Raw genomic sequence first — 144179 nt, forward strand, 5'->3', positions numbered from 1 at the left:
GGATAGAACAAATGCTTAGTAACCGATTGCTTTTTTCGTCCTTACGGCAAGCAAGTATTTGGAAGCAAAGTGTTTGTGGATGTCCACAAGGTGGCGTTCTCTCGCCTCTTTTATGGAACCTTGTGGCGGATAGCCTACTGAGGAAACTCAATGGTCTAGGCTATCCGTCATATGGTTTTGCGGATGACTATCTCATCCTAGTAGTTGGAAAGTGCATAAGCACATTATTTGTCTAATGCAGCAGGCACTACGCGTCGTGGAAACGTGGCGCCGAGAAACTGCACTTTCGGTAAATCCGAGAAAAACATCTATCGTCTTATTTTCAAGACGTAGAAATACCAGTGGAGCTCGCGCTCTGCGCTTTTACGATTCGGATGTTGATGTTGTGAACGAAGTGAAGTACGTGGGGTTGATTCTCAACTTCAAGCTTGACTGGTCCACAAATATTGATTTCCGAATTAAAAAAGCGTGCAATGTAGACGAGCAATTGGCAACTCTTGGGGGCTTAAACCCAAATACATACACTGGTTATACACGGTCGTTGTCAGACCAATACTGGCGTATGGTTGTCTTGTATGGTGGCAGAGAGGGGAAGTTGTGACTGTCCAGACAAAGCTAAACCATCTTCAAAGGATGTGTTTAATGGCAATGTCTGGTGCATTTACTACAACTCCTACTGCCGCCCTAGAAGCTATTTTCAATATTAAACCTCTACACTTCCACCTGAAGCAAGAGGCACTAATATGTGCTTATCGACTACACGCGATTGGCCTTTGGCAGTCTGTGGACGGTTCCACTGGTCATACTCGATTGTGGTCGCAAATTGTTGCTGAGGACAAGTTTGCCCTTGCTCCTAGCGATGTAACGCTCATGCGTACTTTCCCGTATAGGACTTTCTCAAGTGACTTTCCTCCTAGAGAGGATTGGATGTCAGGCTACATGGAAAGGAAAATTTCCGACTATGTGGTCTGTTATACCGATGGTTCCTTGTACGAAGGTCGCGCGGGTGCTGGTGTTTACTGCCGTGAGCTGGAATTGGAGGAATCCTATTCGTTGGGTAGTTACTGCACCGTTTTTCAAGCTGAAATCTTTGCAATTATGTGCGGAGCTCAGTTTGCACTTCAGAAAGAACTGATAGGTAAGATTATCTACTTCTGTTCTGACAGTCAAGCCGCTATAAAAGCCCTTTGTGCGGCTAATTCTAAATCTAAAACAGTCATCGCCTGCCACACCCAATTAGAAGAACTAAGCATTCTACATGCCGTTCATCTAGTTTGGGTTCCTGGCCATTCTGGTATAACCGGAAATGAATGGGCTGATGAACTAGCAAGATCTGGAGCAGAAAAGTCGGTTTTAGGACCGGAACCTGCTTTACCAATTGCGGCATGTTGGATAAAACAAAAGATTCGATCTTGGTTTTCATCTGAACATGTACGTTATTGGGAAAATCTTGAAACTTGCCGTCAAACGAAAAGTTTCATTGTTAAGCCTTGTGAGAAGGTTGCGAAATTTCTTTTGCAACACTCAAAGGTAAATTGCAGTATACTTGTTAGATCACTGACTGGTCACTGCAGACTAAATTATCACATGGCTACGATTCAGCGAGCTGAATCGTTTCATTGTAATTTATGTGAATCCGACACCGACTACGGTATACCATATCACGTAATTTGCAACTGTCCTGCAGTAGCACAATTGCGTCATAGGATCTTTGGATCCTACGTCTTAAATGAATCGGATTTTAGGAAACTAAAATTACGAGACATTTTGATGTTTCTTACCGAAAGCGGTAAGCTATAAGCTCTAATTTATCATGAGTATACCCCCCAGGGGGTGTACTATTGATAAGTTAACTACCAAGGATTGCAGTATCCCCTCGGAGGTGCAAAAATCTCTCGGTATGTATATGTTTGTGTTTGTCCAAATTCTTCATCCACCCCTTCCTATTCCTCCTGTTTTCCTTCCCGTCCTCATCAGGCAAATGATGACACGGGCAAGATGGGCAAGGCACAAATCTTCCACATGATTGTGAGGAACGTGCTGCTCGAGCTAAAGATGCTGATACCTGATACCAGGGTAGCACTTTAGGACCGTTGATGACGAGCTGGTGCAGCACTTCGGCGAAACCAGTATCCAGAAGGTAGCCAAAGCTGGAAGCAAACAAATTTCTCACTGAGTTTTTGTTTTGCAAGTCATACAAGACTTCAGTTTTGCTTAAATACCAAAAGCATATTAATACAATTCGTCGACAGCACGAACTTTTACAAGAGAGGGCTCAATAAGAATATCTTCTGTCTCTGTAATTATACCAAAAAGTAATTAATGAAGTCTTCTTCGATAGTTTCGAAATGTGAAATGACTTGACTTCTAGTTGAAACTGGTTGCTAATATACAGAGTTAAAAACGTAAACTTACATATTCGACTTCGCTCAATAAACTTAAATATACTTCTATAACAGCATTTGGCAAGTCAACCAACTGGAAGCAAAACTACAAACGAATCCCAATTACAGGTTCCGTTTATTTTGACGGCATAGCGAGCCACAGAAATTTAAACGAGCATGCAGTTTAACCTCAACTCGTTCCGACCGGCAGCCCTCTCCCACATGCATAAGGCGATCCCAAGTCCGGATGAAGGTCAGCGCTCAGCCGACGGAACGAATAGAAGCCGGTCGAAATAAGCACAAGAGCAGCACATAAGTAGTATGCCTTAGCTGATTTTGACGCTGATGATAATTACCTCTCGAGCACTTCGAATGGAGGGCAAAATAATCTCGCTCGATTCCGATTAAGGAACGTTTCCAATCATATTCCAATCTGCTCCTTCCTTTCTGGATGCCATTGTGTGCCGTTATCAGCATTCGTATTTTCACCGCCTACTTCGCTTCCGCTTCCTCCTCCCATCACATTCATCGTCTTTACACTGCTTTTGTACGGCTGAATGGTTTTATCGTCGCAGTCGCAGTCGCAGATCGCAGCCTACTCAATCGAATAATATGCCGGCGGAAAAGCGCAGCCAGCCGGCTTCCTTGGTCCGTACGTACGTACGGACGGGAATCAGGAAGGAAGCGAATGAACCAGTCAGCCAGGAGCCAGCCAGCAGCGCGACAAAATGGCTTTTGACGGGGCGCGAACTGAACTGGCTGCAGACGAGGAATCTAATTTACTTTTAATTTTCACTTCTAATTGCTCTGGTAATTGAATCAGACATCCAGCAATCATTTTCCCGGGAAACGATCGGTGCCAAACGAAACGAAACGAAACGGGCCGATCTCGCAACGAGAAGATTATGTTCTGCTTTTTCGAGTCCTTTATTGGTTGAATAAATAAACCAGTTGCTGGTTAGTTGGTTGGTTGGCCATTGAGACGAGAGAAAAATAAAAAATGTGGCTGGGAATTGGTCCAATGGATAAGCTAAATTATGTCTCGATATTGGGCTGTGATAAATTTGTTCATTATGTTTTGCAGTCTATCCGCTTTCGGACTAGGTTGGTCTTACTAGTTGGTGGGTGGCAATATTGAGAGAATGCATGAAAAGATGATGGCAGCATTTTAAAGAAAATTTTGAAGGTTTTAAATGTGTACATGAGTAAAAAGATTCCGAACTGAAATTTACGACTGTGTGAGGCAATCGCAGCAACCTGAAAATCGAATAATGCAGCACGATTTGATAATGCCAATGATGCTTTTGAAAAGATTTATTTATATTTTATCGCAAAAATATTGCTCTTCTAGTCTTCTAACCGGTAAGACCGACTGTAGATGGCCATCGCTTTTAGAGCCTCGTCAGAGCCACGTGCAAATTTCGTCCAGAATGAAAAATGTGTACAGAACAAATTGGTTGACATTTTGGCGTCAATATTACAATATTCAGACCATGCGTTCAAGAGGCAGGTATCTTTTTCAAAAACAAGAATTCAGGTTAGAATATTATTTCATGATTTTTAACCATTTTTACTTTTGAAGAAAAAGAGAATCTAGAATAAAATTCTGTGATTAATTTATATGCTTTATTTGAATTTTGTTATTTGAAAAAGTAAGTGAACGGTCGTCAGGCTTCATTTTCGGTTTTTGGTTCAGTAGATGCTCATTTGACTAGAGCGTCACAGCAACAGAATTTGAAAAAGTAGTGTAAAGGGCGATTGCAAAATTAATTATTATATTGTAGTCAAATGAGCATTTTCTACGGCAGTGAATCATCGACTTTGAATCATATGAATTTTCAAAAGCATTTATATCATAAACTTTCAGACCTTTATTTGTACTTACAACCGAAGAGAACAATCATAAAATTTACTCAGCTTAATCTTCCTGAAATTAAAGAAAAGTAAAAACTTTTTCCGATTAAATTCCACTATTAATATTTATTTGCGATAGATACGTATTTCGCCTACGACTTGCAGGCTTCATCAGTGTCTGTTTTCCAACTTCTAAGGTTCGAAAACAGACACTGACGAAGCCTGCAAGTCGTAGGCGAAATACGTGTGGAATTTAATCGGAAAAAGTTTCTTTAATTTCAGGTTTCGTATTCCACTAAGACGCTCCAAAAACTTCAGCCAGCTTAAACTAGTCCCCGCCTAAATACCCTCGTGGTAGAATCATAAAAAAAGATAATCTAATTATTCTCAAAACCAGAGAGGTCGAACGCGGGCAGCTCAAGCGGTGCCAACGCCGGCAGCTGCTCGCAGTGACGGTAGTTAATCGCTTCCAGTGCATCCCGTCCCGTTTCCAGCGATGGGTCGCGTCCTTTGTCGACCAGTCCCTTCCTGCCGGTTGCCACCGACGGCGGCTTGCTTTCGTTTTCCTTCTCATACAAGCTCAAACGTTCCTTGAGCCTTTCGTTTTCCGTCGTGACTTCGTCCAAATTTTCAACCATCCGATGAATCAGTAAATGTAACGAGTGGTTCAAGGAAATCAGCTCCTCCACAGCGGCAGGGCTCGTCCGTTCGCTAGCGGAATCAGTCCCACCGGGATTCGTTCCCGGTTTACCGAGTGTCACCAAATGTGAATCTGTTTCATCCAAATTACGATAGATAGCGACCTGTAGTTTGTTTACCTTATCCAATTTCTCCATTTGTTGAGCCAGATATTCCGGGTTACGCTTCCGCTGGTACTCGAGCGCTTTCATGTGACGCTCGTGCTGTAGCTTTTTGTGACGCAGAAATTCCGCCTGCTTCAAATGATACCGTCGCTGCAACTGCAGCGATTCCAGCACAATCGCTGCGGGCGGTGATACTTTCAACGCTTCATCCAGATTCAACACTGCCCGACGGTGGCTTTCGATGGCCTCGTCGAAACGACGATGCTTGGCGTAGTGTTCCGCCTTCCGTCCATAAACATGTGCCTAGAATTATATTCGCAACCATCACTGATGCCGTCCACTTATTATATATTTTTACAGTAAATATGACTTACCACATTTAGATAAGAATTTTCCATCGCTTCAATGAAATTTGTAGCTTTTTGAAGTAAAATATCTCTGTAGGCGTTCTTTTTTTTTTTTTTGTTTTGGGGTTTTATTGGCTAAGACCATGGTTGGTCCATCTCGCCCTGTAGGCGTTCTGTTTTGTTTACCGAAAAGCGAAAACTGAAAACAGCTGTTCTGTTCTTCTGTTCGACGTGTTGCCACTTTCAACTTTCAGTTCAAAATGCGAATGTCAAAGTCAAACCGAGTTGCCAACTGACGCTGCTCGAAAACACTCAGAAAAATAACTGTACCGAATAACCGATTAAGCTGGATTAAACCCAAATCGGTACTACCGTGCGGGAGGTTAATTTTAGGTAAAAGCAGATTACCGATACCTTTGAGTACCAACGCTTAACCGTTATGTGTACGGCTGGGTACCCGGGTGCCTTTTCAGACTATATTGGCTACACGCAGAAAAATGATGATAGCTTGAAACAACAATTACCTGTTGTTGAGTTCAACTGGTATCATATTTTTTATTAAAAAAAATTGTTTAAACTGAATTCATACTCCTTTTGCTTCTACTAGATCGTTTATAATTCCAAAAACACTTTTTTTTATTCATGTACATGTACAACGCTGTACACGTACAACGCTGGTACAGTGGACCCCCGTTCGTTTGAAGGATTCCTCATGCAAACTAACGGGGTTAGTTTTTAATTTGACCAACTAGCAACCCTAAATATGCTGAAACTTGTATGAACTGGCCGCCCTGCTCTTTGTTTTTGTTTTGGTGGTTTGATTTGGTTGGCAGTTGCCAGCAGCGAATATTTCATTCTCCGATCGGATTTCTATATCGTAATCGTTGGGAAACGAAATGTGAAACTGATTAAACACGCTTGATCAGTACAAACAAATCGTGTTTACGTCTGTGGAAGCAAATGATGCCATGTTGAGAATGACATTCAAATCATTTTTAATTTGCACGTCGTGCAAACCAGCGGGGTAAAAATTTAAAAGTGTTCAGATTAAAAACGGCCAAACGAACGGGGGACCACGGTACAATTATATGTCTGTCTAGGGTATTATATCGAATTGTCTTATATCGAGGTTATTTTATAACGAGGCTGTCTTATATCGAGGTATCACTGTAATGATTTATTTGAAAAGTACACATAAAAATCAATTCTGCTCAATAACTCCGCATCCAATTAATTTATTGCTTCCAACTGTTCTCCAAAGTTATTTAGTATGATAAACTGCACATTTTTTTGAAGACTGGGTTTACCTTTGAGTTAGTTTTAACCCTCTAACGGGTAAGACCGTCTGTAGACGGCCTTCGCTTTTGGAGCTCCAGAGCTGATACGAAATTTGTTTTGAATTGACAATATGCAGAATGTGTTCAGAACAAATTTCTTGATATTTTGATATCAATATCACAACATTCTGACCATGCATTCAAAAGTTATCCTCTTTCAAAAACAAAAATTCCAAAAAATTTCGAAAATAATTATTGCGTGAATATCCTCCCCTTTTTACTTTTGAACAAAAAGGACATCTAGAACAAAATGATTGACCTTAAAATTTTCAATTTATTTCAATTTTGTAATATATCTGAATTGAAAAAATATCTGGGTAGAGCGTTAAGCGGGGTACCCTGCTGAAAAGTAATGGGTTAAAAGATACAAGAAATGCTCAAGAGATCGATTTCTTAAGCAGTACGCACCTCATAAAAATTATTATTTCACGTCCAGATGGCGCAGTTTTACACGCAAGTGAATTGAATATCCCACATGGCTTTGCCCCATTACCGATCGGTACGGCCAACATTAATCGCCTTTCTGTTACCGGAATATCACCTGAAGTTCGCACTAAAATGTATGCTAAAGTTTCAATTAGTTGCCCTATAAATGCTTTCTAAGCCTCCTTAGGTGAATCAATCCAGCCCCGGACCGGTACACCCATCACGTGTAAGCATTTTATTAACAGAATATTTCTAAAAGTTGTAAATAAATTGTGTTAAATATTTGCCCTAGAAGGCATTCAAGTCACCATTGGGTGGATTGGTTCCAGTACCGACCGGCACGGCGCTAGCAAACAACCCAGTCGACGCCATTTTGATTCGTGAGAATCGTTCATTCGCTCGCTCGCTCAGCAACCGAAAACAAAAAAAAATCGTCGGTATATACGTATCGTATACGAGCGGTATGCCAAATTTGAATCTCCCAGCTGGTACCCGTTCAGCGGCAAACCGGCCCGTTCAGCTGGTCGGAAAAGTGACTGGAGCGCATGACCAGCTAGGAGGTAGCACAAACAATTTTGTCCTGTCCACCAGTCTGGCAACCCGGCTTTCCATTTCGCGAGAATGAGAATGACAAACGCGCAGAACTGAGCGAGAGAGCCCGGGTGAGCATGAATGAAATAGTACGGGAAGGGGCGTTGACGCATCGCAAGCCGACTGGAATACGCTTCGGCTAGACGCGATACTGCACGAACGCTCGTATACTGTTCGTTCGCTACTCGCCCCGGTTAGCTTTCGTGCTTTCGCCTGAGTAAAGCTTGAACCATATATGCCAACTGCGCCGCCCTGGTAGTGAAGCGGGAAAACTGCCAGAAAGCGCAGGGGCAACGTTACCGTTAGCCCGATGTAGCACGCAAGTTGCAGTAACACATGGTTGATAACGTTGAACCTAACACAGCCAGCGTTAGTTACCATTCTGCTAACAGATTATCGCCGGAAATTCCGTTCAAAATGTGTAGAAAATATTCCTAATTCTATTCTAATTATGGTGGTCTAAATATGCGTTTGATTTGGTTATTGCATGTTATTTTTGGTTATTATATTTATTGGTAGATTGCTAACAGAATATCACCTGCGATTCTCGCTCAAACGTATGCAAAAGTTTCAATTTTGTTGCCCTATGAAAGCTCTCTCATGCTGCTTAGGTGGCTTTGTCCCAGCACCGATCGGTACGGCCAACATTAATTGCCTTTCTGTTACCGGAATATCACCTGAAATTCGCACTAAAATGTATTGCCCCTTTTATGACTATTTAGACTACTGTGATAATCATCTAATGCAACATACCACATTTTGCACTGTTAATCTGACACTAGAATGGCTTTTAGTTTAATCAACTTATGAGTTTGACTTCTTTTTCCTTCTTGCCCTTCTTTTTCACTTCATTTTCCTTGAGCGAAATCGTGTGCGAGATTCGACTGTGATAATCATGTAAAACGAGGTAGTCTAAATAGGGGCAAATGTCGCAATATGCTAAAGTTTCAATTATGTTGCCCTATAAATCCTTTCTAAGTCCCCTTAGGTGAATCAACCCATCCCCGGACCGGTACATCCATCACGTGTAAGCATTTTATTAATAGAATATTTCTAAAAGTTGTAAATAAATGGGACAAGTGAATATCCGGCGCAATTATTACCACAAGAAAAAATGACAGGTGGTTGCTTGCATTGGAGTTGTCAAAATTTCTTCGGTAAATAGCAAGATTTTTTCTTGAGCTGTTTTCTTTTCAGCAGCGTACCCCGCTTTAGACAAGAAAAACGATAAAGAGAAATTGAACTTTTTCTAACCTGGCGCTGATCCAAATAATTATTCTTGTATGAAAATCAGAACTTAAGGTTATTTTGAGTGTACTGTCATGATAAAATAGTCATTAGCTTGATCGCATCGTTTTTACGATGTTGCCCGTCAGAGGGTTAATCGCTTTAATTAGGTTATCTATGTATATGGGGATGAATTGGGCCACTTCCCGAAGCCTGCGCAGGATGAAACCATCACCAATCGCTTTCCTGCATTTTTTATCATAAGAATAGGTAACTTGTAAGATTCCAAACCAGCAGCTTCTATTTCTTGGGATAACGAGTTCGTTTTTGCCCATTGTGCAATGTTGCGAATCGAGCGAGAGGCCAAAGATGCCTACTCACACGCGAAATAGTATGAGAAACTTTACATTCAACGCTTACACCGCACACGCAGGCGTAAAAGAAACAGCCGCCGTTGCTGAGTGCAAACATTCTGCTACCCACACACTCGCGCACGCACATCCTCACATCGTCTTCCTGCATAGCTTATTCGTTAGTTTAAAAACTCGGGTGGAATCAGCTGCCCACAAGTAATCTGTATCAGCAGCTCGGACTGCAACGACGGAAGAGAGCGACGACAGTTGCGGTGCTAGATGAGGAAACATCGAGCGCACGTAATGATTGATTTGACGGGAATGCCAACAAGCGCATTATCTAAGCATTATCACGAAGGGGAATTTGGCCAAGTATCGACGAGCGCGGAATGAGTGGACCACGATTCTGAGGAGGAAAAATGGCCAGAAGAACGACTACTACAAATATTCCGGGCTAATGACACGCGCAAGTTTTACAAGACGTTGAACCAAACTTGTAAGGGCTACACAAAGGGAGGGAATCTAGTCACAAACGAGCGCGAGGTGGTCGACAGGTGGAAGCAGTTCTTCGATGAGCATCTCAACAGAAGGAGACGCAACGGAAATTAACCTAGGAGTGCCTACAAACGATAACAGCGTTCCGGCTCCCGATCTCGAAGAGATCCGACGAGTAATCGGTCAGTTGAAAAACAATCGGATGACCGGAAAACACCGACTCCCGGTAGAACTTTACTGAAATCCCCAAAAACCGCTTGCCACGGCACTTCACTGCACAGTTTCAAGGATTTGGGAGGAGGAGAAACTACCGCAAGAGTGGTTTGTCTACAAAAAGGGCGTTCAGCTAGATTGGTGTAATAGGTAATAGGTTGGTTTTCATTAACCTTGATGATTGCCGGGATTTTAGGCTGGTCAAGGCCCCCTACAAGGTGCTCTCACAGATTTTGTTGCGCCGTATATCCCTAAGAGCAAGACAATTCGTAGGGCAGTATCAGGCGAAGTTTATGGTGGCCCGCGCTGCTACGGTTCAAGTTTTTATTCTCCGACCAATTATGTCGTACTCCAGACGTGCCCACGTATCATATTTTTGTGAATTTTAGAGCGATACAGTCGAACATTGGGAATATCTGACGATTGTGCAATTTGTTCCATTGAATTTGAATTTGTTCCATTGACACCACCGACACCAGAAATGTTGACAGACTTTTGAGGTCCGGTTGAAAATTTTAGTCATGGTTTTAGTTAAATATCTGTTCTTAATTCGTTTACAAGTCGTTGAAATCGTTTCAAAATGAGCAGAATTTTTCGAAATTTGATTTTTTCGCTAAACTCTGTTTCCTGCGGGAGATTAGGGATGGGCGAACGGCTCACGAGCCGTTCAAATGAACCGGTTCACAAAACAGAGCGTTCAAACGAACGGCTCTTGAAAAAGAACCACGGTTCCTCAAACGCACCCGAAGACGACACGAAGTTTGGTTCGGGAATCGTAATTTTCCGAACTGTCAACCTGCCGAACAACGAACTGTGAGCCATGAGCCGCTCATTTGAATCGGTTCGCAGCAGCAAATGAACGGTTCGGAACCGCTCACACAAAAGAGCCGTTTTGCCCACCTCTAGCGGGAGATCCGAACTGGAGATTTATTCGGATTTCGAGCAGTTTTGTCGGACTCGCGCAGTTACGTTTGGCCATCAAAAATATCTGGCGGCCCTGCTATCTATAAAGTAATGTTTATATATTTTTCGTTCCTTGCCGCGTCTCAGTCAGGTTCTTTTTGTGATAATGAAATAATTATAATTCTTTTTATTTTGTTCTTATGCAACGAAATCTAATACAGTCAAAATTAGTCTATTCACAAAATATTAGTTGCTATAAGTTGGTTTCCATTGACCTATAATGTGACTATGTGACAGAAATCTGTTAATCTTTTACGCCCCGTAACTTTGAATGTGAAGTGTTTTAACCTTGAGATTGATTTTTTTTGTTGATAATTATAATTGTTACGAATTAGTCTGTCGCAGTAATTGCTTTAGTTAACAGATTAGCTAACAGAAATGTTGGGTGACGAGGTGTTGGCTCAGCTGACGGAAATGTTCGGCGATTACATGGATCAGCGTCGGATTCAGAGAGCTGTAGACAAATACACCACTCGTAAGGCGGTTTTGGAGGTTCTAATTGGATTAGTTGTCTTTCATTGTTTGTCTTAATTTTTTCCGGATAGTTGAAGTATGCATCGAAGCTTTACTCACAGAGCAGGAAGAGCCTGAACTTTACAAACCGGACTACCTGTGGATCCGTGACTGGAAACCAGTGCCCACGGTGCCCACTCAAGAGCCGAAAGCTACGGGAGCCATCAAAAAGGTTATTCCCGCTGATAATGAAACGACAAGCTTTGCGTCCTTTGTTCAAAAGGGAAACCAAAAGTTCGGCAGCGGAACACCCCAGCCGCAGCGGCCAGTAAAAGGTTCTAACCGCCAGACTAATCAGTTTCCGCAAAAGTTTGCCTCGGTTGTGGATACTGTAAACAAGGGATTTCGAGTTATGGTCCTAATGCGTGGTGCTCCCGGCTCGGGCAAATCTTATCTCGCGCGGGCACTTATTGATAAAACGCTTGGAAATAAAGATTACAGAAACCACATATTTAGCACGGATAATTTTTTCATCGTTAATGGGGTGTATAAATATCAAGTGGATAGACTGGAGGAAGCGCACCGTTTTAATCACAACAATGTCCGCGCAAAAGCGCGCGACGGTTGGAGTCCAATTGTGGTGGACAACACTAACATTAAGCTGTGGGAGATGCACGCGTACGTGCAAATAGCGGCCGAACATGGGTACATACTGGAGGTACTGGAACCGGTTACGCACTGGCGCTACAACGCAAGGGGCCTGGCGGCAAGAAACACGCACGGCGTTCCCGAGCACAAGATTCGGCTCATTCTCGGGAACTACGAAAAGTTGAAGGATACTGCCGAACTGTACAGGCAGTGCCAGCTGGAGCACGCCCGGCATTTGCCTCCGAAGATGAGGCACTTTCCGATCGTTCAGACGGATTTGCTGACGCAGACGGATGCGAATAGAAATCGCGGCCAGCAGCAGGTGAGCGCAATTAAGGATCATTTTTGGTGACGGAGCTGAAGCATCATCATTTCGTCTTGTTTGCAAACGTTTATTCATATTCATTTGTTGGTTTTCGAGCATTGCTACTTACTTAAGTTGAACGGCAAGCATTTTGCTTTGTACTTTTTTCTTTATTTTAGTTTGTAACCAAACCTCACCGCGAGGGACATTCGAAAAATGTCAATTCTAAGGATACTAGAAGCGATAATCGCAACAAAAAACCGTCCAATCGTTGATGTTTTACTAACAATTTGAGTTTTTAATAAAGTCGAACTTTTATTACATTTTATTAGTTTGTTTTTAGAAAACGCAGCCCAACTCACGCAACAGCATTTTCCTGATTTGTGTAATAATTGCCACTTATTTTAGGAACAACCCACCAGCGGCAAGCAGCAAGATACAAACATGGACGATTGGGTCAGTACAAACTGGGAAGACGGGTCTGCTTCCATGCAGGAACCAAGCGGTGATTCTAACCAACACACGGAGATCGCTATACCTAAACCTCCCCGTCAGACACCGAAACACATGTACGCGGCGACGGCTGCTTCGGCGGGACATGACAACGATTCGGGCGATCTGCTGGCCATTCAATCCATACACGGTGAAGACACGCAATGGATTTGGCCAACAGAAGCCGAAAATAGCTGGAAACTTGACGACGAAGAGAATATCGATCCCGATGGTAAGGAGCATGCAGCAGCAGCAAACGAGCCAACTCCAGTTGGGACGCCGAAAATGAAACGGGTTCCACCCGCTCCGGATCAGGCCTCGTTTCTCCTGTCAAACGTATCGATTCCATTCGAGTGGCGAACGCCTGAGAGTTCCACCGGAGTAACACCGCAAAAACAGAGCGAACGTAAAAAATATGTCAAGAAAAGGAGAGCCTTAGTGCGGCATCGACGGGGCTGTCGGAACGAAAACACAAGTTTCTCGGAAATCTGCAACCTCTATCCGCAAATTCCGGCCCAATTGCTGTGGGATCTGTTCGAAAAATGCAACGGCGATGGCAATTGGACGGCAAGTCTGCTCCTGGAAGAGCAAAAGTCGTACGAGTTTGACGATGATCAAGGCAAAACGGGTGACGATGCAATAGCCGATGATGATCAGTTCGAGTGTGACTGTAATGAACCTCTGGTCGCTCAAGTGCCCGCCAGCACTATGAATGCCACCGTTGGTGGGGGAGGATACGAAACGGATCGATCATCCACGGTTAGCTCCAACTCCCCACGCAATACAATTAGGAGAAAAGACAAGATTCTAACGGAAGATTTACAGCAAACGAAAAAACAGTTGGAATCGTTTATAGTACTTGGAAGGGAACACTACTCAGAGAAAATCCAACAGATTCGAGCGGCAAAAGGGATTATACCTAAAGAAGAAGCCACTCCGCTTTTAACGGAGCCCGAACCACCGATCGTAGAAGACACAAAGTCAGACCCCGAGGTGCTGGAAGTTACCTTAGGAGTAGATTTAATAAAACAGTTGCATGCGGTCTTCCAGACGAAGTATGCCTGTAAATCTCTCGATGTCGATGAGCTTACCTCAGAACAAACCAAGGTTTTTATGGCAACGGAAGTTGCCGAACAACTGTACAACTCTTTCCTGGATTCCGTTTACAGTAGAAAAGAGGAGAAAAAACTTTCCGAGTTTAGGAGGGATGCCCAGATTGCGAGAGAATTGGAAGCAAAGCATAAATATCCTGCCTTATTCAACGAAAGACTGGACAGTTCGGATGCTCCCAATCTGAACGACATAATCGAAATGGAGCACGCCCTTTCGGCCTACCGAAACGAAATAAACGGCTGGGTAAAAGAAGTTCCCCAGGATCTGGCCGCCCAGATGACGCGTCAAAAGTTGAAAGAGATGTTCCCCAGCGTCGAGCAGGGCGTACTGGAAGAAATCCTGCACGCACACGATAACAAATTCCACGACACGGTGAATGTACTGAACAATTCCATCCCCGAACAGCTGCGCAATCAAATTGCGCACGAGCGAGTAGCTCTGCTACAGCAAAGTACCGCAACGGAAACGCCTAAACCATCGCCAGCATGTCCCGTGATCGTCGAGCAGGACCAAACGGGACGCATCACCGGCGAAGACGCCATCAATCTGCACATGCGTACAGCCGAAGAGTGCCGCAATCTGGCGCAGCACCACCAAGAACTAAAAAACGAATGTCACGAGAAGGCGCGCAGCGCCATCCAGCGAGGCATGGCCGGTGTCGCTGAGTACTATGCCCAAATCGCGGGCCTACACCGCACCAAGATCGACATGTTCAACAGCAAAGCTTCGAACGCCATCATGGAGGTGCACCGGTTGACGCTGAACAATGCGGACGTGCTGGATCTGCACTATCTGCACTCGGAGGAAGCGCTGCGCTGTCTGGAGATCTTCCTGGCCGAGCAGGCCAGCCGGCTGAGGAGCCGCCAGCAGCAGTACAAGGAACTGTTCATCATCACCGGCCGGGGGCTGCACTCGGCGGACGGCATTCCGATCATCAAGCACCGGGTGAAGGCGATGCTGCGCGACTTGTCACTGAGGTGAGTTTTGTTTTTCGTTTAAATTCTTTAAAATGCTTTTAAAATGATTGACTTCTGCCATTGGCGTTAATGAGGAAGGTTGACGGTTGTGACAAAATTTTCAAGATTTCACGCTGACTAACGGACCATTTCGAAGACCGTTTACTTTATTGCGAACCTTTAGCTAATGGTCTGGAAAGAATTGTCCAACCAATCACATAAATAAGTTCTACGCATGATTTGATAATTTCTCTTCACTTCCTCACGAGCTCAACCGACTAACTACAGACACTAGTCTAGACTTGCAATTCTAGAGGCTCTTCTAGTCACTAAGTAGTTGAAGGAACTTTTAAACTGTTTGTGCTGTGATACGTCATTTAGCTGACCACCATCGTCAAGTGTCTTTATCGCCTCCTTTACTGAACGGACCATTCTTTCCCAAATGCCACACATATGCGGAGTACCACAAAGATTGCTATTTCACTTCCTTGTGCTGATAACAACCGATCAACCCATGAATCCTGTACACTAGCAGTTGGTTGCAAAGTCTGTCATAGTATATAATAAAAGGCCTAATTTCGACAAAATGTAGCACTAAGACTTTGCATTGCTTTGCAGCGGATCGTAAATTTGCACGGAGCATTAACATGGTTGATGAGACAAACGACACAAAGCTTCCATTTCTCGACCAGCCTTAATTTATTTGTTAAGGCTGTTGCCTTAAAGATTCTCGTGAACTTTTTCCTTGATTTTGCTCGTGAATCACACGCTTTGGTCTTTTCCGAAGTTTGAAACGAACCCAATACATTCACTTGTGTCGTAAGCCGGAAGCTTATCGACTATAGATCTTCGTTTAAAATACAGCATGAGCATATGCTGCTATAGATTCACTGTGCCCGATTGTTCGCAATGCTCCTCCTTTTCAGTTCCAATAAAATAACATACGTCGATAGTTTCTTCCGGATAGTCTTCGATAGTCTTGTTCCTTCCGGATTTCATACGAAACCCATTTTTGCAGGTTAGTTGTCCGGCATTCTAGCAACATGTCCTGCCCAACGTCCATTCCATTCTCTTACATGCCAGATGCCACCAAAAATAGTTCTCAGCACTGCCGAATGCTGCCAAGTGCTCTACTTCTAGCCGTGCCCACGTTTCTTGCCCATAGAGGACAGCCGGTCTAGTTAGCGTTTAGCACATACTTTGTAATAAGGCTCAGATCTAATTTAATCTCACGGCTGGTATTGTTGCCAGTGAACCAAGGTACTCGAACTCGTCGGCTAACTCTAACTCATCCCCGACAACCACGGTACTGCCTAGGCGGACCCCGTTGCGCTTGGTCGAACACGGCAGCGTATGCTTCCTTTTGGAATGATTGGAATGGGTTCGATAATCCACCCGGAAATTTCGCACAGTACTGGATCGTAGCCTTGATAAGTCTAGTAAACTTCCCTGGAAAGCCATTTTTGGGTCGGTCCGGAATTTTCCCAAGCTCTTATCATATGCGGGTTTGAAATTAATGAATAAGTAGTGCATGGGGACTCGGAATTCGTGGCACTTTTGGGAAATCTGCCACAGGGTGAAGATTTGGTATGTAGTAGACTGACCCTCCATGAAACTTCCCAATAATGAATCGAAGACGGCTTGGGCATGCACAATAGCACTTTGACGACATTCAAGATACTGATCGCTCGGTAGTTAATCCGATAATTAAGCTTATCGAATTTCTTGTAGATAAAGCGTCTTTTCACTCCTTCAGTAGCCGTTAATCGTCGTCGTTAGCAGCATAGAATCGGGGTGACTCTTGTTGATTCAAGCAATCGTATCCATTCAACTTGACCTTCGGCCACTCGCCACCAATTTTTGCAAGTGTCTCCGAAGTCGCAAACAACTTTCGATCTTGGCGAACCATCTTGCACCTTAAGCCCCTCTGTTGTTGGTTACGGTGGGGTTGTTGAAGAGAACTTTTTCGTCGCACTGTAATCCGGTATGCTTACGACGTATCCGGTTCACCGTAGTCTACCGATTTTCGCCAGATGTACGATGGAAAACTCTCCAAGTACTGCCTGTAGCTCGAACTTCATACACCTCCACCGCTCTCCACTTTCAATTCAGTTCAGCAGCATTCGTCAAATACGGTCCGCGGCACCTTCCGCTTGAACACGGCAAGCAGTTTTGCGAAGCTCATATGGTCTAATTTTCTCACACTCGTACTCGTTCTGACGAACACGCCGACGTGAGCATTTCTCTCGGACTCTTGCTCCTATTTATTCATGTATTGCGTCGAGTTTTTGCGAGTGTGTATTTAACTGTCACGGTTGTCGCTCTCGTTCGTTATTGCAGCCCGAGCTGCTGATAGCGACCACTCGCGAGGTCGGCAGCGATTCTCGTTTGACGGGTAGTGCACGCTATGGACGATGGCGAAGAGGATAACGGATGATTTTTTTCTGAACCATTCCAATTCTGCGAGACCAATTAGCATGATATGGGCACCAAACAACGGAATTAGTTTCGAGGATTGATCACACAAGCGATCAGTACAGCGATTTCAGGCAGAGTGGGTCACGAAACTCGTCTGCAATCTTAAAAATTAATCCCAGCTGTCGGTTGGCCCTCGAGGTAATGTTGTCATAGTGGTTCTTGAATGTAAGTTTATTGTCCAACGAAACTCCCAAATCCTTTATACATTGTACGCGGAGCACGGGCACGGGCAGCGGTTGGAAATGGTGTAGTCGTATTCAATGGGCGCTTGTTTTCTGTGAAATGAGTATGAGATTACGGTGCACTTCTCTATGCTCAGTGTTAAGCAGGTATTCCAGGTAACCGATAAGCATTAGTATAAGCAGTAAATCAATCGTTTATTAGCATCCCTGGCATTTTATACTGCATGTTGCTGTTTATCAGCCTTTTGACTGCATAACTGTTGTAAATTGGCATCCACAATTCTATTTAAATTCTTCTTGTAGCACACCAGTTCACAAACGTATTCAAGTACTCCTGCAGTTCCATACAGTCGTTCAGGCATGTAACAGCTTTGAAAATTTTTGTATCGTTACCATAAAATAGTTGGCTATCATGTGAAAGCAAACATGAAATATCGTTTATAAAAATTGAGAAGAGTAGCTGGCCGAGGTCACTGCCTTGCGGGACTCAAAATTGGTTGGAGAAGCGGTTGAAGACATTTGATCCTATTTTGACACATAGGCTTCTGTTAATCAACTAACTGGTGAGCAAAGTACGTTACTGCATCGTTTTAAAACAACAGAGAGGAGACAATTCGGACTCGACCGACTGCATACGAAGTTTTCATTTTATTCACGATATCTTCGTTAATGTGCGGCAGCTCGAACGAAAAAACATTACGTGGCACTACGTTACTGGCTTCTTCAATTTGTGCAGCAGATGCCATGAAAATGCTCGGCAAAAAGGTTACATTTCTCTACTTCTCAATCTCATCCAGTCCTCCTGCGCCGCAGTTTCGACAAGGGTAATCAATTTTCGTTTCGTTTTGTGTTTATAAATGACCAGAATTTCTTAGGCTGTTTGCGGATTACTTTGAATGGGCGGTTGTACAGAAAACGGTTGTAACTGTGATACCGGTTGCTCACAGCATTGAACTACATAGAACTAGCATAGTACGGTGAGCGATGCCAATAATATTTGCGCAACGCTGCCGATTGCAAACGCTTCAGCATACGTAGGCGTGCAAATCATGCCTTTCGAGAATGTTTCGCTTCAATGCAGCTCTGAGTGGTTGCGTCAATTTGTCCGAAAAATCGTGTCCCATAGCTGGTCTCGATCGACGGTATCGTATGCTGCTTTAAAATCAATAAAGATGTGATGCCTGGGCACGTTGAACTCCTGACGTTTCTGCAAGATTTGTCGTATATTAAAAATTTGGGTCGTAGTGTCACGAGTTCCCATGAAGCCCGCCTGATAATTCTAATCAAAACCTTGTGCTGCCGCTAACAACCGGCGTTACAGGATTTCGGAGACGATTTTTCTCCACCGCTTGTAGGTATTCCCCAACAAGTCAATCATTTCGTATAATCTGGGGCTCTTCACCTCATCCAGTACTCGCGCGTACTTCTCGGCAGATTGCGGGTTATCTAACTGCCTACTGTTCTGTCGAGAAGGACGGCTTTGGCAAGTCTGGTATACAGTTCACAGTTTTGAGCGCATATATTCTGTTACTAGGTGATGGTCAGAGCCAATATTCGCGCCAATATTGTGAATCGTGATGCTAGAGAAGATCACCAGGCCTCGGGAAGCTGCAAAGTTTATACATCGTTGACCGTTTGTGTCGGTGTTCATGCTGACAATTTTGATGTCCCGTGGCGAGCAACTATCGTACGTTGTCTCCAGCTCCGCCTAGAACGCTTCCTTTTCATGGTCTGGTCTACCCTCGTCAATAGACACATTCTCTCGTTGATCGCCTTCCAATCCATCACACGATCCCGCATTCTGCCCACCTCGTTCTCAGTCCGTTGGTGCATAATATTTTTAGATATAAATTATCAAATTATGGTTGGTTGTGTAGTACCGTTACCAGTATATTAAATTTATAAAAAATGTGATCTTCATTTTCGCGGTACTGGCTTTACAAGAAAATTTGCGAATATTTAGGTTAGTCTCAAGCCTCTTTTTACACTTTCTTACAATTTTAGAATTATCGTGGGTTTTTATGACAGTTTTGGAGTTACCACGGTTTTTTTTATGACCATTTTTGAATTAACGCGGTTTGTTTACATCATCGAATTGACGCGGTTTTTCCGCGATTTTTGATTTTTAGCGATATTTTAATTTGAGCAATGTGTGTATGTGTGTGTGTGTATGTGTGTGTGTGTGTGTGTGTGTGTGTGTGTGTGTGTGTGTGTGTTGTGTGTGTGTGTGTGTGTGTGTGTGTGTGTGTGTGTGTGTGTGTGTGTGTGTGTGTGTGTGTGTGTGTGTGTGTGTGTGTGTGTGTGTATGTGTGTATGTGTGCATGTGACGCTTGACTTTAGTCGTCTGTTTCTCGGAGATGGCAGAACCGATTCGTTTGTTATTACGCTTATTTGAAAGGTGTTATCACCTTGTAGATCACTATTGAATTGTTTTGCGGTCCGACATTTTGTTTAAAAGTTATAAGCAAAAATGTAAAAATTACGTGACATGATTTTCTCCGGAACCGCTAAACCGATTTCAACAATTTTAGTATCAAATGAAGGCTCTTGCTACTGCAAATTTTTTGTGAGAGTTTTATCGAAAACAATCAAGCGGTTCAAAAGTTATGCTGAAAAATGTGCTTTTTCAAGGTGTCAATTAGTCGAACGTTTCTCAGAGATGGCCATACCGATTATATGGTATATATAGGTAATTACTCAGTTCTCATTGACCAGCATCTTACATCGCTTTCATGGATAACATCGCAAATGAACATCAGGGACAAAATCATGGTGATTGGCGACTTTAATCTCAGTTGCATTAATTGGACAGCAGCCGGTGATTGTTTTCTTTTTGCTGATCCTTCACGTTCTACTACGAATGGATGCGTTACTCAACTGCTGGATGGATATAGTACGGCTGGGCTTGTTCAGATCAATTATGTTCTAAATGAAAACGATCGTATGCTAGATCTCTGTTTTGTTAGTACTGAGCTAGTTAGTGAGCAGGTTTCTATCAATCGTGCTTCCAGTTCCCTCGTTAAGTTCACCCGGCATCATCCGGCACTCCATGTCTTTCTTCATAAACTAACGCCACTCGTATATCAAGATACCACTGAAGATATAGCTTATAACTTTGGCAAAGCAGATTTTTTGAAAATGAATGAATATCTTTCCACCATTAACTGGAGCTCAATACTTGACAATTATGATGCTGAGTCAGCATCACAAAATGTTTCCAACATTCTATTGTACGCTATCGATCAGTTTACCCCAAAGAAACTGATACGACAGTGTACCGCTCCACCTTGGTCAAATCATACTTTGAAATCTTTAAAAACCACCAAGAGACTAGCGCTTAAAAGATTATCTAAGTTTCGTACAAATCCACTTAAATACCATTACGTCTCTTTAAATAACCGTTACAAGCATTTAAATAAGCTGCTGTTCAGTTCATATCAAAACCAAATTCAACGGAATCTTCATAACAACCCCAAAAGATTCTGGCATTATATAAACCAGCAGAGAAAAGAAAACGGCTTACCAACCACCATGAACCTCGGAGATGATGAAGTTACGACTGCTGCCGGCATATGTGAGCTTTTCCGCAAACAGTTTAGCGCTGTTTTCGCCAATGAAACCCTCGACGATCAAGAAGTCTGGAATGCTGTGCAAAACGTCCCGTGCATGGCTACTGTTGGATGTCACCCAACTATAACTGCTCAAGCGGTACTCAATGCGTGCTCGAAGCTTAAAAGTTCTACAAATCCCGGTCCTTAAATGTCTATTATACTGAAAAAGTGCTGCTTAGCTCTTTGTGCTCCATTAGCAAGCATTTTCAACGTCTCTCTACTTTCGGGCAATTTCCCAACTGCATGGAAAACCTCATATGTTTTTCCGGTGCATAAAAAAGGTTCGAAGCAAAACGTTGCCAACTATCGTGGTACCGTGGACCCCCGTTCGTTTGACCGTTTTTAATCTGAACTTTTTAATTTGAACCCCGTTGGTTTGCACGACGTGCAAACTAAAAATGGTTCAAATGTCATTCTCAATATGACATCATTTGCTAATGCGGACAATACACATAAACACGGTTGGTTTGTACTGATCTAGCGTGTTTAATCTGTTTCACATTGCGTTTTCCCAACGGTTATGGTATAAATCCGATCGGAAAATGAAATATTCGCTGCTTGCAACTGCCAACTGAATCAAACCACCAAAACAATAACAAAGAGCAGGGCAGTCAGTTCACACAAACTTCAGCATATTTAGGGTTACTAGTTGTTCAAATTAAAAACTAACCCCGTTAGTTTGCATGAGGAATCGTTCAAACGAACGGGGGTCCACTGTATAGCTTCTCTTTGCGCTGTTTCAAAGCTTCTCGAGCTCATTGTTCTAGAATACCTTACCTACAGTTTCTCTAACTGCATTGCCGAAAACCAGCATGGTTTTATATCCAAACGGTCAACTTGCACCAATCTGATTTCCTATACATCTCTCATTGCTCGCTCAATGCAAAGCCATCTTCAAGTCGACGCAATATATACCGATTTATCAGCGGCCTTCGACAAAATAAATCATCAAATCGCTCTCTCGAAACTTCAGAGGCTTGGATTATGCGGTAATATCCTGAAATGGTTTGAATCATACCTTACTGGTCGAACTATGTCAGCCAAAATTGGAAATACTATCTCTGTGCCCTTTTCGGTCACACCTCTGGCGTACCTCAAGGCAGCCATCTAGGCCCATATATTTTTCTGCTGTACCTCTATGATATCCATCCTACTCTTAAATGCATGAAATTATCGTATGCCGACGACTTCAAACTCTTTTCCGTAATTAAGAATATGTCTGACTGCCAATTTTTGCAATCGCAGCTAAATAGTTTTACTGACTGGTGTAATACCAATAGGATGCTATTAAATGCTTCCAAATGCTCCTGCATATCTTTTACACGCAAGAAATCAATTGTAACATTTGATTATAAAATATCTAACGTTGTTCTAAAGCGGGAAACAGTTGTAAAAGACTTAGGAGTTTTGCTGGACTCCAAACTGACGTTCAAGGATTACATAGTCTTCATCTGTTCTAAAGCCTCGAGAAATCTTGGCTTCTTATTCAGGGCCACAAAGCAGTTTATTAGCATTCCATGTTTGAAAACTCTGTACTGTTCCTTAGTGCACTCTGTATTAGAATATGCCTCGAATGTGTGGGCACCGTACAACCAGAACAGTATTCAACGGATTGAGGCAATCCAACGCAAATTTGTGCGTTTCGCTTTACGGCTCCTACCTTGGAATGATCTATAAAACCTCCCAAGTTACCAAAATCGATGCAATCTGATCGGGCTTGATACGTTGGCACTTCGGCGCGATGTTACCAAAGCTACCTTTATCTCCGACATCTTAAAGTCGTTTGTTGATTGTTCCGATATTCTACAACTCCTAAACATAAACATTCGCCGTAGAAATCTTCGATCCCATGCCTTTTTTTACCTTCCCGTCTCACGTACGACTCCCTTACTACCAAAATGAGCCTCTCAGTAGCATGTGTCGCGTTTTGAATAAATGTTATAATGTTTTTGATTTTAATGTATCTCGAACCGTTCTAAAAACTCGTTTTCGTAGGGATCTGAAACAAATGTAGTTTGTCCTTTATAATCAATAGTATCGTGTTAGTCATAAGCTCCTATTTTTTGTATACATCTAGTTCTTGTAAGTTATTTGTTAAGAAAACTATGTGCTCTTTGTTTTAAGTTAAAAAATGTATCATTTGGTGTAAATCTGTTGGTACTAAAAGATAGGAAGTTTTGTGCCTACTGGAGAAGGAACGTTATAACTGTTCCACTCCAGCGGGTTTTTACCTTCTCAAATAAACAATCTATAAAAAATATAAACAATCTATAAACAATATAGCCTCATAGATCACTATTGATTTGTTTTTTGATTGGATGTTTAATTTGGAAGTTATGAGCAGTCGTGTACAGCACAATAAAATTTACAATTATTCATAACGCTATTAACCAGATAATTAATCAGATTTCAACTATCTTAGTATCAAACGAGAGGCCTTAACGCTGTGAACATATTTGCTAAATTTTATTAGAATTGGCCTTACGAGTCAAAAGTTATTTGAAAAACATTGATAAAATTATTTAAGTAAACTTTTCTGAGAAAAAAACGCGATCATGTACTCTTGCGCAAAAATGCTTAATTTTCCAGGTGGTGTGTCTTTGGAAGAGTTTATTTAAAAAATAAGGCGCAACTTTCTACAGTGTTAGGGTGACGGTAAATCTACCTATTAGGGTGTTAGAGATTTTTGTTTTTTTGAATGTGTCCAAAAAAGTACAGTGTCTCCACAAAAGTTGTAGAACGCAGTAAAATAAGCAACTTTGCTGTACATAGTAACTATCTACCTCTTGCTGGTTGCGAAGTTGCGAACGATGTTTTTTAAATGCAGCGAAAATTGAAAAATTGAGATATTGAAAAGCGGCTACGTCACAATTTAGATAATCAATTTTTACACATAAAAAATCAGTCAAAACGATCCTTTAGATACTGAGATACACGCACCGTCGATGAAAACATATAGTTTCGAGGAGAGCGCGTTTAAACTATTGTACAGCACTGCACTTTCCTTCAAGTGATCCCACAGTTTTACAGTTTTACTTCTCAACGAGACCACGTACCGAAAAATACTTTGGGCTCAACATTTCTGAAGGTAAAAGGCTCCTGAACATGCATAACAAACAAGTTTTTCGACTTTCCAGTAATCTTCTGCATATCCCCATCAATCGTTCAGATTTCACGAAGAACTCTCCTATCCAATCGATGTGCGCAACCTTCAATGAGTTCTTCCACTTGTTCGAGATCAACGAGTCGTCATCGGTGTTCAAACAAAAGCTGCTTAAGTTACTTAACTCATCTATTAGCTAGTAATATGTTCATTTTTTGTTTATTGTGAATTGACCATTTTGTTTTATTTTGTAAATTTGTATGTGCGATGCTTTATCATTAATTATTTTTGACTACTATTGTGAGTTTTTATAATACGAAATGCTAGTTAAACGATACTGGGTTTTGTGCCTATTTGAGAATGACTCCACAGTCGTTTTTTCTTTTAGATTCATGTAGACTATTAGTCGGATGAATTACATTATACTTACTTTACTTTAGTGGCAACGGTCCGTTACCGATCCTGCGCCGAACGAATTATAGTCCTCCAGTACCGTCGGTCCTGGGCTGCCGTTCTCCAATCCCCACGAACACCAGCTGAACGTGCATCGTCTTCGACAGCACACACCCACCGGGTGCGGGGTCTGCCTCGGAGTCTACGGCCTCTTCCTGGTTCTCTGCTGAAAATAGTTTTGGCTACTCTTTCATCGGGCATTCTGGCCACGTGTCCAGCCCACCGCAGCCTGCCACATTGCACTACCTTCACTATATCAGCATATTTGTATACTTGGTACAGCTCGTGATTCATGCGTCTGCGCCACACTCCATTTTCCATTTTGCCACCAAGTATAGATCGCAGAATTTTACGCTCAAAAACCCCAAGCACTCGCCGATCAGCTTCCTTTAGCGTCCATGATTCGTGTCCGTAAAGGGCCACCGGGAGGATTAGTGTTCTGTAGAGCGCCAGTTTTGTGCGAATTTGCGAACTACGGGACTTCAGCTGGCTACGTAATCCGTAGAAAGCCCGATTCGCGGCTGCAACTCGTCGTTTCACTTCGCGGCTTACGTCGTTGTCACATGTCACGAGTGTACCAAGGTATATAAATTCCTCCACTACTTCATATCGTTCCCCATCTAACTCCACCTCGGCACCAACACCACTTGAGCTCCCACGTTCCCTACCAGCAACCATGTACTTCGTTTTGGCGGTATTAATGGTAAGTCCCAATCTCGCTGCTTCCCTTTTAAAGGGCCTAAAGGCCTCTTCTACTGCTCTACGGTTGATTCCGATGATATCGACGTCATCCGCAAAACCAAGAAGCATGTGAGATTTCGTGATGATAGTTCCATTCCTTTCCACGTTTGCTCTTCGTAATGCACCTTCCAAGGCAATGTTGAATAGCAGGTTAGAGAGTGCGTCCCCTTGCTTCAGTCCATCCAACGTCACGAAAGCAGCTGAGGTCTCACCCGCTATTCTAACGCATGATTTGGATCCATCCAGCGTCGCACGAATCAGCGTAACTAGTTTCGTCGGAAAACCATGTTCTAGCATTATCTGCCACAGCTCATTTCGTTTAACTGAATCGTACGCCGCTTTAAAATCCACAAACAGATGGTGTGTCTGCAAGTTGTACTCCCGGAACTTGTCTAGCAACTGGCGCAGGGTAAACATCTGATCCGTCGTGGAACGACCCTCACGAAAACCCGCTTGGTACTCGCCGACGAAGGACTCCGCTAACGGTCTCAGTCTGCAGAACAGGATACGGGAAAGCACCTTGTAGGCAGAATTGAGCAATGTAATTCCTCGATAGTTTTTACACTCCATTCGATGTCCCTTTTTGAAAATTGGGCAAATGAGGCCATCCAACCACTCCTCCGGCATTTGTTCTTCCTCCCAGATCCTGACAATGATCCGGTGGATTGCTTCGTACAGCCGCTCGCTCCCCGCTTTTAGAAGTTCAGCCGGGATACCGTCCTTCCCAGCAGCCTTACCGTTTTTCAGCTCACTGATTGCCTTCTTAACCTCTTCCTGTGTTGGTGGCTCCACAGCTTGACCATCGCTTACAATTTCTATCCTGTCCCTGCTGATCTCCTCATTTACCTCTCCATTCAATAGTGTCTGGAAGTGCTCCTTCCACCTGGCTGCTACCGCCGTTATGTCGGTAAGCAGGTTGCCAGCACTATCATTGCACATCACAGGCATGGCAAAATTCCTGCTTCTCACCGTTTTATAGAAACTCCGTGTGTCGTTGCTGGCGTATCGCTCCTCTGCGCCGGCAAGCACGTGCTCCTCGTACTCGCGTTTCTTTAGACGATGGATTCTTTTTTCCGCAGCTCTAGTCTCTCTGTATCTCTCTCTGTTTTGACGCGTTGCCGCAGTGAGCATGCGACTCCTGGCCTGGTTCTTTTCGTCTGTCACTCTCTGGCATTCGGCATCAAACCAGCTGTTACGCTGTCTTCCACGCGTCGTGCCTACCACCTCTCTCGCTGTTGTTTGGATGGCACCATGGATGTTCCTCCACAGCCCATTTATATCTTCTTCTTCTACCTGCTGTTCTGCGATTCGCTGGTCAAGCTTCCTGGCGTACTCCACTGCAACGCCGTCTGCCGTTAACCGCTGGATGTTGAAACGCAGCGTCCTTTCAGTGCGAGCTTTCGCCGTGTTCGACAGCCTTGCGCGAATCTTACTCACTACGAGATAGTGGTCAGAGTCGATATTTGGTCCACGAAAAGACCGTACATCGATAACATCCGAAAAGTGTCGACCGTCAATCAAGACATGATCGATCTGAGAGCTAGAGTCTCCATTTGGATGCCTCCAGGTTTGTTTCCGAATATTCAAACGTGGAAAGTAGGTGCTACAGATGGCCATCCCTCTGGCCGCGGCAAAATTTATGAGCCTCAGACCGTTATCATTGGTCGACAGATGCAGGCTATGTCTTCCAATAACTGGACGGAAGAATTCCTCCCTCCCGATCTGCGCGTTTGCATCTACATTATACATACACATTATAAATAAATGAATAAATAGACCGTTGCCAGATCCGAAGTTGATGAACAAGGACTTATGACATTTTTCTGTGTGTTGGCAATATTTTCAAAGGTGGGTTGCGACTTCTGTTCGTAAACGGAGATCGTTCTTTCTGGTGTCTCGGCGCCGGTCCGTTTTATTCTTCTTGTACGTTGATCCTTGCTATTCTCTATACTGTCAATATTCTGTTTGTTCTGTTTTTTCTTTTCTTCGGCGTCTAGCCTTTGTTTTTGTGTGATGCTCCGATTGTTGCTTTTGGTTATATTCAAAAAATTCATGCTCGAGCCGCCCGATTTGTATTTGTAAGTCCTTGTGTTTGTTTATTGCAATGAGTTGTGCGATTTGTTCATCTTTTTTTTCTACGCATCGCTTCTTCTAGTGCCGCCAATCTTAGTCAAGTCGAGATTGTGCAGCGGTTTGAGCAAAACTGTCCTTGTTGGTGTTTATTATTTTACGAGCCTCCGGGAATGAAATGTTTTGGTCTATTTTAGTTTGGATGATTTAGGCAGTGTGCATCTCTCTCGCATTGTTCACCATGTTCTGGTTTTGAGCAATTAGAGCATACTTTGGGTTTAGAGCACTTTATTTTTGTATGACCGTACTGGAAACAAGAATAACAGATCATGGGATTGGGGTAGTATTTTCTTGTTTTCTCTTCTGTTTTCTTGCTTAATCCGATTCTAACGCGTTCGGGGAAAGTTGTTTTGTCAAATGTTAATATCAGAGCCGGTGTATTCTTCGGTGTACCATTTTCGTAGCGAGTGATTCTTCGCACGTCGATGGCACCTTGAATTCGAAGATTATCTTTGATGACTTCCACGGACATATCGATAACCTCCAAAGATGCGATGACACAACGGCCCACATTAAGTATTGGATGAGGTTCGATAGAAATAGGCGTTTTGTTTCCATTCATCAGATGAGTAAGCGTTTTTTATATTTTGACCTGTTCCGGGTTCCTTACGAACCTTGATTTTCGCTTTTTCCTATCTCAATTTGTCCTACCGCATGTTCAATAAATCTTCCGATAATAAAAGGATTTTTTGGAAGCGTGAAGTCGTTTCCGGGGTCTCCCCATTCGGGGAAAGTTCTGTCGAATGGTCTCGATAATCCACCATGTTGATGCCTTTTCAGACTCACCACGTTTTTCTCACTTTTAGGTTATGATTTCACTACAGTCAACTTTCGCTAAGATTATACCTACATAGTTTAATATTTCAGAATATTCAATCTGCTGTTTCTGTCTTTTTTCAGGTGCGTGGAAATAAATCCAGGATTCTTGAAAATCAAACTGCAAAACAACAGTGACATGCTGGAGCGGCTGATACAACCGCAAAGCTAGCTGTACCGCATTTAGTCCAGTCAGAATTTACGCTCACAACAAGCTACCAAACGCCACCATTGAAAGACAGTAAGTTAAGTTTGATTGTTATTGTTTTGTGCTAACGAAAATGGAACACAACTCCGTTTGATTTTAATTAACCACGTTTCAATTTGTGACCGAACACTTTAAGCTGCTCAATTTTCTTATTTCAAACTGAACAGAGCTGTTGTACCTGATTTCTGAACCGACCGACTGTGCGGTCACTTAATTAGCTTTCAATGTTAAAGATTTTGTTTTGTAAATAATAAAGAATTTATTTCCTTGTCAAGTTCAGACAAAAAAGAGCCAGACGTACGAAATAAAGAACGTTATTTTTTATACCAAATTAAACGGAAGCAAAAGCTATGTGCCTATAAAAATATAATCTAGCCGCTTGTCGGGTGTGGAAAGAAATTGTCCTCCTCGGAAGTCAGAACCTGGTACTGTTTATTTGCTGTCCGAGGCGAGTTTTCCCCGGGCACGGGTTCATACCCCACATTCGTTCCAGGTTCTTGTTTTTGATCATTTTTTCCGTTAGCGTGCGCTTGCAGTTTAGGACCTCGGCTTTCGATCGGAGGCTGCTATCGGTTGCTCGAGTCATAACGCTGCTTCCGGTGCTCTGCAGTTTCCGATCGAGCGATTCCGTGCTACTGACGGACTGATTTTTAATTAATTAGTCGAGTTTGATGCGTCACGGGGACCATTTCGATACTTACACTTTTGGTATTCTTCCTCCGAAGACCCGGTTTCTTGTGCGGACCGTCGCCACCATCGTCCAGACTTTGCATTGAGGAGGACAACCGGGATGTTTGCTTGGTTTTGCTGTAATGACGATAATATATTGGTAATGTTTGCGATGTAAACTACTCCGTTTTACTTCAGGTCTTCGAAGTACAAATGCTGTTTCAGTTTTGTGGCACAGATTCTTGCATCCGGGGCGTAGGCAAGCATTCGGTTCAAAACATCCACTCCGTAGTGACTCAGTAGGGGGACTAGACATCTCAGATCGACATGCTTTCGTTTCGGGAACTCAAACTGCAACTGATTCCGATGACGAAATTTAGCTAAGAGCGCAGCAGAAGGTGAACCGACCACCGCATGGATCCGATCCAGTTGGTCCACTTCGTTTTCGCCGGGAAATAGGGGATTCAGTGTTAGCATTTCGTAGAAACAGCAGCCGACAGCCCAAATGTCCATTTTAGGGCCATAATAACCTGACGTGAGCAGACACTCGGGTGACCGATACCAGCGAGTTGAAATGTACGCAGAATATGGCGGTTGTTGGCTGACGTTGCAGATCGAACCGAAATCCGCGAGTTGGACCAATTCCTAGTACAAATAAAGCGTTATTATCTGCGTTTTACGCCTTGGTTGAAAGCTTACATTATCCCTCATTTTATTCGATATTTTGATGAGAATATTTTCCGGTTTGATGTCACGATGGAATATCCCGTTTCGGTGCAGGTGGTGCAACCCACAGACGATCTGATACAGAAATCGGCGTACTCGTTTCTCCGACAGACAGCGTTTACGATTCTTGATGTAATCGTACATACTCATGTCCATAAGTTCCATCACCAGCGTGAGGTGACCGTTAACACCGTCACTACAAGAGCGTTGTGGAATTTATTCAAAGCCACAGACATTTAAAATTTAAAATCGACAATAAAAGGTTAAAAAGATTTTTTAAGGACAGAATAACGACTGAAATTCCTTCATATATTTAAAATTAGCACAGTTCATGTTCTGTAAAAAGAACAAATCTTACTGCAATATATCGACGAAGCTGACCAAATTGGGATGGTAATCCAGCGCCTTCATAATCTGGATTTCTGCACATTGTAGGGCTTCGGTCGAGTCAACATACAGCTTCAGCAGTTTCTTCGCCGCATAGAACTGTCCGGTTCGTTTGTGCTTTACCCGATACACCTCGGAAAATGAACCTTCACCGATCTTCTCGTGTATCTTGTAATCTGCGTCAGTAATACCGTTAAAACTCTAGAAAATCCGTTCTTTCTAGGAAAACCTTACTTACCAATCAGTTCGAACTCCGGCATTTTGCCGAACAAAAAGTGACTGTCATAAGAAAAACAACATCCGCGCAGTAGGCTCAGGAAAAACCATTCTTTTTAAAGCAACCAAAAAAAAATCTTTTAATTACAAAATTCGAACTTCGATAAGTTCGTTATAAATTTCTCTTTATTAAAAAGAAAACAGAATATAAAAGGCACTTACAGTCTATGAGGAAAAAATCGTCCTATCTAACCTACCAAATGCACACGGCCTTCTTACTCTAGCGACAGACGACGCTTACCGTCGAACCGTTTGTCGTCCGATGCGCCCCCGTTGGCCATCGATTGCTGCGAGGACGCTGCCGCGGGACCCGCAGTTGAATCGCCCGCTGCCTTCGAACCGCGATTGCGAAGCGACTTTCGTAGTAGATTCTGATTGGAGCGCGATTCAAACTCCCGTCCCGGGGGTGTTTCCAAAAATTTATCCTCGAAAATGGTTTCCAGATTGCGCGCTCGGACGTCCGGTGGCGGTGTTAGGCCGATTCGCGCGTTGACTTCTTCCAGGGAAACAAAATCTCTTCCTACCGGTGGGTGCGGGGCAGAACCGTCGATGGGCGTGTTGCAAGGTGTGGAATTTCGCGAGCGCGGTGGGGATGTATCCAAATCGATCGGCGAAAGAGATCGTCCCGATGGTGAGAGTGACTGGGTGGAAAAAGCGGGCATCTCGTCTACCAGGTCGCGGTGGCACTCCTCGTCATCACTTGAGCAGCAGTACGGGGACAGGCAGCCTTCCTCTTCGGAGGAATATTCAAGTTGCGAATCCATTTGACTTCCGTTAATCGATGATGAATGGTTTGGAATGTTACCTGCTGTAGCCATAATTACCTCAGCGATTGTTCAATTAAATAGTGCCGGCCTATTTCTGAAAGACAAACTAGAGGCGAAACCGTAGGCGTGGATCAGAGCAGGTAGCCTTTTCATTGAAAAATTAAATACGAACCTGCATTTCTCAGCTTCGATCGTCAGTGTGTTCGGCGGTGTCGGCAGGCAGGTAAACAAAATTGGTTCTGCATTTTTTGCTTATTTTGTTTTGTCGCTGTACGCAGTTGAGCAGGTCAAAAAATTACGCAACAAGATTTGTCTATTCACCTTGAGCATTTTTGTGCAGTCGACCGGTGCCAATGGGATACATAGAAGAGGTGTGGAAGAAGTAAGCTTGTCGGTATTCACTTTTTCGTGTGCGTAAAGGCCCAAACAGAATGCTGCGTCAACGCATCCGTCAGCTTCAATTTGACATCAAACCCATGGGAAATCTGTCAGAATAACGCTAACAAACGCGCTGACGCAGCATTCTGTTTGGCTCTTAACGACTACTACTGTTTTACCTGACTTACAACGATACTAGACGGCGTTTTTAGTCTGGGACGGCGGAGGCATTGTACGCCAGACTAAAATCGGAGGCTAGGAGAAGAGGGTTACAAATTAATGCGTCGAAAATCAAATATATGGTAGGATGAGGCTTTAGAGAAAACAACATTTGCCTGCCACGGAAAGTGACTATTGACGGCGATGAACTGGAAGTGATTGATGAGTTTGTATATTAGAGATCTCTGGTAACCGCCGATAATAATACGAGTAAAGAAATCCAACGACACATTCAAGCTGGAAGTCGGGCCTATTTTTCCCTCCGCAAGACACTTCGATTACGGAGCATACGCCGCCGCGCAAAATTGACGATGTACAACACGCTAACCGGACCGGTAGACCTCTACGGACAGACCAAGTAGGGAAAAAGTCGGGAATTGGAACCTGTCGAGAAAAAATCGGGAATTTGGTGAAAATTGCTATAAATCAGGAATTCATGAATTTAGTTGAAGCACGTATAACAATTTTTATGTAACAATTTGTATAAGTTGAGCATTTTATATTTTTACCTTAATATAATCAGCTTTGATCTGTAGATTTCCTAATTGGAAATCCCAGTATGAAGGCACCAACCCTGAATGATGCAGAACGAAGACCTGCAGTTGTCTCCACCGACACGGACCACGACGAATTTCACGTTTAAATTGAAAATTCGTGTTAGGATCGGTACGGTAATCTTATTTGTGTGTTGAGCTCAAATCCCCAAATTCCAAAGTCCCAAATCTCTGGCCATCTTGATACGTGTGTCTAAAGGCCCAAACAGAATGCAGCGTTAACGCATCCGTCAGCGTCAATTTGACAGTAAACCCATGGGAAAACTGTCAGAATAACGCTGACGGACGCGTTGACGCAGCATTCTGTTTGGCCCTTAACTTTGGAATTGGATGGGGGGTAATCCTGCTATCTCAGGAACTCATCTACACGTTAGTGCGCCCCAGATGTTTTCGTGTTTCGGTCAAATGCTTTCCCGAAATCAACAAATACCAGAAGAAAACAGGTGGGAATTTCGATGACTTGCTCCAACATAATACCACAGACAAACAGACATAACTCTTGGAAGAAAAATCAACAAAAATTATCGTACCTCACATTTAGCCTGAACACTAGCACCATCTATGATCGACATTCCCAAATATCAAATGGCAATATGAGTGTCCCTCGAAGTAGCAAGTATTTTTTATGGGGAATTCCCCTTCTTTCGTCAAAAAGCGCCACTTTGACCAAAACGGAGACATTCCCAACTAAGCCAAAATTTGAAATGACGGTTTTATCGGTACGATGAATGGAAAACGAGTGTTATGTCTGTTTGTCTGTGATAATACGGAGAGTCGTGTTATGATCCACACATCGACTGGCAGGGAATCTAGTTTGCTATTGCCGGAGAGCAGCGTCGATTTTCTCCCGGATCCGGTTGAGGATTACCTTACAGAGAACTTTGAGAGTAATGCAAAGCAACGTGATGCCACGCCAGTTACCGCATTCAGCTAGGTCTCCTTTCTTAGGGACTTTGACCAATATGCCCTGCATCCAGTCAATCGGAAAAGTTGCGGTTTCCTTATTGCTAATATATTGCTATAAAGCTGATGCGTCATCTGGGCTGACAAAGATGGGTTTGCCACTAGCGGAAACTGCAAAAAATAACGTCGTCATTCATCAGCTATAGATAGTTGACCCTGGCTCTCTAGTCCTGCTTACAAGACTTCTTAACAGAACAGCCCTCCCCAGCTAGGCGTTTCGTTGATGTCTGAGCTGATCCTTGTTTCGCTAGGCTGTCAGCAAGCTCATTACTCTCGTTTCCACAGTGTTCATGCACCCTGAATAATGAAACTTTGTTTTGGCGTGAAAGTTCCCTTAGTTGTGCTGCACTCTTAAACTAATTTGGATGCACACTTAGTGGACTTGGGAGCCAGTCGTGCTCGTGCCCAGGCTGTCTATAAAGATATCTGCTTTTCGGCTACTACATTATTTGAACTTCCACTTCTGTTTCGTGACAGAAACGACGAGTGCACTCCGTAGATTCATAGTAGAGTGATAGTTTCGACCCTTGAGCTTTGCTCTGCAATATACACAACATATGTTACCTTTATTTTATGACGGAAAAACGATAAGGAAGTTTCTGTGGGGAAAAAGTCGGGATTTTTTTTTCAAGAAGTTCTGTGGCCACCCAGATACGTGCACTAGCCGTATTTGAACGTAAGGTGCTGCGGACTATTTTGAACGGAGAGCAAACGGAAAGCGGAGAGTGGCGAAGCCGTATGAATCACATGCTTCAGGCACTGCTTGTAGATTCCCATCGAGCACCTGGTGAAAGTTGGGAGGCACCGGGGGGGCCGGACGACTGTGCAGTAGACTTGTGAAAGCACGAACCGTTCCGGTAACCGTCCTAAAACATTCCCCTTCGTTCATAGGTCACACGCTCCCGTTTTCGGTGTATTTCACCTGCTATATAATATTGCGGAGATTCCTCCTTATTAGACTCCCACGTAAAAATTATTAGCGTGGTTATTTTCTGCGTACTTGCAATTTGAGCCATCAGTTTATTGAAACCCCACTGCACCACTCCTTGCTTGACAAGCGTATTTCCAAGGATAATTATTGCTAATTGCAAGAAAAATTTTACATTTAAGAGTGCGCAATTGCTCCTAAAACTGATATTTTAGATTGAATCGTGTCAGTGTCTTCGGCGCACTTCTTGCTTGGAATATAGCGAAAAAGTTTGCCGAAGATACTGAAGTGATTCAATCTAAAATAGCACTTTTATAAGCGATTGCGCACGTTTTAATGCAAAATTTTTCATGCAGTCAGCAATATTATTGAACTTGAACTTGCGTATAGGACTCGTAAAATTGCTGCAAGGCGCAATCCTTACCTTTTCATCAACAGTTTTCGACTATGCGGGCTGCCATAGAGCTTTCTGACAGCTCAATCACCCACATTAGCGAACACGAAATTGTATGTATATACATGATGTTTGCAGATCTTGACCATATCTGGCAGAAATGTCGAGAGTACAACGTGTCCACGCATCACAACTTTATGGATTTCAAACCAGCATACGATACAATCGATCGAGACCAGCTATGGCAGATAATGTACGAACACGGTTTTCCGGACAAACTGACGCGACTAATCAGAGCTACATTGTCCCTTCGAGACGCGGCGAGGGTTGAGAAAAGGTGACGGTTTATCCTGCATGCTGTTCAACATCGCTCTTGAGGGGGTGATCCGACGAGCGGGCATCGAAACGAGAGGCGCGATTTTTACCAGGGGTAGCCAAATTCTAGGTTTTGCAGAAGACTTCGATATCATTGCCAGGAACTTTGCGACGGCAACGGCAGAGGCAATCTACGCCAGACTGAAAGCGGAGTCTAGGAGAATTGGACTAGAAATAAATAAAAATAAAAAATAAAAATAAAACGAGCCACCCCGGCTCTATGCTGCTGCAAAAGAAGAAGAAGAATACATTATGTTTACCTCATGTTGGGGAACAGCTGATGCTGGAGCAACAAACCGAAAAATAGCGATTATTAGTTGTGTTCGTTGCTCCCCTCGAGCAGTAAGTGGCAAACTAAATCTTGATGTCGCTGCCGTCGCTGCTATGTAACTCCAGCACAAAGAAATATTGATAAAGGTACATGAATATTTTTTGATGCGTTTGGCAAACTATTTCTGGAGGGCGCTACCGACAGATTTTGCACACAAAAAATCGATTACTTCCTTCGAGCCTGTTAATCTGTTCTCTGTGATTTAAGCCTGCGGAAGAGGAAATTTATTCTGCACATTGGTGACAAAAGAATGCATCTCTTTTGCTTACTGTTGTTGTTTGCTTCATTTTCAAGCACCGACACACACACACATAACTGGAAAGCTCTCTAAGGGTTGCTGGTGTGTGACTGTATTGGTGGTTTGTGTGCATCACGAAACGATTTCGCTATGGAAAAAAATTTTTGCGATGAATACAAATGGCATATACGCGTATACACGGCGAAGTGTACGTGCGGTGAATGTAAGCAATCTCTATTGAAAGCACAGTTGAAAATCCGACAATTTTTTGCACAAATCTATCAGATACCTTGGTTATAAAATGCTTTGGACTCTATTTACCTTGCGGTCGATAAAAAATTGACATGCCCAAAAATCGACATTCAAAACAGGGAAACCAGAAATATAGATTTATTTTTAAAAATATCGGCCTTTGGGTGTTTTGAAGAAATTTTAGTAAACTGCAATTGCTTTGCAGTTTTTCTTAATTTCCCCTATGTTTCTTCAATTTCCTTTATATATTTGTTCAAGTTTACGATTATTGTTGCGCAACGGATGACTCGTTATTTTTGCCATTTTTCCAACATTGGTGTAATTCACAATTCAAAAGCTTCTGGCACCTCTACCGAGTACCGACAAACCGGACCGAAACTCATTGATTTGACAGTTTCTTCTTCTCACTTGCGTCACTTGTTCGCCGTGATTTTTACATACAAAAAACGCCAGCAGCAGCTCTAGCGGAGATTTTCCCGTTTTTCTTCCTTCGTTCTCGCCGTCACTGTCGTCGTGGTTGAAAGATGTCTTCTTAGAAATCTTTTCAAGGATAATCGCAAAAAAAACATTTGTCCATAGTGATAGACGTTTAATATTCACAGTACAAGACATTGAGTTCCGTACATCATCAGTTACGGTGTTTGTCGTCGGGGATCAAGTATACCACGAATACAGTCAGCTGCTGAAAGGATTTCACGCAAAGGATTAAAATGTAATTATAAAAGGCATTGTTTTTTTTATTAGAAAAAAATAGCAGTAAAAATGGTTGACTTTTGCTTCCGTGCCGGCACGTTAGTCACAATCGATTTTATTTCTGGAACGCAGTGACTAATCGCTACAGGAAAAGGTGCAAAAGTTATCGTGAAAATATGCTTTTCCTTTCGTTCCTTGCTAATCATTCGTCGCAGTGAGTGGCTGGACGATTTTTTTTTCGGATTTGTGGCCTCTGCTGGTTACATCTTCGAAGGACAGTCGGCAGTGTCAGGTGGTAGGAAAGGTGAAGGCGGAAAAGATGAAAGGAGACAAATGCAACCTGTAAAGAAAGTTTTTTTTTGTACGGAAAAGGGAGTAGCCTGCAGAAATTGCGACTCCAAAATATTGCTCAAAACAATTTGTAGCAGTGCACACATTTAGCGAATTTCCTAAAAATGTATAACAACTACTAAATTGCAGCTATTCATTTTTTGATGACGTAAAATACTTTTTTTTTAACATTGTTCTTTTGTTTAGCTGATTACCATTAATAGTCACGAAATTTTACTATTCATCTTTCAGAGCGCTATGTTACTCGGTGTGAATCTGCGTGGTGACGAAGGATACTTTTCATAAGCTGAGTTTCAATTTGTGCAAAAACAGTGCGAGAGTGTGGACTGCGCGAAGGAGTAGAAACAATCGGAAACGATAAGACTGAATCGCAAAACCGAAAAGCTGCTACTCATCTTTCTAGTACCACAGTCCGGAGCAAGTGGAGAGTGGAAGAACTGCTAGAATACCGTAAATACTTACCATACCCGCGGAAGCTACGACAGCAACAGCCTTCAAAATTGACAGATTACAAATGCCCAGAGGTAAACGTCGGGCCACAACCGCACCGGAGATGGGATCCAGTGAAGAGGACCGGCAATCATCCAAGAGACATCGGAATGCTTTCATAAGCAACTTAAGGTTAGTAGCAAACGTGTAGTAGTCCTACTTGAAAACTTTTCCGTTAGATGCTTCCAGTTGTGCACTGTCTCACTACGGTAAATCAAATGTATAGAAGGGAAATCAGGGGAAAGAACCCATGGTTAGCTAATCAAAGCACTGACGGTGCGCGTAATTGCAGTAGGCTATGGTTTTTTGCAGCGCACAGTTTTTTGCATTTGTTGCCAGGGACTTGACAATTTGACAATCAAAACAGAATTCTATGCATTTTTCTCTACAATTTGAAAACACGATTAGGTATAGAGTGAAAATTAAATAGTATCGCACTTTTCCTAAAATTTTCCTTATATCAAATCGTTTTCGTATTGTTTTCCATTATTGTTAAAAAAAACTCGTTGGGGATTTCTTGAAAAATTACCAAGGAAGATCGAGTAAATTTGGTCAAATTCAACAACGTTTAATGTAAAACATCATTCTACATAAAAACATACCTTTGTTTTCACATAGCCGCGTCTACATACGAAATTCATTTATAACCGGTGGGATATTTTTTTTAGAATTAACATATTAAGATGTCAGATATGTGACATTAATGATCCAAGAACACCTTGCCAATGACAGAATATGCAGAACTGAGTTGTCATAACATCATGACAGGCTTCGAATTATTGTTTAATTACGCAAACACCTAACCTTGATCTGTCTTTCTAATGATCCTACTCAAACAGAAACAGATTCAATAAAAATGTGTTAGAATTAAAAGATGGAATTTCCATAATACGAGCGTTGCAAAATTTCGTCATATTTCCAATTCCTGGAATTTCTGATTTAAAAGTATGCGGGTATTGTTCGGAAAACGGTTAACCCAATGAGGAGGAGGATACTTCTTTCTCTTCTAGCAGTATAGAGCCGGGGTGGCTCTTGCCGTATGGCGAATATCTCTCCGCTGTACTCGGTCCTGGGCTACTCCTCGCCAATTCGTTGAGCGTCTCGACACACGCAAGTTGGCTTCAAACTGGTCGAGTCATCTAGCACGTTATTCCCCTGTATTCCTGGTGGTTCTTGAAGAGAACGGACTTCGCTGTCGTCCCTCTGTAGTCTGCCAGCTCTCGCCAAGTGTATGATGGAAATTGCTCCAAAGAGTGCCTGCAACTCGTGGTTCATACGCCTACGTCACTTCGCTTACTATTTACACTCCGCTAAAAATAGTCCGCAACACCTTTCGTTCAAATATGGCAGATACACGTATGTCTTCTGTAAGCAAAGTTATAGCCTCATTAATTTATAACCCAACCCTCCTAATCTTCCTCTTTTAGTCTGGCGTAAATTGACTCCGCCGATCCAAGGTTTCTAGTTCTGATGTCGAGGCCATCTGCGAAGGTTAGGAGTTGGCTACTTTTGCTGAAAATCGTTCGTTTTAATGTTGAATAACAAAAAGGACAGTTATTCCTCTTGCCACTTGCCTCTTTGATCATTTGGCCTTAGCTGTTCGCGCTCGACGGTATCGTATGCTGTCCTAAAATCCACGAAAATACGATGCATGGCCACGTTGTACTCCCGACATTTCTGGAGGATTTGTCGGAGAGTAAAAATTTGATCCGTAGTAGCACGGGTCCAAATAAAGCCCTCCTGATACTGCCCTACGAATTCTCTTGCTATTGGGGATAGACAACGTACCAAAATTGTAGGTGGCATTGATCAGCGTAATGCCGCGGTAATCACAGCACGATGCTTAAATAAAATTTCCAAGCTCTGTTTTGCTCTACATCACTTGTTAGCATTCCCGTCAAACCAGTCATTTCGTGCACTCATTTCTCCTCATTGAGGGCCGAGTGTATTCTGCTCCATTCTTCTTCGAGGGTCGAAGCAGCTGGCTCTACAGAGGAAGGCGCGCATCGTTCTCAGCAACTCGCGGGTTGTCGAATGCTTATCCGAGAAGGGCGGTTTTGTCGCGAGGTACACTTCTGCCAGATAATGGTCCGAGTGGCAGTCGGTTTCTGATCTGTGTCGCAGCAAATGTTTAACTGATGAAATAGTTCTGGTATGCGGTGATTATAACTAGCCACGCATTTGTTGGACTGATGGGCCGGACGGCCCAAATCTCTCCGCCGGTTTGCACTGCGAATAGATCTACTGCTTTGAACTATCGCAAAATGGACTTTAATGTTTTTTCGGATTATTTTTTGAACTTCGATTGGGTGATACTGTCAGAATACAACGAACCCGGGTCCTTGGCGTGAGAGGCGTGAATGCTAACCACTACGCCGGGATTGACCCCTAATCCTACGTTATGCGGGTTCAAATTGACCTTCGCAGAAATCCAAAAAGTTTTTGGAATTTTACTAAATCGAAACGAAAACATTCTGCTACCCCTTCTAATGTATTTCTCAATGACGCTGAAGCAAATTCTGTCAGCTGCTAAGAAAATGAAACGTTCAAGTTCTCCTGGACCTGATGCAATTCCGGCTCTAGCCTTCGCCCGTTGTGCACTTGCATTAGTGGATCCGTTGTGCCAGATATTCAACAAATCATTTAAAGACGGAAAATTTCCGACGATCTGGAAGCAGTCATTCATGTTCCTTGTGTTTAAAAGTGGTAACCGTCGGAACGTTCGAAACGATCGTGGCATCACTAGTCTTTCTGCTGCGTCCAAGCTATTTGAAATAGCAGTGAGCAATTTTTTTCTTGCTAGAACAAAATGCTATATTTCTACCGACCAACATCGATTTGTGCCTGGTCGACCCGTAAGCACAAACCTATTGGAGTTCACATCTACTTGTATATCACATATGGAACAAAAGGCATAAATTGATGTAATCTACACGGACTTGAAGGCTGCGTTCGATCGTATTGACCATAAAATACTGTTGCAGAAAATTTCGCGACTTGGTGCATCTCAGAATTTTACGAAATGGTTCAGTTCCTACCTATGTGATAGAGTCCTATGCGTGCAGTTCGACTCCTGCTAGTGCTTCTCTTCCCAGTTTACTAACTTGTCGAGTGTACCGCAAGGTAGCAACATGGGACCGTTTCTGTTTTTGCTGTTTGTGAACGATATTGCTTCACTGCTTGGATGCAAGCTATGCTGACGATTTGAAATTATATTCGGTAGTTCGTTCCATAGACGATTGTATCCGGCTTCAAAGGCTTTTGGATGTATTTGTTAACTGGTGCAAGAAAAATTAGCTTGCTAGCAGCATCACAAAATGTCAAGTGATGACTTTCCACCGCATCGCCAGTCCGGTTGTTTTCAATTACCAAATAAATGAACATGTACTCAAAAGAGTCGATCAAGTCAATGACCTTGGGGTTCTGCTTGACACCAAACTGACGTTCAACTTACATCGTACCACGGCAATATCGAAAGCATCCCGACAGCTCGGTTTCATCGCTAAAATTGCACGTGACTTCAGTGATCCTCACTGCATGAAGGCGCTGTACTGGTCATTAGTTCGCCCGTTGATTGAAAATGCTTGCTTGGTATGGTGCCTCTTTCAGTTGTCGTGGAATTTGCGTATCGAAAGAGTGCAAAAACCTTTCCTGAGGCTTGCGTTGCGAGACCTACCATGGCGCGACCCAATCAATCTACCACCGTATGCCGATCGTTGCCGTTTATTGGGTCTTCAGAAGACTTAAACAGCGTGGAAGGTTCAGCAAGCAGTGTTTGTTGCAAAGATCTTAAATGCGCTCAACCGAGCTGCTGCAACCGAGATTCCATCGGGCCACCTTTGGCTCCTATGAATATGAATGTGGAGAATTATTTTGATCAACCCTAGAACCAATCCTTTGCACTCGTCCTCTCTATAATATTGTGTCTCTCTAAACTTAAATAAAGTTAAGTTAACTTTGAAGAGGCAGTACTCAAGTAAGAGCGCAAAGGACCGGTCCTATTGCTACGATTCGTGAACTTGAATAAATCCAGTAATTATTGTAAGTCACGGTGTGAAACCCTCTCTTATCCGAAAGATTCCATTCCCGATTATCGCGGTAGCTAGAGAAAAGCGACAATAGGTGGGGGCTCGTCCGGGAATTGGAATTTTTGAGAGTGGTGTAAAACGTTCGCAAAGGACAGTGCGAACAAACTGACAAGTGTTAATATCGAATCGATTGGAAATAATTTACGTGAACAGTAAATCCGATCCTGTAAGTTCGATTGTTTAATCCTAAAACAATTTGGATTAAGTGAGAACATTTTTCCTTAATTTCGACATCAAACGTGAAAACCACGCTGCTGAAACGTGGTCAGTGCGATTCTTTTATTCCATTGTGGTTTGATAACGTTTTTACCGCTCAAGGTCAAACCACATAATAGTTGGTCGAAACACAATAGTACTGTAGAAAAGTGATCGGGTTCGATCGAACCCAGACAATTGTCTAGTGCAACAATGGACGATAGACCGCCAACACCACCAATACCGCCTCCTAACATCGGTCAACCATACGATTACGTTTTCCAACCTTCTTTCGCAAACAGTACAGCACCAGTGCAAGTTAATCCGAATAATACGTTCGCTCAATTGATAGATCAACTTAACTACTCCAATATTACGGCTATGAATCTTAGCCAACAGTTAAATGCCATGCGCACGGAGATGCAGTCGTTAATGCAGGAAAACGTTAGGTTGAACGGACTAGTGGAAAACATGCGTAGAATTTCGGTAGTCCAACCGGCTTCTAGCACTCCAAACATTGTTGGAAATTCAGTCGAGCACGTATCGCGTACCGAGTTATTGGCAGGGCTTCAGACACCAGTGGGACAAAACGTAAACGCCGGTGAAAACAATGGCAGTGTCGATATCGGTGGTGGTGGTGCAGTGAATGGGGCGGCAGCTGATGGTCGCAACATCGGACGGCTATCTGGATTAGTGAATATGGAAAATGACTGTTTCGGTGCGGGTAATCGTGCCGAAAATGTAGTTGAAGAACGTCAAGGAGGTGCCGTTAGTGAAAGACGAGGCGTGCCGGAACAACGATGGAATGTGAATGAAATAGAAGCGGCTTTTGCAGAATTCAACGGTACAGATTATTATTCAGTGAATAAGTGGATCGCCGACTTTGAGGAAATAGCAGACTCTATTGGGCTTTCGGAGCTTCAAAGATTCGTGTTGGCAAAGAAGAAACTAGTTGGGGTGGCTAAATTATCCCTTAATACGGTGAGCTACATCACAACCTGGAGCGCTCTGCGGGTTTTTCTGCGGAATGAATTCGAAGTTAAGGAGAACAGTGCGGTTATTCACGAAAAACTACGATATCGAAAAAGAAACAGCGGCGAAAATGTGTTGGAATACTTTTTAGTTATGCGTGAAATTGGTGCGAGAGCGAATCTTGATATCGAAGCGATAATCACTTATACCATAAACGGAATCAATGACAATGGTCTCGATAAAACCGTACTTTATGGATCTAAGTCCATTTCAGAATTTCGTGAAAAGTTGCGCCTCTACCAGAGCTTGAAAGATGTAAAATACGGAAGAGATTCGACAACCATGCCTTCATTTAACGGTCGACAGTCTAATGCGCGTTCGACAAGTTCCAGTAGCTTCCATAACAATGGACACAGGGTGAACAACCGTAAACCAAATGCACCGATGAAGCCAATAATCTGCTACAGTTGCGGGCAAGGAGGCCATATCTCGAAAGATTGTCCCAAAGGAAGAAGTGACAAAACAGTCCATATGTGTAACTACGAAAAATCTCCTGTTAAAGGCACTTTCATGAAAATAAAAGTTAATTCAATGTCAATCTGTGCGTTTTTCGATTCCGGATCGGATGTATCGCTGGTTAATGAAGAGTGGTTAAAAAAGTTGGAAATACCGATAAATGTAGCTGATAAGAAGAAACTTATTACGTTAAATGGTTCAGTTTGGACCCTCGGAGCGACGCACCTTGAAGTGGAGGTGGAGGATACTGTGTTGAAAATGGTTTTTGACGTTTTAGCTGCGAAAGATATGCCACATGAAATTATACTGGGAAGAAATCTGTTGGCGTTTGGTGATGTGAGCGTAACTGCCGAGGGTGCCAAATTTAAAGTAAAAGAAGAACATTTTGCGCTGCGGATTGCTGTCGATGAAATTACTGAAGAACCTCTAGTTCACATAAAAGATCCTTCGTTGCGTGAAGAAGTAAAGTGTCTTATCAACCAATATGTACCGCAAAAAACAGAAGAAACAAAGGTGGCGTTGAAAATAGTGTTACGTGATGAAACGCCCATTACTCAGTTGCCACGCCATCTCGCGCCTCTGGAAAAACAAATAGTCGATGAACAGATTAGTGAGTGGTTGAAAAATGGAATTATCCGGAAAAGTGCGTCAGATTTTAGCAGCCCTATTGTGCTCGCGCATAAAAAGGATGGGACCCGACGGCTCTGCGTGGATTATCGTCGTCTGAATAGGGCAATTGTACGTGATCACTTTCCCATTCCGTTGATTGAGGACATCCTAGATGATCTTCATTCTGCCAAAGTTTTTTCTACGCTTGATCTCGAAAACGGGTTTTTTCATATTCCGGTCGAAGAGAACAGTATCAAGTACACGTCTTTTGTAACCAGATCTGGACAGTTCGAGTTCCTGAAAACACCGTTTGGCTTAAGTATTTCACCAACTGTCTTTCAACGTTTCGTCAACGACGTATTCCGTGATTTAATAGAGAGAAGAATTGTCATCGTTTACATCGACGACCTTTTGATTCCTGGCACCGACGAGCGGGACGGTGTGAAAAAATTACGAATGGTTTTGGATGTTGCCAGCAAGAACGGATTACGGATCAAATGGAAAAAGTGTCAAATATTGTGTCGATCAATAACACACCTGGGTTATGAAATTTGTGAAGGAGTGATTTGTCCGTCATCAGAGAAGACCAAAGCAGTCCAGCAATTTCCTGAACCTAAAAACTACAAACAAGTTCAGCAATTTTTGGGATTGACAGGTTATTTCCGCAAGTTTGTACAGGCGTATTCAATCATTGCAAAGCCTCTAACTGATCTACTGAGAAAGGATGCAGTTTTCAATTTTGGACCATCGCAACATGATGCATTCGAAAAACTCAAAGCAGTCTTATGTACAGCGCCAGCACTTCGAATCTATCATCCAGGCAAAACAACTGAACTTCACACTGATGCAAGCAAGCTTGGATATGGTGCAATATTACTACAAAAAGCATCTGGAGAAAATGTGTTTCATCCTACTTATTACTTCAGCAAGAAAACCTCACCCGCTGAAGAAAAATACCCAAGCTATGAGCTTGAAGTTTTAGCCATTATATCAGCATTAAAGAAGTTTCGAGTGTACCTATTAGGCATTCCATTCAATATCGTCACCGATTGTGCAGCTTTCAAAATGACAATGATAAAAAAGGAAATTTCGTCGCGCATTGCTGGATGGGCCTTACTATTGGAGGAATACGACTACAAATTGGAACATAGGCCAAACGAACGTATGAAGCATGTGGACGCGCTCAGCAGAAATCCATGTGTACTTTTACTGCAGAGTAACATAATTGAACAAATAAAAGCCTGTCAGCAGAACGACGAAAAAATAGCCGCCATCGTGAAAGCTTTGTCAGTGGGGAACTATGCAGATTACTTTTTAGACCACGGAATCCTCTATAAGGCTGCTGGCGGGGGAAAGCTGTTAGTTGTACCTCGAGCGATGCAACATTCAGTGATCCGACAAATTCACGATCAGGGTCACTTTGGAGTACGCAAAATGAGCGAGCTGATATCAAGAGAATTTTGGATCGATAACCTTTCCACAAAATTGGACAACTTTGTAAAAAGCTGCGTTAAATGCATTTTGGCATCTCGAAAGTTTGGGAAAAAGGAAGGACTTCTGCACCCTATCCCGAAAGATGAAGTACCATTGTCAACGTACCACATCGATCATTTGGGACCTCTCACCGCGTCAAATAAGCAATACCGTTACATTTTCACCGTTATCGACGCGTTTAGCAAATTTGTTTGGATTTATCCAGTCAAATCAACTACTGCAGAAGAAGTACTAAAAAAACTTGACTATCAAAAATGTGTTTTTGGGAATCCAAGACGCATTATTTCCGATCGTGGTTCAGCATTCACGTCAACTTCTTTCCAAGAATATTGTGAAACGGAGCAGATCGAACATATTTTAATTACGACAGGTGTACCACGCGGTAATGGCCAGGTAGAGAGAGTCCATGGCGTTATCGTACCTACGCTAGCGAAACTTTCTAGTGATAAACCGGAAAGCTGGTACAAATACGTAGGAAACTTGCAGCGATTCCTGAACAATACGATTCAACGGAGTATCGGTCGAACTCCTCACGAGTTAATGTTCGGCACCAAAATGCGTTCACCGGAAGATGTCAGATTGGCGGAAGCAGTAGAAGCAGAGTGGGTCAAACAATTCGATAGTTTCAGGGAGGCAGCCCGTATCGAAGCTCGGGCGAACATTGAAAAGATCCAGCAGGAGATGAAAACGAATTTCGACAAGAATCGTAAGGAAGCTGAAGGATACGAAGTGGGAGATCTGGTGGCTATTAGTAGAACGCAGTTTGGCAGCCATTTGAAGATAGCAGCGAAGTTTTTGGGACCATATCGGGTTACCAAGAAAAAAAGAAACGAGCGATATGATGTCGAGAAGGTAGGGGACGTGGAAGGTCCAATCAGGACTTCGACTTGTGCAGAATATATGAAACGTTTCGTGCCAAATGATGAAGACGATGAGTACGATGACTAGGAAGGCGAAAACTGCAGTGATAGTATATCATCCGGGCCGGATGAATGTCAGGAGGACCGAATGTGGAGAATTATTTTGATCAACCCTAGAACCAATCCTTTGCACTCGTCCTCTCTATAATATTGTGTCTCTCTAAACTTAAATAAAGTTAAGTTAACTTTGAAGAGGCAGTACTCAAGTAAGAGCGCAAAGGACCGGTCCTATTGCTACGATTCGTGAACTTGAATAAATCCAGTAATTATTGTAAGTCACGGTGTGAAACCCTCTCTTATCCGAAAGATTCCATTCCCGATTATCGCGGTAGCTAGAGAAAAGCGACAATAGGTGGGGGCTCGTCCGGGAATTGGAATTTTTGAGAGTGGTGTAAAACGTTCGCAAAGGACAGTGCGAACAAACTGACAAGTGTTAATATCGAATCGATTGGAAATAATTTACGTGAACAGTAAATCCGATCCTGTAAGTTCGATTGTTTAATCCTAAAACAATTTGGATTAAGTGAGAACATTTTTCCTTAATTTCGACATCAAACGTGAAAACCACGCTGCTGAAACGTGGTCAGTGCGATTCTTTTATTCCATTGTGGTTTGATAACGTTTTTACCGCTCAAGGTCAAACCACATAATAGTTGGTCGAAACACAATAGTACTGTAGAAAAGTGATCGGGTTCGATCGAACCCAGACAATTGTCTAGTGCAACAATGGACGATAGACCGCCAACACCACCAATACCGCCTCCTAACATCGGTCAACCATACGATTACGTTTTCCAACCTTCTTTCGCAAACAGTACAGCACCAGTGCAAGTTAATCCGAATAATACGTTCGCTCAATTGATAGATCAACTTAACTACTCCAATATTACGGCTATGAATCTTAGCCAACAGTTAAATGCCATGCGCACGGAGATGCAGTCGTTAATGCAGGAAAACGTTAGGTTGAACGGACTAGTGGAAAACATGCGTAGAATTTCGGTAGTCCAACCGGCTTCTAGCACTCCAAACATTGTTGGAAATTCAGTCGAGCACGTATCGCGTACCGAGTTATTGGCAGGGCTTCAGACACCAGTGGGACAAAACGTAAACGCCGGTGAAAACAATGGCAGTGTCGATATCGGTGGTGGTGGTGCAGTGAATGGGGCGGCAGCTGATGGTCGCAACATCGGACGGCTATCTGGATTAGTGAATATGGAAAATGACTGTTTCGGTGCGGGTAATCGTGCCGAAAATGTAGTTGAAGAACGTCAAGGAGGTGCCGTTAGTGAAAGACGAGGCGTGCCGGAACAACGATGGAATGTGAATGAAATAGAAGCGGCTTTTGCAGAATTCAACGGTACAGATTATTATTCAGTGAATAAGTGGATCGCCGACTTTGAGGAAATAGCAGACTCTATTGGGCTTTCGGAGCTTCAAAGATTCGTGTTGGCAAAGAAGAAACTAGTTGGGGTGGCTAAATTATCCCTTAATACGGTGAGCTACATCACAACCTGGAGCGCTCTGCGGGTTTTTCTGCGGAATGAATTCGAAGTTAAGGAGAACAGTGCGGTTATTCACGAAAAACTACGATATCGAAAAAGAAACAGCGGCGAAAATGTGTTGGAATACTTTTTAGTTATGCGTGAAATTGGTGCGAGAGCGAATCTTGATATCGAAGCGATAATCACTTATACCATAAACGGAATCAATGACAATGGTCTCGATAAAACCGTACTTTATGGATCTAAGTCCATTTCAGAATTTCGTGAAAAGTTGCGCCTCTACCAGAGCTTGAAAGATGTAAAATACGGAAGAGATTCGACAACCATGCCTTCATTTAACGGTCGACAGTCTAATGCGCGTTCGACAAGTTCCAGTAGCTTCCATAACAATGGACACAGGGTGAACAACCGTAAACCAAATGCACCGATGAAGCCAATAATCTGCTACAGTTGCGGGCAAGGAGGCCATATCTCGAAAGATTGTCCCAAAGGAAGAAGTGACAAAACAGTCCATATGTGTAACTACGAAAAATCTCCTGTTAAAGGCACTTTCATGAAAATAAAAGTTAATTCAATGTCAATCTGTGCGTTTTTCGATTCCGGATCGGATGTATCGCTGGTTAATGAAGAGTGGTTAAAAAAGTTGGAAATACCGATAAATGTAGCTGATAAGAAGAAACTTATTACGTTAAATGGTTCAGTTTGGACCCTCGGAGCGACGCACCTTGAAGTGGAGGTGGAGGATACTGTGTTGAAAATGGTTTTTGACGTTTTAGCTGCGAAAGATATGCCACATGAAATTATACTGGGAAGAAATCTGTTGGCGTTTGGTGATGTGAGCGTAACTGCCGAGGGTGCCAAATTTAAAGTAAAAGAAGAACATTTTGCGCTGCGGATTGCTGTCGATGAAATTACTGAAGAACCTCTAGTTCACATAAAAGATCCTTCGTTGCGTGAAGAAGTAAAGTGTCTTATCAACCAATATGTACCGCAAAAAACAGAAGAAACAAAGGTGGCGTTGAAAATAGTGTTACGTGATGAAACGCCCATTACTCAGTTGCCACGCCATCTCGCGCCTCTGGAAAAACAAATAGTCGATGAACAGATTAGTGAGTGGTTGAAAAATGGAATTATCCGGAAAAGTGCGTCAGATTTTAGCAGCCCTATTGTGCTCGCGCATAAAAAGGATGGGACCCGACGGCTCTGCGTGGATTATCGTCGTCTGAATAGGGCAATTGTACGTGATCACTTTCCCATTCCGTTGATTGAGGACATCCTAGATGATCTTCATTCTGCCAAAGTTTTTTCTACGCTTGATCTCGAAAACGGGTTTTTTCATATTCCGGTCGAAGAGAACAGTATCAAGTACACGTCTTTTGTAACCAGATCTGGACAGTTCGAGTTCCTGAAAACACCGTTTGGCTTAAGTATTTCACCAACTGTCTTTCAACGTTTCGTCAACGACGTATTCCGTGATTTAATAGAGAGAAGAATTGTCATCGTTTACATCGACGACCTTTTGATTCCTGGCACCGACGAGCGGGACGGTGTGAAAAAATTACGAATGGTTTTGGATGTTGCCAGCAAGAACGGATTACGGATCAAATGGAAAAAGTGTCAAATATTGTGTCGATCAATAACACACCTGGGTTATGAAATTTGTGAAGGAGTGATTTGTCCGTCATCAGAGAAGACCAAAGCAGTCCAGCAATTTCCTGAACCTAAAAACTACAAACAAGTTCAGCAATTTTTGGGATTGACAGGTTATTTCCGCAAGTTTGTACAGGCGTATTCAATCATTGCAAAGCCTCTAACTGATCTACTGAGAAAGGATGCAGTTTTCAATTTTGGACCATCGCAACATGATGCATTCGAAAAACTCAAAGCAGTCTTATGTACAGCGCCAGCACTTCGAATCTATCATCCAGGCAAAACAACTGAACTTCACACTGATGCAAGCAAGCTTGGATATGGTGCAATATTACTACAAAAAGCATCTGGAGAAAATGTGTTTCATCCTACTTATTACTTCAGCAAGAAAACCTCACCCGCTGAAGAAAAATACCCAAGCTATGAGCTTGAAGTTTTAGCCATTATATCAGCATTAAAGAAGTTTCGAGTGTACCTATTAGGCATTCCATTCAATATCGTCACCGATTGTGCAGCTTTCAAAATGACAATGATAAAAAAGGAAATTTCGTCGCGCATTGCTGGATGGGCCTTACTATTGGAGGAATACGACTACAAATTGGAACATAGGCCAAACGAACGTATGAAGCATGTGGACGCGCTCAGCAGAAATCCATGTGTACTTTTACTGCAGAGTAACATAATTGAACAAATAAAAGCCTGTCAGCAGAACGACGAAAAAATAGCCGCCATCGTGAAAGCTTTGTCAGTGGGGAACTATGCAGATTACTTTTTAGACCACGGAATCCTCTATAAGGCTGCTGGCGGGGGAAAGCTGTTAGTTGTACCTCGAGCGATGCAACATTCAGTGATCCGACAAATTCACGATCAGGGTCACTTTGGAGTACGCAAAATGAGCGAGCTGATATCAAGAGAATTTTGGATCGATAACCTTTCCACAAAATTGGACAACTTTGTAAAAAGCTGCGTTAAATGCATTTTGGCATCTCGAAAGTTTGGGAAAAAGGAAGGACTTCTGCACCCTATCCCGAAAGATGAAGTACCATTGTCAACGTACCACATCGATCATTTGGGACCTCTCACCGCGTCAAATAAGCAATACCGTTACATTTTCACCGTTATCGACGCGTTTAGCAAATTTGTTTGGATTTATCCAGTCAAATCAACTACTGCAGAAGAAGTACTAAAAAAACTTGACTATCAAAAATGTGTTTTTGGGAATCCAAGACGCATTATTTCCGATCGTGGTTCAGCATTCACGTCAACTTCTTTCCAAGAATATTGTGAAACGGAGCAGATCGAACATATTTTAATTACGACAGGTGTACCACGCGGTAATGGCCAGGTAGAGAGAGTCCATGGCGTTATCGTACCTACGCTAGCGAAACTTTCTAGTGATAAACCGGAAAGCTGGTACAAATACGTAGGAAACTTGCAGCGATTCCTGAACAATACGATTCAACGGAGTATCGGTCGAACTCCTCACGAGTTAATGTTCGGCACCAAAATGCGTTCACCGGAAGATGTCAGATTGGCGGAAGCAGTAGAAGCAGAGTGGGTCAAACAATTCGATAGTTTCAGGGAGGCAGCCCGTATCGAAGCTCGGGCGAACATTGAAAAGATCCAGCAGGAGATGAAAACGAATTTCGACAAGAATCGTAAGGAAGCTGAAGGATACGAAGTGGGAGATCTGGTGGCTATTAGTAGAACGCAGTTTGGCAGCCATTTGAAGATAGCAGCGAAGTTTTTGGGACCATATCGGGTTACCAAGAAAAAAAGAAACGAGCGATATGATGTCGAGAAGGTAGGGGACGTGGAAGGTCCAATCAGGACTTCGACTTGTGCAGAATATATGAAACGTTTCGTGCCAAATGATGAAGACGATGAGTACGATGACTAGGAAGGCGAAAACTGCAGTGATAGTATATCATCCGGGCCGGATGAATGTCAGGAGGACCGAATGTGGAGAATTATTTTGATCAACCCTAGAACCAATCCTTTGCACTCGTCCTCTCTATAATATTGTGTCTCTCTAAACTTAAATAAAGTTAAGTTAACTTTGAAGAGGCAGTACTCAAGTAAGAGCGCAAAGGACCGGTCCTATTGCTACGATTCGTGAACTTGAATAAATCCAGTAATTATTGTAAGTCACGGTGTGAAACCCTCTCTTATCCGAAAGATTCCATTCCCGATTATCGCGGTAGCTAGAGAAAAGCGACATGAATATGAATATATGGTACTACCACCGCCTTAGCAGAACATCCGTTCATAGCAATGAGCCTATCATGTCAAAAAGAGTTGTACATATTCAAAGATTGGTCATGCTTCCCAACTCTTGTATGAAGGGCCAAAAGGGAATTGGTCGGTAAGCAACATCACTTACACGTACCAGGGATTTAGAGAATCTCCTTCCAAGAGCAAAGTCGCCTGAGTCAATCTTTGAATAAGCCGTCTTAATGCAGAATGGCTCCAGCAGGTGGGGAGAAGAGCCCGCTCATTATCCACTATGTGTTGTTAATCGGGCCAAAATTAACCCTAGAAAGTTGACTGTTTCACTCTCCCTAGGCACACCGCTTCAAACAAGTGCTCTGATGGTCCCTCCCTCTTCCCGATTCTAATTTATTTATTTAATACTGGTATTATATTTAAGTGTATCTTACTATATAACCAAATAGGAAAATAAGTAACATTACCTTTTTAAATCTGTACCTGCATACCTGCACATTTGTTTTATGTGATGCAACATCTACATCCAATACTAATTTCTTGTACCACGAACTCCGTTGCAATTGGACCCTGTTAGCGTTGTCGACTTCATCAGAGGGCTTTAACCTAAAAACATGCTTGATCCTAAAAAGAAAGAGAAAAAAGAGAAAAACAAAAAAGACCAGAAAAGCAGGAGAAAGCACAACGATGTAGACTTCCTATCCCCGTGACGATTCCAGCATTGTGTATTGAAAACATGTAGATCAAAATTAAACATAAAATGTTATGTAATTAACATAACACTGTGTTTTATAATATAATGTACTGTTATAATTAAACAATATGCGAGCTTGATGTAGGAACTATGTACATACTGACTATCCGACGGGCCACCTTTGGCTCCTATGAGCCAATAACTGCCTGAATTCGGACTTTGTCTATTGTGGAAAGCTTATTTGAATTTATTAAACCATCACATAAGTTTGCTCAAAAACTGTATAGTGTTGGCTTTTTATAAACCGACCAGAAATATTCAATAAGACAATCCTTGTCAGTTGATTTTTACAAATAAACAAACAAACAAAATATCGCTTCATTGCCAGGGATGGTTTGATCACTTTGACTCAATCGTTAACGTCGGAGGCCCAATCTGCACCTCCATAATCGACTAATGGCTTATTAATTTAGCCCCTTCGACGACCAGAAGCCGCTAAAAGAGGTGGACGTAAGCAGATCGTAAGGTTTAAAGACGTGGTGTGGTGAACGTAGCGGTGTTGGAGATGCAGTAAATCCGGATTGCCGGAAGTATTTCTGGTAACACTGCACTGCGGTACGTCAAATGAGTACTGAATGATAAGAAAGGGATAGAGATGATTAGGAACGGACTGGGAGCCAAAGGGCCCACCGGGCCTTTGAGATTAGGGGCCCCAGTCTGCAATATTCTCGTGACAGTAAATTAACAGAAAAAACTCAAGAGACATTAGCGCTACAAGGACAGTACATCGAATAATTATGGGATCTATTTTGTAAGTCATGTCGTGCGACTTGACTTGACTCATTATTTGTCGAATGTCGCGTACGGGGAGAACGGGCAGCATAGCGGCTCGATGCACGATCGAAACAAAACAAACTCACTCGTCATTAGGACCGAATCATCATCTTTTAGCGTGTGCGTCATTCACGGTGGTTCACGGTATTTTAGTTTGGACGCATTTTTCTTCAACACAATCTTCGCCAATTCGAGTTTTAGTTTGTTCAGCCACCACCACAGTTGTTCTATCGACAATAGCCATTTCATCGGCAAAGCAGACGAACTAACCAGATTTGCTAAAGATTGTGCGAGAGGCGAACCAGCACAGGCTGAAAACCTCTCTAATATAGAATAAAAAAAAGATTGTGCCTGGGTGTTGCTTCGTTCATAACATCCTGTAGCTGTTGAACAGCCCACATGAGGGACCATCACGTTGACCAAGTCCCCTGCGAGGTTTTTTTTCTTACCACCGCGACCATTATTCTGATCTATTGTGGTGACTCCTGTGAGGTTAGAATGGCCATGATTTTACGGTCGATGGTATCATACGCAACTTTGAAATCAATGACAATTATTTCGTTGCGTTGAATTCGGTATTTATGGACTTTTTGGAGTATCTGCCATAGCGTGAATATTTGATTCTTTACTGACCGTCCTTCAGCGAACCCGGAAGAGCCCTTTCCACATTCTGATGAATGCCACTGTGCATCTTTGTCGGCAATGCAGCGTTTACCTCATCTACCTCCCATTTATATTGCAGCAGATTCTAAGTTATAGGGTTAATTACATACAAAATTGCAAGTAGCAAATAAGCTGATTTTATAAATGATAGTACTTCAACAGTTCAATATATATAAGTAGCTTAGTGCGCCTACACGTCAGAACAGAGAAAAGAATCGAGAGATCAGGATTTCTGCTCTTAGAATCCAGAGGTTTCTTATTTCATAGTGCAGGCGATTCCCGTACCTAGATATAGCTATCGCTGGGGTACAACTCCGCAGAATTCTTTCACACGATTTCAATGCGAGGAATTCCAGAGACTGTGCAAATCTACAAGTTTCTACAAAGCGGTCAGGTGCAAGAATTTCGCCATGTCTGTGATGTACAATCGCCTCTATTCTACATACCGATCGGAGCCGGATCCGATCAGAAATTGCGTTTCGATCGGAATACATCGTATCGTATAACATACGTCGATCGGGACGTTTCTGATCGGAACGAGCCCGATCGGAATGCAGAATCGAGGCAAATGATAGTGCTTACTGCTTACTGACAAAATGACGGTAACAGCCAGGTGAAAGAGTAAGGTAAGGTAAGGTTGCTGGAAAGGATGGTATCCTCGTTGAACTTCTAAAGGCGGGGAGCGAGCAGCTGTGCAAAATAATTCGCCGCAACATTGTCAAGATATGGGTGGTAAATAAATATCGGAGGAGTGGTTGATTGGCCTCAATTCCCATAATTTTAAATACGGACATCGACTCGAGAGTAAAAACTTTCGAGGAATTATATTGCTCAATTCTGCTTATAAGGTGCTCTCCCTATCCTATGTTGTAGCCTGATCAGATGGATCAGATATTTACCCTGCGTCTAGTAACTGATGAGTTTCAGGAGTACAGCTAGCATACTCATCATCTTTTTGTGGATTTTAAAGCGGCATACGATTCAGCCAAACGAAATGAGCTGTGACAGTTAACGCTAGGACATGGTTTTCCTACAGAATTAGTTACGTTGATTCGTGAAACGCTGGATGGGTAAAAATTATGAGTCAGAATAGCGGATAAAACCTCACATACTTCTTGATTTCGCTGATAACGTCGATATTTCCGAAATCAGCAGTAGAGCAGGGGAAAAAGCCTTTAGGCCATTTAAATGGGAAACTGGGATTTACCATTAACACCGCCAAAACGAAGTATATGGCTAGCAGGGAACGTGGAAGTCCAAATGGTGTTGATGCCGAGGAGGAACTAAATGGGGAACGATATGAAGTAGTAGGGTAAGGAACGAGTTAAGCAGTGTCACCTATTTTAATCAGTTGAACATAAATGAGCCGAAAATGCACTTTTTTATTCATATTTTCAAAATTTTTTAATAGGATCATCTTCACAAATCACTTAACCATACATTTGATTCACACAAACACAGTTTATTGGGTTTCCGACAAGAAATATGATGAATTAAAAATTGTTGTCCAAAAACGTGCATTTTTCAGCTGCTGGAGGCAATCGCCACCTCGCTACTAACAAATCCATCACATTTTTCAGCACTGATTACAATCACTCTAAAAGTCAAGCACTCAATTGTCACATACCATATTATTCAGTCTCTTTTTTTCTATTATCTAAGGCTATGTCACTAGCCGAAAGTTTTATTATTTTCTAACAAAACTGAAAACAAATTCTGAATTGACGGAACCTGTTCACCAGTAGCAGCAGCTGCAGCATAACTGATGAACTATCGTGTTGCCAAGACTTTGTTTCGGTTCTGGAAATAACAATTACAGGTTTGAAATTAACTGAAACCTCCAATGGTGAAAACGAGGTTCAACACTTTCAAGAGAAATGTATGTTCATAATTAATTTTTCTTTATTAAAAACAACCGAAAAGACAGCTTTTTCAATAATTTTCGAAGATTTTCTCAGTGATTTAATAAAGCAACGATGTGTTTCAATGTTATTTGCTTTGACAACACTGTTCTGAGTCGGATCGTTTGTACTGCTATATGTTTACCTCTTTTGTTCTCCCACCATCCTTATGAACAGCGAGTGAGACGTCAAACTTGCAGTTTCCCATAAGAACACCAGAGAATAAAAGAGACGACGAATACCGTTTGCCGAACGGTGCGGTGAGTGTATGCCCCGATAAACAATTTAGACAGATGGCATTTTACGCATCTATGCCGATACGCTATGCCGATTACGCATCAGATGCCGATTAGTAGGTCGCGGATAGGAACGCGAACTTACTGAATAGGAGGAAAAGTTCGAGGGATTTTTTAAGGGGACGTAAAAAAAATCAGATTTCAGGATTGCTTAAAAAAGCACCTTGCGGGTTGTTACGGCAGGCGTTACGACCAATACGCTAGCGTCGTATGTTACCGAAGGGCACGCTGGTAAAATGAGAACTGGGACCGGGATCAGCACACAGTCATAATGACAAGATCATTTGCATTCAGTCCGTTAATAGATTGTCATCTCTGGATAAGTGCTAATTAATTTTCTTATAATTTCAACATTATTAAAATAGAGTAACGAATTTCGTGAGTAGCTTAGGGTATTTTGTATCTATTATTACTTATTTTGTTATTCGGACCAGGTTCCAACATTATTAATACGCGGCTGCACGGAGTAGGCAGACCTAGCAAGTGAGGTTAGGAGCACCGTAGGACAAATAAAGTCACTAAAATTGTAAGCCCTTTTTTGATAACACGTGTTCCGCATTAAAACTAAAAGATATAAATTTACAGCTTTAAAGCTCGTTATGGAATAAACCATTTAGCTGACAGAACGGTGACTTTTCCTATTTGCCGGTGGCAACATTCTTTAAAGAATTTTATCCGGACTTGCTAAACGCTGTAGGAGACGGTGACAGGCAAACCGATCTGCGATGGCTACAAACACGGACGAAGTTGATCAAACCCAGTACAATTGTGCAGGATGCACGGCTGCGGATCATGAGGAGGATATGGTAGCTTGCGATAGATGTAATCGTTGGTACCATTTCTCATGTGCAAAGGTTGATGCAACAATCAAGCACCGTAAGTGGCAATGCAAGGAATGTGTGTTGTCGACTACTATTAGCGAGGTCATATCGGTGTCGGGAAAATCTGGTAATAGCTCTCGATCTGCGCGGGTTCAGCTACAATTGCTGCATATTGAAGAGGAAAAAAAGGTACAAGAAGAACTATTGGCGGAGAAACAAGAACGCGAACGCGTTCGTCAGCAAAACGCTTTGCAAGAGCAGGAAAAGCTACTGATGGAAAAGCAAGAGCACGAACGTCTTCGTCAAGAACAGGAACGTATTCGTATCGAACAAGCATTTAAGGAAAAGGAGAAGCTGCTAGCCGAGAAGCTGGAACAGGAACGTATTCTGCAGGAGACGGCCTTGAAGGAGAAAAATGAGCTTCGAAAAAAGTACTTGAACGAAAAATATGCTGCACTCATCAAAGCCGCAGCAGAAGAAAATGGAAGTGAATGTCGTTTTAGCCAAATCAGCGGTTCGAGTAAAGTGAGACTCTTGATAGACACTCATAGGAAGCAGTTGGCTGGGGCCAAATTCGACGCCGAACCAGTTCCAGTGACCTATCCAGTCCCCTCCAATGGGCCTAACGAACAGAAGGGTGCAAATGAAGGGAAACAATTACAGCATGCTGACGCGCTGACGCAGAGTAAACCTTCGGCAGAGGAAATTCCGAAGTATACTGGGACGATAAAGAAGGTACCAATTCCACCAGCAAAGGTCACGTCAACGCCGGTTATTAAGAAAGCGATAGAACCAGCAGCAAGATCAGTGCAAGGGCATCGGTCAGATGCACCGCAAGTAGTGTTACGCTCAAATGTTGAACCAGAACAAATCCAACAGCAAAAATATCAAACAGAAAATCTAAATCGCGAAAGTGTAGCACCGCACCCTAGGCCAGTCGATAGACCATTTGTACCAAATCATACAATTAATCAATCTGATTCCAACGTACAGTTTCAACAACAATTAGCTGCCAGGCAGGTGGTCCCTAAGGAGTTACCGGTGTTCACGGGAAATCCAGAAGAATGGCCATTGTTTGTGAGCAGCTACCGAAACTCGACAAGCATGTGCGGTTATACTAATGCGGAAAATTTAATGAGACTGCAAAGGTGTCTGAAAGGTGCAGCCATGGAAGCAGTACGGAGCAATTTATTATTGCCATCTTCCGTTCCTCAGGTGATGGACACACTAGAAACATTGTTCGGGGGTCCTGAACGACTGGTCCAGTCATTACTCAACAAAGTTCGAAAGGCACCACCACCGAAGTCTGATAAACTGGAGACTCTTATTAATTTCGGCTTAGTGGTTCAGAATCTCGTCGGGCATTTGAGAGCGGCTAATCAACAAGCACATCTAACTAATCCAACGTTATTACACGAGCTAGTGGAAAAGTTACCAGCAAACATTCGTCTGGAATGGGCAATGTTCAAGAGGCGCCAAACTATAGTCGATCTTGGTACTTTCTGCGAGTACATGACGTCGCTTATATCAGCAGCTTGTGAGGTCACTACGTTCTGTCCAGATCCCTCCAGACCGGGTCGAAATGATAAATCAATTCCTAGGGAGAAAGTGTTCATGAATACTCACTCGCAGTACGACGCAAGTAAGAAGGTTGATACTGGTAAGCGAACAAAAAATCAAGAAAAACCATGTTTTGTGTGTCAGAGTACTAGCCACAGGGTTAGAGATTGTACTAGGTTTAAGTCTCAATCATTAGCAGATCGTTGGAAAGTAGTAGAAGCGAATCAAATGTGTAGTAGGTGCTTGGTTACCCACGGCAGATGGCCGTGCAAGTCTGCACGACTGTGTGAAGTGAACGGTTGTAGACAGAATCATAATCCACTTTTGCATCCAGGCCGACCTAGAGTAGGTGAGAGAGTAGACACAAATTATAATTTTCCTTCAGTCGTTTCTGTACACCAGCAAATACAAAGTAATACACTTTTCCGTATTGTGCCGATAATGTTGTATGGGAAGACGGGTCAGATAAAAACGTTTGCGTTCCTTGATGAGGGTTCATCGATCACTCTTATGGACAAGAATCTTGCAGATCAGCTAGGGGCAGAAGGGAAAGTCCAACCTCTGTGCCTGACGTGGACAGCAAATGTTACTCGCCACGAAACCGATTCACGTAGAGTTAACCTGAAGGTGTCGGGACTTGGAAGCACAAAGGTCTTTCCACTGAATAACGTTCGAACCGTGGGAAGTTTAAATTTGCCAGTGCAAACAATGTGTTACGACGATCTCTCTATGAGATTCCCTCATTTACAGGGACTACCAGTTAGAAGTTATCAAGACGCAGTACCTCAGTTACTAATTGGCTTGGACAATCTAAAATTAGCGATACCGCTCAAAAGGCGCGAGGGACGATTTAATGAGCCTATGGCAGCAAAAACTAGGCTTGGCTGGGCGGTGTTTGGTAATATGAACGAGTCAGCAGATACTACTACTTCACCTTCGTTTCATATATGTGCGTGTAACGAAGGACTTCGTCTTCACGACTTGGTGAAAACTTTTTTTGCAGTCGATAATTTGGGAATTTCGGCTGCACCGATGCCAGAAAGTGAGGAAGTGAAACGCGCAAAGGATATTCTTCGAAACACAACAGTGCGACTGGACGATGGTCGATTCGAAACTGGCCTGCTCTGGAGGACAGATAAAGTAGAATTCCCGAGCAGTTATTTTATGGCAGAGCGGAGATTAAGATGTTTAGAACACCGTTTGGATTGCCAACCGGAATTACGCGCTAAAGTGGAGAAACTTATAGACGAGTTCCAGATCAAAGGATACGCCCACAAAGCAACCCCTTGTGAAATAGAAGAGGCTGATCCAAAGCGAACGTGGTTTTTACCGATCGGCATCGTTATCAATCCTCGTAAGCCCGATAAAGTGCGGATAATCTGGGATGCAGCAGCGGAAGTAAATGGAATCTCCTTCAACTCTATGCTGCTGAAGGGCCCGGATCTTCTGACAGCTATAAATGCCGTTCTATGTCGCTTCCGACAGTGCCGTGTGGCCGTCGCCGGAGATATTAGGGAAATGTTTATGCAGCTCAGCATGCGTCGGGATGACCGTTTCGCTCAGATGTTTCTCTTTCGTAAGGATAGGTCTATGCCTCCAGAGGTCTACATCATGGACGTGGCGATTTTCGGTTCCACTTGTTCACCATGCGCCGCACAGTATGTGAAAAATAAAAATGCAGAAGAATGGAGTAAGCAGTTTCCCGACGCAGCAGTAGCTATCGTCGAAAATCACTACGTGGACGATTATCTGGATAGTCGTGATACGGAGGAAGAAATAATCCAGTTAGCCACCGAGGTGAAAACCGTGCACGCTAAAGCAAAGTTCGAAATTCGAAACTGGATGTCGAATTCCAAGGAAGTGCTTAAAAGGATTGGAGCAGAAAGTTTGGAATCGCAGAAAGATTTATCGGTGGACAAACAAAACAAAACAGAGCGTGTCTTAGGTATGACGTGGAGACCCGACGAGGACATATTCATGTTTTCATTCGTGTTACCGGCTGGACTACAGCGTTTATTGTTGGGAGAAGCTCCACCCACGAAGAGGACCATACTGCGCCTGGTCATGTCCCTATTTGATCCACTCGGTCTGATTTCCCATCTGTTAATACACGGTAAAATCATAATCCAAGAACTCTGGCGATCTGGTGCGGATTGGGATGACGAGGTACCAGAAACCATTCTGAAACTCTGGGAAAAATGGATTGACAAGCTACAGCATTTAAATGAACTTCGAATCCCTCGCTGTTATTTTCCTGGATATGACCCAGCCAGCTACAAGTCATTGGAAATACATGTATTTGTCGATGCTAGTTTGGCTGCGTTTGCGTGTGCCGGATATTTTCGAATAGTGGATCGTGGTCAAGTCCGCTGTATTCTGGTGGCTTCAAAGGCTAAGGTTGCTCCTGTGAAACCATTATCAGTACCCCGTCTTGGACTTCGAGCCGCAGTAATGGGAGTACGCTTACTAAAGTCCATTGAAGAAAATCATACGCTTTGTGCAACTCGTCGATTCATATGGAGCGATTCCAGTACCGTTCTGTCATGGATTCGCTCGGATACTAGGAAATATCGTCAGTATGTTGCTATTAGAGTTGGAGAAATATTAGAAGAAACCAGCGTAGGAGAATGGAAATTTGTTCCAGGAAAACAGAATGTAGCAGATGAAGCCACAAAATGGAATAAAGGCCCAGAGTTAAAGTCGACTTCTCAATGGTTCGTGGCACCAACATTTCTCTACCAATCGGAGGAGTTCTGGCCCACGGAAGAGTCGCAAGATCCTATCGAGATTGCAGAAGAACTTCGACCAGTTCACGTTCATCGGGAAGTAATACGGTCAGGGACAATTGATTGTACCAGATTTTCCAAGTGGGAGCGACTGTTGCGTTCAGTGGCCTACGTGTATCATTTTATCGATATGTGTAGAAGGGATAGGAATAACCAAGCATTTCCTGACAAAGCCTTGTTGGTGAGCGAAGATTTTGAACGTGCGGAGCGAATGCTTTGGCGAGATGCTCAAGCTGAGGAATACGCGGATGAAATTGTTGTACTGGAGAAGCTGCAGCATGCAACCGATTGCACTGTAATTAAATTGGACCCGAACAGTCTCTTAAGAAAGCTTTCACCCTTTTTGGACAATAATAAAATTGTTCGAATGGCAGGAAGAATTGAAAATTCACCGTACGCGACGTATGATGCGAAATATCCGATCATTCTTCCAAAGAATCACACCATTACGAAGTTGATCATTGACTGGAATCATCGGAAGTATGGCCATCAAAACTCAGAAACAGTTGTGAATGAAATGCGGCAAAAATTTCACATTTCTGGACTTCGCTTAGCGGTTAAGAACGTCGTGAAACAATGCAAATGGTGTGCAATACAAAAGGCTAAGCCACTAGTACCACGAATGGCAGCTCTCCCTGAGGAACGTGTAACGCCAAATGTGCGACCGTTTACCCACGTTGGGATTGACTACTTTGGTCCATTTATGATTAAAATAGGCCGTAAGCAGATCAAACGTTGGGTGGCATTGTTTACGTGCCTAACGATCAGAGCAATACATCTAGAGGCTGTAAGTTCTATGACAACGGAATCCTGCAAGCTGGCCATAAGAAGATTTGTCACACGACGAGGTGCGCCTCTACAGATCTTCACGGATAACGGGACCAACTTTGTAGGTGCTAGTCGAGAGCTTGCAGATCAGATCAGAGGGATTAATAATGGGCTCGCGACAACTTTTACAAATGCCGATACGCAGTGGAAATTTATTCCACCAGCCTCTCCGCACATGGGCGGAGCGTGGGAGAGAATGGTGAGATCTGTTAAGTCAGCAATGAGATCATTAAATCAGTCGCGAACGCCTTCTGAAGAAGTTTTCCAGACAATTCTTTGTGAAGCTGAGTCGATGGTGAATTCGCGACCGTTGACATATATGCCATTGGAACCGCCGCAGTATGAAGCTCTTACGCCTAATCATTTTATTCTACTCAGTTCTAGCGGAGTGAAACAACCTGAACAGCCACCAACAGTAATGCAAGATAGTCTACGAAATGGATGGAAGCAGTGCCAATACATGTTAGACCGGCTTTGGGTAAGGTGGGTGCGTGAATATTTGCCGACAATAACGCGTAGAACAAAATGGTTCGCTGAGGTGCGATCGGTGCAAGAAGGTGATGTTGTATTGATACTGGACGAAGGAGTACGAAACCGATGGATGCGAGGAAGAATACAGAAGGTGATACCTGGAAAGGATGGGCGCATCAGGCAAGCAGAGGTTAAAACTGCTCTAGGAGTTATGCGCAGGCCGGTAGCTAAGATAGCGGTTCTAGACGTTGCTGATACTGGTAAAGCTGCGAACCCGGAGCAGCTTTACGGGCCCGGGAATGTTACGGCAGGCGTTACGACCAATACGCTAGCGTCGTATGTTACCGAAGGGCACGCTGGTAAAATGAGAACTGGGACCGGGATCAGCACACAGTCATAATGACAAGATCATTTGCATTCAGTCCGTTAATAGATTGTCATCTCTGGATAAGTGCTAATTAATTTTCTTATAATTTCAACATTATTAAAATAGAGTAACGAATTTCGTGAGTAGCTTAGGGTATTTTGTATCTATTATTACTTATTTTGTTATTCGGACCAGGTTCCAACATTATTAATACGCGGCTGCACGGAGTAGGCAGACCTAGCAAGTGAGGTTAGGAGCACCGTAGGACAAATAAAGTCACTAAAATTGTAAGCCCTTTTTTGATAACACGTGTTCCGCATTAAAACTAAAAGATATAAATTTACAGCTTTAAAGCTCGTTATGGAATAAACCATTTAGCTGACAGAACGGTGACTTTTCCTATTTGCCGGTGGCAACACGGGTGAAAATAGGTTCGGTCTGTTCAAAATTAGTTCCGCCGCTCCAACTTTTAAAGCGAAAAATCAAACGTTTAGCTCAACAATAGTGTCTTCCAATGGTAACAGCTTGAAGAACTGAAGATAGCAAGAAGATTGGTATGCTGATATCCCCCACTTAGTCAACCCATCGCTTGTAATAAGGTAAAACAATCAGTGACCCGCTTAGACTGCTTAAAACTAGTTCTTTACCATAGATGAATTCATATATTTTGATATGCTCGTGACAGGTAACGTATTATGTTTTGTAGCTGAAGTCCCGTAGCTTGCAAAATCGCATAAAACTGGCGCTCTAGAGAACACTAATCCTCTCGGTGGCCCTTTACGGACATGAATCATGAACGTTAAAGGAAGCTAATCGACGAGTGCTTAGGGTTTTTAGCGTTAAATTTTGCAAAATGGAAAATGGAGTGTAGCGCAGACACATGAATCACGAGCTGTATCAATTGCATACTTATGCTGTTATATTGAAGGTAGTACAGTGTGGCAGTCTGCGGTGGGCTAGTCACGTGGCTAGAATGCCCGTCGGAAGAGTAGCCAAAATTATTTTAAGCAGAGAATCAAGAAGAGGCCATAGATTTCGGAGCAGACTCCGCAACTGATAAATGTTCGCTATCGAGGATGATGCACGTTCAGCTGGTGTTCGAGGGGTTTGAAGAAAGGTATGACCATAATTCATTCGGCGCAGGATCGATAACGGACCGTCGCCACTAAAGTAAACTGAGTATGGAGCTTAAGCCGACAGTTCAATATTTATAAGTAGTCAAATAACTGCGGATGAAATGCTAATTCTACTTTTAAATACTCAGAATTGAAGCTGGTAATATTTTCGGAGCTTGGACCCTAACAGCTCAGAATCATGGGCCCCAGCAATCGAACATTCGTGAGTCATAGAAAAAGTTTAACTGAAATAAAAATTTTGGAAAATCTCATTTTGTGTAACGACGAAATTTTTATTGGGGCCCACCGGGCATTTGCCCAGTTGCCCGGTGGGCCAGTCCGCCCCTGGTCTGGGACACGAGATTCAGTTCCTAACGATGTCGGGTTAGCGTTAGAAAGTACAATGGCAGGAACGTTCAGCTCGTCCCGTATTTGCTACTCTTTTCGCTCCAAATTCAGTAGATACTGACGCTTTAAATCGCTTATTGCCTTTTCCATCTCAAGATGCTTCTTACGCAGTAACTCTTTATACGTATGCTGTTGCTGATCAAACCTAGCTTGCATTTGATCCATCATTCTTTGAAATTGTTGGAGCTGTTGGTTTTGCTGTTCTTGATCTGCAGCCGACATATTTCCTGCTCCACCCTGTACAGATGCCCCACGGGACGATGCGCCCTGAGCTGTGCGCTTCGTTTCACACGACGAACAACTCCAGTCTACATCTTCGATTCCTTCATCGACACCCACGCACTTAAAGTGAAAACATCGACCGCAATCATCGCAACTCACCATCAGGCTGTTATCCGGATCTTCGCATATTCCACAACTCACACCCGACTTAGGCCCTTTCGCACGACTACCCTTTGGCATACTGAAGCTTCCCTTCTTTATCGACAGACTTCGCAGCCGGCTGTTAGAGTACAGGAAAATTACGGGGCCAGTGCAACAATCCTACTGACTCTAACTATAACTAGCAAGCACCGCCTAGCTGAGATTCGAACATACGACAACTGGCTTGTTAGACCAGCATCGTACCTCGAAGCTAGCTGGGCGGATCGCGATTAAACGGAATTTTAAAATCAATTTGTCCCCGGATTACAACGATACTTCAAAAGAAGATTCAAATCATTAAACAATCGGTGGTAGGTTTTGCAGTATACTGAAAAACACACGCTTTTGTTAGAAACGAACCGTGATGCCTGGAAGATTATTTCTTATTTGTTACTACACAATAATTAATTACCAAACAAAACACAGGAAAATCACAGTAGAAAACGTAAATGCTGGTAAATGTAGAAAAAGTCAGTATAAAATATGTTAAATAGGTCTGGGATCATTCAATCAATTTTGTGACAGGTTGTGACAAAGGGGGGGGGGGGGGGGGGGTCTAGGCAAATGTGACATCCGTCGAAAAAAATTGCATTTTCATCAAAAGGCAACAAAAATATGTTTCTCAGTCATTCATCACTCATTGTTTTATTTCGATTTTCGAACTTATTGTTCCTGCTGACGGCACTTGAAAGTCAGGCACAATTTATCAATGTTAACTAGATAGGCCACGCGTTACATTGAAGGATCAATTTACACATCAATTTCAGTTCATTTGCAATCAAAGTTTCTAGCATTTTACTAAATATTGGATAGAAAAGTACAATGAACTCTAAAAGCTATCGTCACGATGTAGTGAAACCTGCTTCGCCGAAGCAGATTGAATCTTGTTTTGAAGCGGAGCCGTGCTACTTCAATTGAAACTAAAGCTATATTTCTTCATTGATTTGTAACAATTTGCAATTGAATGTTGTTAGAGCCCTTGTTCGCAGTTATTATTTTTTATTATTTGTTATTTTCTAATATATATTCTAATAATATTCTAATAATAATTCTAATATAATCTTCTAATTGTTATTTGGGGGGGGGGGGGAGGTTGAGTTTTGTGACACAATCGGACAGAGGGGGGAGGGGGGGGTCTAAAAAAGCAGAAATTTGGCGGACGTCATATTTGAATCGTCCCTCTCCGAAATGGAGTTGAGTTTAGAAACTAAATTGAATTGAATGAATTGAGTCTGGAAACTATAAAAGACACACTACTCGAAGCACCTTAAATAACTGAATAGAAGTTAACTTTCAGTAAAGTGATATAATTTTAAAGCAAGGTGAAAGAAAATTTGCCTTAATTACCCTAATATGGTAAAATTTCCGATACAGTCGATTTCTGTTTACTTGTACCCTATTTCTGTAATCAAATCACTTAGTAGATTGTTAATTGATAGTCACGAAACGGTGCTTTTGTGCAAATTGTCTTCCGCATAAATAAGCGAGCAACTCAAAGCTTTGCTTGCAGCGGCGTGACCAAAGCCTAATCATGTGGCACGAAATAAGTCAAGTTTGCTCTGTGTCTATCGGTGCCAGAAAGCTCAGCGGGGGGAACAAAGAGCATCGGTCGGTAGTCTAGACTCTAGCCAAGCCAAGCCAGCAGCCGCTGGCAGAGCAAGTATGTGTCGCGTGCGTCTATTAACATCCCATCCAAACATTGCCCTTCGCACCTTTGCCGCATGCCTTCGTACTCCTGAAAGTTAGATAATTCATCGCACATCCGTTCGGTCCTGCCTGAGACCGAGACTGACCAAGCGAACGATGACGACACACAACAGTAGCAGTAGGTAGTGTACCCATGTATAATAGTACCGCCCGTCACACAAGTGAACCGCCGCAAGATATTTTTAGCAGCAGAAACAACAAGAGCGAAGCTTCCACCTCCGTTCGTTCCGTTGTTGGTGGCCGCGCGGCCGATGCGTTGGCGACGTCTGAGTAGAAAATTCTCGCGCGTTTAGCACGGACCACGGACGACAGCAGCCGCCAGGTGGTGGGGATTGACCGTGATTCCCAAACGGCGATCGCGACTAGAGATTTTTCCGTTTTCGATTTCACATACATTTCGGCACTGCTTAAAATTAGTGATAAGCTCTCGTCGTCGTCGTCGTCGTCGTCGTCGTCGCGTGCGCTCTCTCTGTGTCGGTCGCTCTTTTTTGCTGCTTCTGCTGATGATGCGCTACCGTTTTTCGTTAGTTAGATTATCAAAAGATTAAATTCGCTGAGCTGTTGTTATCACGGCGGTTGGTGGACTGCAGAGCAGCAGTTAGGAAAGAAAGAGTTTGGACATAGATAAGACGGTGGCCGTCAAGTTGTGTGTTGTACAAATCCACAAATTTCTAGCAAACAGCAGCAAAATGGGTGAAGAAATGTAAACTGTCCTACATAGCATAAAATATACTAGTATTATGGTGCTGGTTTCAACGCGTCACCGACAGTAGGTAATTGGGTAATCGTATTTTTTGCTCTGTTTTTTTTCTGCAGCTCACGACGGTGCAGCAAAGTGGACGACGCTTTCAGCCAGAAAAGATGTCTGAATTGGTTTCGCGAGTACACAACACCAAACGACCCGGATACATTGGGTGAGTTTTGCTGGCCCTGTCCTTGCGAATGTGTTGATACATGATCGTTGTTTTATTTTGTCTTTGACTCTAGCCCCTGAGGGAATGGAAAGGTTTTGCGAGGACATTAGCGTAGAACCGGAGAATGTCGTTATGCTTGTGCTGGCGTACAAAATGGGTGCCCGCCAGATGGGTTTCTTCACACAGAGCGAATGGCTTAAAGGCCTGACGGATCTGCAGTGTGACACATCCGAAAAGGTGACGAACAAACTTGACCACCTGCGTAATCTTCTAAACGATCACAACACTTTCAAGCTAATCTACAGATATGCGTACGACTTTGCGCGAGTAAGTGCCTGTACGGAGCGTTTGTTGTTCATCGAAACTGTAAGCTTTGTTCCCTTTTTGTTTCAGGATAAAGATCAGCGCAGTATGGACGTTGAAACAGCGAAGGGAATGCTGCAGCTGTTGCTCGGAAAGCACTGGCCCCTGTATCCCCAATTTGCCCTGTTTCTGGAGCAGTCCAAGTACAAAGTGATCAACAAAGATCAGTGGTGTAATATTCTCGAGTTTTCCCGTACCATCTCCAACGATCTAACCAACTACGACGTCGACGGCGCCTGTAAGTAGCTCATTTCCGTTTTGTCATTTCATCCGTTGGCTAGCCATCAGTTGGATTTCGTTTGATGTTTGATTGTTATGTTCGGCTGGCTTGTACCTGGTATTGGCATTGGGCTAACAGGACAGGTTATCGTTTGTTCAAATATTTCGTGCTATTTGTACGGGGTAGCATCGAAAGGCTGAAAGTCATAAGGTTGAATGTACGGAAGGCAGAAATTCGTCGAAAGGTTGAAAATTGTGTGGTGCATATATAAGGCTGAAGCTGTAGCGTGCCTAGGCATAAACAAAAGGTGGGGAACCTGATTTTTCAGCAGAATGTTTTGGCCCTGGAAAATCGAGTAATCGTAGGATGGCGAATCTATTATTACTTATCACAGAAATGCTGACCGAAAATGTTGAAAGCTCGGCACTTTCGGGTGCAATTGCATGGAAAAGCAAAGTTAAATTCAAGTTATACTTAATATTCGATTTGAAATTAGACATGGAATCGGAAATTTTTATTTCATTTTGTTTCATTAGGATTTGAAATTGAAGTTGAAATTGGATATAATATATATTGGATATAATTGGATTTAAAATTGGACTTGAGATTAGACTTGGAACTACATTGGAAATTAGCTTAGAAATTTAAATTGTACTAGAAATTGGAATTAAAATAGAGTTGAAATTGGGTTCAAAACCCGACATACAATTGGACATGAAATTGAACTTGACATTGGACTTTAAATTATACTTGAATTTGGACATGAACACGTGTCTAGCTAAACAAGTAGACACAATGTATTACTTGAAATTAAGAATGGCATATTTCATCTTACTCTTCTATATGTTTTTCTATTTTTGTTCCGTTTTATCTTCTTTTTTGTACCGTTTACTCGTAGTTTGTGTGTTTTTTCTGTTCCGTGTTTTCTATTTCATTGTTCTGGATTACTTCGCTTTCTTCCCCATTTTTTCTTGTTTTTGACCCATTTTTATAATTTTCTTCCCGTTTTTTCATTTCCAGTCTTCGTCTTACACTAACTCTTTCATCTCCTTCTTTTCTCGTTTATCATCTGTGCTTCGTAATCAAATATGATTTGCTTGTGATCGGACAAGGATTCTTCATTCGATACGTGCCAATTTTTTATTTTGTCAGTCATCGTTGAACTGCATAGTGTTAAGTCAAGTAGGTACTTTTTGCCTTCTTGCGTTTACAAAAGTTGGCTTTTTCCCTTTATTACATAGGTATGTCTATATCATTTGATGATTATAAAGCAGGATGGCCACCCAACCGGGAAAAGTGGGTAAAAGACGGGAATTTCGACCAACCACCGGGAAAATTCTAACTTTTAACATTTATCATTAACGTTTTTATGTTTGTGGTGTACCTAAACCGTTCCGTGCTGCACTTTGAACTCTTTTTCGCTGAACAGGCTCTCCAATTCCTCGGACACCGAGTACTCAGATCTCGCTCCACCTGGTCTAACCATCTAGCTCGCTGCGCTCCTGGTCGTCGTGTTCCTACCGGATTTGAGGCGAACACCATCTTTGCAGGGTAGTTGTCCGGCATTCTTGCAACATGCCCTACCCATCGTATCCGTCCAGCTTTAGCCACCTTCTGGATACTATGGGTTCGCCATAGAGCTGTGCGATATTCATGGTTCATGCTCCGCCTCCATACTCCGTTCTTCAGTACGCCGCCGAAGATCGTTCTTAGCACTCGTCGTTCGTAAACTCCGAGCACTCGCAGGTCCTCCTCGAGCATTGTCCATGTTTCATGCCCGTAGAGAACAACCGGTCTAATAAGCGTCTTGTACAGGGTGCACTTTGTACGGGGACTTAGTCTGCTCGACCGCAATTGCTTGTGGAGCCCATAGTAAGCACGACTTCCGCTGATAATACGCCTCTGAATCTCACGGCTGGTATCGTTGTTCGCCGTTACCAGTGAGTAGTGTGAGGTAGACAAATTCATCGACTACCTCAAACTCATCGCCGTCGATCAATATACTACTGCCCAAGCGGTGCCGTTCGGCCTCGGTTCCGCTGGCCAACATGTACTTTGTTTTAGACGTATTTACCTTTAACCCAATCTTTTCTGCTTCGCGCTTTAGTCTGGTGTACTGTTCAGCCACCGCCACAGATGTTCTGCCGATAATATCCATGTCATCGGCAAAGCAGACGAATTGACTAGATTTGTTGAAAATCGCGCCCCGCGTGTTAATATCCGCTCGGTTCATAACACCTTGTAGCGCTATGTTGAACAGCAGGCATGAAAGACCATCACCTTGACGAAGCCCTCGGTGTGATTCGAATGAACTTGACAATCTACCCGAAATCCGACCACAGCACTGGTACACCCATCCATCGTAGATTTAATCAGTTTGATGAGCTTCTTGGGGAAGCTGTTATCGTCTATGATTTTTCATAGGTCTTTCCGGTTGATGGTATCGTATGCGGCTTTGAAGTCAATGAACAAATTATGCGTGGGAACTCTATATTCACGGCCCTTTTTGGAGAATTTGCCGCAGTGTAAATATTTGATCCGTTGTAGACCGACCGACCGACGAAGCTGGCTTGATGAGTTCCCACAAATCTATTTGCAATTGGTGATAGACGGCGGAAAATGATTTGGGACAGCACTTTATAGGCGGCATTGAGAACGGTGATCGCTTGATAGTTCTCACAGTCCAACTTGTCTCTTTCATAGATCGGGCAGATAACCCCATCTTTCCACTCCTCCGATATCTATTCCGTATCCCAAATTCTAACAATTAGCCAGTGCATACAAACGGCCAGCTTTTCTGGTCCCATTTTAATAACCTCCGCTCCGATGCCATCTTTCCCAGCTGACTTGTTGTTCTTTAACTTCCTTAACTTCGCCTATCGTTGGGGCTGGCACCTCTTCCCCGTTTGTTACACCGTCGAAATCGCTTTCCCCGCAGTCATGGTTCTCCACCTATGCGCCATTCAGGTGACAAAGCCTTTGCGGGATCTGTTCAGTTTCTGGTAGAACTTTCGCGTTTCCTGAGAACGATGCAGCCGCTCCAACTCTGCATATTCCTGCTCTTCCAGGTAGCGCCGGTATCTTTCTCCCGAAAGATTTGGTTTCACTGCATCTTCTTCTGTTTGTGTCTTTCCACGTTCTGACGTGTGGCATTGCGCATATTGACCGCTCGCGCAGCGTTCTCCTCATCCACCTCCTACATTCATCATCAAACCAATCGTTCCGCTGATTCCGGGCCACATGCCCGATGGAGCTCTCCGCTACATTGCTGATGGCTGTTTTGATAGTGTTCCAACAGTCCTCGAGAGGGGTTTCGTCCAGCTCGTCCTCTTCCGGCAGTGCAGCTTCGAGTGAATGCGCGTAGTTTGCGGCGACGTCTGGCTGCTTCAGCCGCGCGAGATCTAACCGAGGCTGGCGTCGGTACCGAATGTTGTTCACAACGGAGAGTCTTGGGCGCATCTTAACCATCACTAGGTAGTGGTCCGAGTCAACGTTAGCGCTTCGATAGGATCTGACGTCGATAATGTCTGAGAAGTGCCGACTGTCGATCAAAACGTGGTCGATCTGTGATTCTGTCTGATTTGGTGACCTCCAGGTGTACTTATGGTGGATTCTGTGCTGGAAAAAGGTACTACGTACGGCCATATTCTTGGAGGCGGCAAAGTCGATAAGTCTTAGGCCCATTTCATTGGTTCGCTGGTGTGCACTGAACCTTCCAAACACCGGTTTGTATTCCTCCTCCTGGCCGACCTGAGCATTGAAATCCCCGATGACGATCTTGATATCATGTTTTGGGCAGCGGTCGTATTCACTCTCCAACTGCGCGTAGAATTCATCCTTGTCGTCATCGGTACTTCTGAGGTGAGGGCTGTGCACGTTGATAATGTTTATGTTGAAGAATCGGCCCTTGATTCTCAACCTGCACATTCGAGGATTGATTGGCCACCACCCAATCACCCGTTTCCGCCTCTCGCCCATCACTATGAAAGCTGTACCCAGCTCGTGTGTGTTGCCGCAGCTCTGGTAGATGGTATGTCCATCTCTGAACGTACGTACCGTTGAGCTCTTCCAGCACACCTCCTGCAGCGCTACGACGTCGAACTTGCGGCTCTTCAATACGTCGGAGAGCACTCGAGTGCTCCCTTGGAAGTTGAGAGATCGGCAGTTCCACGTCCCGAGTTTCCAATCCATAGTCCTTTTTCGTCGCGTGGGTCTATTCCGATTGTTCCAGTAAGAATATATTTGTTCTTCGTTCCATGCTTTAATATTTTTCGTGGTGACGGCTTGCCCTGTTTCGCCGGAGGGCCAACGAAGCTCGAAAGAGCCCTCCTTTCCTGTCAGCATACGACCTTGGCTTCCACCAAAGTTGCTCGTATCCCGGCTGGTACCACGAGGCGGTAGGAATAGGAGTGGCTGAATAAGAGGCTATGAACCACTGTAGGGTCTATTTTATGCCTACACGTGCACAAGGCACCGACGGTACGCATTATTCAGCCGTTTACCAGCCTCGGTAAGCAATAATGGATCCAAATTTTCCTCGAATAATTACGACTAGGTATATCATCTGCGAAGCCAATTATTTCAAAGCCTAGCGCTGTCAACTTTTGAAGAAGATCATCAACTTTTAAAGACCACAATAGAGGTGATATTACGCCTCCTTGTGGGCACCCTTTTACTGTTCTAACGCTTATAGATGAGCTTCCAAGGTTTGCTGATATCTCCCTTTTTGATAACATTTCGCTAATCCAGTGGATAATGGATATATCGAAACAACGTTTCGTCGTTGGAGTCGGGTCATTTTCTTTGCGTGATACAGGAATAAATTGGATTTTGGGAGAAATTTACAAGATTTAATTTGGGTCATTTAGAGCGGTATTTTGGAAAAGGAAAAGCGTCCTAAACGCCTAAATTGTTAACGCGTGTGTCTAAACAGTGATTCGGTGAGAATTGATAGAAATTTGAGGTTAGGTTTGACGGAGCACGCGTGGCGACTCCAGCCTACCTAATAGATCGGAAGTAGTTGATTCGTCGGGTGATCGTGAACCATTCAATTCGCTGGGTCAAAAGTAAATATTGTACTTAAACCAGTCGAAGTGTGAACTGTCTACATGAAGGAAGATAAGTTCCAGGTCTCAAACACAAATAAAGAAACAGTACAAGGCAGCAGAAAAAACTGCTGCAAGTGGTACTTGTACTAACAAACAGTCATCTAAAACCATCAAGAACCCAACAATGTCCACAGATTGGAAGACTGGAGAATATCTGTTTTTGGAACCACAAAACTACGACCAACCCACGATGAAACATCCAGTTGACGCTGGAAAAGCGCTGACAGAAGCAGGAATAAAAGAATTTCAGGATATCCAAGCGATTGGAAAATTCAGATTCAAGGTCACTTTCCCATCAACAGGAGAGGCCAAGAAAGCAAGCACAGCAGATCTAAGGAAATACAACCTAAAAGTGTTTGGAAAGAATCGATCGGCCTGGCAAAAGGCATACCTCTGGATAATAGCGAAAGTGAATTAAAAACACATCTGAGAGCAGATACAGCAGTCCTGAAAGTGGAACGAATGAAGAGACGAAAGGACAACGAGCTAATAGATACCTGGAACATTAAAATAGCATTCCGTGGGAGTAAACTACCAGATAAAGTCGAGCTATACGGAATTGAGCTGTATCTGTTTTCGGTTCGTCAATGCAACAATTGCTGGGACTTCGGCCAAAAAAGTATGAACTGTAAAAGACAAAAAAATGCGTGAACTGTGGAAAACATCACGAAGGGTACTGCGAAGGAGTAACATGCACAAGCTGCAGCGGAGACCACAGAGCAACAGACCGAAACTGCCCGATGAAACAGAAACAAAAGCTCATATCTGACACCATGCGTAAAAATAAAGTCACATACGCTGAAGCTAGACTCCAATGCCAAACTTCAAACCGATATGACATTCTGCAAGAGGAAGAATTCCCTGCACTGGAGCTACAGGATAGAAATACATATAACAGACAGAACCCTCAGCGCCGCCGGTCGATCTGGAAGCATCCAAACACTCGTCCCAGATATGAACCAGAAGAGCGTCTTGAAAGCAGAAAAGAAGAAAAGGATAGTACTGGAAAAACCTTAAAATGGTCGGCAAAATTGTGAGACTCCAAGCGGCCATTAACTAAAAATTGCTGAAAGAGTCATCAAGCATCTCGCACGAGGAATTGCTGATAAGGACAAGCACTACATTATTAGAAATGATAAATGATCTCACAGACCAGGAACTCACATATGAAAACAGAAATGAGGAATCAGAAGAAGCACACAACAACAAAAATGCATAAAAATATCAAAATATTACAAAATAATATGCAATCGATTAAGCCGGTAGAAACGAGAGAAGAACTCTTGGTCTTTCTGAACAGTGAGTCAATCGCAATTGCCAGTTTGCAAGAGACTTGATTAAAACCAAAAGATATGCTAATCATAAAGGGATTTAATATCGTAACGAAATGCCGAGAGCAAGGCTTCGGTGGCGTAGGACTACTTGTTAGAAACGACATCCACTTCGAAGAAATCAGTTTACAAAACTTTCAACCTCTGGAGCTAGTCGCCGTCAAAACCAAAAATCTAACAGTAAATTTTACAATTATCTCATTGTACGTTCCACGTGACTCAAATTTGACGAAAACATCTCCAGAAAGGATCAAGGAGCTATTCAATCACATTGAAGGTTTAGACGGAGAAATTTTATTCTACAACAAGAATTCCGGAGTAACCATCTGTGTGTAGTAATAGAACTCTTGGTAGAGGAGCCAGTAGTAACGGGGACACAGACTCACTATAGAAAATGGGCCCAATTTAGCCGCAGCGACTTTATCATTTCTTGCGCCTATAACTCAGATTCGGTAGCGTTTCATTAAAACCAAAATACACCTTCCCGTACCCTATCTGTTAGCTTCATGGTGTCAGACTTATCTATACTTATAAAAATGAATTTCCGTTTGTCGACGACATATTTACGGGGATACATGAAGCAGCTTACGATCTCTGTAGCATGTACTCGATTGAAACAATTGAATATCCGAGTCCAAGATTGTCGGTGCTAAGAGACTTCGCGCGTTTTATGAAATCACGCGCGTAGCTTTCGACAGATTACATTATTCATTGAGATGGATCTTTATCTGACTCCATCCTAACTATCTAATCTAACAACAATTCCTTTCCCTTCACTCCGATCCCGACCTCCTCGTGGTACCAGGCGGAATACGAGCAACCTTAGCGGAGATCGGGTAACCAACCCCGGTGGAAACTAAGGTCGTGAACTAAGGTATGAACGCCCAGGTCGGTAGGGAAGAAATGTATAGACCGGTGGTAGGACCCCATAGCCTGCACACCGACACAAACGATAACGGCCAACGATGTATAAACTTCGCAGCTTCCCGAGGCCTGGTGATCCGAAGCAACTTTTACCCGCGCAAGGATGTCCACAAAGCCATCTGGAGATCACCTGACCAACGTACAATGAACCAAATTGACCACGTTCTCATAGAGGGCCGGTTTTTCTCACGAACGTACGCTCCCGACGGGGTGCGGATATTGATCCTGACCATTACCTAGTAGCAGTACATGTGCGCTCAAAGCTGTCCATCGTATACCGGACACGTCAAAGCCGCCCTCCTCGGCTGAACATCAGGCAGCTAGATCACCCACAAGCTGCCGAGAACTACGCGCGAGTACTGAACGAGGCACGCTCGGCCATCGGAGAGGCCGCTACCGCGGCACTAGGTATTGGGTGTGGTGTGTGGTATTCACTACATGTAGCAACCAAGGCTACTTTTGAAATACTGAACACTGTCCCGAAGGCAAGACAGTCTATTTATTTGATTTTCCACTGTGCGTCCCTTCCGTAGCCCTCTTTGTAGGGGTTCTCCCCTAGTAACATTTCTAATCTAACGGTCTAACGGTTTTTCTACTAGGGTTCCACCCTAGTTGCCTAAACATTCTATTGGGGTGAAAATACATTATTCCCCTACTGCTACTATAATTAAACCCCTATGCTTTTGCGCATGGGTCTAATTTATGGCTTTACATCCCTAAAAGGAAACAGCGCGTGCGCTTCGTTAACCCTACTCAAATAGCGCTTAAAAATGACAGATGTTCAGAATGAAACATCTGCTAGCTTGCTTGTGGTTAGAACGACAAAAAAACCGTTGACTAATAATCTGCTAAAAGAAAGCTACGAAAGGAAATAGAAAAGAATAGTGATATGGTCATATCACATGGGCCTCGGAGTACACAAAATGATTGGTTTGATGAGGAATGCCAACAAGCGGTGGAGGGAAAAAACTGCTTGGAAAAATTATCTAAGTATTGCCACTAGAGAGAACCTGGCCAAATACCGACGAGCTTGGAACCAGTTTTCCTGAGGAGGAAAAAGCGCCAAAAGGAGGACAGAGATTGTGAAAAGAATTAGAGCAACTATTCCGAGCTAATGACACGCGCAAGTTTTATGAGAAGGTGAACCAAACTCGTAAGGGCTACACACCGAAACCTGACATGTGTAGGGACAAGGGAGGGAATCTAATTACAAACGAGCGCGAGGTGGTCGCCAGATGGAAGCAGTTCTTCGATGAACATCTCAATGGCGAAGTCGCAGAAGGAGGCGAAACGGAAATTAATCTAGGAGCGCCCATGGAAGATAGTAATGTCCTAGCACCTGATCTCAAGAAGTCAAACAGGAAATCGGGCTGCTGAAGACCAATAAAGCCGCTGGGAAGGACCGCCTACCGGCAGAGCTTCATAAACATGGCGGAGAAATGCTAGCAAAGATTCTACACTGGGTTATTTCGAGGATTTGTGAGGAGGAAAAGCTACCGGAGGAATGGATGAAGGAGTGGTTTGGTCCATCCTCAAAAAGGGTGATCGGTCAGACTGCTGCAACTATCGTGGTATTACGCTGGTAAACGCCGCCTACAAGGTACTCTCCCAGATCCTGTTACGCCGGTTGTCACCGATAGCACAAGGTTTCGTAGGGAATTATCAGGCGGGTTTCATGGGGGCTCGCGCAACTACGGACCAAATTTTTACTATCCGACAGATCTTGCAGAAATGTCAGGAGTACAACGTGCCCACGCATCACATCTTTATTGCTTTCAAAGCAGCGTACGATACAGTCGAGCGAGACAAGCTATGGCAGATAATGCACGAACACGGTTTTCCGGACAAACTGACGCGGCTGATCAGAGCTACATTGGATCGACTGATGTGTTTCGTACGCATCTCTGGGACACTCTCGAGTCCCTTCGAGACGCGGCGAGGGTTGAGACAAGGTGACGGCTTATCCTGCATGCTGTTCAACATCGCTCTTGAGGGAGTGATCCGACGAGCGGGCATCGAGACGAGAGGCACGATTTTTACCAAGGGTAACCAACTTCTGGGCTTTGCAGATGGTTTTGATATCATAGCCAGAAACTTTGCGACGGCGGAGACAATCTACGCTAGACTGAAAGCGGAGCCTAAAAGAATTGGGCTGAAAATAAATGCGTCGAAGACCAAATACATGAAAGGAAGAGGCTCAAAGGAAACAAATGCGCGCCTCCCACGAACGGTAACCGTTGACGGCGACGAACTAGAAGTGGAAGAGGAGTTCGTGTATTTGGGATCGCTGGTGACCACGGACAACAACACTAGTAAGGAGGTCCAGCGGCGCATCCAAGCGGGAAATCGGGCCTACTTTGCCCTTCGCGATTTGCGACTTCTGAGACGACTATGAAATTAGCGACGTGTGGCCCAAGATCGAGTTGAATGGAGACGAGTGCCTGAAACAGCACGAGCCACCCCGGCTCTATGCTGAAGAAGAAGAATTCCTTTCCCGAATTGCTTGTCAAGATATAGAGAATTCCCTGGTCTTTAGTAGCAACAAGTATTGGACTAACATCCCTTCCCATCCCACCAGGACCCGAATTCGGACGTGACCGACGTCGTTATTGATAAGCATTGAAGGACCTAATAATAACGGAGTAGCAGCACACGGGCGGTATCCTTAGCTTATTGCTTTTGCTTTAATGCCTTTAGCATTACGTACACAACATTTACTCTCAGTTTCAGCCATTCGTTGTTCAGCCTTATGAGATTTCAGCCTTTCGTTGCTAACCCCATATGTAGGTTGGCAGCCAACAGTTTGATTTTGTTTGATTGCTATGTATGTTCGGTTTGCCCCAGGTATTGGACTAACAGGACAGGTTTTCGTTACTTTCACAATTGGTGTGCTCGGTATCGATGTGACTTATACTAAACGTGTTTAAAAACGGTGTCCGTTTCTATCGTTCCTCGTTGCAGGGCCGGTCATGCTGGACGAATTCGTCGAGTGGTTAAGACATTTGCGGACACAAACGACGATCAGCTGAGGACTGTATTATTAAAACCTGATCGGTCACAAATCAACACAAAGCAAAAGACTCACAAAAACACAGCAGCACACAAAACAAGCAAACAAACATGTAAACACACACACCCTACACTTACACGTACGAACGCAAAAGCAGCTTCTTTTCAGTCTGCATCAAGTCGGACCTCAACTCACAAACAAACAAAACAAATCAACCAATAACCGATAGGAATGGAAACAATTTCTCAGTCCTTGATGACATTATGAAGAAGAAGCTCCATATGCCAAGTCTCCTAGTTTAATTATGTTTCCGACGTCATTCGACTCCGTCGTATTGTAATGCTAACAATAATAATCGAACAATACCGGTGTCCGGAGGTGCGGATGAAATTCTCTACGTGTTCTTTGTAATCCGCGCAGGACTTTCAGTTCCGCTATATGTTCGGTCGTGAGACACTGATAGCTCATTGGTTTATGCTTTAATGATTATTTGTCTCGAGGTAGACGACATTCGTTCTTTTTTTTTATTTTTTAAGATACAGCAGTTTACGATAAGCGAACCAAATAAGAAACGACAAATAGTAGTGACAGATTCCGCAAGGGACAAGCAAGCGCGCAAGTCGTCGTCAAACACACAAGCTTCCAGAGCAAAGGGGTTTTGATTTAAGCAGCAGCAAACAGGTCTACTAACCAGTGAGTCAAACGACAACATTACACAATAACATTTTCGGCAAACAGTAAAAATATCTATCACAAAATTAATGCAAAAGGAAAACACTATTAATCATTTAGGACCCCTGTTAAGGCTAAAACACAGACACAAAAAACTGTATGTTATAATCAACCGAAAAAAAACATATAATTCATTACATCAAAAAGAAGCACACGAAATAAACTTGGAGTAGGTGGACCGAAAAGCGATATACGATATTAAAAATAGTGGTATCAGACATCATACTGGGCATTGAAAGTTGAGGAAGCGTTTTTTAAACAAACTATGGAATGGATGGAACCCCAATGTATTTTAGAAGTAGGCAGCACATCGGATGACGATGATGATGATGATGATAAGATGCAGTAATCGGGCGGCTACCCAAAGCTGAATGGAATGATCAATAATAATAAAAGAAAAATGTCGATCCAATCTTCTGGTGTAACATAATTAGCCTATATATTTTCGCTCTTTCGAAAGAACTGAACTTATTTGCAATACCGGTCGGCTTTCATTTTGCTTCGTCGATCCAACAAAGCTTCATGCAGAGCTCCTTCCTCCTTAGCACGTTTCAATGTTGTTTTGTCCTCAGTGTTGACACGTAGTTTTTTGTCTTGAAACTTTTGAAACTTTTTCCTGTGAGGGGAAAAAAATACTCATTTTTAGTTCAAAGCCATCAACTTTGCAAACTACCAAAAACTTACACATAATTAATTTCCACTTGATTCAAATCGCCTTCCTCCTCAACGGCCACCTCCTTGGCTGCCTTCTGCTCCCGCACCGCACAGCTTCTTACCACGCAGATCTCATTTTCGCCCACCTTCTTCTTGATAGCAACCACCGCGTCGTCCTCGGGATCGACCGAAATAAAGCACCCATTGGCGGCAGCCAACAGTGCCATCCGGTTCCCTTCGAAAACCGGCTCGAACTGCTCCACCGACGAAACGGCATCCGACCGTCCCGTTACCATCCCATCCTTCTCCACCTTCAGATACTTGCCGTAGCCCGACTTGAACGCAACCTTCTCCTCGTTGATCAGTACGGCAGTGAATATTTCCTCCGGATCCGGTCCGTCTCCCTCGTCGTGCGGTGCTCCCAGCGTGAACAGACCATTGTCCAGTGCCCTGATGAAGGCTCGTTTGCCGAACTGAATCGCCACCGAGCCGGTTATTTCCGTCAGTTTGGTTACCTTCCACCAGCCGCCGTGCTTTTGGGCATCGGCGTCCACTTCCACACGACTGCGCTTCGAGGAACCGTCTTTGCTCTCTTTCTTGTGTTTCTTGTGCTTCCGTTTGGAGCCGCTATTAGGGAATGTTTTTGATTATAATAATGTGTTGTTTCAAGTAATTAGAAACTTACCTCGAACTTTCACCTTTAAGTACAAGTTTGCTGCTTTTTACTGCCGTGTATTCCGACATAGCTTAGTCTAAAAATTTAAGAAAGAAAAAGTGAATATTTCCGCTGCCTAAAACTTGTTTATCAACAGTTCAAAATCTGTCGTAAATTGATGAAACGGCTAAAGGTTTTCTTATCGAATACGTATATGCCAGTCTCTCTACAGACAGCTTTTAGGTAAGCAAAACAGAGCAAAACAAGCAAAATGATAAAAAAGGATTGCCATATCACTAGATGCACAAAGCAATACAAAATCATTTTCATCGTAACTAAATGGACACGTATGTAAAAGATCTGCATGTTCTTCAAACGACTTAAAATTTTATGTGAAAATCTGCGTGATGTGTTGCACAAATTTTCTATCCAAAACTATGAAAACTATATTTTGAAATTATTGACTTAACAGAAATTTATGCTAATTGATTTATGCTAACGGCAACACTGATCGTTAGATGTCATCAAACTGTTTCGTTACACGCTAAAATGGAGTTAGTTAATAATTAGAAAGAAAAATATCTGTTCGGCAGTAAGCAATTTCTTGCTTCTCTGTTACCCAAGTTACAATGAAACCTATCATGAAACTGTTTTTGTTCCAAACTTGGGTTAGTTCCAATCCGACCATAGAATAAAAAAAATTTGGGAGAATAAACAAATGTTTTCGGGTCGTCAGTGTATTGTCTATAGCGGGGTTGAAACTGCGAAAAAACATAAAGCGAACCCGTCGTCTGAAAAGTGCATCCCAAAGTGAAATTAAGTTCAATATGAGTGACAAAATAAACGTTTCAATCGCCGTTCGATTGACACTACACTTTAATGATTTCACCCGTAAATAGGCTGGATTTAGCTATAGCTAGGTTGAAACTTGTCCCTTGCCGTGTCCTATACCGATTGTTCCGTCCTGAATTTCTTTCTTCGTTATTCGTAGTACAGTCGTATTTCGGTGGTTGGGCCACCACCTCGGCCCAACTAGTGAAAGTGATTCGTTAGTTGGGCCAACTGACATAAGTGCAAGTTGTCATGAGGGGTGCATGCATCGTTTTTTGCTGGTGTTACAATTTTGTAAAACGTTGAATCGATATTGAGCTAATATCGGATTTTTTGTTTGTTTGAAACATAAAATGAGATATTTGATTTGAGAACAGGAGTAAAGTGCATATAAATATACATATATATTATTGAGTTGAATATATTGCTACGTCAGATATGTAAACAATAGTCCTGTACTCTAGCTGCGAAGTCTGCCGTATAAAAAACTACGTTTTCAAAAAGAGCCAAGTAAGTTGATGTATTAAAGTGAATTTGCATCTAGATTTGCATAGCCGTTTAGACTTAGCCGAGTCCGAGTCCGAGTTGGTTGAGAACAATGTATCGGAAGCTACGCGACTTGATTTTTTTAACAAAGTTAATCGAAGTTTGGTGAAGCGAAACGGGTACCTTCATTTCGGAGAAAGAAAACCGAAAAAACCTCCAACGCGTGAGTAACAAAAGTCATGATCGACAAATTGGGGTGACAATCCTCTAACCTCCAAATTTTATCACCAGTGAGATTCGTAAACCGATCTGAGAGGAGATTGCGGATGACGAATTCTCCTTCACGTTTGTGCATCGATAACAGGAGCGGAAAATCGAAATAATCAGCGAGATACATACAAAGATCAACCGTGCGGACGCTACGTCACACGTGGCAGAGGAAGATTACATACCGATTCGCTAACGTGTGAGTAAAAATACCCGATTGACGAACGGTACGATTATGTTTAACCGTTATGTGTGCGACAAAAAAAAACACCTTTAGCAGGGCGACAAGGGTACCCGGGTACCCAAAATTGATATTGTCATAACATCAACAATTTTAAACCGATTTTGATGAAATAAGTGTCATCTGATTCGTTAATTTATCTAGTTTTGAATTATTTGGCCATTTGGCCATTAAAAGACATACGGGGCTCAAAATTCCGGAATTCCGACAGAGTGTCCGCTGTGAGGTAGAGAACTGATTGTATTGCTCGAAAATCAGTCACGCGGATATAAAAACTCTAAAAATTCATACAATGAACTATTTCATATAACGAGATGAATCAGGTTGGCCATTCCGGAGTAGGTTCCTGTGGGGTCATGGGTGGCCAGTCTAGGATTGGAGGTAAAACCTAGCAATATGGGTATCAAAGTTCTTGGAATTAGTTCGGTAGGTGATATTTTTTACATTTCGATGTATTTTGATTGGTTATTTCGAAAATGGTTTCTACGGGATCTCAGATGATACCGCAGGATTCAAGATAATACTTAGCATTATCAGAACAGTTCAAAAGTAGAACCATCCGTTATACATTTGGAACCAGTTCCAAAATTATTAATCAGTACTAAACTGGCCATATCAGTTCAAAACATCTAAAAGATCCGCTAAACCAATCCTAATATTGGATTAGGCACCTAACTGATCATCTGTAACCCTACAGGAACCCAATTCTGGAATGGCCAATGCGATCTAAAGTAACCAATTTATATAATAAGATGAAAAAAGGGTCCACAATGTCAAGTTCAAAGCTAATAGCTTTGCTGAAAGCTGATATTCTTTCAAAACAAGCGGCTTCCCACGTTTTACCGGACGTTGCTCCGGAATTACCGATTCCCGGGAACTACATGTCATTTGATGGCCAAATGCTTTGTCTAATCAAAACTAGATAAATGTACGAATCAAATGCCACTGACTTCATCCAAATCGGTTCAAGATAGCCAAAGTTATGTACATAGCAAATCATGGGTACCCGGGAACCCTTGTCGCCCTCCTACGTAATAAAAAAATTCAAGTGCCTCTCATTGCTAATCCCCTTTATGGATATGCACCAAAAAACCCTCAATTACTTAAGATCAACGAGTTTTACGATGTCGCTGAATTTCAATGACGTATGTTTTAAATTGAATGAGTTATAACAATTTTAAAACTGAAAAGGTACCCGGGTACCCTGTTGCACACATAACGGTTAAGTTCCAAATGATTTACAGCAGAGAAACACGAAGATAAAGCGTGCAAACGCGTGGTCTTCGCACGTAGCAAGCGCGGGATTTTATTCAAGTACGGTACCGAGAAAACGACCAAAAGAAACCTTCCAACGAGAAGTATGTCATCATTGCTACCTCTGCAATATAGTTGCTAACAGCTGGAACATGATTCCAGGGTTTTTTGCCGTACTTGTTAACCTACGTATAGCGCATCGGATTCTCTCAACCGTGTAGGGGCGACAGCGATAACGGTTGGCTCGAGTAAACGCACTCGGCAGCATTAGATATTCACGACTCAGTCGATACACACCCAGGCTGGCCTCGGACGTTTGAGACGAGCATCGAGATATAGGAAGAAGAACGTCGTCCCTATTCGGGCGTCTATAATCGTCGACGCAAAGCCAAGACGCTTCATAATATCGACGTGCGAACTCGTACAGGGCAATACTGCGAGATGCTCGGAGTGATTGTCCGCTGCTAGCCAGCGAGCCCGAGGAGAAAGATCGGATTGAATGCTGTTTCGGTGCGAGTCGTATCGAATACTCGGCGTCGGATAAATAAAGCCGAGTTCGACAGTTTGTGAGGCGAATGGCAAAAGTGACAGCAGCGAACGGGAAAACGGTGGGCCCATCGTCGTGAGTACTCTAGAAAATAAGACATGTAAAAGTGAAGCGATAGAAGATAGGCAGGGAGAGATAGGAAACCAAGAATGCATCCTATGCAATAAAGTTCATAATGTTTAATTCTATTGGCGTTTATTTAGATTCAGTTCATATTTGTTGATGACTTGAAGGACAACTTGCAACAATGTGTAATAAAGTGGATCTAATAATAATTTCATAGTGTTGTTTATGTTATTGGTTGTCCTCAGGCGTTTCTTATTCCACCTCTCTTAGCGATGCTGCGGATATGTTTGCACAGCGCTTATTCGACATGCATTCTCTTGAATGCTTTTAAGCGACCAATATTCCACACTTGTCCTTAGCGGTGCTGCTGATACATTTGTACAACGTTCAGTCAACTCTTGTTCCACACTTCCATAACAACTATAGAGACTAACATCTACACTGTTAGTTAGAAGCTAAAAAAAATATGGGTTATGACGTTTACACAACATATATTTCAGCAAATTAGTTTATTCAGCACCGGATGCCACTACACAACTCTTATTCCACATCCGGTCTTTTAAGTGCTGACGTTTTGTTCCTTGGGAGAAACAAGCCGTAGACAACGCGACAGATTTTGCACCCAATTGATGTGCGCTATCATGGACGATACATGCTCTGCTGGTGTTCGAAAGGATTAGAGAATGGCGGCCCAGGACCAACAGTACCGGAGAACCATAATTCGTACGGCGATAACGGACCGTCATCACTAAAAGTAAAGTAAGTAACAAACTAATAATTTGTTTGAATTGACAAGTGAAATTGAACTAAATTTCCACATTGCAAATGCGAATTCCATATTTTATTGTTAAAATAATAACTTAGCATCATCATGGTTGTTTGTTTTCGGGTGAACTGTACAAAATTTAGATTTATTAAAAATTTTATTGCGAAAAATCAACCAAATTATAAACCTCGGTTTTAAAAAAATAGTATGTTTTTGATCCATTATTGACTTCGTTGTATTTAGCGTGCACTTTCTTTTTCTACCTGCTGCGATTTCTACTGAAAGTGTTTACTGATTAGTAGATCCATTTGCTTTGCTTGCTTCGCAGTAGTTTTCGTTCGCGAACTTTGAGCAGTTAGCTTGTACATCGCGAGAAAAAACTTTCTTCCAGTCCAGTACAGTGAATCCTTTCAGGTTAATCAACGCTTACTGCTGTGTGCGTGGAGGATGGCGGCTTCGCGAGTATACCAGGGAATAATAACCACTGCCGACAAGTTCGTCCCGAACGCACTGAGACCACTGTGGAATCATGCTGCTGGTGAGTGTTCAAACGCAATTTTTAGAGGTCAAGTTAATTGGTTGACCATGAAAGCGCAAATTCGTGTGGACTAAATTAGTCCACAACGAAATCGAATTATATAACGCAGGTCGTAAATCATGCGATTAGCATTTTACCCGTAGAATTGTGATTATGCAACTTATCAAACTATCCTTTCGATCAAACTGAACAGGACCGAAAACGATTTTCTTCTGGGCTCCGGTGTTCAAATGGGTGAGTGTGGCACGCTCGATTAGAGTCGATTATTTTGAGAATAAAAATTGTTCACTTTTAGGGACTGGTCGTTGCTGGATTGAGTGACCTGCGACGTCCGGCGGATCAGTTGTCAGTGTCACAGTCGGCCTCGCTGGCAGCAACCGGTATAATTTGGTCACGCTACTCGCTTGTGATCATTCCCAAGAACTATGGACTGTTCTCGGTGAATCTTTTCGTCGGTCTAACTCAGCTGGCACAGCTGTACCGTGCCTGGGATCATTCGCGAAAGCATCCAGCACCCAAGGAGCAGTGATAAAGCGAGTATACTGGACGAGCGTTGTACAATCAACACTTTTGAACTGCACAAAGGCGAAACGGGAAACTTCTACTGCGCAAAGCGTACCTAAATAGACCTACATCATACGGGTCGTTAATGTCGTTAGTGATTGTAGCTTGGAGCTGGTTTTAGGTAACATAACTGTGAATATCGGATTGTTGCTGTTGTATAAAGTTGTTCGAGGGAAATATATGTTTCTACATCGCTGTTGCTAAAATAATCTTTTTTTTTGGTTTGTGGAAAGGTGATTTCGTCGAATAATTCAAACTCATTTTTAAGTGGTCAATCATTATTAGTTCTTCATATCTCAGTCAACAGAGAAACAAGTTTGTGTTGTTTTGTGGAAAGTGTGTTAGCCTACTTTGTTTTAGGTTCAAGAAAGACGCCATTCTTCAAACATTAACGGTTAGGGCTGGGAACTATCTCTAAAAGTAGCATTACGCGTTATTCCAGCTGATAAACATTAGTATATTATTACTAATAGCTCTCTCGTTCTTATCGACGGGTTTCTCATTTTAATATTATTTAGTTTTACTGATAACCAAAACTGACAGTTACTGATAACTTCCTAATCACATTCACCGGCGTAATTAAACGGTCATTGAACGATAATGATTCGAAAACGTTCGGATAAAATACAACAGGTACCCTAATTTTTTTCAATTGAGTTTAAGCAACGGTAATTACAGCTTGGTCATAAAGCATTTAAGATTCATGACATTTTCCTGATTTGTCTACATTACGTGTCGAATTTTAAGCGCATGGATCGGTTAGTCGAACGACAGTGGGTAAGTATTCTCCTTTGGATGATATTTTCCATTCCGCCACCAAATCAATAAAATCTGTCGGAATACAGAACGAAGCTGTCTGTTTGTTTGTCTGACATTTGCATATTTACATCACGTGGCACAGTGTGAGACTCTAATCCACTCAAAACCTCACGGGCGCCTAACCCAATCCCCGCCAGAACTAGCGCGCTAAGTATAACTTTCTTCTACCTCTCCGAATTCTGGACAGGCAGGTGTGGCTGTGTGTCCGAAACGTTGCAGGTATTGCCTGAAACAACCGTGCCCCAACAGAAACTACGTCAAGGGGAAGCTGACTTGCCCTTGCTTCCTGTTCAACCAGGTCGAAAAAATCGGTATTAGGTTACACATCCATCTATCTTTCTCGACTCTGATTCAATCCTGCTATCGTTTAACCAACGGTTCCTCTTTCACCAGCTTCGTGTCTTCGTTTGTTGCATTCGTTATCTTCCTCCAGAACGATGTAGATGGGAAGCATTCCGGCGATAACACATACTGCCTCCGATGATATGGTTCTGTACGCACTGGCACTCCCACGGCCATAAGCTGGAAGGTACTATTTAACCTTGCGCGCTTCCGCTTGGTTCGCAGCCCTGCGAACTAGGCTGGGGCTCCGCTAGGTAGTAATCGCCATTTGCTGCTGCTGGGTCCGTACCTATTTGGCATAATTCTGGCTAATTTCTGGTTAAATTCTGGACTTTGCTACCTTCTCACAAGTGCAGTCGACGTGGCCGTTGAAGATAAACCTATCATCAATCATTACTCCAAGATGCTTAAGCATACGCGTTGATGTAATTACGTGCTCTCCGATAATGATTTCTGCCCACTTTACGGCTTTACAATTATTTGGCGATGGCCTCCTAGCTGGCACTGTTAAAAGCGTTTTTTTTTATGTCCTCTACGTTTTTGTTTGGAGGACTTTGCGGCTCACCGGCTACTGTACGGATAGCATCCACAGTAGACTTATCTTTCCGGAACCCGAACTGCATGTTCGACAGACCGTATTCCCCTTCCATGACCTCGTCAGTCTGTTTAGGATAATCTTCTCTAGGAGTTTCCCGCATCATGAATTCAGCAGACGTATCGACCGGTGTATGACGCTGGATCCCCTGCAGGCTTTCCTGGCTTTGGCAGTAGCACTAGCTTCGGGAGCTTGCATTGGTCTGTCTGTTTTTTTACGTGAGGAAACGTTCAATGCCAGGCACACTAATGATGTATTGCCACATTACGTGGCATAGTGTGGGACTCTAACCCATTAAAACCCTCACGGGCGTCTGACCTTAACCCCCGGAAGTACCGTTAAGTATTACTTCGGCGGGAGGCTGTGTCTGTACACCCCGATCCGGAGATGACGACTGTCATAACGTCTACTTCTTCACATTCACCCTCGCAGGGTTCTGCTATTCTTGTTGCTACTACGTGCTTTTTCACCGACCACTTTCCTTGCACCTGTCGAGACGTGTACCGATCCAAAGATGGCGACCGTCATGACTTCCATTCTCTCACGGCCGTCCTCGTAGTGTTTCTGTCCAAGCTTGGTTTGCTCCGTCACGCTCGTCACTGCCTCGATGCGTCTGTTAAGATTGTCTGCTAATCGGGATTGGTGGCTCTTACAGCCATGAGTCGGAAGGTATTATTCAGTTTCACGCGATTCCACTTCGATCGTAGTATGCGATCCAGGCTGGACCTCCATACCGCAGTATCGATGATGGCACACTAGTTTTTTACGTCCATCATTACAACGGCGCAAAAACGATCTCCTTTTCGCCTCTGTTTGGACGACTTCTCGGCTCGCTCGATCACTGTCCGAATTGCATCCTTCAGTATGCCTTGTAAGTCTATTCAGGATTATCCTTTCCAGGAGTTTTCCGCTTGTATCCAGTAGACATAATCGGTCTGTATGACGCTGGATTCCACGCAGGCTTTCCTGGCTCCGGCAACAGCACTAGCTTCTGGATCTTCCATCTGTCCGGGAAGTTACCATTTTCTAAGCATTTCTGCAGCACGGTCCTGAACAAATCCGGGAACGGTCGTATTGTTGTCTTAAGAGCCACGTTAGGAAACCCATCAGGACCAGGGGCCTTCTTCATATCTAGCTGTCTTGTCACTGCCATTAATTTCATCGATGGAGACTTGCAGACCATCAGCGCTAGCCATCTCTTCTGGGCCGTACGGTATTGTTGGTCACATCGTAGGGCAGTGCGTTGGAAACAGTCCCTCCACGATAGCCTTCAGCTTATTCGGACACAACTCCCTAGTTGTCACAGGACCTTTTACTTTCGCCATAACGATTCGGTATGCGTCACCCTAGGGGTTGGTGTCAGCTTCTTGGCACAGCTCCTTGAAGCAGTTGCGTTTACTTTATTTTATCTCCCGTTCTAATGCAACCCTGGCCACTCTAAATGCCGCGCTACGCTCTTCCCGATCTGCTACAGTTCTGGCTCTTTGGATGTGTCTTCTGGGACAACTAGCACGATGGTTGCTAATTGCTACATTCCTCCAATAAGCCGGTGACCGCTCTTTTCTTGGTTCCTGTTTTCTGGGCATGGTAGCATCACATGCCCTAACCAATATATCCGTCAACTCGTTCTCATTCACGATCGATCTTCCACCGTCAACCCGGAGTGCCTTGACGAAAAGATCTCTGTCAAAGGCCGTAGTCTCCCACTTCCGCTCGTAGGTTCTAGCTGTCTATCTTATCGCCGGATTTCGCCGGCCGATACTTAATATTTAAAACCAATATTTAAAAACAAGCATTTAGACTTATTTTCGTTTTTCTAATCCATTCTGTTTACGTAAAAATTGTGATTTTGGTAAGTAAAACGGTAATTTTTACTTCAATATTCAATACGGTCTAGCAAAAAAGGGCCGACCTGGACCGATGAGATCTCAATTAATTTCGGAGGTCAATAGATTACTAAACATTTATACTAAATTTGGTTTGCTGCTTTTGAGCAGTTTTTACGTTATTGACATTTTTTTTCCATGTGTGGACTCATTACTGCGACCAGTATAGTTGATCTATTGTAATATCGCCCGGGTGTTTGCTGTATGACCTGCACTGCATTTCTTTTTGCTATAATCGCTATTGAGTGAGCGATATGCTTATTAAATTTTATGCGTGCTTGCGTGTATTGGGGTTTACCCTTCCTTCAAAGCTTAATCTACTTTACCCACTTATTCCTCGCTGCCAGCACTATCCCATATTATAGCCGTCCCTGGCGAGGACTCATTCGTACCTCTGACCAGTACACTTAACTATAGGAGGGACATTTGCACTGTCAAGAGGCTTCAGAGGGTAAATATAGAATTCAGCACGAAGGAAGGGTAAATGGAGGGGCCTGAGAATAAACCCATGCTAAAGTCACTTGACATCGAATGGCTTGATTCTACTAAGATTCGAACCCACGACCACTCGCTTGTCAAAGCAGACTCGGTAACCTTGCGGCTACGGAGTCCCCCATACATTACATTTCATTATTGACATTTGAAAAAACCATATTTTTTTTAGAAAAAATACCTGTAGCTTCGGAACCGAAGGAGATAGCAACTTGATTCCTTCAAACAAAATGTGCGTTTTCCATGCGTGTGAAAGTGCTCAGAAGGCTTGACTTTTGAGAAATAAATACGAAAGAAGATATAAAGAAAAAACGGATTTTTAGATTCACTCCAACCCATCAACCATAAGAGATAGAACTTTAATTTCTTTGGCAAAATTACTTAAAATTTGATGTTCTTTAACTTTGTTGAACATTTTATTCAGCTAACTTAAGCCATAAATAAGTTTATATTTTGCACTCGCTTACTATGATGGTCACCCTAATGTCATATACACTAAAAAATGCGGAAGTTAAAATAACAAATTTACTCCGAACATACTATATACCTAGGACTAACGGTTTTAGCGTAATTACTTTTGTCCACCTAGATTTGGGCTTCATCCCACGGTGCGGCGTCGCACAACGGCTCCGTTGTCGACTGCCACAAAAGCCTTCCGTCGTGTGGTCATTTCTCTCTGAATTTTTGCAGAGCATACACCTCGGTGGCTTTGCGCAGTCGCTTGCAAAATGGTCATTCTCGCCGCATTTCCGACACGATCTGGATCTATCCGGACCTTCACAATTACGCGCCTGATGGCCGAAGCCCCAGCACCTGAAACAACGTTCCATTTCCTTGGTCACACGAGGCATGGGTTTCAGAACACACACTGACCACCCAACTTTAATTTTACCCTTCATCAGTAGCTTGGGCACTGCTACCGCTGAGTGACGAATCGTCGCCGTCTACGTTCCCCCATATGCCTTCCTGAGCCGTATTACCATACGTCGCCCAATTCGCACTGCACCTTCAACGTATTCCTTAACTCCTGTTCTGTCGCGATCTCGTCCAGGTGCCTGCACTCGATCACGGTTTCTTGGGAAAGCGCTTTCACGTTCGCTTCATCTTCAAGTGCTTTGGCAACAAGATCCTTGAAAGCCGCGCTCTTAACTGATGGATACTTTTTCAGCTCAAAAAGCATCTCTTCCTTTTGAGTTCGCCTGGTTCTTACCACTTTCTCTCCGAGTTCCTTCAACTCCGGGGCTTCTCTGACGTTTCGGAGGAACGCTGCGTACAATACGTTGCGTTCGCTTCGACAACCAGCGCATCACCCTTAATCCTTTCCCGCCGAGGCCTCGCGAGGCCTAGGTTTCTTCTGATCGCCATTCCCCACTCCATTTTGTTTCTGCTTCGTATTCTTCTGGCTTGCGACGGTACGTCAGCCACTACATTCGCCTTGGTCCAGATTGTCTCCCTCTTCGTTCTTAGCAGGGATGCCAGGTGATTTTTTGAAAAGTCGTCACGAATCAAGGAAAAATGTCTTCATTTGTCTTCCTTCGGCTTTCCGCCCATTTAAACTGCATGGTGAAGACATGTGAAGACATGTCTTCAAGTGAAGACATTTCACTTTTTTGTAACAAAAATGTCTTCAAAAGGAAGACATGTTTTCACTTCTGGCATCTCTGGTTCTTAGTTTTCTTTTGCTCCTCTACCTCACCAGGCGTTTTCCTTTTTCTTTTGTCCGTGCGAGAATTCACTACTGGAGGTCTTTTCTTTCCTCCTGTGGCGTACAGCCGTTGCTGTTTTTGTTTTGGGGTGTATTCATACTCTTGGGCAGAGCTGCCATAAATACAGATATTTGTGCATGCATAAATTTGGGACCCTACCATTTTCTCCGGATTATTTTATTTTCTCGATCTAATCTTTTAAATAACATAAATAGTTTATGAAGTACTTTAAAATTCAGGAACATTAGTAGAGCCAGAAATCACAGCAAGTGAAATAATTGATGGGTCCCAAATTTATGCATGCACAAATATCTGTATTTTTGGCAGCTCTGCTCTTGGGTCTCTCCAGTATAATCAATATATATAGAATGCCAGTGTCGCTGGTGTTTCATGGATATTTTGGTGGCAAACATGTTGCTGGTTCGTGTCTTGGATACGGGAACTACATTGTCAAATTGCCCAATAGAAACATTTCCTGTCGACGAAATACCCCAAAACGACCAAATCGGGTGATTTATCCTACGTGATTTACGGAAAAGCAGAAGGATTTTTTATTGGGTTGCCTTTTTAGTTTGACAATCAGATTCCCGTTTCGAATCGATCACTCACACATATGCGCATACAGTGTAAATACGTAATTTTCAAATGTGTGATGTTTACCACGAGCACTGCAGCGACACTGGCATTCTATATATATATATATATTGATTCTACTGTCTCTCCTTCGTGCCGCTATCTCCATCTTCATTGTGTTGGTTGGTTGAATTGATAATTTCTGTTGGGTCCCAACTCTAGGCCGCTAACTCCGCTCGTATTTGTGCAGTCGCCTTTACGATCCCATGGTGATCTATGCAAGCAGGGCGGCCATGGCTAATGACACTCCCCCTTATCCTTCATGGGGATAGGGATGTCAGCACCCGATCAGCGTAAGACAGGAATATATCATCTGAGCCTACACCACCGCAGTATGACGTGAGTGACGAGCTTTGAACGTACCTAGAGACCAGCCACGGTTTTAACGGGACGGAAGGCAGCTGTACCATTAGCCTACTCGTCGTTTCGGGAAGGTATCACCCTTCCTTACCTAAGGTAGCAGAATAGCACAGCCGTCAGCCCTATAGCGTCTAATTCGCTCGTTTTCCTGTCATTCCAGTATACCATAATTAGGATCTTCCTGGAACCAAGTCAAACTTGTCCGGATTTAAAAACATCTCACAACATGCTTAAATGCACTACCTAATTTTTGCTAATCTGAAGAAAGTCGCAGGGAAAAGACACTTTTTGACACTAACGTTACGTTTGAATTTATTTAAGTTATTTTGCGCAGCCTACTTACCTGTTAACCACCGAATAATTTTGAACGATATTAGATTATTATAGCTAACTTTGCATATATCTAACATCGTTCAAGTAGGTTCACCTCATAAATTCCAAATATTGTTACTTAATATGGATAAATTAGTAAAGCCTGGATACTGATACCGTCCGGATTTCAGTACTATAATTTCAATTAGGGGATGGAAGGGAGGCAAAGACTATAGAGGCAGCATAATATAGTTTTGAAATTCTTAGTTTTCGAATTTCAAAACTATATTATGCTGCCTCTATAGTAATAATAAAAATAATAATAAAAATTAATTTCGCTTAGAGGTCAACAAAATAAATAATAAATCTTGTGAATATTTAAAAGTGTAAGAGAATAATGGTGTTGAATGAAAAAAATCGTACATCGTATCCGGAAGCAATAGAGAAACTAGAAGAGGAAAGAATAGAAAGTGAAAACTTAGGAGAACTGCATTGTAATCGGTTTAACATAAAATCACCCTCGATTTTATTACCCTCTGAATGAATGCCGTTTCGTCCCTTCTTCTGATTTGTATATTTTGTTTTTGTCCCAAATGAAACTGCAAATACTTTCTCATCGCCTACTATCGTTGAACAAAAAAAAACTAATCAGAATCTAACGATACACGCTGCATACCTACTGTCTGTCTATCATCATTGACTAACGATGATTGTTCCGAAATTGTTAGCTCCCTTCTCTTATTGCTTTCATTGATGATGCTAATGATGATGACTGCATTTCGGTATCGATACTTTGCTGACAGCAGCAGCAGCGGTGTTTTGGTGGTGTCTATTCTATTCCGTTGTCCGCACGCTGCTTGCTGATGGTCCTAACAAATAGGGGGTGTAAATTTGGTGCACATGCGCGCACCCCGCAGCCGAGAGCATTATTTATTGTCGGTGCCAAGCGGTGGGCAAGTTTTCGTAAGTAAATGTAACAACATCATGCCACCTACCGCTTACCTGTAAATTTAAGCGGTTCCGACCGGAGCACGCGACGGCTGTTAATTTTGTGCGGTTGAGTACTCCGATAAATTAGCGGTAGTAATTAGCTTCTGTTGGCATGGTAGCTGTTCGGTGTTGGGTTAATCCAGCAATGCTAAAAATAGTGAATTTAGATGTTGACTGACATTCGAAGGCGATATTTTTCGCTTTTGTTTATTAGTGTTTTCCCTAGTAAATAACTTTCAGTTTTGTAATGACATGGTACTCTCCAATTAGACAATAATCAATCAGATAATAAAAACAAAGAAGCGCGTCGAATTTCCTCCCTGTACGAGTAGACTTTCTACCAATACGATATTGATCTCCCTCATTCATAAAACGGTTTTCACCACCCTCGTCTTCGTTTTGATTGTATCTTCTTACGCCTACGTGCCAACACACATAAAACATTCACCTATAAACAATCGCTCACCGGCACAATCCACACAAACACACACTCACACGCGCACGCGGCAATCCTTAACCGGGCCGGTCTGTACATTTTTAGGATCGCTTTTCCTCCCTTGTGTTTACGTTCGTACAACGAGGGGACCATCGCAGGGCGAAAAACAACAAAATTTCACCACCCACCGATTGCGACGACGACGACGCTTTTGTGAAGGGGTGGAAAACCAGCCTAGCCTGCTGTGATGTTGTTGTCGTCGTCGTCGTCGTAGGCCAAATTTACGCCAACGACCGACCGCTCTGATGGTTGTGCCGTCCCTGTTTGGTTGGGTTGGCTTGGTTGGTCCCAACCGCGACGCGAAACGCAGTCAGTCCGTCCGTCAGTCAGCCAGCAGTCAGCTTCAGTTCGTTTCGAAGCGTGCTCCGGTGCGAACGTGTTTGGACGTTAGCTTTGGCGAGTGTCCTATAGGCTGGGGAGTTTTCCTGCCATCATCATTATCATCATTACTACTGCCGTCATCGTTTACCGCCAATCATTGCAGTTCCTTCGCGCGGACCAGAGAGAAACAAAGACCGGCTTTTGTTGGACACCACCTGTAACACGCGGCAAGGCGCGAAACGTGACCGGTTCAAGGGGAAAAATGTGGCGCATAGAGTGATGGAGCCCTTTCGAAATTCAAACGCTCAAAAGTCGTAACAGCAGAATCACCGTTTGTTCCGATTCATCCGATCGGGTTGCTTGCCGCTGCTGGCTGCGTAACCAGGCTTGAAAACAATCGTGAAACTTGATATCCGCACCGGTGGATCGGATTTCTGCGGCACTTTAAGAGCGACCTGTGGTATTTCCACTTTTTTCTGGCTTTGTTTAGTGTTGTGCTTATTATGCGTATGTCAGACGTTTCCCTGCCTAAAATAGCGAATAAAATCCACGCTGTAATGTGATTTCGTGTGAAGTGGTTTGTACGGAACAAAACGAAAATGTGTGTAATGTGAGAATGTATTTCTGAGGAATTAAACACCGCTACGTTGTTGGCTAAGCCGCCAAATGATTAAGGTCTCTCTCGTTACGTTACAAACAGTGACGGGAAACGAAGGAATGTGGTTTGGTCGAAATTCGTTTTGAATTGAAAACATCAAAAGTGTAATCGTTAAAGGAATATAGAAGCGAAAGAAGAAGAAACGAGTGAAATTTTCCAACTGCTAATTGAAATCCAGCGTGTAGCGTGAAAAAAATCGTTTGAGGGTGCTTCTTCTCCACACCCCGGTTATCCTGGTTATCATTGGAGCTTACTGAGGATCTTTGCTCGTTTCAGAGTGGTTCTAATTTTGCAAGATCACGAACCGATTGGTAGGAAGGTACCGCTGCTGGTGTTAAGCGAAAATATCATTCCGCTAGGCATCTTGCGAACAAACAAGCGAACCGAACCGAACAGCAGCACGACGCGACGGTGAACTGAATTTACGCACGGATTTGTACGGACGGAGTTTTAATCCCTCGCAAAGTTGATTAGTGACGACGCTGCAGCGGGGGGAACACTCGCGACGCGGTCCGGTGCAATTGTGAAAAGCGGTTTTCCGACAGGAGGAACGTTTTACTTCCGTGCCGTTGGACTAGGTAAGGTTTTTGAAATATTGTGCTGCTGAGTAAGATGAGTCTTGTACAATCACAATCTGTTAGAAATAAGCACACCATGCGAGATGAATCCTTTCGGAGTGGGTGGGTCTAAATGGGATTACATTTTGCATTTCCAACTCAAGAGTCTCATAAAAATTAGAGGTGAATTTAGAGACGCTTGATGCACAAACATATATGCTAAAGGACAACTTTCTTCTCTGTACCTAATGCTACAATATGTATAACATTACCGTAAAAAGCTGAGCGTAAAAACCTCTGTCTAAACTAATTGGTAGTCAAATACTGCATCATTATCTTTGTAGAGCAGAATGTTTTTGCCTTTCTACTATATAAATATATAGTATAAAGGTATAGAAATCACTTGGAAAACCGGAAATGGAAAGAAGGTCCTGCGGGCCGAATGTTATATACCATTCGACTCAGTTTCGAAAACTGAGCATTTTCTGTGTGTGTGTATGTATGTGTGTGTGTGTGTATGTGTGTGTGTGTGTATGTGTGTGTGTGTGTGTGTGTGTGTGTGTGTGTGTGTGTGTGTGTGTGTGTGTGTGTGTGTGTGTGTGTGTGTGTGTGTGTGTGTGTGTGTGTGTGTGTGTGTGTGTGTGTGTGTGTGTGTGTGTGTGTGTGTGTGTGTGTGTGTGTATATGTGTGGGTGTGTGTATGTGACGCTTTTAATCTCACTCACTTTTCTCGGAAATGGCTGGACCGATTTTAATGTTCTTAGTGTCAAATGAAAGGTCTAGGTGTCCCATTGGTCGCTATTGAATTTCATACTGATCGGACTTTTAGTTCAAAAGTTATGTATAAAAATACGAAAAATATGGGACTTCATTATCTCATAGGTCTCTTAACCGATTTGAACAAAATTGATTGCATATGAAAAAGGAGCTTTGCAAACCCTTAACTTCCAAATTTCATGACGATTGGACTTGTAGTTTGAAAGTTACATAAAGAAATGTGAAAAAATAGTATTTGAAACATATTTATGTAACATATAAGCATTAATTTAATGAAAAACATCACACATTTTATGATTATTTGAAAATTACTGCTGAGATCTATCAAACGAAACCGAGTTATTTAAAATCGGACGCTTCATTCAAAAGTTATTCAAACTTTAACATTTAAGCCCCATATATTAAACCGTTAAAACGTGTGAAATCAAAACATATCAATCAAATGTTGATTGTATTCAATGTATGAGATGTGTGTGATGTATGTGTGTATGTATGTATGTATGTATGTATATATGTATGTATGTATGTATGTATGTATGCGCCTCTTAGTGGAATACGAACTCTGAAATTAAAGAAAAGAAAAAACTTTTACCGACTAAATTCCACTATTTGTCGACTAACATTTGAAAGGGGCGGATAAGCCAACTGTCAAAAAGAACGAGTGAGAGTTCATTTTCCTATGCTGCTCCAGCAAAAAATAACTCTCACTCGTTCTGTTTGGCAGTTGGCTTATCCGCCCCTTTCAAATGTTGGTCGACATTTAATATTTATTCGCGACAGATACGTATACGCTTTGAAATAAGACACTGATGAAGCCTGCACGTCGTAGGCGAACTACGTATCTGTCGCAAATAATTATTAAATAGTGGGATTCGATCGAAAAGTTTTTTCTTTTCTTTGATTCCAGATTTCAATTGTCATTTTCTTCACTTGCTGTTACTCACAATTGTACAAGAAAAGCAAAAAGCGGAGAAAAGCAGTTAATTAAACCCTCTAACGGGTAAGGCGGTCTGTTGACGGCCTTCGCTTTTGGAGCTCAAAAGCCGCATACGAAATTTGTTTTGAATTGACATCATGCAAAATGTGTTCAGAACAGAATTTTTGACATTTTGAAGGAGCGCTAGCTAAGAAATAGTTCCATTTCTCGTTTTCATATCTAATGCTCTATTCAGTAATTTTTTAGTAATTTTTTTTTAATTCAGATATATTGCAAAATTGAAGCCAAGCAAACCAATAGTAAAATTTTGAGATCAATTATTTTGTTGTACTGTCCTTTGTCCTTTTTCTTCAAAAGCGAAATATAATAATAATTTTTCTGAACTCTTGTTTTTCAAAGATGCTAACTTTTGAATGCATGGTATTAATATCAAAATATCAAAAAATCTGCTATGAACAAATACTTCATATTGTCAATTCAAAACAAGTTTCGTATGTGGCTCTGAAGCCCGAAAGTTAAGGCCGTCTGTAGACCCGTTAGAGGGTTAATTTCTAATTTTCTATACATATTCATTCAAGTCTGTAAAAATTATCTCTTGTGTTTACATTATTTTTCTATAAATATTATAAAACTAAATAAGGTGTTCAACAAGTAACATAAATGACGCTTACATGTATTTACGCACCCAAGGAAAGAAAATATAATTATTCTACACAATGCGTTGTGAATTTTACTGGCAAATAAGGATTTGGAGGAATACGGAACGGATATTTAAAAATATAGTCTAATATAACATCTATACATCTACAATTAAGTTCCTGAGAAATTAAATAATGATTATTGTGGCAGTAGAAAGGCTAGGTCACGCCGCTAGGTGGATTAATTCGGGTTTGTTTTTTTAATTACAATCTATTCACTACGCCCGGTATCAAACGCTGTAGTTCCGAAAGTAAAGCAAAACTTCAACGGCTTCAAGATAACTTCAAAACAGCACCAAGTTGTCGTATGTGTCTTGGAATCTGTCGAGAACTGATCTGAAAGAATCACACCGGTCTGATGGCCAGAGGACATCTAGGCTGAATTATCTCGATCTCGTTTTGTTCACATAATTTGATTTGTCAGATGTTTTCCCGCAAGTCGAAATCGAAGAGATTTTAGGAAAGCTTTTACATATCCGTTTGGCGTTGAGTCTACACGTTTCAGCATGATTCTAGGTATTTAAACGGATTTAAACCCTACTTGGCCGACATCCTCATCGCGTGTCGTAGCAGAGAACATGACTGATTTCTTCATGCAGTTCTATAACGGCTAACTGCAGTTTTCACTTGATATTAGAAAAGTGTCACTTTGCCATGGCTGAAAAGAAAATTTCTTGGACAAATAATGCCCCGATCTAGAAACGACACGAGTCATTTTTGAAATGTCGCCACCGATTTTATCTCGGTGCATTTAACGAATACCACTGTGGTATTGGCACATTCTCCCCCAAGCCGGCAAGCTGGCCAAATCTCCGGATCCATTACAAGCTCCGAGCCCAACTCTAGACCCGATACTCGCAATCCCCGTGATGGCGAGTCTCTCGACAGCAAATCTTTTTCTATCAACCCATGAACTAATTGATCATTTTGCCTGCACTCGCCGATGTAAAAACTGCATGCACGTTCGAGAGTCCGCTCATTATCGGAACCATTTAGGGTAAGGAACGAGTTAAGCAGTGTCACCTATTTTAATCAGTTATGATTAAATGAGCCGAAAATGCACTTTTTTTATTCATATTTTCAAAATCTTTTGATAGGATCATCTTCACAAATCACTTAACCATACATTTGATTCACACAAACACAATTTCCTGATTTTCCGACAAGAAATATGATGAATTAAAAATTGTTGTCCAAAAACGTACATTTTTCAGCTGCTGAAGGCAATCGCCACCTCGCTACTAACGAATCCATCACATTTTTCAGCACTGATTACAACCACTCTAAAAGTCAAGCACTCAATTGTCACATACCATATTATTCACTATCTTTTTTTATATTATCTAAGGCTTTGTCACTAGCCGAAAGTTTTATTATTTTATAACAAAACTGAAAACAAATTCTGAATTGACGGAACCTGTTCACCAGTAACAGCAGCTGCAGCATAACTGATGAACTATCGTGTTGCCAAGACACTGTTTCGGTTCTGGAAATAAGAATTATAGGTTTGAAATTAACTGAAACCTCCAATGATGAAAACGTGGTTCAATAATTTCAAGAGAAATGTAAGTTCATAATTAATTTTTCTTTATTAAAAACAACAGAAAAAACAGCTTTTTCAATAATTTTCGAAGCAACGATGTGTTTCAATGTTATTTGCTTTGACAACACTGTTCTGAGTCGGACCGTGTGTACTGCTATATGTTTACCTCTTTTGTTCTCCCACCATCCTTATGAACAGCGAGTGAGACGTCAAACTCGCAGTTTCCCATAAGAACACTAGAGAATAAAAGAGACGACGAATACCGTTTGCCGAACGGTGCGGTGAGTGTATGCCCCGATAAACAATTCAGACAGATGGCATTTTACGCATCTATGCCGATACGCTATGCCGATTACGCATCAGATGCCGATTTGTAGGTCGCGGATAGGAACGCGAACTTACTGAATAGGGGGAAAAGTTCGAGGAATTTTTTAAGGGGACGTAAAAAAATTCAGATTTCAGGATTGCTTAACAAAGCACCTTGAGGATGAAAATATGTTCGGTCTGATCAAAATTAGTTCCACCGCTCCAACTTTTAAAGCTAACAATCAAAAGTTTAGCTGAACAATAGTGTCTTCCAATGGTAACAGCTTGAAGAACTAAAGATAGCAAGAAGATTGATATGCTGATATCCCCCACTTAGTCAACCTATCGCTTGTAATAAGGTAAAACAATCAGTGACCCGCTTAGACTGCTTACAACCGGTTCTTTACCCTATCATCCATTCCAGTCGCGACTTCGCTGCAATCGGCTCTCCAGGTCGACCGTAGCGCATCTCTAGTGCAGCTTCATATGAGTATTATCGTTTCCGATGACCCGCCACATGTGTGTGGGATGCCGTAGGGAGACCTAAACTCTGCTGCTTATTTTCTCTGGTGGCACCATTGTGCTCGTCGCGCGGCCGAGGATATGCCTTCGAACAAAACTGACTGAAAGAATTGTTGTTAGCTGAAAGAATTGTTGTTCTCCAAGGACACCGCAAGCGAATCCTTCGACAAAAAGCAGAGGTGTAAACGGATACGTCAGAAGCAACAACAGCAGCAACGCAGCTGCGATAGTCCTGTCAGTACCAAATGAGCCTGATATGTAAGCAATTCTTCCACCGGTTCTTTCACCAACAGATGAAGATGCTACTCCTGTTTATGAACACATTCCTGAATGTCCTTCACGGATGAATCCGCTGCCGAAAGAACAGCTTTACTCGAAACTATCACAGGAGCGAAAGCAGCCTTTGCGGAATAGAAAACTTTTATCTCATGGTTGGTCCCCTACGATATTTTCTAATGCCGTTTTTGTTTTTGCTTAGGTCTAACCTAGATTCGCTCTAGTTCAAATCGAACGGCTGTCAAAACGTTTGTTTTTTTTTCACTCAGGTTGAATCTAGTTTCGTTCTGGGTTGCACTTTTCAGACGACGGGTTCGCACTGGATATTTTCACAGTTTCAACCCTGCTACAAGCACTACACTGACAACCCGAAAACGTTTGTTTATTCTCCCGAAAATATTTTTTTATTCAGTGGTTCTGTTGGAACTAACCCAGGTTAAAAAACAAAAACGCTTTAAGTGTAATAAATCGAGGCAGGCCGTTCATTCTGTCAGTAACGTCTGACCAATAAAGACACACATTCAAATCAGTTTCATTTTTCAATACTAAATTTCTGTCACCAGAAATGTTGCAAAGTTAATTTTATTAAATCTGGTATTAAATTGGATGTTAAGGGGGAATCAGGCTCGAGATACATGAACGAAGGCATACGGATGCAAAGCATACGAAGCGAAGCAAAGCCTAACTGCTATATTCCATTACTTTTAGCTGACAGACTTCGCAGCCAGCTGTTAAGGCCCAGACACAATGCATACGGATTTTACTACGTTGCGGCAATTTGACAGTTTTTCCATGGGTTTTCTGTCAAATTTCCGCAACGTAGTAAAATCCGTATGCATTGTGTCTGGGCCTTTAGAGTACAATCATTTGCGGGGCTAGTTAATCGATCCTATAGATACTAACAACCTCTTCCAGCAGAGTAGCGGATGAGTAACCTACGAATAAATATTATCATAGAGACGAGTTTCTGATGAAGCTCTATGTTGTCTATGTCTATGAGAAGGTAAGAATCACCCCGGTTCTAGGATGGTGACCAAGAGGAAGGGATCACTAGTCACGCACCACGGAACGTAAACAAAACTGCAAAATACTCAGTTCAGTTGAAGAGTGAAAGATTGTAATCATAAAAGGAAACGAAAATAAGTGTTGTTGAGGTTTGTGAAGAAATTGTTAGAAATATGATCGGGAAAGATTGATTCAATGAACGCTATGTAAAGGGTGTCCTACATGAAATTACACCACGGAAGAAACGCTGTAGACGACAACATATAGCCCATTAGTAAGCTTTTCGCATATTTATTTCATTCAACTTCAATACCATAACCGTATGCTCGCACCTTACGCTTAACTTCACTAAAAAGTTTTGTACAACCCAGCTGCAGCTTCATCTGTACGGAAATCCACTTTTTCTTCATGTCTTCCTCAGAGTTGACCTCCTTGGGTTGCTGCCGTAGTGCCTATTTTATAATAGCCGAGTATTTTTCGATGGGCCTTAGTTCCGGTGCGTTGGAGGCGTTTATGTCCTTGGGTACGAAAGTGACTCCGTTGGCTTCGTACCACTCCAATACATATTTTGAATATTGGTACGAAGGTAGATCCGGCCAGAAGATCGTAGGACCCTTGTATTGCTTCGACAGAGATGGCAGATGCTTCTGAAAACACTCCTTGAGGTAGATCTGCCCGTTTACAGTCCCGGTAGTCACGAACGGCGTACTCCGTTTGCCACATGATGTATTTCTTGGCCAAATCATGTATTTCTTGGTAAACTATGAAAGTACAAAGTCAAATTATAGGGTATGTTGCTGCTTCCTCGTAATTGCCTATTTCCGTCCTATTCAACACAAATCATTAAATGCAAAACTAGTTATTCCCTAATATTTTAGTTTGTTGTCTATCATACGCGATCAATCAAAGTGAGCTGAGATCTATTTAAACGCTTTTTATCATTGAAGAAGTCCTACCAGCTAAATTTCCTACGTTTTTTCGTGCGACGAAGAAGAAAATGTCGACTAATCATTTTAATTTCCGTCATTCATAAATGAAAATAACTCACGCAATGCATTGTCGTTATTCTACAGCCAGGAAAACTTGCCTGACCTGCAGAAATTTTGCCGAATAACATTTGTCATGCCGTCCTCAGTGCCCACTCCTGATTCGAATTGGGTAAAACTGGTCTGAACGAAGCACACTAGTTCACTAACATCCGTCATTCTGCCATTATGACAATTATGCTGAGTTATAGGATCACAACAAATCTGTTTGTCTGACGCTTACCTGCAAGTTGAAATCGAGAACAGTTCAAGCAAGCTGCTAAGGGTAAACGCTCATCAAGGACTGTTCCAATTCTTCCACCTGGGATTAGGCCCGAACGAGGTATACTACAGCGCATAATCGACAGCATTCTCCGAACAACCGAATCGAACAATGCCAAAAATCTTTCGATCAATTCGCTACTGTCGTATTGTCCGTTGACCCACTTCGACCCTTCAAAGGAAATCATTGTTTCAGCTGCCCACCGTTTGCGACTATGAATTAGGAACTGTAATCATGCATTTTCCCAATTCCTTTCCCCAATTGAAGAGGTAAAGGTATGCCCACATTCATGCCGTTTGTTGGCGCGCCTTTTAAGGTGCATCAAAGACGTGTATTGTCTATGAAAGAATCAAGTCACTAGACAAGATCCTGATAACTCAGCATAATTGTCCTAATGGCAGAAGGACGAATGTTAGTGAACTAGTGTGTTTCGTTCAGAACAGTTTTACACAAATTCGAACCATGACTGGGCACTGAGGACGGCACGACAAATGTTATTCTGCAAAATTTCTGCAGGTCAGGCAAGTTTTCCTGGCTGTAGAATAACGACAATACCTTGCGTGACTTATTTTCATTTTTGAATGACGAAAATTAAAACGATTAGTTGACATTTTCTTCTTGGTCGCATGAAAAACGTAGAAAATTTGGCTGGTAGGACTAGTTTCTTCGGTTCAGAAGTTACAGGCATTTTTGTTCAAACTTTCGTTTTTCAAATGTCAATAACGTAAAAACTGCTCAATCATGGGATGTGATCTCAATGAACTTTGGTGGTCAATATATCACTAAATATCCATACAAAATTTTATTTACACATATTGAGCTGTTTTTACGTTATTGGCATTTGAAAACCCACAATTTTTCTTATGAAAAATGCCTGTAATTTCGTAATCGAAAGAGCTACTAACTTGGTTTCTTCGTAGAAAATGTGCATTTTAAATGAATCTCAAAGTGCTCTGAAGGCACGATTTGTGTGAAATAAATGCAAAATGATGTATGAGGAACAAAAACGGATTTTTAAGGTCCATCCTGACTAAAAAAAATTAAACGGCTTAAAAAAAGCGCTGGAGAGGAAAAAAGAGCTCGAAAAAACTATAAAAGCATTGCCACGAAATGAGTTGACCACGAACCTGAGGAGTAAAAGTGATCAAACTCGTAAGTGCTACACTGACCTGACGAAACCTGACATGTGTAGGTACGAGGGAGGGAATCACAAACGTGCATCGAAACGAGTGGAACGATCTCCAGCAAGAGTAGCTAACTCTTAGCCTTTCAAGACGATCTCGATTACTAGAAACTTTGACACGGCGGAGGCAATCTAAGCCAGACTTAAAACAGAAGCAAGGAGGATAGTGCTACAAATCAGAGGCGAACTATTTTTGGTGAATTACAAATGGATAGCGTTGAGTGGCGTAGCCGTAGGTGTATGAACCACGAGTTGCAAACCCTACTTAGAGAGATTCTCATCGTACACCTGGCGAATGTTGGGAGACTGCAGTGGGCCGGCCACGTCGCAAGGATGGCAGACGATTGTGTAGTGAAACCCGATCTCTTCAAGAACCATACGTGATGGATGTCTCGATCAAGTTGAAGCTGATTTGCATGCGTCGAGACGCTCAACGAATTGGCGACAAGTAGCTCAGGACCGAGTACAGTAATGGAGAGGAATTTTTGATACGGCAGAAGCCAGCTTGGCGCTAACTGCTAGAAGAAGAAGAAGACCCTACCTTGCCGTAAGACGTAGTCATACATCAAAAAAGAATCAACCCTGGCAGAAACCAAGGTCACCAAAGCTAACAAGGAAGAGGGCGCTCATGCGAATGATGAGTGTTGACAATCTAAGCGTCTGATCCCATGACAGGTCGGTAGTCTTCTACGGGCACGTAGAGGTGCGCAGCGTACTCGAAGGTTAGACCAAGTGGAGCAAGCAATGTGGGACATTGGAGAAATTGGTGACGGACAGCCATGGACCGGGTTTGTTGGCGAAACATTGTTATGCAAATGCAATCCTAAAGAACATCGCACCAGGATAAGTATTTAAGTAAGTATCCCATTTCAGGGACGGGCTTCGACTTGGGTTTGGGCTTGAGCTTGAGTTTGGATTTAGCTTAGGCCTTCAAGTTGGAAAATCGTGAGGAAGATCCTACACCTTCTAAATTAGACCATTACAAATTATTTGAAAAAGTTTTCCCATCCACCGCTCGCTCTGGCTTTGGAAATCGCAATCTTAGAGACGCCAACATGGTATTCCTGTCCTAGCATTTATCTGCTGTAGATTTCATCAATTATAACAATGCAGAATGATTTTGTGAGCCACTCCCTGTACAGCTTCCTTGCTCGAGTATTTGCACCCGTGTTTTGATTGTCACACCGGTTTGACGCTTTGTATACTTTGTTGTGCTAAAGTCTGAGTCGAAATGTTGGGAATTAGTTAACTACCATCCTGGTGTTCTCCAGATCTGTGGTGCTACATTTCCTACCTACCTCAGTCTTCTTGTGGAAGTTGTGATTTTTAAATAGGGCATCTCCACTAGTTTGGAATCGACAGAACTGAACAAAATCAACACGGAAAGTAATTCGATTTCAATAGTCAAATTTCAAAAGTCATGAAATCATAAATTGGGAATTGCTGTCAAAATTCTGAAATCATGAGTCATTATTGAATTTCTATCCGTGAAGGGTGTTAATGAGTCTCATAAATTGTTGAAAATAAAAATTTATTTTTATTTTTCTATTCAATTGGGATCATTCTTTTGATCTGCAAATCCCATCGAAGAAACCGAACCATTTTTAAAAGCTCAAATAAAAAAAAAATCTGGGAAATCGCAAAAGGATAAACCGAGGGTTACTGCGATTAGGCGATTTACTGATAACATCCAACTTGAAGCTACTTCCTACTGGTAATAATCATAAACATTCCCCCGAAATCGAAATAAATATCTTCTGTATTCGCCCATTGGAAACCAAATCACAGTCCAAATTGAAAGCGCCATTCTAGTCAGATCCAGCAGCAGCAGATTCACTGAACCACATCAATCATAGCGGGGCGTGATTTTAGGGATATTCTCCCCGCCGCTGGCTGCTGTCGGAATAATGGGCGGATTTCCACGCCAAACTTAATTAATTTTTTAATTCGCGTTAATTGCGTTGCCTGCTTTGCATTCCACTTCCCGAAACGCGCTGCTGCTGCTGCTACATAATTCACACTCACAGTCGTCCGATGATAGAAGAAACCTCCCGAAGCATGCTACCGAGATTCAGAAATCCTACACAGAAAAAATATTAATGGCCTCTTGTTATGACAGTTAACAACTAGCGTCGGAAGAGGATGGTCGCGGTGGTACAGGACGCGGATGGTGGCAGTAGATTAGCATGGAGAGAGAGACAGAGAGAGAGAAAAAAGTCTCCTTTGTTGCAGGCACGGCCTGCTTGTGGCGGTTTACCAGTTCCTGACGGTTTCCGGCAGTAGTCTTTGAGCTTCTGCCTTTCGAAATAATCACATTTTACATTGGATACACCATCGTACCGCCGGCCGCGTGGATCTCGAGAGAAAGGCGTAAAATTTTACCCCGCTCCAAAGGACAGCCACCGCCACCGCCGCACCTGTCTGAAGCGATTTGCTTGGAAAATCTTTACCACCCACCACCGACCGAATCGTACCGACCGACGGACGGAAGGGGTTGCTCCCGCGACAAGTATCCGTGCAGACAGTTGTTAGGCCACGTTCGGTCATAAAAACACGCACACATACACTATCATGCATAATAGATTGTGGGGGGAAGTTATAACATCCTTAATCGTTTTTCGGGCGGTTTGCATTCAGATGGGAAACATTTCAGTTAGTGTGTTCTGTACGCGCACGTTCCGCAAACTTCTCGTTTATGTGTGTCTCTTTCAAAATGTATCATAAATCTAATGGTTTAGAACCTTATTTTTGACTTGCTATATGTAAACAAACAATTTTTTTCAATCAGGAGTCATTGATTTTTTTTCACCATCACTTTTTCTGAACATTATGTGGTGGCGTCGTCCCTTTCGGATTAGATGTTCTTTTGCTTTACTCTGGTGGCTGGGAGTTTCACTTACATCAATATATGTAAGTATAAACACTCTTCTAGGGAAATTCAACCCCACTTTCTAGTGGTCTGGCTTTTTGCTGTATCGTAAATTGAAAGTCCGTCGTTGAATAATTGATTAATGCTAGAGAACCAACGAGCGAGGGTGAAGCCATCGAGAACAATGCGATTACTTTATACAGCCATAAACTTTCATACAACTTACTTATTTATGACCCGTTCCCGTCTAACCGACCAGAAGATTGCATCTACGGTGGAGTGGTTCAATTTTTTCTCATTAGTTGTTTACTCAAACTGATATGTAACATCGCAAATCATCTAATCTAAAACTCAAAGCAAGCTTTGGATCTGTCAATTTTGAAAAATTTGTTCATTTCTCTAAACGTCGCAGTGAACCACTCTTACCCACGTAAGAGCACCCATATAGAAGGGATGGAAAATCGAAACTTCGGAACTGATACCAACCGTGAACAAATCGGAAAAGTTCCAGTGAAAGAAACTGCTTGTAATTTGTCTAGCTACCGGTTTCATCAACCTCTTATGTTGATTACTTTTAAATGAAAGTCGCAAGAAGAGCAATTCTTTACTAGAAAAAAAAACTATCCGACCTTGGCAAAATTCAACCAACACTAATCAAATAATAAAATAATTTTCTGCCAAAAGCTTCAGATTCATCCATATTCCCTAGATTAAAACCGCATCCGATGTTGAGTATCATCAAACTTCCATCGAAAAATATAATCCCATCAAACGGTAGCAGAGCGCCGGAATCATAGTAGGCACACGTGTTACTGCCACTGCTGCCACCGCGTTATGGAGAAACGAGAAGAAAAAAACCCGAATTAATCCACCTAGTGGTGTGTCTTAGTCTTACTTTTGCAACAATAATTATTTTTTATTTTCTTAGGAATATCTGTAATTAAGTTGACTAAATTTTTAAATATCTGTTCCTTATTCTTCAAAATAAGTTAAATAAGGAACAGTAAAATTCATAAGAACGTACTGCGTGCAATATTTTTTCTCCTAGCGTGCGTAATTATTTGTAAGGGTCAATTAATTTACTTTATCAAGACCTTATTTAGTTTTATTATGATTAAGAAATTCCTAGAAATATATTTGAAGACAAATGATAATTTTTGCAGACTTAAATGAATGTATGTAGAAAACTATAAATTAACCGTTTAACGGGTAAGGCTACGAATTAAAGAAACACCCAACTTAATTAAGGGAATATTAGCGCAACTATTGGTACAATATAATTGAATCGGAAAATTCATTTTTTCCTTTACAAAGCTTCTCGTACAACGAATGCAATTGTCTTGCCTTGTGACAAATACCTGGTCCCACAAGCAAAAATTGAAGCATATACCTCAATAAACAAGAAAATAGAAATTACATTGTGCTTAGCTGCGCGACTAAAGGAGCGTCTACCCTATTTCGTATACATTGCTATGCTGCTAGGTGAAAAACATTGTAGCGCAACTATAGAAATGAGTGCCTATAGTTGTGCGCTCCAACTGCGCCTATAGTTGTGTTAGATTTTAGAAAATTGACATTTTGGCAAATAATGCTTCAAATTTAAATGATGTAGTCTAACTAGTAATACTCCTAAAAATTTGTTTTATATAATGAAAATATGCATTAATAATGAATAGTAGCGCAACTATTGGATCAACCATACATGCTTGATTTCAATTTTGTAATATATCTGAATTGTAAAAATAACTGGGTAGAGCATTAGATATGGAATGTTAGAAAGAGAAAATGTTACAAATACTCAGCCGCAAACGGAGCCTGTGGTGGAGTATCAGGGCGCCCTCCACAGTAATTTGCCCTTACCACATCATGAGGGTCTCTGATGTGGCGGACTTTTCTTTCCCCTCAACTCGTGGGATTCTTTATGAAAAACAAAATCAAAAACACAACAGCTGCAGATACAGTGGACAACCCGTTCGCGAGAGGAGGCATCCAGCGTTCTCCACAAAGGACCTGAAGCAGAGCTTGCTCAAGCTTCGGAGAACCTTGAGTGCAGCGACCAAAACGCACAACGACCTCGTGGCGCGTGCAGGAGAGGTTAAGAAGGTGACCGTAAAGGCGTCGAAGTTAGTACAGCCGGATGCTTGCCCGGTGACGGGGTGTCGCAATGCGGCTGCCAAGCGTCTGAGACAGTCTGAGACAGCACCCCTGGTGGACCAAAAAAACGCCTGATCGGTAAAAGCCCTCAGGCTAACGGGTTGGCAAAGCCAATTGATCAACCAGCAGGAAGCACCACCAGCACCAAAACAGGTGGCTCGTGGACCGAGGTTAAGGTCCAGAAAAAGGTAGAGAAAGCTCCACCTAACCCGGCCAGGAAGCGAGGGTCGAAATACTCGGAGGTTTTGAAGGCCATGAAAGGAGATGCCCTACTCAGAGATCTGGGCGCGGACATGCGGAGCATCCGCCGCTCACGCACAGGCGATATGATTCTTGAGTTAAAGAAGGACGCCACCAAGAAGAATTCCGTACACAAGTCGGTAGCGGAAGGAGTGCTCGGGGAGGGAGTGCAAACACGTGGTCTCACACCAGAAATGATTCTCCGGCTTTAAAACGAGGTGCGAGGTCGTACAGACTCTCAAAGAGCAAAGTGGAGCGGTGGTGGCAACCGAGGTGGTTCGCCTGCGCAAGGGTCCAGCCGGGACCCAAGTAGCCACCATTCGACTTCCGCTGGCGGACGGAAACGAAGCCCTGAAAGCTGCTAGTCAAAAAGTGGGGTGGTCGGTATGTCCACTTAGCATGCTCAAGCAGTCGGAGGCCTGCTTCGAGCACCGACATAAGGCCTGGAACTGCAAGGAGCCAGATAGGAGTCACCTGTGCAGGAGATGTGGCAGTGCTGGCCATAAAGCAAGGGACTGCGCGGAGCCTCCCAAGTGCTTGATCTGTACCGGTAAACGGGACGCAAAGTACGTAACGGGAGGTCCAAGGAGCCCGGCAGCTGGGCCGGCGACCAAGCTACGTTCATAGTGTAAGTGACACAACTGAACCTGAACCACTGCAGCACGGTCCAGCAGCTGTTACACCAAGCAGTTTCTGAGTCGGGAACGGACATTGCCATCATCTCGGACCCATATCGCGTCCCTGCCGGAAACGGCAACTGGGTCTTGGATAGGTCCGCGACGGAGGTTATATCGACGACAAGCAGATTCCCGGTTCAAGAGGTTATGTCAACCGCAGATGAGGGATTCGCGGTTGCCAAAGTGGGTGGAGTGTTCTACTGCAGCTGTGACCATCAAGCGGTTCGCTATGGTGTCGATCAGATAACGAGGCGGCAGGCGGCGGGTAGAGCCAACACTCCAACCACCCGTGGATGGAAGACATCATACTTCGATCCCGAAGTATTTGTGGAAGCGATCCGAAGAGAGTGCGGTGATCGCGATATGCCCGATCCGAACGCTGATCATTTGATTAAGGTACTGTTGCGAGCGTGTGACGCTACCATGCCTAGGAAAGGTCGACCAAGGTATGGGAGGTCTCCGGCTTACTGGTGGATGAATGAAAATGCGGAACTCCGCGGAGCGTGCTTTCGTGCGAGGAGAATCATGCAAAGAGCTCGTTCGGACGAAGGCAGGGCTGAAAGTCGAGTAGCGCTTGTTGCTGCTTTGCAGGGTCGTAATGGCAAAGGCCAAGGGCATGATAGCGCCCGCAGAGCGATCACCAGAGATGCTGGAACGGATCATCAAGGGCCTCTTTCCGCGCCACGAGCCAAGGCCCTGGCCTCAAACCGCTGAGTCGTCCCACGGCCGACGTTCCAGTATCTCAGACCATAGCGTAAGATGGTCGGCCTCCCAGCCGAACATCCAAAGTAACGTGGGTGACGGCGGTTTAGAGTTTGGGGAGGAAGCGACGGTTACGAACGAGGAACGCATTGAGATCGCAAGATCGCTAAAGGTGAGCAAGGCACCGGGACCAGACGGAATCTCGACTTTGGCCATTATAGCGACTATTTTAGAGGCTCCCGAATTATTCGGAGCAGTAACGAGTAGATGCCTGGAAGATGACCACTTCCCGGACAGATGGACCGACAGAACCTGATTCTATTGCCGAAACCGGGAAAACCTCCAGGTGTCCCCTCGTCATATAGGCCGATCTGTCTGCTCGATACTGCCGGCAAGGTACTGGAGAAGGTTATCCTTAACAGACTCGTACAGTACACTGAGAGTACAAACGGTCTGTCAACGAACCAATTCGGCTTCCGAAAAGGCAAATCTACGGTGGATGCCATCTTGTCTGTCACTAAGACAGCCGAGGTGGCAATCCAGCGCAAGAGGATGGGTATGCGCTATTGCGCAATTGTCACGCTCGACGTGAGAAATACGTTTAATAGCGCTAGTTGGTACTTCATAGCGAATTCGCTTCGGAACGTCCAAGTGTAAGTGTCGCTGTACAGGATTCTGGAAAATTATTCCCTGAATCGTGTGCTATACTACAACACGGACGAGGGTCAGAAGTGCGTCCCAATCACCGCAGGGGTTCCGCAAGGTTCCATGCTGGGCCCGGTGTTGTGGAACGTCATGTATGATGAGGTGTTGTAGCTAAAGTTCCTGATAGGGGTGGTAATTGTCAGCTTTGCGGACGACGTCACCTTGCGAGTCTACGGTGAATCTATCAGAGAGGTTGAGTTGACGGCTGCCTGCTCTATAAGCATTGTCGAAGATTGGATGAGCTCCAGGAAGCTGGACCTAGCGCATCATAAAACGGAGGTTATCGTGGTGAACAACCGCAAGTCGGTGCAGCAAGCAAAAATCAGCGTCGGGGACTGCACTATTTCGTCAACGCGGTCCTTAAAACTCCTGGGAGTCATGGTCAACGATAAGCTCAAGTTCGGGAGCCACGTCGATTATGCCTGCAAGAGGGCTTCCACAGCTGTTTCGGCATTGTCTCGTATGATGTCTAATAGCTCTGCAGTATATGGCAGCAAGCCAATGTGGCCCAGTCCATACTCAGGTCTACCTGAGTCAAGCTCTACCTGACACAGATTCTGTCAGGGCATGGTTGTTTTAGACAGTATCTGCACAAGTTCGGGCATCCGAAATCCCCCGCGTGTCCCGAATGCATGGATGAAAAGAGGAAACTGCAGTGCATGTTTTCTTCATATGCTCTCGTTTCATGGGCGCGAGAAGGATCATGATGGCAGTGAGCGGACAGGACACTACTCCGGATAACTTAGTCCAAAGGATGTGTTCTAGCTCGGACGTCTGGGTAGCGGTCAATGTGGCTGCTGCCCAGATTGTACTTGAGCTACAAAACCGCTGAAGAGCCGATCAACGGCAAATAACTACCACAGTCCAGTAGTTGTCTAAGAGAATGCGTTAAGCACGATAGCCCCTTCCTAAAGTTATACCGATAAGGTGGTGCCAAGGGGGATTGAGGCTGGAGGGTTTTAGTGGCTCTGGATCCTCACGCCCCATTGAGGGGGTCGGGATACCTAACCCCGCTCCCTGAGTTGTCTTCTCAGGTGTCTGATCTTCTAAGGTGCTGAGCAGATTTCCCTACTCGTAAAAAACACTCACACACGGGTAGAAATTTGATCTCCATAATGCGAAAAATGACTCATGATTTCAAGAATCTAGTGCATTTTCATGTTATGAATATACACCATGAATAATATTCATGATTTCATACTTTTCTTTATCGTAACGCAACCTAAGCGTTACTATTTTGCGCGCAAGATATTGAAATCATGAATCATTCAACTTGGGACCATGAATTAAATTCCTGGCAAGTGGAATTTTACTCATGATTTTTGGACAACAATCTTGAAATCATGAACGGGAGCTCCCAACCTCAGTCTTTTGACAGCAATTGGTTTGTTTACATGGTGTTATAATTTGAATTGAAATTTCTATGTTCGCCCGGCAGATAATAATTAAATTATTTAGTTTTTATTGAAGGAAAAGTGTTTCGCATGCATTATAAATCAATCTATACAGTCATCTTTCACGAAAACTCAAATCGAAACCGCGGGATTTGACAAAATGTATGTAAACAAACCATCCAGTGGCAAGTGATAATAGAACCAACAAAAGTGCAAAAGTGTCGCAAACGTCAACATACCGAATAAACCTTGATTCAAACAGTTTAAAATTGAATTCCGGCATCGGTAGTAGCGGCGACTTTAGTGGTGCGAGATATAGTTGCAGCAGTCGAAGTCCAGTGTTAACAGCATCACCACAACGACCACTAGCAGCAATAGTAGCAGTAACATTAACACGGCGGGTGGTGTATTTGGTATAAGCGGAATTGGATTAAGCGGCGCTTTCGCTGGCAGAAGAAGTGCTCACAGTTCCGAGCGAGAAAATGCTACAGAACCTAGCTTAACATTTTACTTAGCTAACAGTAAGTTATATTTGCTGCCACCTCCAGTACATCATTGTAAATTTAACTTTTCAGATATTGATCTGGCAATTCATCCCGTATTTTCTGTGAGATAATACACAACTTTCGCTTGGACTTTTTGTCTACACCGGAGTACATACAAGTGCGTCTAATGTTATCCAGCATCCAGTAAGGTTGGAAGAAGCATAGCTGTCTAGATATTGATACTATTGCAAACTTAATCGGAATGAATTGCAAGAGTTTGCCCAGCGCTGGTAACCAAACTCAGTTGACCCCGTCAGGCACATCGTCAATGATCGAAGAAGATAGGAATAATATCAACCTAGCCGAGGTTAACGAAGAACAATGTGGCGCTCGCCAAGCTTGATCTACAGTTGCTCAGTCAGTTATAAGTATGTACATCTTTAGTAGAATACGCTGAATTTAAAAATTAAATCGCAATTTTCTTCATTTAGGCCACTACCACCACTTCAGATGTAAACGTACCCCACCTTCCTACAGCCACTGAACAGCGGGCGGGGCCACTACATGGTTGATGCCGACAAAGGCTCCTAGGTACACTTGCTCTGGTACACAGCAACAGCAGCAATAATAATAATTACAAATCACACAAGAACAGCTAGATCGGTATACGATCGGAGGACAGTATAAGGTTATTCTTCAGCAAGCAGCTGCTCTGCAACAGACACAATTACAACACCAAGCTGCAGCTGCTCCCGTAGTGGTTGATGTTGCTAACAACACCAACAGCAGAGGCAGCAGCAGCAGCAACAACAGTTCCAGTCACCAAATGTCGTGCATCCCAGCTCTGTGACTCTGGCTCAACAGCAACGGAAACAATGAGTCAAACAGTTTCAGCAATTGCATGCCCAGGCAGTTTAATAAAATGTCAGCTAAATTTTATTTTTTCAGTTTTTTCAATTCATAAAACCAAAATCGACCATATGTCGTAGTGTCAAGAAAATAATTCAACCATTTCGTTATCATAGCTATTGCAGTATTAATTGTAATGTTCTGACTACCTAACATAGTTATAATGGTACGATAAAATTCAAACAGTATGCGGATCAACCATTATCATTATTATATTCAAAAATATGTATGGAAAATCACTCGTTTTTGTATGGTGAAGGTTCTTAACGACGCATTGATTTTATGGTTGCTTGACGAATACCCATAACTGATATTGTTGGTATTATGAGCCATATTTTGTAAGCTTTGCCGAGTAGCTCGACTCGACTCAATCACTGTCGAGTGTCGAGTGTGGAGAGAACGGGCAGCGTAGCGGCTCAATGCACCGCCTAAATAAAACAGGCTCACTCATAATTTGCTGACGGTTGAGACAGTAACTTTTTAGCGGTCGACCCAGTCGAGTTACGTGATAAAATCATAATGCCAAAAGTAGACCAGTCGAGCAAAGTGACACTCGACGTGACTTTCTAAATAGGGCCTTATACCAGGCAACAGTTTGGATGCGGTAGTCAGAACAATTTCAAAAATGCTTCTAGATTGGAGGACATTTTATGGATAGAGTATGGTTCAAATTCACGGGATGTTACTAGAGTTGCCTGGATCGATCGATCGATAGATTGGTAATTTCTTGAAAAGTGCTCGGAGTTGAATCAATCCTCGTTATTCTTATACTCGGTGAGAGTCGGTAAGCTAACTACTGAACAGGTTGATCTCTGAGCATTCCTAAACCATCAAACGATATTTGGACCGGATTCATCTCTGATCCATAAGTTATTGCCGGTTCTTTACGATATTCTCTGGTACTAGATGCGGCCATTTCGCCAAGAGCTATTACTATGCCAATGGAGGCGTTTCCGTTCTTGTTTTCTCGGCTGCATCGATGATGTCTGAGGCAGGTTCTTTTTTCACCACTTGCGGCGTTGGGCAAAGCGGCCTTAATTGTCACCTCAACGGAACTGCCGTCATTAAAACGGATTGATAATTAAATTTCCATATCCAGAATATCGGATATCATAACCACCTCCACTGTTATCGTTTTCCTTCACTTTCACGGTAGCGAATTTTTCCATTTAGCTATCCATCACTATATTACCACTTTTAACACACAGCTCATGTCAATAACGCTTAAAATCACAAAAACTGTATTTCTTCATTTAACAGAATCGTCACATACTGCTAAATCATTAACAAATTTTATTGGCTGCTGTAATTTCAAAGACCCGATTTGACAGTTCGTGTAACGCTTGAAGCAATTATGAAAAGTATTCACAAAAATACTTGTTATAGTTCATGATATTGGTCGGTACAGTCATGAAATCATGAGTCATAATAATGATTTCATGAAATTTCAAGCTTTTGTTTTCATGATTTTTTATTCATGAAAACAGAAACAGATTTCTATCCGTGCACACACACACACACACACACACACACACACACACACACACACACACACACACACACACACACACACACACACACACACACACACACACACACACACACACACACACACACACACACACACACACACACACACACACACACACACACACACACACACACACACACACACACACACACACACACACACACACACACACACACACACACACACAGAGAGAGAAAATGCTCAGTTTTCGAAACTGAGTCGAATGGTATACAACATTCAGCCCGATGGGCCTTTTTTCCATTTTCTGTTTTCCGAGTGATTCCTATACCTTCATACTATATTTTCATATAGTAGAAAGGCAAAAAGGTAAAAATGTACCCGACCAAAACGATGTAACAAAATTGCTCCAAAATTACCTAAAGATTAAACTAGTTGAAGTTCGGAACAATACCAGCGGGATTTTTTTCGGTATTTCAACCCGATCGGGCAGCGGTCACAGTTTAACAGGTGGAAACGCAGGGTCGGCGAATTTCAAATAGAAATATACGAAAACATGACAGCAAAGTGATTTTGTTCCGCGAATTTTCCGCGTACGATTGGCGTCGTTTGCGTCGGGAGAATTTATTATATTCATCCAGGCAGAAGTGTATAGCAGACGGGCGAATGGTGATGGTAACAGACGGTGATTTTTTCTGTGTATTTTTCGGAAGTTTTTTTTTTTGCGTTCTACCATACCTGTTCCCATGGATTTCAGCCTGCCAAAACGTAACCTCACGCACGGTTCGTCTTTGTCTAGGGCAAAAAGCAAATGGATATTGTATTATGTGAGCAGGGATTTCATGTTTGCTTCTATTAAAACCGGGATTAAAGTGTTTGAAGGTATTTTGCGCGCCAATGCAATGGCACGATTACACTGTTTACTAGATTAACAACCTCGATGCCTTGATGTGCCACCACCGGGAAGAACCACGACCGACACGCACCGGCAGGTAGGCGGTGAAAATTTCCGGGCCATTTGCTTGTTTTAATCAGCCAACTAGATTGGTTGGTATTATTTACGACGGTCTAAATGGAAATTCAAATTAATGAAAATTTAGGCTCTTTCCTGTTGTTCACGGCCAATTACCTCTGCAAAAGTGAACCGGTTCATGTTACTTCAAAGCGCAGGTACACGATAAACTTTTCAATAAAAGGTTATTTGGTAATTAAAAATTGCTCGACCGATTAAATATATCAAGTTTCTAAGATTTGACGATCATGAATACGTTTAAAAGACATTGCAGCGTCTGTGTTGTGTTACGTTGAAAAATAGTATTATGATTATAAATATAAAAACAGGCCAAAAGAATTTTTCAAAAGTTAGTTTTAGTACAATCAAAGTTTTTACTAGAAATGTCTACTCTAGTTTTCAACAGTGTAGCTTGAATTACATTCATTGGCAATGACCCCAAACGAATGAGCTAAGTTCACAGTTAGTGGAAGCTTTCGTTCTGTGTGTACACTGAATGGTAAAAACAAACAAATCGATAAATGGCAACATGCACAAAGGTTGCTTTGATCCTTTCATTTCCACTGAAAGGATATAAAATGGTACAGAGCAGCTTTATTTTGGTTGTTGCTGTCCATTCTGTTTTCCTAGCGAAGCAGAAGCGTCGGCCTGAGGCGTATCATAGCAACACACATTTTGAATTGTTTACTCCATCCGAAGTCGACCTTCCCGTGGGTGCCATCCTCATCCATATAGAGTGAAACGTGGTTGTAGCCTACGAATTCCGGACAGTTTGTTGAGCACTGCACGGTTCGGTTTGAGTTCTTTCCGGGGAAGAATGTTTACAGGAAAGTGACTATCAAATAATTCACGGAAATGCACTTTATTGTGTGCATAACCACAACGAACTAATACTTTCAAAATATTTTTTTGACGTAGGACTACATCTTTGTTTACTATCACATGGTAGCACTTTGTAACAACAAACACGGAACTGTAACGTTTGCATGAATGATTTTAAAAACCAATAAATATTAGAGCTGAACTCAACTCAAATAAATCTGACTCGTAATAAATCGATCAACTGGCATTTCACTGGCTCGAGTCTAATCTCATATCCTATAACCGACCATGTTTCGTGTGCGCTTTGGATGTATCGAATTGTGAATATTTACGACACAATTGAGCAAAGCCAAGTGCCCCTTGCACTGCTGATGAAACGGTCATACCCTACCAGTGAGTGCAGTGCCGCAGTGTTCTTCATCAATCGCCGTCTCCGACCACTCAAGTCGCACCGAAAGAAGGTTAGCCACTTGTCACACACATGCCCTTGCCCATGCGAGACAAAGGGGTTAAATTGAGCGATGCTATCGAGTTACATCGTTTAGACGGAACCCTGTCAAGTCAAACCAAACGACCTCCGAGACGGTGTCTCCAGACAAGAGGATGGCTTCTTATCAGCCGCTCGTCAGGGAGCTTCCGGATCGCATGCGTGTCCTTTCGGTATGGATTGGCCCTTCGAAGCACTTTGTGCGCTTTGACTTCGAATTCAATAAAAGGGGACCGCTGGGGCTCGTAATTTGTACGGCTAAACGTTTCTTGTCAATAGGATATTTACACCCCGGCCGATGTCGTATCGAAGACGGAAGAGCACGTATTCTTCACCCATACATTCGCTCTCAGTCGAATTAAATGACTCGTCACTATATCAACCGTATTATCCCCGGCTTGCTACGTTGCGAAGAAGTAATAGCAGTATATTTGCAACTGCCCATTAGACGGCATGTATATGGGAGGTTCTGCCTTCGGACGCTTGGGGTCAACCAGGCAAACACATTACCACCCACCACAATAAGGCTGCGACGGCATGCTACGATCGGGAAAACCACACACACAATTCTTTACGGTTTGTTTGGCCACCAGCAGGAAGAGAACCGGCAAGGGGCCTTCTCCGTTGCGATTGTAAGCATCCGACTCGACTACTGGCCCGGTCCGATGCAGTCCATCGTTATCGAATCGTTCTGCTAACGAGTTTACGGAATTGACTTCTGAGTCTGGTGGAATCCCCCCGACGCCAATTGTGCGGTTTGAGGATAATCTGCTTCCGGTGTGTGCTTTTGCGAAAACCAATTTGATCTTCCTTCGGTTGGTTTCGAAATATGGTCGGTGCCTACCGAGAAAGGATTTTTGCGGTTTGTTTCGGTTCGAGAAACAAATTTGGTATTAGGGATTATAGCTTAGGTACCTCAAAAAATGTGTGTGATTTTCGAATTCAATTACAGAGTAGATTTGTTTCGGTGACAGCAACTGACAGATACCTATTTATTTATCAACAGCGCAATACTTTTTCTCTTTGGAAACAATTTATAAAAAACAACAGAGTTAGTTATCCGAGACACAGCGTGGTTAACGTAGGACTAAGTTAGACAGATTTTTGCAATAAAACTTTGAATTAAAATATCGATCAAAAAATCGCTAAGACATTCATTCTCTAAGTCTAATCTTTTTTCGTGACGCTAGTATTTTTTCCGTAGGATGCAGTCCACATCAAAAAATTCTTAAGACTTCTTGATTTGTTTTAAATTGAATCTAATCCTAAGATTCTGCATTACTTTTCTTGAAAATTTTTCGACATTGATTTTACCCAAAGAAAATGTGATGATACTCGTATTCGAAACCTGTTTTACTGTCATAAATTTATCAGCATTGGGTATTGGCGAGTTAGTGACGCATACACCCGCGTAATTTGTTGATGGGAATTGGAACTTGTTGATTGAACTTTCCTTTTCGCGCGATTCGCGTTGACGGGATTAAAACAGAAAACTTTTTACACCCTCAATGGTTTCAACGATACGATTATAAATTCCTATCTGCTGAATTAAAAATGAATCATGAAAGCGTTCCTTTTTTGGGCTAGAGAGTCGGCCTAAGATCTATCAATCTATAAATAATAACTTTGACGTCACTTTTGATGTTAACCTTCTAACGGGTAAGACCGCCTTCGCTTTTGGAGCTCCAGAGCCGCAAACGAAATTTATTTTAAATTGGCAATATGCAAGATGTGTTCAGAACAGATTTCTTGACATTTTGATACTAATATCATAACATTCTGACCATGCATTCAAAAGTTATCATCTTGCAAAAACAAAAATTCCGAAAATAATTAATGCGCGAATATTCCGTTTTTTACTTTTGAAGAAAAAGGACATCTAGAACAAAATGTTTGACTTAAAAAAAATTTCTATGTGTAAATTTCATGCATTATTTTAATTTTTTAATATATCTGAATTGAAAAAATATCTGGGCAGAGCGTTAGACATGAAAAAAAAGAGAAATTGAACTTTTTCTTACCTAGCGCTCCTCCAGATAATTATTTTTGCATGAAAATCAGAACTTAAGTTTTTTTTGTATGTACTTTCATGATTAGCTTGATCGCATCGTTTTTACGGTGTTGCCCGTTAGAGGGTTAATGGGTTTGAAATAAAGCAATTGCTTGAAAACTTTGTATGACACTTTGTTTATTTTTATTGAAACAAGTTCGAGTGCAGTGCACCGATCAACAAATACTTTGAACGTCAATTAATTCCTTAGCAAAGAGAAATTGCTTCTTCTAAAACTAGTACAAAAGCAAAATCAAAAGAAATTTTGTCATAAAATGCAGAGACAATCACGACTTAAATATTGTATTTTAGTCGTGGAGACAATGATAAGTTTCGCGTAGTTTACTTTGATCCTCTGATGATATAATATTAATTTAAGGATTTTGTTCTAGTTATACCTAACCAACATTTAAATTTTTAGACTTTGTATGCAGTCTCAGTAAATCAACGCAAAAGTTTAAAACTAATAAACAATTGACATTGCGACGGGAGCAATTAGTTTTTCCCATGTAAAAAAATGTTTGTACAACTGAATAAATAGTAAAATCAAAAGCAAAGTAAAAACCCGATTTAATCCACCTATTGGTGAAAGGAACCTTTGTTATGCCATCTCATTTGTCATTTGAGTTAGAATTCGACAGGCCTTCGGAACATAATTCAACTTTTTGATAACACTATGGTAGTTATCATCAATACCTGTGCATGTCTATGTAATATTACTGATAAATTTGTTAATATTTCAAAGCAATCAAAAAATGTTTTCCTTTTATTTGTAATTTGTTATTTTGAGTTAATAGCGGGGTCGCATTCTGGGGTTTGGTTTAAGTTAGAAACTAGCCATTTTCCTGGAAGTATTCGGAACGTTCGTAGAACGTGTTCGGCTGTGGCCAATGTAATCCTGGACACTTTATATGACGACAAATGAACTACTTTTGCAATTTTGAGTACTTAAAGATGTCATATGTTGTATTTTAGTTCAATTCAGAAACTGATCCCCGATCCGAAACATTCCCGGACGTGTTCAGATGTGGCCGAAGATGTCTTGAACATTTTATATGACTGCCAATGGTCTAGTTTAGCAATATCGAGTACTTGGAGGTGTCGCATGACGGGTTAATTATGATTCAAGGTGCTTCTATGTTCAAGTTTCGTATATCCCGGAACTTGTTCCGGACATAATCTTCGAAACCGTACACCGCCAACACTCGAGCAAGGAAGCTATACAGGAGGTGGTGCATAAAAGCGTTCTGCATTGTGATGAAATCTGTATCGGGTAAATGTCGGGCCCTACCGGCACCAGATAAATGCCAGGACGGGAATACTTGGCATCTCTAAGTTTGCGAAGAGCGTCGGGTGAGAAAGCCTTTAGATTAATTTGATTTCTCAACTTCAAGACTCAAATCAAAACCAAGTGCAAGCTTAAGCCCAAACCCCAGTCCCGTCGCAAAGACCAGTCTTACATAGTACTACGTAAGCCATGCGATCGTGTCTGGTACTCAATCGTCCACAGACATCGCTGAAACGAACCACTAATTGGGTATATACCAAGGATAATTATATTGCCGAATCCTCTATAACCGAGATTGTTAGTATATCAAACTTCAAGAGAAAACCGAACGACAACAGTTGACCACTCCTTTCGAGCTCGAACCCGGTGTTTAAAAGACAAATGGACGTGGTCTCGGCCACGGTGGCTAGGTTGTACGGGATCTCGGTGCCTTCCCGCAACAATATAATCGACGGCACGGCAATCGGTTACACTGCTATTCTGAATGTGGACGATAGCTTGCCCACACACCGAAGTGTTGGTGCGGGAATAGTCGGCGAAGGCTAGAATAGAATCGACGACATGCCACCGATGATGTTGGTGCGCTGTGCCTTACAGACTTATTCTTTTGGTATCTGCGAGTAAACTTATATGGGTAACCCCTCCGTCCCAGACGCTAGGTGCCAGATTGGAATGTTATCACGCATGCCTCTGAGTCTTCCATAGTGAGCTTTCCTGTGTGGGTGATCCGTCCGTCCTAGACGCAATGCTACAGACTTGGAGGAATATCGCTTACCTAGATGACAGCTTACTCAGGTCGTTTCCGATATCGCAAAGCAAGCTTTCCCGCATGAGTGACCCGTCCGTTCTAGCCGCAATGCGACAGACTTCGAAGGATATCACCCACTCAGTAGACAGCTGGCTCAGAGGTGTACTTAGGAAATTTTGGGTTAGGAATTTTCAGCAAGGTTGAAGATTCAATTAGAATTGGCGGATGAAAGCTGTGACCGATGGTTACAGATCATCGGAAAGAGACGTCCCTGACTTGGGATCTATAAGTGTAGGCTCTCACACCCAACCCAGCTAGCTCAATTTTACTTATATCAGGGTCGGCAACCGACCTTCGGAGGACTCCTGCAACCCGAAGCTTACCCGAAACGAAGCGGAACCAATCAAAAGCGTCAAAGAGTGAAATGAAAAGGACTGGTGGCTCTTAAATTTGTATTAAAAAAAGGAATTTGCATGCATGAACACCTCATTTCCGTATCATCGGTACAGCGCTGGACGTCACTCGTTGGGGCCCATTGATGCTCGACGAACGGAGGGAGAGGAGAGACATACCTTTTCGGCTCTTCTGACTTTACTTTTGTCCGGGATCACTTGACGACACTAAACACGCATTTTATTCCAACTGTACGGTGGAGGGGAGGAGAGTTTTATTTTTTCCCTCCGAACTCGACAACGACTACCGATCAACTATCCTCAGTATATCTGTCCATCCTACGATCATCCCCAACCAACTCTTTTCCTCTTGTATCATCTCTCTCCTTCTCCCTTCCTCTCGCAACACCACCGGATATCAAACTTTCGTGCAGTCAAAGCAACCAACTGGTATAAATTTTGCTGCACGATCGGGAACTATTAAGGGTTGTTCAATTAGTGCGGACTTTTTGCCGTCTTTTATCGTTGCGGTCTTTCCGTTACAAACGTTTTCTTTTTGGGATATTACCATGAGTGAGGTTATCTCTGACTTAAGATGTATCTTACGGAGCGTTTAGAGCCTCCGTGCTAATCCCCAACACCTCGTCTGGACGGAATCCCCAACGGCGGAGGGAACGGTAGAAGAAAGAGATGAAACAAAGGTGTTGATAGTACCTCAGGAGAGACAAGGCATGAAGGAGAAAAAGCGGAAAATTTCGTAAGGGAGAGTCATTGAAGCAACACTTATTAAGTTTGTATAACGTTCATCTTTACCGAAGCTAAGGTAATCCAGCTCTTCACGAGCGATAATGACGGCAAACTTTTGCAGTTTTCGGTCATAATTTCCTGAAAGCACTGCCTTGAACAACAAACAATCATGGATGTTCCCATGGTAACTCCTTCAGGGCGAACCTGATGCAAGTGAATATCAAAAGATTGTGCCCGCCTGTGCCCAATAGCCGCCATTATCCCTCGTGGAAAACTAGATAGTTTATTCCCTATTATAACTTATTCTCCGAAATATTTATTTTAAGCGTCACTTTACCCGATCTACTGAACCTATGCCCGATTTCTCAAGTTAATCCTTCATATAGCCGTCAGTTATCTCCCTTTTATTTCTTAGTCAAAACACTTCGTTTTGGTATTTTTAACCTGTCTCATTAAGTAAATTTTCAAAACGCAATTGAACCGATGCAAAACGTGAAAAATACTCCGTGCAACAATAGCAAATGAATTATTTGAAACACGTGGTTTTGACAGATGCAACGCACAGTAACCCACGGAAAACATATGTAGTAATAATACCAACAGAAGTACATTGGTTTTATCGTAAATATCGTTATGTAGATATATGAACATGGGATAAAGCTATAGGAAGTAGCCACAGCGGTTTTTCGAAACATAAAATTAACGAAAAATACCGACTTCGTAACAATAATGAGAGGATCGTCATAGCAGAACTTTGTCAAACCGTTGTTCATTTTTGGTTAGAAACACATCTCTACCGTTCAGGGGGTGACACAAAATGTGTTGATTCCCAAAACGATCACCCTCTCGTCGCCGCCTGCTGCGGTGTAGTTGCTTCCCTTGTTGTGCTCCTCCCACTGACTGCCTGGAATACTTCTCCCCAAAACGAACGACGCAGTTAAAAAGTCATCCACTATTATCGTCTAATCTGTGATTTTAAACATTTTCCCCAACCCGTCACAACGTCTCGTGTTGGTTGAACAGAAATTTTCAACTTTCCGCTCCGGCGGCAATATGCTAATATGCTAGCTAGTTTAGCTGCTGGTATCGACCAAGCTTCATGTTCCCCAGCACCGCACCGTAAAAAAACCGACCACAGGGGAAAAAAGTGCCAAAAACGCTTTACCCCGTCAGGCGGAAGGAGACGAATGTTATTTAAATTTTCCCTCATATATGTAATATAAATTGGCGTCGCTGGTCACTAACTGCCGTGTGGCAGGCAAATGACTAAAATACGGACAGTGTGCCATTGACCGCTGTGAATACTTTAACCGGCATTTAAAAAAAACGAACACTAACCAGCGCAGCGGTAGGTAGCTACATGACGATGACATACCGCCATGCTCTTGCCTGGAAAATTTACTATGATTTATGCTGCTCATCCACCAGCTTCGTCGGTACTTATTCATTCAAATGCGACAGATCAAGTGAATTGGATTGGAGCAGCACAGCAGCGTCAAGCTCGCCATGCCCATTTATTAGTTCACGAATCGACGCTTTCCCATCTACGACAGAACCACAGATACGAAGCTTACAGATTTATCACTTATCACTGATTTTATACAGCGATGTTCAGCACCATGGTGGTAGGCTGTCCGAGTAGGCGGCGAGTCTACGGTCTGTTAACGAGCTGCTGCAGAGCAGCAGTAATGGACGACTCCGGGAAAGCCGGAAAGTTTCCCTTTCCTTGGTGTGCTTCTTTCAGTGAGAAAATAGAAGGGAACATTGATAGCGATAAAATGAAACAAACCCCTCAAAAACGTACGGTCTCAGCAAAGTTCGTCGTTAGGACATCGGGAACCGATCCGGAACGTGACGACTTGCTCTATCCAGTTAGTCCAGTCCAGTGATGGTGCAGCAGCAGCAGCAGCAGGTTGCTGGCCGCTAGCCAATCGAAAGGCTCCTGTCGGTGGACAGGACGATATGAAGAAATAATTGGCCAAATAGCCGACCGGATTATCACCTTCAGTTCGCTGTCAATTACTGCTACTTGGACGGATTACCGGTTGTTCCATAATGGAGGGTCCCCCTTTTCGAACGTCATTCGTTCGTTTCGGCATATTGTCTCAGACGAGGCTGCCGCCTCTGGCGCTGGTGTGAGACCAGGATTTGTGTATACAGTAAGGACAGGCTGTCGAAACAGAGAAAAATCTGAAACGGCACCCAACCTAGCCCAGTGAACAGTAATTGATTCATTTAAAAAATATTTATATTTTCCCAATTATTCTACCGCACGGCTAGGCCAGCATCGGTACGAATCGAGCGACAGCCGGGATCAGATGATGAATTGATTCGGAATTTTCCGAAAAAAAATCCATTTCCCGGAATCAGCGCTCGGTGAAATCGATTGATTTGTATAATTATCAGTTCGGAAACATTTCCATTTATCATTTTGGGGTAGTAATTTTGGGAAATTTGCAGGTGCCTGATGGAATACACAAAAGGAAGATAATTGCGTTAGTTTAAATAATTGGCGCTTTTTGCAAGTGTGAATTTTTATTTAATTTTAGTGCTCCACGGGCTGTTTTCAATATTTAAGCAGGTGTTGCAGTACGTTAGTTCACGATGAATCAATTCGCATTGTTCCCGCCTTCGTACGACGTTGTTGTACGACGTGTTGAAAGTCGTGACGATGGCTTTTCACTTCGCTTAGTGTTGTTGACCCTCTCGTCAGAAACAACAGGTAGGTATAACTGATCACGCTATTTGATGGTGGCTTTGTTGTGCCTCAACAATGCTTAAACACTACTTCCACTTTCAACCAGAATGATTTTGAACGACTTAGCAGCGGCAATAGGTCGGGTGAAAAACACTCGGCCTTCGTTCATTTCAAGTGTGCCCCCACGGCGCTGTCGTTCGCAATATGGGACAGATGGGACAACGATTTACGAATAGTCCTTGCATAGAGGCAAAGCTGTGCCTCTAGGTCGTTTCGCGATAAGTTCACCGATGTGCAGTCTACGCCCTAGTGGAAAACTTTTCCCATAGAAAAGGGGTATTTTTTTACTTCTGTAGGTTCGCCAGAGGTGCGAATTGGCGGCATTGTTCTCTCCTCCGTTAGATCGTGAGGTGAGGGCATTTAGAAAGTTGATGCTTCGAACGATGGGATAACTATAAAGTTAAATGACACGGCTTTCCAGTTCGATTTGTTCGAATACGTAATATTACTTTAACTTAAAGCTTTTAAAGTCTTTTAGACTTGAAAAGTAGAAACATAAAGATTTCACAGTCGTTGATTTGTCATACTGATGAAAGTTACAAGTCGTAATCGAAAGACAAACTTTCAACAAACCACCTATCTTTCGTCTCATTCTCTTATGCGTGTCTGTTACCTCTTTTCTGTTCCGTTTTTCTCCTTTTGATTCCGTTTTTCTACTTTTTGTACCGTTTTCTAGGTCTTTGCTCACACTTTCCTTTCGTTCTTCGGTATTTTTTCAGTCGTTTTCCTTTTTTTCTGTCTCATGTTTGTTCTTTTTCATTGTTCCGTTTTTCCTCGTGAACTGTCCCATTGTTTCCTTTTTTCAGTCCTGTTTTCTCCAATGTTTTTCACACGTTTTTTTACTTTCTTTCCCGTTTTCCCTATTTTCGCTTCAAGTTTAAATTGCAGATTACTTAACAAAGCGGGGCAATATGCCCTACTTGCAGTATAATATGCCACTGAGGCAAATACGTGTGTTTCACCTGCTATACGTGATTTCACCCAGACATGCTCAAATTCTTTCAATTTTGTTGTCGTTATAATTTCAGAATTGAAATTAGGCGACAAAACTATGAGGACCCCGCCACCCGACTTCTTTTGAGACTCAAGGAAATTTCTGTCGTCTCTGAATACGTTAAAGGCACTTCCGAAAATTTCTTCACTTTTTACGCTTGCGTCCCAGCTTGTTTCAGTTGCCAGAATGATAGAAAAGAATGAACTTTGTAAATTTTTATAGATGTCCTTCATTTTCGCTGGACTTTTCAAGCGATTGAAATTTTGACAATAAATTAAAATTTCAGTCGCATCCTGTCTTAGTAAAGAAATTAATGGAAGTGGGTCGGTTGAAGAAATAATTAAATTAGTTACCTCTTTCTTATCGAAAGGAGTCGTTACTTCCGAAAATTCTGACTCGAAATTCGTACCGGATTGTTGAATTTGGACTGTTCGATGGCAAGTAACTGATAATCGGTAGACACTCCCTTCTACCCCCGGTAATCGATGGCAAGTACTCCTGCAGCCATCTTTTCCAAAAGAGGTTGGCGTAGATCTGCGAAGTTCTCCAGCTATTGGTTAGCGTAGCGAGTCTGTCGTTGTACGGCACAAGAAGTTTGGAACCGCTGGATGATCCCAACCAAACATGATTGGGCGTTAGTGCTTCTTTCTCACCATCTTCGACAGGTATGTACGTGAGGGGGCGTGAGTTGATGGTCTTCTCAATCTCTAGCAATTTGTTCCTGAGTACTTCGTCTGTGGGTAGCCTGGGAAGTTTTATCTGGTACAATATCTTCTTGACCGATTTGACCAATCTCTCCCAGCTTCCACCCATGTGGGGACTGCTTGGAGGCAAGAAAGTCCGTTTAGTGTCTGGTGTCACAATCTCTTCCATGAGTTTACTGTGGTCTGTGGAACGCAAAGCATCACGCAACTCACGTTCCGCTCCAACGAAATTCGTTCCACGATCGCTGAATACTTCTATAGGAGTTCCTCTCCTGGCTATGAAATTTTGCAGGGCCAAAATACACGAGCTTGTGTTACGCGAATGTACGATTTCGATGTGAATGGCGCGCACCACTAAGTACTCCCCATCTCTTCTCTGTGCGTCTACCCACAAATACTTGGATCGGGCCGAAGTAGTCGATCCCGACATAGGCAAAGGGTCTGGTGTATCCAGCGAGCCTTGCTGGCGGAAGATCTGCCATTAGGGGCGGTTGCGGACTAGCTCTAGCATTCTTGCAAGCCTGACAGTCTTGCCGGATTTTGTAGCAAACACTACGAAGCCTCGGGGTGCGATATTTTTGTCGTAACTCGTTAACTACGGTTTCGTGGTTGAGATGATGGTACTGTTCGTGAACCGATTGTACGACACAAGTAGTAACCGGATACTTCCTTGGCAGCAGGATCGTATGAGCATTAGTTGGTTCAATGAATTCGCAACCAACTGTTCTTCCACTCATACGCAGTACACCGTTCTCATCCAGAAAGAGCGACAGTTTGTAAATTGCGCTATTTTTTGGAATTGATGCTCCAGAATGCAGTAACGACATTTTTTCGCTGAATTCCTCCAACTGCGCTTGTCGATAAATAAAGTTTTCTGCTTCGAAGAGCTCCATCTGCTTGAGGATACCGATCGTAGGTTGGGTGTGCTGATGTTTAGCTCTAATATTTCTCGGAAACCGCAGCACCCAGGCAATGGTCCGAACGAGCTTCCGCCACTTAGAGAATTTAGAAAAATCGATGAGAGTATCACGGGCAACATGTACGTTTATTGATAGCTTCATGATCCAATGGCTGGGCTAGCCAGGCACTTCGCTGCTGCCGCAAGGAATCAGGTCCTCTAAACCACCGACTTAATGGCGAGAGATCAGGAGTCTTCTGCCACTTCGTTCCTTCATCAGTTACATTCAACTTGGTTGGTACCCAAAACCACTCTGTTAACTCGGTCTTCTCCAGGATTTCGCCAACCTTTGGCTTTGCTGTATCTTCTATGATCTGACCGTAGCCAGCACAGTACATCCTTCGAGTCAGTCCAGAAAAAACGTTTTCGCACTGAAACTTGATGCGATTCTTCAATGTAACTTGGCAAACGAGTGCCAATCACTGCCGCTTAAAGCTCTAGTCGTGGAACCGAAACGTATTTCAGGGGAGCAACACAGGTTTTGGCCGTTACGAAGGTACACTCAATAACGCCTCCTTCTTCATATCGAAAGTATGCGACCGCTGCATACCCATCCTCACTCGCATCAACGAAAATATCGAGCTGAACTTCGTTGGTTTTCAGGGACGAGGAAGTCGCCGTACGATAGCATCGAGGGACAGCTACTGACTCAACCATGTTCAGTACATTAATCCACGCTTTCCATTTGGCAAATAGTTCATCGGATATTGGCTCATCCCAGCCTATTTTCATTCGCCAGATCTCTTGAAGTAGAACTTTTAAGTACATCAGTACATTTGCGAGGAGTCCTAGCGGGTCATAAACTGACATGAGAATCCGCAATACCTCCCGCTTTGTAGGAACCTGCTGTCCAGACAATAATTCAGGCCTGCACCGTTGTGGAGTTCTGAAAGTAAAGGTGTCACTGATTGTGTCCCACCACATTCCCAAGATCTTTTCGGTCGCCAATTCCGCATTTTGGTCAAGACTTTTCGCGGCAATTCCGTGTTCGCCCATGGACTCCACCACCTTCTTAGAGTTTGACAACCATCAACGGATTTCGAATCCTCCTTCAGAATAGATGAAGCGTACGTTCTGAGCAAGTCTAACTGCCTCTTCTTCCGTTTCGACACTGTATAACATGTCATCCACATAAGTTCCTTTACAGATCGCATCCACTGCTTCCGGAAACTGGGTTCTGAAACGTTTTGCATTTAGATTCTTAACGTATTGTGCGCTGCTTGGCGAACAACTTACACCAAACGTCATCACCTGCATAACCGGAGCCTTACCGGAGAAACCTTCGTTGCAGAAAAACCTTAGTGCATTGTGCTGATCGTCACGGTTCATCAAGACCTGATGAAGCATTTCGTGCATATCACCGGAGACCGCCACTCGGTGTTCTCGAAACCTATGAAGCACTTGCGGAAGAGGTGTAACTAGAACCGGGCCTTTCAATAGAAAGGTATTCAGCGAAACTGCACCTACCTTTGCTGCGGCATCCCACACAATCCGAAGCTTTCCGGGTTTGTTGGGAATGAACACGGGAAAAATTGGCAGATACCACGAACGTTCTCGTTGCATTTCCTCCTCATGCGCTAGAAGTTCACGGATATATCCTTTAGCTTTCCTCTGCATCATCCACAAGTGCCACAGGAAGGAGTTGTTGTTAGTAGAAAGGAATTGATCTGGATCCACCGAGGCATGTGGTGCGATCGCTGTTTTGATTCGTTCGAAATCGCGCGCGGTCAGTTATTAAATACCGATAGACATTTGCTGCTAGGCACGAAAGCTGTGCTGAGACAAACGGTCTATTTGGCAATTCATCAAAAACATTCACTGTGCGAGATACCTGTTGGCATCCTTCGGTCATAGAATTTGCTTAAAAACTACTTTATTACTTCTACTTTATCTGACGACTTGGAATCTTACCGACGGCATCTCCAGAACCAGAGAATTCAGTATCTGCAACGCGCAAGGGAAAGGGCGCACAAAGTGGCATTACCCGATAAAGCCAATCCAGATTGGCGACGTAGTGATAGTCACAGATTCGGATCTACCAAGGAACTCATGGCCCAAGGGACGAGTTGTAGATGTCAAACGTGGTAAAGACGGTCCAGTACGTAGCGCTACAGTGAAAACTGCAGTCAATGTGTATGAATGACCTACGGTAAAGCTGGCAGTTTTGGACGTCGGCGCAACACTTAGTAAGCAGGACCCAGGACCCAGGACCCTGCGTACTGGGGGGGGAAATGTTACGCAATATGCGAAACGCGCCTCCGATGTACAGAAACTATCCTCGGGAATCGGCACTATCGGCAACACTGGTAAGGTTGACTAGGATCGAGATCTGTAACGTCATAATTGTGAACAAACGAACAAGAATCATTATCGAACTGGACGGACAAAACGTTGATAAAATTTGGGAAAATTTAACCAACTAAAATAAAACGGTTTGTTCAAATTTTCGGACGTCTTGCAATCCTTTGTCTCGGTTAACGAATTTTGTTTCGGGAACAAATGTCATGTATTCATACTGATCCAGGAACTCCAGCATTCCCCTTCGGCAAGGTAAAAAACTGTGGTCGTGGAAAAGTTGTATAGTCGAGTTTTATGTAGGTTTCGTCACCCGTAATAGTACACCCCGGAATTTCTTGGTCAGCGGTTTGTCGTAGGTACAGCTTCCGAGCCCTCGGTTTCACGGATCTAGCCCTGTTGGCTGCTTCGTTTTGGACCCGACGGGTCTACAGGTCCATTCTCTCTGTCACACGCATAACGTTAGTTGCTGGGGTACCTACTTTCTTCGTACTGACACCGAAGGATGCTGCTTTTAGTAATCCCTTTCCTTCCTGTTCCTGTTCATGGCATGTAGGGTCATCCGGGCCAGGTTTTCTACCACGTCTCGGGCAATCTTTGAAAGCTGTACTAGGTGGTACTATTCTACAAACGTCCTGAACGCGGTTTGAACTGCTCCGATGCTCATGCCCTTGGCTAGTTTTCTGATCGAAAACGAAAAACCACTCACGGTAACCCGACTTATCGATATCGTCGATAACGAATTATCGACGATAAAAAATTGACCGAATGTGGTGTATTACCACGGTACTGCTGACGTGTGTGCGCAGTAGCCCGGTTTTTTCGTCAAGCTTTGCGAATAAACTTTCAACAAATTCATTCGTATAGACTGGCGTATAGGTTTTCAGGAGAAATATTCAGTTAATCATAGAAGATTAGAATTAAAAAACAAGTGTTGTAAATGTAATTGGCACTAAATATATGGATCACATCACTCACCATCAATGGCATACAGAATTTTCAAACCACCGCTGCTTGTAGCGACTTTCCGAAGGAAGTCCCATTTTTCCTTCAGTCCTTTGACCGTACTGCTAAACTCGAAGCTTTTCCCCATCGATATGAACATGAAGAAGGTGGGAAACTGTCAGCTCCAGTGCTAACAGCAGCGCACTCCGGTGCTTCTGACAGTCAATGTTTCCTACGAGGAAACCGAGAACGATTAATTGCGTCGTTAGGTGGAAAGCAGTAATTTAAATATCAGACAACGAGAATAATTGCTTTGAGCACAAAACCGCTCATTATGGCAGTGCCTTTGAAATCTGAAAATGATGAAAATGACGACATGCGGAACGCTTCAATCGAGGCGAAAGGTGACTTGAGCTTGCCGGCTTGCGGTCGTCATCTTTGACAATCGTAGGGGAAGTCATTTTAAAGCGTTTTTTACTACCCTCCCCCCCCCCCTTTGTTGGGTGAAAATAATCATGGCTGGCGTTTAGGGCAAAATAATGCTTCCACCTTAAACGTTTTTTTGTTGTTGTTTTTTCGAGAAACCTATAAACCACCTGTTTTATTATTTTTACAGAACAACGATCTTCGTTTGGCAGCCGTAACCTGCGTTGCAGGCAGACTTTATTCCGACTGGTAATTCTCAATCGGGTGAGTACTTTGAACCATGTAGAATTAAGGGCGGGACATAAAAAATAGTAATTACAACTACAACTTGAGTGGGGGAAAAGCGGAACTGTAAGAATTGGTAACGTTATAAAAGAAAATAAATTGAATTTCAGGAGGTGCTCGAGCACCTCATCTTCTCTGGTAAAAAAGAGTTTTCCTGAGTGAGAAGGTAGGAACAATTAAATTTTCCATTAAAAAGCTTTCACATTTTTTTCACAACGCCAAATGGCCCTAAATTAAGATTCCAAAACCAAATCTGCTATTATCGGATCAAGTGTATTAACCATTACTTCCCCTTTTTCCGGTAGAAGCTTCTCGTCGAAACTGAACGGATTCAAAGCATTAGTGTCAGACTCCTGATTCACTTTTTCACTTTGTTTGCCGTGTATCATCTCACAAGTACGTTTTAATTCAGTTCCCAACAATACACTCCCCCGTCTCAAAACCAAAATCGATAGCTATTTCAGTCTTGTTCTCCCTACGAAAAAAAAGAACAGACCATTTGTTCGGTCTTCTTTCACACGAATCGAGCTTAGTACTATGTGTGTTATTTTTTATTACCAAACTCCACCCAACAAAGCTGCCACAAACAATAATAGCCTCTGCTCTTGGCTTTGGCTTTCGCTTGCAACGGGGTTGTTCTGAATGGCACACGGTATCATCACCCACAGTAAGAACCCCGGGACCCCGTATTGTCCTATCGCATCAGTGCGGTGCGGTACTGGTGGTGGCGGCGACCCCATAAATCCCCAAGCCGTCTACTGTGAAGCGGAACTGAAAGCGGCCGTTTTGTTACGGACGGAATCGGATAATGGAACTTGCTCGGCCGACCGGCCGGCCGGCCCGCACGATCAGTCCGTACCCGGGAAGGCAACTTCACCCTGTGTTGCTGTCGCGGGGCGGAGGTCAATTTTACAGTCAGTCGATTTTTTACGGCACAATCCGAAAAGATTCTTGTTCAGAACAAAAAAGGACAGAAGCAAACAAACGAATATCGCTTTTATGTCGAAGGAAGCAGAATGGATCCCCGTATAGAATGGGCATAAAAAGCAAACTCGGAAAAGAGGTCTCCTGGTGAGTTACGCTTCATTCTCGCCATTTGCCAGTAGTAGGCGCTAACAATGGGGAGGGAGTAGTAAGCCATGCTGCCGCATTCCGCTCAAGCATAGCCGTCTGTGATTGACAACAATAGACTGCGGCGAACGAAGGAACGCAGTAGCGGGGCTTTCCTGTCCTCACCAACCCTTTTACCCCCAACGGAACACATAAGATGCTCACTCAGACTCCTCATCTTTATCACAGCTTGCCTCCGAAGCATTCAATGAATGGCTGTGTTCGGTCAAAAGGAACCTTTTCAACTTCGTATTGGCGATCGCTTGCTTTGATGTACAATGTACGTCACGAAAATGGTTTTTTGAGCTGTTTACCATGAAACTTTTCACTGCATTACAATGTACAGAGCTGCCAACGGAATCAAACTCATATCCGAGAATGGTAAATACCTACTATCAGAGATTAGCTGATATTAGCGGTTAGCTTTGCTTTTGCTTCGATAATAGTGGGAGTTTATATCCGGTTCGTAAACCGGAAACCTCATCGTGGTAATGTTAATTTCGGAATCTATGCAACCAGCTGGTTTGATTTGCTTTTATTTATTTCAATACAAAATAGTCAATCATTTTGTTTTCGAGTGCAGGTAAGTACAATCACAGACAAACAGACATAGCACTCGCTGTCCCATTCATCGCACACATTCATCGGGACAGTCATTTCAAAATATTAGTGTTTGTTGGGAATGACCGGAACGGACTAAGTTGCAAAATTTAAAAAAAATGAGTTTATGACAGCAAACGATCACGAATTTTCTAAGCTACATTTTACTCTAATCAGACTACATAATAATGTTGCAAACAACCAGAGTTATGAGATGATTTAGAACGATTGATGGCTATAAACCATACAGAGCAGCAAATTTTGACCGCGTTTTTCTCGAAACCAGAGTCTGACTTAACACCGACCAGATGGTAGTGTTCAAGCAAAATGTGCGTGACGATATTTTTCGTGGAATTTGCTTCAAAGAGTTATGTCTGTTTGTCCGTGGTACAATAATAACGCAACAAATTGTAGGGGTTTGATGGTTGGAACTTGGTTAGCGAACTAATTAAGTACAGTAATGATTCGCCAATTGATTGAGGGTTCGTCAATTGGGTGTTCGTTAGTTAAGCCCTGCTCCAAAAGAAAAGCACTTGAATGTCAAATTTCTGTTGAATTTTCGAGTACTACACGTGCCCTGACATAAACAAAAGGTGGGTCATCCGACCTAGAAAGTCGAGTAATCGTAGGATGGCGAATCTATTATTATTTATCACAAAAATATCGGCCGTTTAGGTTGGAAACTCCGGACTTTCGGGAGCAAATCACAGTTGAATGGCGAACTCGAACTGAATTTGCTGGACTAGAAATTTGTGTTGAAATTGGATTTGAAATCGAACTTGACATAGGACAGAATTTGAGTTTGGAGGTTTATTTCAAATTGCACTCAAATTGCATTGGACTTAAAATTATAAAAATGATGTGGAATGGAAGTTTCTCTTGAAATTTGACATGAAATCGGAAATTAAAGCAGAATTTGAAGTTTTTATGCAAAATTAGCATACTTGAGACAGCACACTATTCCTCATTGTGGCACCTTTTCAGGTCTGATCAATACCGACGCCGGCCACGACTGAATGCGGGTCCTGATGGGAAGGAATGTTAGTCCAATACTTGTCGCAACTAAAGACCGGCGAATCCTTTGCAGCTTCATGAGCATTTCGAGATAGGAATTGTTGTTAGTAGAAGGGGAGAGCTAGATAAAGATTCATCTTAATGGATAATGTAATCTGTCGAAAGCTGCGCGCGGTTTCGGTGAAGTTTCATAAACATTTCGTGGTATCTTATTTTTCTGCTTCGTCTGCACCGGTAAATGAGTTACTTATTCATGTCGACACACGATGTGTTGTCTTAACATGCCATGGAGAGATTTTGGAATACCTTATTCTTCTTTATAGCTTATTCATCAGTGTAAAGAACAATAAATCACTAAATTACGCACATGAGACTGTGATACCATCGTGAGTTTAGTGCATCGACAACGAGAACTATCCGAGAATAACGAATTCGAAGGCCGGCCGCCTAAAACTACACGACATCTCTCAAAGAATCGAATGCATGGTGACAAAAGCAAAAACTTTCCTTGCCGGTCAAATCACGCAACTACCGCGAACTATATGAATATGCTTTAATACAGCTTCATGTAATACACAAATGAAACATCAAATACTAGTCTCAGGCTCCTAATAGATTCAAATACTTGTGTCAGATCAGTGGGTATTTCGCGAATTTGTTTTTTTTATTTCCTCTCCGTTCCTATAAGAATGAAACACAAATAGTGTGAAACAGTGCTTTAAGCGACTGAGCTCACACTTACACAAACTAGCGTATTCTTCTTGGTGAGCTGTATTATCCTCAACCTAAAACACTAGAATTTAGCACTATTTGCGTTGGAAATCACGATATTTGATCATTAATAGGTAACAGTGGTCCTTTATTCGTGATTACATTTGTATTTACACGGCACTGCAGTGAATTTCACTGAAAAAACTGCACTCTGAAATGTTCGCTCTCCTTCACTTGAAATTGGACTTGACATTGGACGTGAATTGGATTTAAATTAGACTTGGTATTACATTTGAAATTAGACCTAAAATTGGGCTTCAAAATGCAGGTGCTAGAAATTGAACATTAGAGTTTGAATATGACTTGAAATTGACATTATGTTAGACTTCAAATTGGGCCTAAAATTGGACCTGTAGTTGGACTTGCAGTTGAACCTGTCAGTGAATTTTAAATTAGACTTGACTTTGAACATGGATGCGAAATTATACATGAAATTTGCTTGAAATTAGGATTGACACATTTAATTTTATTTTCTCACTCGTTTTATCTCCTTTCTGTTCCTTTTCTTCTCCTTTCCAGACGCGTTTTCCCACTTTTAGTTCCGCTTTGTCTTCTTTTCTGTACCATTTTCATGGTTTTTGCTCTTATTTTTCTCTTTTTTTCATTTTTTTTCTCCTTTTACTTTTTTCTGTTCCGTGTTTGTTCAATTGTCCAGATGTATGAGCTTAGGGGTGCTCTGTAGCCGCAAGGTTACCGAGTCTGCTTTGATAAGCGAATGGTCATGGGTTCGAATCTTAGTAGAATCAGGCCATTCGATGTCAAAGTGACTTTAGCATGGGTTTATTCTCAGACCCAAATTATTATTCAGCAGGAACCCAGACAAGTTTGTAGTATTCGATCTAAGCTTTAGGGTGAAGCACTGATTTTATAAGTCCACTTGCCCCATTTTATCCCACAGGCCCGTGAGGCTACGAAAATTTAAAGCTTGAATATGTGATAACTCAGCAAGTAAAGGTCCAAGAGATTTGCGGTCTTCTGCAAAAACGTGTATTTTGAGAGCTTCGATAATTGTCTACAACATTGTATTCTTGAAAATGCAACTAACAAAAGATAAGTATGAAAAACCAATTTTTAAATAAGTTTTAAAGAATATGCCCTATAGTTCAGCACTCGATAGAGATAGAAATTTTATTTCTTCAGCAAAGTTACTTGTTTTTACAATATTTACAACTTTGCTGAAGAAACTATGTCTATATTTTCTAACACAAAAAAGTTATTTTTTATTTTCACCATAGTAAGCGATGACTAACTTTTGACAGTTTTAGATTAAGGGGGATATTCATGCGAACAAAAGTGCTGAAGACCATAAAAGATAAAATGAAAGCAAAAAACACTAGGAAAAAAGTTCTACTTTTCGCCCTTTCGAACTACTGTGCAACGTATTCACGTAGTCGTTGAAAGTTAGGCCTGTATCTAGGTTAACTCCTACTAAGTCCTTAGCCTTACTCATCCTCTTTATGACATTTCCATATGAGGTATCATCGAATACAGTTTGGCTCGAACAACGTGTCAATGTGATTGCAGAACATTTTTCGTGATTAATTTGTAATTTACATTTAGAAGTGCCAAAAATCTTGCAGGTCACTTTGGAGTTTTAGGCAATCTTCCCTTTTCCTAACTGGATAAAATAGCTTCATATTGTCAGCGTAAATTAATATAAAAGCATGGCTATTTACGGTGTGCAGCTTATAAATTAGTATGATGAATATAAGCGGTCCCAAATGACTACCTTGCGCTACCTCTGACGTTCCAGTATGTGGTTCGGAACATGCAGCTTCTACACTAACGTACTACTTTCTTCCGGTTAAGTATCCATGGGTACACCTAATCAATGAATCACCAATGCCAGCACTTGCTGAATTCCTACAACATCGAAGGCCTTCTTCGTCATGTCTGTATACACGCGATCAACTTAGCAACCCGTTATGATCCATTCTGTGTCTCTTGTGGTGAACTCACATAAATTTGTAACTATACTGATCGACGCTTTTAGAGTCCGTGTTTAGCTGAAAAATTCAAATTCTCCAGAGCTGAGTACAACTTGTTGTAAACAAGTGCTTCAAACGGTTTCGTGATTGTAAATAAATAGACACCTTCCTGTAGTTTTTTGCTCTCAATTTAGTTTAGATCCAATTTTCCGAATTGGTGTTAGCCGTGTTTCCTGTCCCATTTTTTCTAATTTTCAGTCCTGCTTTTGCTCGTGTCTGAAACATGTGAAACATTTTTTTGTAATTTTCTTTCCCGTTCTCCGGTTTCCTTCTCGTTTCGTCCTTCGTTTTCGTCAGTTCTCCTATACAAAAACAAATTGTCCTAATTTTCTTTCTCGATCTCTTTTTGCCTCGTTTTCACCTCTTTTCTCCCTCTTTTTTTCATGCCTTTTTTCTTCTTTTTCTCTCACGTTTTTACTCTTTTTCCATCCCGCTTGTCCACGTTTTGTCACGTTTTCCTCCGTGCCGTTTTCCTTCTTTTTCTCTCCAGGAACAGCAGAAGACGGATTCTGCCTTTCCAGATTCATCGATAATCCATCTGTGAATAGGCTTAGAAAATTCATTTCATTTCTAGAAGAGCCATGCTGTTTGCTCGAACTGCGTACGGACTGCTTTATCTATACCTATAAAAATGAATTTCTGTCTGTCTGTCTATCTGTCCGTATGTTCCTTATAGACTCGAAAACTACTGAACCGTTCGACATGAAAATTCGTATGCGGGGTTTTTGGGGCCGGCGAAGGTTCTTATGATGAATAGAGACCCCTTTCCCGTCAGTCAATCCGTCAAAATTATTTTGGTAGTGACGAGTTCATTCACTAGGTTCTATCACGTATTGAATGATGCTTTCAATATCAATATCACTAAGACGCTGTTGATATTGAAGGCCTGAAATTAAAAAGTGAAATATTATCATTTTCATTGATATTATCCAGCTAAATTATTTTTTCTGTTAGGGAAGAATAAATACTTTAATGCGAAAAATGTAGATTCAGTCAAACTGAAAATTCTTGATTAATATCCAAATTATTGATTAATGGCCAAAAATTATAAACTTAACGAAGGTGAAAGTCGATCTCACAGCTCTCAATCTAGTCGAGTGTGTTGATTAACCAATTTTTATAATTTTTGGCCTAATATCAAGAATTTTCAGTTTGACTGAATCAACATTTTTCGCATTAAAGCATTCATTCTTCCCTAACAGAAAAAATAAGCCGACTCCTGAGCACTGTATAGGAAAGTCTTTAGCAACATCTATTCGTGAATAAAAATGAAATTGGGTAGAAGTACCAAATATAGTAGTAGCACCCATTATGGTAATACGGAAGAGTTTATTGATATTTTAGCACGGAAAGCATGCTTTTCTTGATTCTCAAACATGTTTGCAAAGTAGAACTAACTTTCCGGAACCGATTTCATGAATTACTTTTAGGCTAAATAATTTTCTTTTATAAAAAATATAGTTTGAAAATTATGTACCACAATTAGACTCGTTTCTTATCATTTCGTTAACAAACCCCTTACTCTAAATTAAGAAATTCTCGAGGTATAAATCACATTTTCCGAGGAATAAATGAATTGGGACGTTAATTACAACCTTCTTAGCGTTGTAAATTTAAAATATAATACCATTTTATTAAAAAAAGATTATTTTCCTGTATTATCATGATTGGTACAACTACACAAGGGAGCACCAATCATCGTAGTATGCCATGCCCTATCATCGTAGCATGAAAAAGCTCCACTTCTCATCACTGCCACTTTTGGTAATAGTGCATTTTTAACAGGTGTAATTTACAGTTTGTTTGCTTTTATTAACTTTAGATGTTATATAAATCAGGTATGTACAAAAATTACATGTAACGAATAACATAGACTTAATTACAACATTTGGTTCGCGTTCTATGGTACGGCAGCAGCGACAGCAGATTTCTCACAAGCACCATTTCGATGAGTTTTCGTTGCATCAAGGCGATAGATTCCAGGATGACGGTTTTCGCAAGTTGTAAAAAGTTCGGGAGTCCAATCATTGAATCAATCGGAAACCCGGCCAGGTAAATGCACTTGATGGCAACTAGTTTCATTTGGGATCGGTAAGAATTACGAGTAAACGTAAAGTGAATTACGAGTGAGGAATTACGTGAAACAAACGGTGATCGCATGTTGAACTCGTACTTCTGATTCTAAATCAAGATTCACATCAGGGTCAGCCTTCCGATCCCAAAAAGTTTTATTGTTAATCTGAGAAGTACCCAAATATAATGAATATGGTACTCATTTTCAGGTCGCACTACAGAACACAAACACAAATTGGAGTAGCAAGTTGCAGCCCGTTCTTACAACTGGAGAACGTCACGACGAAATTCGTAAGAAGAGCAGCAGTGGGAAATATGAGCTATGGAACGCCAAGATGCGAAGCTGGCACGGACGAGGTAAAACATATTCTAGGAGCCTGAACATAACAAAAAGAAATCTATTTTGAATGATAAATTTGATTGATTGATAAATAAAATAAAATCTGTTGTGTTGCAATATAATCTCTTGGTGTTGTTCCTAATTTCCTTTACGTAACTCGTAATTACTCGTAGCATTAGTTTTAGTTTTTCATACATATCCCATCCTTAAACGAACTCAAAACTCAAAAACTCAAAACATGAGGTTTTGAAGTACCTTATGTCTGTCTTATAAAATGATTTTTCCACTTATAGTCTTTTAAACAATTATTAAATTAAATTATTCAATTAAACAATGCTTCCGAGAGATTTCCTCGAGCAGCTAACAGGTGCTCTTCTCTCAGGGCGCTATGTAATTTACGGACGGACGGAATTATTTTCACCTATAAAATTAAAATAAACGTAGTAATATATTTTTACACTTATTTTGAACACATTTCAAATTACTAATGGATTTTTACAAATTAATCTTGTTCCCGTTCCCGTTTACTACCATGATTGGTACACTTATGATGAAATACCAGGAACACTACTACTATGATTGGTACATTGCAGCGATAATTTGAAATGAGTTTATTGACATTTTCAAACTAAAAATTATTAAAACTGAAGCCTGATTTCTTTTCCACTGATCCCAAACTGCTAGAAAACTTATAAATATTCTACATTTTGATAAATAATTAGATATTTATACGTAAGTTTATGTAAATGGATGACATATCTCCACCATATTTGGTGCTTCTACCCTACGATTATTTTGTCAATTTTTGTTTTCGGTTTATTGAAGATCAGTACGACTTGAAACAATAACATGGCTTACATTAGTCAAAATATTAGATTCTAAAAAATGAGCGCACTTTTGATGAAACTCCTCCCAGCAAATTCTGCACACTAGCTTTTATGCATTTTTTGGATGCTGCTGTTCAATTTTTCTTGCATTCCTCCATGCTTTGGGAAACTCTTCCTTCCCTCCTGAAGATCCTCTTCATAATCGACCAGTAACATTCAATTGGTCAAAGCTCTGGACAATTTGGTGGATTGATGTTTTTGTCGACGAATTGGATATTATTGTCTGAAGGGCACTGTAATACAGGCTTAGCGCAATGTACAGATGCCAAATTCGGCCAAAAGAGAGGGGGAGACTGATACTGTTTGTAGAGGGGTCACAATATTTTTTACAACTATTCATCTTTGTTAATTTGAGCATTTATTGCACACTTTGTGAAGAAAATACGCATCGCAGACCACAAGTACAAAAAGCATGCCATACTAAAACCTTCTGTCCAAACTTTTCCAGCGTAATCGTACTGTCGGTATCATCCACCACCTCGTACGCCGATTTCGTGTAGAATTTCGGCCCTGGAAGCGCTTTTGTATCCTGTTTGACGTTACTTCAGAATCTACCGGGGGCTAACTGGAACCAGGTTTTCTTCCGGGCCAAGGCAGATCCTTCAAGGATAACTCTTCTTTATTTATCGATGGTATTTTTACTCTCGCACTTTAAACCGTTTTGCGATTTGGTTGATAAAAAATACCGTTTTCAGTGCACCAAGTGTGCAGAATTTTTGTTCTGATTTCAAGATCAATCCGAGGCATAGCGAAAAGTAAAAGAATAATCGAAACAAATCGATTGCACAACTCTTTTTAGAAACTTTTGCTTTTGCACATAAAAACCACTTCACCCATTTTTTGAGTAAAATCATTTTAAACGTTGCTAATTACTTTTCGATACAGTCCGTATACGTCGTAAAAAAAAGAAAAAAAACACTAATATATTAGACATTCATGATATTGATAGCATTGACAGTTGATATTTGAAAGGGCCAAACAGAATGCTGCGTCAACGCGTCCATCAGCGTTATTCTGACAGTTTTCCTATGAGTTTACTTTAAAATTGACGCTGACGGATGCGTTGACGCAGCATTCTGTTCTGTTTAAGTAAAACAGATGCAAAAAGTCGAGAGGGAACAAATTGAAATGAGAGCGAAAGAGCTTTCTATCAAACAAGAAAAAATAATTCAAAAAGTTTCCAGGTGACAGAACATAATTTTCCGGCTTTTCTTTGGAGTTTACCATTATTATTTAACTCAAAATTGGATTTACATTGGACTTGAAACTGGATTGAAAATCGGACTTGCAGTTGGACTCAAAATGAAAGTTGAAATTGGACTGGAAAAAAACTTGAGCTTGGTAATTGAAATTTGATTTGAAATTGAACTTGAAAACAGTGTTGAAACTGGGCATGAAATGTGAATTGAATTTGGAGTTGAACTTAGGCTTCAATTAGGCTTGAAACTCATTTTATAACTGGTTCCGAAACTGCACATCAAACTGGAACTATTTTTATGCAATTAATTAATAGTGGCAGATTAAATTGACTATTAAAAACTATGGACTTTTGGGTTACAGAAATTATTTAGTTTTAAATTAAATTTTAAAGAGAAAGGGGGGCACATTCGCCAGCTTGGGCACGCCAATGTACTCGGTTCAACGATAAAAGGGATGAGACAAAAGCATAGATTGCTTTGATGCCACCTGTTGTCATAACAAAGCTTGGTTTAAAAATTTGAATACGTTTTTCCTCTGCACACCAATGATGGAGTGTTCAGACAAATTACCAAATTTTCTGTCCGATTTAAGATCCATAATTTTAATAATATTTAACTTGTCCATCAGTTTCTGTCCCAAAAGAGCTGTCATCGCTTCCGGGGAGCAAAGTAATTTAATTACAAGTTCCTGATAGTCCGGTTACTCTTTGATAGCGAGTTAAACAACATTGGTTGTTTATAATTTCGAACCCA

The 144179-nt window shown here is 42.5% G+C and overlaps 7 protein-coding genes across 7 annotated transcripts; 3 read left to right on the forward strand and 4 right to left on the reverse strand.

The window, feature by feature from the left end:
* Window positions 1-4260: 4260 nt before the first annotated feature.
* LOC128743447 (uncharacterized) lies at window positions 4261-5519 on the reverse strand. The gene is made up of 2 exons (XM_053840025.1): window positions 5416-5519; window positions 4261-5344 (listed from the first exon to the last, which is right to left on the reverse strand). Exons 1-2 carry the CDS (start codon window positions 5437-5439, stop codon window positions 4616-4618), a joined length of 753 nt encoding a protein of 250 aa, XP_053696000.1. The 5' UTR covers window positions 5440-5519; the 3' UTR covers window positions 4261-4615.
* Window positions 5520-11134: 5615 nt separating this feature from the next.
* LOC128741903 (NEDD4-binding protein 2) lies at window positions 11135-28970 on the forward strand. The gene is made up of 4 exons (XM_053838013.1): window positions 11135-11468; window positions 11539-12416; window positions 12807-14980; window positions 28558-28970. Exons 1-4 carry the CDS (start codon window positions 11372-11374, stop codon window positions 28643-28645), a joined length of 3237 nt encoding a protein of 1078 aa, XP_053693988.1. The 5' UTR covers window positions 11135-11371; the 3' UTR covers window positions 28646-28970.
* Window positions 28971-29096: 126 nt separating this feature from the next.
* On the reverse strand, window positions 29097-30723 carry LOC128743951 (MAPK/MAK/MRK overlapping kinase-like). The gene is made up of 6 exons (XM_053840662.1): window positions 30702-30723; window positions 30435-30639; window positions 30050-30272; window positions 29544-29995; window positions 29383-29488; window positions 29097-29324 (listed from the first exon to the last, which is right to left on the reverse strand). Exons 1-6 carry the CDS (start codon window positions 30721-30723, stop codon window positions 29097-29099), a joined length of 1236 nt encoding a protein of 411 aa, XP_053696637.1.
* A 175-nt stretch (window positions 30724-30898) lies between these two features.
* On the reverse strand, window positions 30899-31733 carry LOC128743681 (uncharacterized). Its single transcript, XM_053840304.1, has 2 exons — window positions 31679-31733; window positions 30899-31612 (listed from the first exon to the last, which is right to left on the reverse strand). The coding sequence occupies exon 2, from the start codon at window positions 31555-31557 to the stop codon at window positions 30955-30957; it is 603 nt and encodes a 200-aa protein (XP_053696279.1). The 5' UTR covers window positions 31558-31612; window positions 31679-31733; the 3' UTR covers window positions 30899-30954.
* A 4842-nt stretch (window positions 31734-36575) lies between these two features.
* On the forward strand, window positions 36576-79735 carry LOC128741109 (DCN1-like protein 4). The gene is made up of 6 exons (XM_053836684.1): window positions 36576-36850; window positions 37414-37803; window positions 67534-67631; window positions 67705-67958; window positions 68025-68232; window positions 78539-79735. The coding sequence occupies exons 2-6, from the start codon at window positions 37697-37699 to the stop codon at window positions 78604-78606; spliced, it is 735 nt and encodes a 244-aa protein (XP_053692659.1). The 5' UTR covers window positions 36576-36850; window positions 37414-37696; the 3' UTR covers window positions 78607-79735.
* A 6-nt stretch (window positions 79736-79741) lies between these two features.
* Window positions 79742-81033, reverse strand: LOC128741108 (protein FRG1 homolog). Its single transcript, XM_053836683.1, has 3 exons — window positions 80659-81033; window positions 80004-80600; window positions 79742-79935 (listed from the first exon to the last, which is right to left on the reverse strand). Exons 1-3 carry the CDS (start codon window positions 80715-80717, stop codon window positions 79788-79790), a joined length of 804 nt encoding a protein of 267 aa, XP_053692658.1. The 5' UTR covers window positions 80718-81033; the 3' UTR covers window positions 79742-79787.
* Window positions 81034-85397: 4364 nt separating this feature from the next.
* On the forward strand, window positions 85398-86386 carry LOC128742663 (mitochondrial pyruvate carrier 2-like). Its single transcript, XM_053839090.1, has 3 exons — window positions 85398-85624; window positions 85818-85858; window positions 85920-86386. Exons 1-3 carry the CDS (start codon window positions 85534-85536, stop codon window positions 86151-86153), a joined length of 366 nt encoding a protein of 121 aa, XP_053695065.1. The 5' UTR covers window positions 85398-85533; the 3' UTR covers window positions 86154-86386.
* Window positions 86387-144179: the final 57793 nt, after the last annotated feature.

The sequence above is a fragment of the Sabethes cyaneus genome, chromosome 3, assembly GCF_943734655.1.
Source record: "Sabethes cyaneus chromosome 3, idSabCyanKW18_F2, whole genome shotgun sequence".
Classification (NCBI taxonomy): Eukaryota; Metazoa; Arthropoda; class Insecta; order Diptera; family Culicidae; genus Sabethes; species Sabethes cyaneus.

What these genes read in the sequence shown, in the direction of transcription:
- LOC128741903 (XM_053838013.1), top strand. Translation starts at nt 11,372, where the DNA reads ATGTTGGGTGACGAGGTGTTGGCTCAGCTGACGGAAATGTTCGGCGAT. An exon ending in TGTAGACAAATACACCACTC is followed by an intron (nt 11,469 to 11,538) that starts GTAAGGCGGTTT and finishes TTTTCCGGATAG; the next exon opens with TTGAAGTATGCATCGAAGCT. An exon ending in CTGCGCGACTTGTCACTGAG is followed by an intron (nt 14,981 to 28,557) that starts GTGAGTTTTGTT and finishes GTCTTTTTTCAG; the next exon opens with GTGCGTGGAAATAAATCCAG.
- LOC128743681 (XM_053840304.1), bottom strand. Translation starts at nt 31,557, where the DNA reads ATGGCTACAGCAGGTAACATTCCAAACCATTCATCATCGATTAACGGA.
- LOC128741109 (XM_053836684.1), top strand. Translation starts at nt 37,697, where the DNA reads ATGCCCAGAGGTAAACGTCGGGCCACAACCGCACCGGAGATGGGATCC. An exon ending in ATGCGTACGACTTTGCGCGA is followed by an intron (nt 67,959 to 68,024) that starts GTAAGTGCCTGT and finishes TTTTTGTTTCAG; the next exon opens with GATAAAGATCAGCGCAGTAT. An exon ending in CTACGACGTCGACGGCGCCT is followed by an intron (nt 68,233 to 78,538) that starts GTAAGTAGCTCA and finishes TCCTCGTTGCAG; the next exon opens with GGCCGGTCATGCTGGACGAA.
- LOC128741108 (XM_053836683.1), bottom strand. Translation starts at nt 80,717, where the DNA reads ATGTCGGAATACACGGCAGTAAAAAGCAGCAAACTTGTACTTAAAGGT. An exon ending in CTTAAAGGTGAAAGTTCGAG is followed by an intron (nt 80,601 to 80,658) that starts GTAAGTTTCTAA and finishes ATTCCCTAATAG; the next exon opens with CGGCTCCAAACGGAAGCACA. An exon ending in CAAGTGGAAATTAATTATGT is followed by an intron (nt 79,936 to 80,003) that starts GTAAGTTTTTGG and finishes TTCCCCTCACAG; the next exon opens with GAAAAAGTTTCAAAAGTTTC.
- LOC128743951 (XM_053840662.1), bottom strand. Translation starts at nt 30,723, where the DNA reads ATGCCGGAGTTCGAACTGATTG. An exon ending in CGAATAAAATGAGGGATAAT is followed by an intron (nt 29,996 to 30,049) that starts GTAAGCTTTCAA and finishes TATTTGTACTAG; the next exon opens with GAATTGGTCCAACTCGCGGA. An exon ending in GGAGGAAGAATACCAAAAGT is followed by an intron (nt 29,325 to 29,382) that starts GTAAGTATCGAA and finishes ATTAAAAATCAG; the next exon opens with TCCGTCAGTAGCACGGAATC.
- LOC128743447 (XM_053840025.1), bottom strand. Translation starts at nt 5,439, where the DNA reads ATGGAAAATTCTTATCTAAATGTG. An exon ending in AAAATTCTTATCTAAATGTG is followed by an intron (nt 5,345 to 5,415) that starts GTAAGTCATATT and finishes ATATAATTCTAG; the next exon opens with GCACATGTTTATGGACGGAA.
- LOC128742663 (XM_053839090.1), top strand. Translation starts at nt 85,534, where the DNA reads ATGGCGGCTTCGCGAGTATACCAGGGAATAATAACCACTGCCGACAAG. An exon ending in ACTGTGGAATCATGCTGCTG is followed by an intron (nt 85,625 to 85,817) that starts GTGAGTGTTCAA and finishes CAAACTGAACAG; the next exon opens with GACCGAAAACGATTTTCTTC. An exon ending in GGGCTCCGGTGTTCAAATGG is followed by an intron (nt 85,859 to 85,919) that starts GTGAGTGTGGCA and finishes GTTCACTTTTAG; the next exon opens with GGACTGGTCGTTGCTGGATT.